Below are 132626 nucleotides of genomic sequence, written 5' to 3' on the forward strand. Positions count from 1 at the left end.
TGTACTTTAAGGTATAACTTTTTATTACGTCATGTCATGAAAGTTATTTTTAGAAGACTTTTCATATACAGTATAATATATTCATAACTGTCATTCGCTTAATAAGAAGATATTACGAACTTCCAAACTGAGATTTTTTCATTAACGCTGTCTTACGAACCCACCGGCATAGCTCAAGCATATGAGACTTTGTTTGCTGCTCCATAGTTGCGCTCGGGCGTGGATTCGATTCTCGCTTGGGCTGACTACCTGGTTGGTTTTTCCAAGGTTTTCCCTGCTGTAAAGCGAATGTCAGGTGATTAACTATGGCGAATCCTCGGCCTAATCTCGCCAATTACCATATCGCTATCATCAATTCCATTGACGCCAAATAACACAATATTTCATACAGCGTCTTGAAATAACCGACTGAAACACTGCCTTATGACAACATAACTCACCATCTGGGGTAACGTAATGCTGTAATGATTATTACATTAAATACGAAGAAACAACACAACTTGAAATAAGCGAAAATGTGTCGGTGCTAAATGATTCGTCGGCAACTGAAGACACGAAGAGAAACGTCCGTCTGAAGCGACGTCAATACAAAAATACTGCACGTAAGCATTCTTAGCCGTAGCTAGGAAACGCGAGTTCATTAGCAATATTTCACTCGCATGTCAGAATTGACGAATGTGAAACGAGCGGATTCGCAATTCATTTGAAAACCAACTTCACACTGCAATTCCTGTTTGCAGTTTGTCAGTCAGCTTTCAAGATCTTCTTCGGTGAGTAACATTAAAATAATTCTAACAGAGTTTATTCTGGATCAGAAATAGGATCAAACGCTAAAACCAACATATAGACAATCATGGTGCAATATGTTTTAGGCCTATTCTAAATCATTAGTAAACAAATAGTAAATATTATTTTCCCCAATATAACTATGTAGATGTACCTATTTCCTGAAGTACATTCTCCGTCATTTTCAAAATTGAAACAAGTTTTATTTTCAAAATTCTAACTTTTACAAGACGTATTCATTCTGGGGCCTGTTCCATAAAAATGTAGTTATTCCCTTTTTCAATTCAATTGTCTTCTGCACGCCCCACTGTAAAGGCTAGTGGCTGGGCGTCTTAGCTCTTTTCTGAAAACATTTATTTCTGTTCGGAATTGGACGTCTACGTAATATTATACAACTGTTTAAAATTACTTAAATAAAAGGGCCTGGTTAAGTAATTAACTGTCACGTGATTTCCGCCATTTCTACGACCCTGCGACAAAACCACTTGGACGGACAGGAGGTAGCATGTCTGAGTAATTTTATCTTTTCGGATCGGACAGAAGTGAAGATTGAATTTACAGTACGTAAGGTACTCTTTTATAGAGTAGGTACAGAATTATTTCAACATGAGTTACTAAGTATGAAGGGCGAAACTGGTAATTGGAATTAGATGCAATAGTCTATAGTGCGATAATAGGCACAAAAGAACTGAAGCCTGTATCGAAATGAACGGCCACCATTTTCAAAAAGTGTTTAAATGGCCATATTATGATTATTTTTCAATTTAACTTCATTCTTTATATTGTACGCTAATGTGCTGTAGACAGTATAATATATACTGCATAATAAATATATTTGCATGGATAACTCACTTCGTGAGTAAAAACACTTATTGTTAATACAGTAGCCTCTGTATTTTCATTAAAACAAAAATCTAATGAAAATTATCAAACTCAAAATTGCGATATTTCCTAATTTACGTAATTGGATGAACTACTTTTCTTCCCTCCTATACCTAGTAAAGTGATTTGTTTGTATATTACGCCAGTATCATCGTACTACAGTCTTGGAAGGGGGTAGAAAACGGGTTTCCGGTTCTCAACCCCAAAGGTATAGCCAGGTTAATATTAAAAATGTTAGTAAAAATAAAATGATGTCCCTGTATAAGCATACAGTATTTTCCTAGTTCAGTAGAGTCCAACCGTATATATTGTGTGAGAATCATAGCTTTATACTGTACAGTATATCATCCATGTAAACATTCGGTCGAGACGCTCTTCTGTATTTTCTTATGCTTGGAGGTACGGAATGTTCTGTCATGATATTATTTGCTCAATTAATTCATATTGCCAGTTGTCTCACGTTTTTTCAATTGAATCCCAGTATGTGAAGGATAATTAATTTGTAATGTAATATTCTGCTGTCCAAACTAATAAATGATTTTAATTGAATCGTGAACTACAGAAACTCCACAATTCACAATTTTTCTCAAATCCAGTTTTTCATATGATATTAATATCCATATACAGGCCTTTCAAGTGGTGCAGAAATCAGACTCGTCCAATGCTCAGCGTACATTTCATAGCGCCAATTGGTTACAGCGAATTGCAGGAAATTGCAGGAACAGCACAAATCCAGGGCATGTGGAATTTTTTAGAAACAAAAAAAAGTCCAGTTTACTTTTCTTTGTTTTTATAGGATGAAAGAAATCTGAAAAACTAAAATACTATAACCTACATATAATTCTGCAGTTTTGTATATTTGTGTACCTTTTTTCAATTTCTTGATAATGCATTTTAGGTAACGTAGCCTATATTTATTCTGTATGGTTGTGAAACTTGGACTCTCACTCTGAGAGAGGAACATAGGTTAAGGGTGTTTGAGAATAAGGTGCTTAGGAAAATATTTGGGGCTAAGCGGGATGAAGTTACAGGAGAATGGAGAAAGTTACACAACACAGAACTGCACGCATTGTATTCTTCACCTGACATAATTAGGAACCTAAAATCCAGACGTTTAAGATGGGCAGGGCATGTAGCACGTATGGGCGAATCCAGAAATGCATATAGAGTGTTAGTTGTGAGACCGGAGGGAAAAAGACCTTTAGGGAGGCCGAGACGTAGATGGGGGATAATATTAAAATGGATTTGAGGGAGGTGGGGTGTGATGATTGAGACTGGATTAATCTTGCACAGGATAGGGACCGATGGCGGGCTTATGTGAGGGCGGCAATGAACCTTCGGGTTCCTTAAAAGCCATTTGTAAGTAAGTAAGCCTATATTTATTGCATTACAGAAATACGCTTTGATTCTTACTTACTTACTTAATTACTTACTTACCTTATCCTACCTTACCTTACCTTAACTTAACTTAACTTTACTTACTTACTGGCTTTTAAGGAACCCGCAGGTTCATTGCCGCCCTCACATACGCCCGCCATTGGTCCCTATCCTGAGCAAGATTAATCCAGTCTCTACCAACATATCCCACCGCTTTGATTCTGAATGCTTATAATAAAAATACCTTAATAAACCTCTTGATTGTCCCTCAGAACTGTTGTATTCCCAATTTAAAGTATCTGATATGCACTACGTTTATAACAATGTCATATTGAATTTCGCACAAAAAACCGAAATATATTAATTTGTTTTCACATAAATGAAAAACTATAATATCAGACAACATAAGGCGATTCTAAAGTCTTTACCTGGTTTTGGAGGTCGATAGAACAACAAACATGACAGACATCGCGGAAATGTTTATATTAGTGGATAGAATATCTCTCCAAGTTTGCGTTCGTGGTGTACTTGTAGAGATAACTGTCGGAGGGCACTCATAACGAAAACATAGCCTTCACTCGTGAAAACAAAGCTTTCTGCGTCTTAGAATTTATTAAATGTTATCGGTTGTGAAGGTACAATCATATTTCGTACGAAATACCACCAAAAACCATCTAGACTCAAAACAATTCTTACGTAGTACATCAAGTTTAAAGAGACTGGCTGCTCATGTGAACCGTTACGATGAACGGGTTTGGGGGCACGGAAAATTCTGGTATTGTCATGATGCACCTAAAAGTGAATGTGTTTTGTGCTGTTTCTTCTTCAAACGTTTAGGCCTATGACCAAATTTATTGTAATAAGTGTTTTCTTTTTTTTCCATTCTGCTGATTAATAAAATATTTATTTTAAAAGTCTATGAAATTTCCCCTCTGAGCACGAGTATGTACAGTAGTGGCAAAAAAACCGGACCGACCCTTGTAGCTGATTTCAGAGTCTTGTTCACTCCAGAGCACGATAGACTGGTAACTAAGACTTTCGTGGTTCGAATCCTGCGTGGGAAGGAAACTTTTTTTGTTCCTTATTCAAATTTATTCCCAATACTTTTCGATTGCAGCCATATTTTACTACTTAATTAACTTATTATTCCCAGAACATGAATTTTACCAGCAATCGAAAAGTATTGGGAATAAATTTGAATAAAGAACAAAAAAACGTTTCCTTCCCATACAGGATTAGAACCACGAAAGTCTTAGTTACCAGTCTATCGTAATCTGGAGTGAACAAGGCTCTGAAATCAGGTACAAGAGTCGGTCCGGTTTTTATTTTGTCACTACTGTACGCTTTCTGGTGGTGCTAGAGAGATTTTTTTATCTCATATGTTTCTTTGTCATTATTATTATTATTATTATTATTATTATTATTATTATTATTATTATTATTATTATTATTTGAGCAGCCGAAAATTATATAATTTGCTTAAACTTTTTTCTTCATAATAATTTAAATCCTTCTTTCTAAAGTTCAATCACAACCGCTTGACAGTGGAGAAGTTGCTGATACAATTATACAGAAATCCAATTACTTCTCACATCGAATAGAGACAAATGAAGAGCGAAAAATTCCCAATGGATGCCGAATTACATCTACGCTTTAGCGTTGTTCGAGACTGAAAGCGGTCGTATAGTAGAGATCTTTCTCGCAGTTTTCTTCTCTCTCTCTCTCTCACCCTTGTTTTCTTGGCTGTTTTCAGCTCTGTGTTTGTTTTATACTCATGTGGAAAAACGTAACAATCCGCATTCGTTATCTTATAAGAATGAATTGTCAATATACTCTATTGAAATAAAGTATATTTAGAGGCAGATACAAAGTTTTTGCATTCTTCCTACCGGTATACAATATGCAATCCTTCAAAATTATTGTTTGTGCAGCAAATATCAGAAGATCGAACATTTACTGTGGACTGGTTCCATAGAAAAGCATAACTTCTTTCGCTTATAAATAATCTAGCAGACATAGGTAATTGAAAAGTTAAGGTTTCAGTACTCTTAACATTACCATCCTTTGCATTAATTTCATCATCTTCTTCTTCTTCACTTCGTGGTTCACACTTTGATGCCTATTCCGTCTTCACATTTATTCACTTCTGCATCGTTCTAGAACGCCTGACATTACTTTTTCCTTTAGGTTGGTACGACTTAACCAGTGCTGACATTCGTTCGTTGTTCTTCCGAGATAGGTATATTTAATTTTTATTTTATTGGGTTATTTTACAACGCTCTATCAACATCTCAGGTTATTTAGCGTCTGAATTAAATGAAGGTGATAATGCCGGTGAAATGAGTCCGGGGTCCAGCACCGAAAGTCACCCAGCATTTGCTCGTATTGGGTTGAGGGAAAACCCCGGAAAAACCCCAACCAGGTAACTTGCCCCGACCGGGATTCGAACCTGGACAACCTGGTTTCGCGGCCAGACGCGTTGACCGTTACTCCACAGGTGTGGACTGGTAGGCCTACATTTAATTCTTTGAGGGTATCGTCACTTATTAAATCTCTCCTTGTTCATCCCTTCCTTCTACGAAGAAATCTCCTCTCTGCCATATACAGGCTAGAAGTGAAATAACTTTGGAGATTGGAAGGGACGATACGGTACCTACACTGAAAAATAGAAATCCGTGATTAAAGGCACAGTTAATTAGAAAATTAAGTTTGAAGTTTCAGCAATCCGGCAACATCGCCGCTAACACACTCTTCTCGTGATACAGATTTAAGAGGTCAACGAACTTGTAGACGAGCTGTTTTCTGGCGCTATGTTGGAACGAACTCGCAACGTACAGTGCCTTGAATTTAAATATTTTTATGCTCGACCATGCCGAAATGTACTAATTATACACCTGGTAGCTGTCCTTTAATGCATGTCATTAAAGTACACCTACTCATTAAAGTACAGGTCTTCAGCCAATGATAACTCAGCTTACATGTGTTCAGCCAATGACAAGTCAGCTTTGTACCGTTATAAAACCGCAAGTATCGATTATTCTCGGATATGCAATCGAAAGAGAATTAGCGAAAAGTCACGGAAGCTGGAAATCCAATACTGTCGCAGAAGGTTATGTTCTGTTACTATAATAATTAGCGTTAATTGTAAATAATATTCAAATAAATTCAATTTGTCATCTCGTTTTTCAATGTCGAATTCAATAATCAAGGTTATAATATTAAAATATTATCAAGTTTAACGGGACTACGTCAAGATTAATGACATTATTGTTCGTCGGAAAAAAATCAATACTTTCGCGTCTGCGCACATCTCACAATTCACGACATAGAACAAGGTCACTTCCGATTTTGTCAGATACAAATAAAATGTATACATCTGAATACCGGTAATTTCAAGTTAGAAATATGGTCGAGCATAAAAAGTTGTATGAAACCCGCCTATAATGGTAATTAAGAAGCTCGTATGAAAATTATGAAACTCGCTTGCGCTCGTTTCATAAATATCCATACTCGATTCTTAATTACTATCATTATAGGCTCGTTGCATAATGTACTATTATGCTCGACCATGCCGAAATGTAGTAATTATACACTTGGTAGTAGCCCTTTAATGGACCTCATTAAAGTACACCTATTCATTAAAGTTCAGGTGTTCCACCAATCAGAAAACACCATTGTAGCAATATGAAAGCGCAAGTATCGATTATTCTCGGATATGCAATCGAAAGACAACTAGCGAAACATCACGGAGGCTGGAAATCCAATACTGTCGCAGAAGGTTATGTTCTGTTACTATAATAATTAGCGTTAATTGTAAATAATATTCAAATAAATTCAATTTGTCATCTCGTTTTTCAATGTCTAAATCAATTTCAAGGTTATATCAAGATTAATGTTTATTTTACTCTCTAGATTATATCAAGGTCAATGACATTTGTTTCTCGGAAAAAATCAATACTTTCGCGTCTGCGCACATCTCACAATTTACGAGATACTGCACAAGGTCAGTTCCGCTCCCCAGTCAGATAAGAATAACATGAATACTTATGATTAATTTCAAGTTAGAAATATGGTCGAGCATAAAAAGTCGTATGAAACTTGCCTATAATGGTAATTAAGACCCTCGTATGAAAATTATGAAACTCGCTTGCGCTCGTTTCATAAACATACTCGCGTCTTAATTACTAGCATTATAGGCTTGTTGCATAATGTACTATTAAAATTAAATTTACACGAATACCGTCCACACTATTGAAATACGGCAGAGGGATAAATTATTATTTATTAGTTTTCCTATCGATATGGACAAAAATCACGATCCTACTCGCAATAGTTACCGAATAAGAGGTTCTTAAACATACGAGAAAAAGACCTTTTTTTTCTAGAAAAAAACTTAACTTTCCACCAATATGATATTATAGCTTTTTGTTACATACAACATGAGCGTCCACACCTCACACCTGTAGAGTAACGGTTAGCGCGTGGGTTTGTGTGGACTCGATGTGCGTTTCTGGCGTATTGTCAGCCCACTCGAGGTATGTGGACATAAAGAAAAAAATTGAGATGATATCGAGTGAAGTTCCTGGGTAGCTCAGTCGGTAGAGCGTTGGTGCGCTCAACCAAAGGTCCCGGGTTCGATATCCGCCCTCGGAACTATTTTTCCATTGAAATTATTCAAGTCTGCTTCATAGGGAACTTTACCGGAAAGCTAGATTTGCATAATCGCTGCTCTATTAAGTATTACAAGATCCCAATGGTCACCGTTAGGAACACTGATTTACAGTACTGTTGCCATTACTTATTGAATTTCCTAGTAATTAAGACAAGCAACGTTTCAAGTTTACGCTACTACAGCTCTGTGTTATATTGTATACATTGATTTCCAACATCAAGATATACTTAGACCATGCTATGAACACATATTAAATGACATTTTAATCTTTGACAAGTAAATACTGTACACAGTATATTGCATGGCGTTATAGACTTACACAGCAGCAGATAAGGTTACTTTGTTGTGGTTTTCACCTAGATTGTTATTTGAGAAGTCACTCAATTTCTCTCCACATTATGTGAACAAAAGAGGGAGCTGTGTGATGCTAATGAAAAGCTTACTTTCCTCTGTGAGAAATATCGCACCTCCTGGAGTTCCAGCTGATGCATTTTCTCGGGAAATTTCACTAGCTTCACTCCCTTTTCAATATGAATTTTCCTGAGCTTCAAATAATAAGCCGAAATCATTCTTAGAGTGTGGTAATGTAAATAAAGAGAGAACAAAGAGGAAAATTATTCCAGCAAGAGAAATTATTTTCTGCATCTAATTTCGCAGAAAAATAAATTACATTTTTTAAAACATTCTCCATCGTTTCGGCTTTATTTTCATTAAATATACTCGAAAATCAGGAACAAAATCGTCATCTTTAAAATGATCAGAGCATACTCTGCTTGTATCAGAATTGAATTTATCCTGTCTTTTGCACGCAATTACCTATTTTTTTTTCTAATTTCTAAATCTTTAGGAATGGTAAAGAAAGACAAGTCTTTATTTTTATCGTTAGAATTGTTGCGTACCGCAACAGCACATCTTTGACCTGGCATAATGCATTCAAAACAACATAAACAAGAAAAAACACGAGATATTGCTTTGAAGCATTTGAGCTTTGGCGTGCTCTGCTATCTTAGTGACGTCAGAATCGCTCTCCTTTCCCCGTCGATCCCTCGCCAACAAGCTCGATACTAATGCAACCTATGAGAAGTTTAGAAGCTTTGGGCGAAGGTCTCTTGTTTCGGAATTGCATATTTGTAAAAATATAGCAATTTTAAACATCTGGATTGCATGTTGTTCTTGTTCATAACTAGACAGTGGATGCGAGATGACTTAAGGAAAAGTGAAGTTGTTTCGTATTGGAGTATATGGCACGTGCCGCGCCGTCCGTCTTTTGTGTACATGGCAAGTACAGCAGCTTACAAAACGAAGGAACCCCCGTCCACATTGCAACGCAATGTGTGCAGTTGTGTTATCCTGCTCAAGTATTTAGTACGAGTTGAATAGTGTAGTGCTGATCCATTCATAATGTCGAAGTCAAAACGTTAAATTGGCTTAGAGATACGAAATGCAATTAAGAAGTATGGGAGTGACATTTTATATATTAACGAAGACAATATCGTGTGTAATGTATGTAAAATTGAAATAAAAACCAGAACAACTCAGGCTGTAGAGAAGCATTGCAACAGTACATCGCACAGGAAATGCGTTGAAATGAAATCTGAGGAATTATCATCATCATCATCATCATCATCATCATCATCAACATATCATCATTTATTTGTGCGGGTCTAACGACAGTGCAACATGATGCCCAGTGCAAATATTCCTCTAAAGAAATTGAGTGATCCCCATTTTAGAGGTTTTCTTCAGAAATTCTCTCGATACAAAAACTGTTTAAGCGATAGGCGAAGACGATTCAGCTTCGACAACTTACGAGAATATATCGTCGTTTACTGCAACGCCGGTAATTGCATCAATGATGACGAGGACTGAACTTGCAAAGTATACGCTACACTACTACAGTACGTTACTTTTCTTTTGTGCGAGATCGTGCGTATTTGTATGCTTTCCGCACAAAACCAATATGCGGTAAGTGTGAAATACCACATTCAGTATTCCCAACGTAACACACATAACAATTTCCCTCTTCTTACCGCTTAAGCGCCATATTCATTTTACTGCTTTAGGCTTTTAACATATTATTTTTAGAGACGTTTAACATAGTAATAATTATAAATTGGAAACTTACCACTGCAATTTCACCTAAATTGCACTGTTAATTATTGTTTTTAAATATTTGCAAAAATTAAGTAAACTCTACAACACCACAAAAGTTATTGCATTTGTAATGCAAGTAACATTAAGGAAGCCGTGAAAAAATCAACAAGATTCCAGATGCCGATGTTATTACTGCAATATGTTATATAAATAATATTGTTAAAATATTAAAATGAAAAATAAATCATTACATAACCTTACCGTTTGTTTTAAGTTCGCATTTATAGACTGGGGGAAAAAAGACAGACGTATATCACGGCCTGCTGGAATATAGTAAACACAGAAAACATTTTATAGCAACAATGTTGAAGATAGATATTTTAGTTTTTAAAAGTTGCCGTCATTGAACAGAAACCAAGATGGAGATTTCATTGCAAATAATTAGAGATTCCTCTTTCAGGTATGTAATAAATGATCTTCGCACAAAATAATGTACGATACACGAGCGGTATGTTTGTTTTCATGTTCTTATAACGCATATTACTATTCCTTCTGACTGTACGGAGATACAGCAGCATGTTGACGTCGTCTGTTTACGTTTCAAACCTGTTGAGCCAATGGTCTGAATGAAAAAAAATGTAACATATAGTAAATGTGCATTTACATTCAACGATATGTCATCCCGCATCCACTGTCCACTCATAACCTACTTGTAGAGAGCATTAGAGGCGAGGAAACTACTTTCTTCCATCCCTGTTAGAAATCTAGAAGTGAAATATGTTCACATCTGCATTTAAGACGAAAGGGATCATATTTAGTGTAAACACACCTGTTATGTTCAAACATGATAATGCGGTTCAATACAGTCATCTTATAATGGCTACTTCTTCACACCTAGCGACACAACAGACACTATTCCCCACACTCAACAGTGTTTGAAATACAGTTTTGAAGGAGTTCTTGCTAATTGAAGCCTATCTCTCAACTATGTAGCGGACTCAATTCCGTAAAGCGGTGCTTCGCTGAAATATAAATTACTTATCGGTTTTCCGGGCGTAAAAATTGTACAGTACCTTAAATGACAGTTACTCTACTGGGTGTTCAGTTCAAAGTGTGTCATGGCTCGCTGTATGCCGTCATGTGGCTAGCCGATGAGTCTAGAGAATTCAATCTTCCTACACTTCCGCAGAGGCGTATTACCTAAGAGGCTGAGAAGTTGCCTAGCAAGTACGGCGTTCATTCTGAAGAGTACGTACCGATACGTACGGTAACGCCGGTTGTGGCAGGAATGTGAACTGTTTGGAAATACGTACTGTCGGGATATGGGGAGAGGGTTAAGACGATTACTTACGTATTTGTTGACATTAACTTCGACGGTCAACATGGACACGGAGCATTTGATTTGTGTTGTGGAATGTTACCGTACGCAACCGATGATAACAAATACCCTGCGTAAGACTTGCCGGCGCAAAACACAGTTCGAAAGAGGTTATGGTAGCACACAGACCGTACAGACCGCCATCTGTTGCTACGACGTTCAAGTTATACCGTACACTTTCTCAAGTTCAGATTGAAGAAAGCCTTGAATAATAGGCAACTTCTCTGACATATAAGCTGAAACTCGCTTCAAATCGGTGACTCAACAACAGTGACGTCATGACACACTTTGAAATGAACACCCAGCATAAGATACTTACTTACTTACTTACTTACTTACTTACTTACTTACTTACTTACTTACTTACTTACTTACTTACTTACTTACTTACTTACTTACTTACTTAATGGCTTTTAAGGAACCCGAAGGTTCATTCCCGCCCTCACATAAGCCCGCCATTGGTCCCTATACTGAGCAAGATTAATCCAGTCTCTATCATCATATCCCACCTCCCTCAAATCCATTTTAATATTTTCTTCCCATCTACGTCTCGGCCTCCCAAAAGGTTTTTTTTCCCTCCGGCCTCCCAACTAACATACTACATGCATTTCTGGATTCGCCCATACGTGCTACATGCCCTGCCCATCTCAAACGTCTGGATTTAATGTTCCTAATTATGTCAGGTGAAGAATACAACGCGTGCAATTCTGTGCTGTGTAACTTTCTCCATTCTCCTGTAACTTTATCTCTCTTAGCCCCAAATATTTTCCTAAGCACCTTATTCTCAAACATCCTTAACCTATGTTCCTCTCTCAAAGTGAGAGTCCAAGTTTTTCAATCATAATGAACAACCGGTAATATAACTGTTTTATAAATTCTAACTTCCAGATTTTTTGACAAGAGATTGGATGATAAAAGCTTCTCAACCGAATAATAACAGGCATTTCCCATATTTATTCTGTGTTTAATTTCCTTCCGAGTATCATTTATATTGTTACTGTTGCTCCCAAGTATTTGAATTTTTCCACCTCTTCAAAAGATAAATCTCCAATTTTTATATTTCCATTTCGTACAATATTCTCGTCACGAGACATAATCATATACTTTGTCTTTTCGGGATTTACTTCCAAACCTATTTCTTTACTTGCTTCAAGTAAAATTCCCGTGTTTTCCCTAATCGTTTGTGGATTTTCTTAGATACAGCCTAGCATATTGCAAAAAAATATTCTAATTAGCAGGACCAAGCTCTTGCCTCTTGATATTGAAGATTTCAACGCTAATATTATATTGTAACTCGTTCTGCGAAAAAGTATTGTTCGCATACATTCATTTTCCAAATTCTTATGTAATAAAATTGAAGTAGTCTAGTAAAGATTGAAATTGTGCAATTGTGTAATGTATTTTTAATTAAGTATGTCTTCATCAATATATTTCGATCAAGTAAATTTCATGCTCATCGTACAGGTAATAAGTAGAGTTCTATTTAAACCTACGGTACATATTCTTCTAGTACAAACTATAGGAGATAATTCTCCTTTGTTTTACAGTTCCTAAGACTGCAGCTTAGGCCTGTATCTTCAGAAGAGTAGAATTTCCTTTTCCTATGTTTTCTCTATCTAGATTTATGAAGCGTCCTTCCTAATGGGCACTAAGTTATCTGGCTTTAGAACCCATTTGTCTTCTTTCAAGTAATATCTATTTTAGATATCTGATACCGTAAGGAATATGGATAAAATATTTCGCTTAGATGGGGATATATTTATGGGAAATCCAATACATAGCACCATTATGGACCATAAATCATGATTTGTAAACGATGCTTTACACATGAAGAAGGTGAAAGCTTTTAGATTAAATATCCCTTTCTTCTAATTTGAATTTACTCATGTGAACATCAGTATGTTAAAACTTTAGTACAAACGATTGAAACTATTAAGTAAACTTCTAATATAATAGATATTTCCTTTTCTTTTCCAAAATAATTATTCTTGTCCTATGTTAAGGGGAGAGGATAGTATTTTTTGGTGAAAAATGAGTAAATTTTCAAAAAAAAAAATTCTTTAAAATTCCCTATGATATGTGCCGAATGTATAGCATAATATTTTGTGGGTATTTGTGCCCTTATCAGATTTTGAGACGCCATTTTTTAACTTCCTGCGTTATGGATTTTTAAATCACATGACCCCTCTTATTGTTGTTTTCGGTAAATTGAATTTAAAAAAAAAAAATGTTCTCTTTAAAACACTCTTTGATATATGTGGAATGCATTGCATAACATTTCTTGGGTATTTGTGCCCTTAACGGGTGTTGAGACGCCATTTTTAAACTTCCTGCGCTATGGATTTTTAAATCACTCGCCCCCTTTATCGGTTTACGGTAACTTCATTTTTTTGCTACGTTGCCAGACAAATATGGATATAATTTCTGAACTATTAAAGATACATGCATGAAATTTAGAACACACATTCTTAGGCTATTAGGAAACTTGTTTCTGTAACAGAATTTTGTTAATTGAATTCATTTTAAAACTACGTCCGTTTGTCTGTAAGAAAGTAATTCAAAAAAGTGTTTTTAAATTTTAATTGTTTATTTTACAAACGTAGGGACTAATATCAAAATTCTGTTACAGACAGTTTGTAGAGCATGCTTTTGCAAATACATTGCAAAAAACGGGATGAATCTCCTTTAAAAATGTTTAGATATCTCGTTTTCAGTAAAATCCTGCATTGGGTATATTTTTTTTCAAGTCTGGGACCCCAAACATATTTTTTTTTTCAAAATATTTATTTTTGGTTGAGTTTATATAGGTATGAGCTCTCTACATACAAAACATTAATATTTTACACCAAATAGGAAAAAAGTTTTAAAAAATACCGTCCTCTCCCTTTAAGACAAGTGTTTGTTGATTATAACTTCTTTTACATAGAAAGCTCACTCAAATTTACGTCAAGCACCTCTTTAATTTCATTAAGACCAAAGGGTTTTTATACTATAGAAAACTTATCAGAACACAAAATAACCACTGCACCACACTACATTTCTCTATACGTATTCTGAAGAAATCTAACCGAAGGTCAAAAGAATTAGCGTACAAAACCCTTGTTCTCCCAATTATGGAATATGGAGCAGTAGGTTGGGATCTGTACAGACAAAACCAAATCGATTCAATAGAAAAGGTCCAACGCTAGGCAGCAAAACATGTCAAAATGGGAAGGGGACATGGTGAAGAGATAGTAAAAGACTTAGGGTGGGAATTTCTCAAATCAAGGCGACGAAAAACCAGACTCACCGCATTGTTTAAGGCACAAATGGGACACAAAGCATGGACCGATATCAATGCTAGATTAGTAACACCATCATACTTAGGCAGGTCTGATCATATTAGGAATTTTAAATGCAGAAAACAAAGAACGGACGTGGCAAAATTTTCCTTTGTCAATCGCACAATAGTAGACTGGAATAGCTTACCAGCGGCAATCTTTCAGGGTGGTCCTCTCAAAATCAATACACTTAAGGAACGGTTGAGAAGATTAGACTGAAAATATAATTGTAGGTGCAGTGTAATTATTTGAGTTGTGTCCTGTAATTAATTAAGTCGATATGTAATTAATTAAGATGATATGTAATTAAGTTGATATGTAAATAAATTAAGGTGATATGTAATTAATTAAGATGATATGTAATTAAAGTGGAATGTAATTAATTAAGGTAATATGTAATTAATTAAGATGATATGTAATTAAGTTGATATGTAATTAATTAAGGTGATATGTAATTACTTAACTTGGTAATAGTTGGGTGAAATAGAAGTACTTATATGCTAGGTTTACTTTTGCTTATTGCGAGCGTTATTAGTTTTTATTTATAGATTTGGCATCTATTTATTTATAGTTAGAAGTAAATTTACGTTTATTTTATTTTTATTGCAGTAATTATTGTATTATTGTATATTATATATCACTGCCATTGGGTGTATGTAGTGTTAATAACAGATCATGAGGAGAGGCTTGAAAAATCTGAATAAGTTTTTTCCTAACATTTTATTACTATTTTTCTTAAGAAATATATTAATAAAATAAACTAGTAGCATTAAGAAAAATATTAATAAAATAAACTAGCAGTATTTCTCACAAAATAAATGCATAGACACATGCAGCTACCTCATAAATACTTGCAGTAAAAATTTCATCCAGATTGATTAATATTTGACATAAGAAAGTTGGTGTTGAATCAACAAAAATTAACACAGAAAAATAGATTTGAAAATAAAATGAATATTTATGTAAATTAATATTCTCCTCCGCTACATTCATCTAGTAACTTCAGAGAGCCAACAAAAAGTTACTAGATTTGTAATCAGAAATTTTAAAAAATAATTCTTCGATGAAAAACAATTTTGACAGCTCTTTAAATTCCACGCTCCCTTCCAGTCTTAATTTAAAAAGTGTAAACATACGAGTATTTGTAATCAGAATTGAGCTGAATCCATTTGGGGTATGAAAATATAAATTCTGAATAAGTGAAATAGCTAAAAAAAAAATTGGAAAAATGTTCATTATTTTCAGTGGAGTCTTCCCTTAAGGACGAGTGGGGTTACCTGCTCGAAACCTGGGTACTCAGAGAACCTTAGTATAGTTAGCCGATGTGGTTTGGGAATGCACCTAGCTTGAGGGTTAGCGCAGTAGATCTTGAAAGGTCACAATTTCACCCACTTTAATTTAATTTAATACAATTCAATTCAAAGTAGCCTACAAGAGAATTACAAAAAACGGTACTGATGGCAATGAATGTAACATATTTATGATAGTAGCAGTGAGCAGAGATTGACTGTAAGCCAGCATTTTCAAGGCCTGACTCTACAAGAAGCTGAATGTCTCTATTCACATTTGTATGGGATTCACTTTCCGCCTGCGAAAAGAAGACATATTGTGAACTGTATATTAATTTTAAGGTTATTTATGCTGCCCTCTTTGTTTCACCGCACGCCTCGACACTAGCGCTCTTGTGCTCTTTCACGTCGGAGTGGCGAGGCATTAGGTTCCCTCCATTCCTTTGTTATGAAAACAATCTTTCCAACTTCTTAAATGAATTGCATTTACTCTACGTCTGTTCTATTACACCTCTCTGAGTATCTGGGGAAATTATATAACATTCGCTTTTCTCCGAGAGCAACATATTTTAACACAAAACAAACTTGTTATCTTGCGAATTTCTTGGCAAGATAGAGGAAACGATACATACAATATACAGGGTGATTCACGGGGATTTACTGTCACTTAAGGAGCTTATTTCCGAAGACATTCTGAGCAAAAAAGTCATATAAACATTTGTCCTAATCGCAATATTTTCAACGTTACATTAATTTTAATTCCATTATTCATTTTCTGAATTTTAACAATATAATTATATTAATACTGTAACGGTCTACATGATGATACCGGAGGAATGGTTAAATGTGAATTGTAAATATATATTATAGACTAATATCATTACTTTCATGTATTTCAAAATCACTAGAAAAATGTATTAAAGTTCGATTAATGAATTATCTTGATAAACATAATATATTAAATATATTATTTTAATGTACCGAAGTATATATGATATTTCCATGCAGATATTCTGCGTGATCATACGATGAAAGAGTAATGGAACGGAGAAAAACTCTCTCCGGCGCCGGGATTTGAACCCGGGTTTTCAGCTCTCTTTCATCGTATAATATATTAAGTGATAATCAATTTGAAACATGACATCTTAATTGAGTAATTAGACTTATTAGCAATCAAAGGTAATGCTTTAAACTTAATAAAATCATATCTTAACGACAGAATTCAAATAACGAAAACTGACAATTATTCAAGTGAACCTTCAATTATCAATATAGGTGTTCCCCAAGGCACAGTTCTAGGCCCTATTTTATTTTTAATATATATTAATAACTTATTAATAATTGACTTACAACAATACAATGGTGTTCATTATTCTTATGCAGATGACACAGTTTTACTTTTTGGTGGAAAAACCTGGTATCATGCATATAATAATTCAAATAATGGACTTAAATTAATAAAAAAAATGGTTTGACATAAATTATCTCTCTATCAACGAAAATAATAATTATTCCATTCTCATTATCTGAAAAATGTAACAAACTTTCTACATCTATATTAAATATTAAATTACATAATTCTGATTGTTGTCTTACACAGTGTAAATGTCCGATTATTAAGGAATCCTCTGAAGTTAAGTATTTAGGCATAATTTTCGACAATCATTTAAAATGGAACCAACACATTAATTACTTTTGTAATAAATTACGTAAAATAATGTGTTATTTTGTTTTATTGAGTAATTACTTGTGAATAAGTTTATTACGTACAATATACTTAACTTTATTTCAATCGGCAATTATGTATGGAATTATAGGCTGGGGTAGCTTATTTAAATCCAATTTTAATCCACTTTATTTATTACAGAAGAAAATAATAAAAATGTCTTCATAAACCTACTGATTTTCCATCTCAGAAATTGTTTTTAGAATTTAATGTTCTTAAAAAAAAGACAAATTTATTATATTGTATTAATAAAACTTATACATAAAAATCGAAATAATTTTGAATTGCATTCTCATAGTTATGAAACAAAAGGTATGAATTATTTGAGATTGTTTGAACCAAAATGCAATACTGCTACAGTATTTAATCACAGTAGTAATTTAGGCCCAAGAATATATAACAAATTTATATTTAAATATCCTAATCTTGTCAATTCTAATAGTTCTAGTATTAAATTTAAAAAGTGGTGTATGGATTTTATAAAAATTGAAAAATTGTAAATTTAAATTTATATATTCTTATTGCTTAGTAGACATAAGACAAATTAAATATACTTCTTAATTTCAATTCAGGAATCCGCCCCTGAGCACGAGTTCTACTCCTTCAGGGGCGAGCTAAAGTTTTTTTGTATATATTATGTTTTATGTTACAAATATTAGCAAAATAAATAAATACGAAGCTACAGTATGAGCCGTAAGTCAAAGGTACAATTATGAATTTCATAGATATCAATAATACAATTATTACATACTCGTAGACTACGTCAAATATCATTTGTTAACATTTAGTATGTTATGGCAAAATAAGAACAAAACAAACATAAGTATAAGACTATTGTAAGTGAATGTGGCATTGTCTATCCAGTGTGCGGCCTCTTGTGACCCGGAAACTCGCAACTAAGCTCTCTTCAATCGAACAGTTACTCGTACCTGCTGAAGCCCAAACTCTCGCTCATTTAAAAACTCATTTTTATATTGACATGTTTAATTCGCCAATTACTACTACCAACCGTTTCTTTTCTTCAACCTCAAGCCATAGAGAGAGTGAGAATTCGGAAGACATCTCCTAGAAAATTAACACAGCTTGGGAAAAACTAGCGTTTGGATCTGGGAGCATCAAAGACAGTCCAAGGAAGTGATCGAAAAAATGTTATGTTTTATTTAACGACGCTCGCAACTGCAGAGGTTATACCAGCGTCGCCGGATGTGCCGGAATTTTGTCCCGTAGGAGTTCTTTTACATGCCAGTAAATCTACTGACATGAGCCTGTCGCATTTAAGCACACTTAAATGCCATCGACCTGGCCCGGGATCGAACCCGCAACCTTGGGCACAGAAGGGAAGTGATCGAAGGTCAAGAAATTCAATTCTTGTGCTGTAGTTGTCGAACCCACCAATCACCTAGTAAATCTACATGGAAGCTAGCTTCAGAACTTGTACCGGAGTACAATGCGTCGTCACATGAAGAATACGCTAACTTATTGGTAAAGCCATTTCGACCTGTTTTCGTCGATAAACTTATTGATGCCGATATGCACAAACATAGCAAAGTACGTGATTTATTGCTTCAGCAGTTTCCTACAGTTTTATCTTAAGGCTATGTCTCTTTTACAGATGAGTGTACTATTTACAGCAACATGGACAAACGCAATGTTGTTTTCCGGACAAAGGAAAATCTGTATCGTATATACATTAGAGTTCGATGGAACACAATCTACCAAATGTTGTGTTGGGGAGCAGGTATTGCTGCAAATTATGTGAATAGGCCATATTCCTTAAAGGTACGTTAACGGAATGGTATCTGGATATTCTTATAGCTTGGTTAATATTTATTTATCTATTTATTTATCTATTTATGTATCTATTTATGTATCATTTATCTATGTATTTATTTATCTATTTATCTATCTATTTATCTATCTATTTATCTAATTATTTATCTATTTATCTACCTATTTATCTATTTATTTATCTATTTATTATTTATTTAAGCTGGTCATCAGGCCTTCTCTTCCCATCTACTAAGGGATTACAACTACAATATTAAGAATGCAATTACAATTATAATTACAATTAATATTAAATTTACAAATACAATAAAAATCAAAGTACTAAAAGATTAACTGATTAATAATAGCTAGACAGTTTATTGTAAAAGTTAACAAGAGAGAACATATGTTCATATAAACTTTTTTGTTCAGAATCACCAATATTATCACCCCTCAAACCATGTACCTTTCCTCCTTATATATCCTGTATCTACCATAGTGAATCTCTGTGTACTTTTCATTGAAAAAAGATGTATTACATATTTTCACGGGCAAGAACTGGCATCAATAAATATTCGCAGAATCTTAAAGCTATTCCAGAACATTCTTGTCCAGAAGAAATTCCACATTATCTGCCAGAAATTGAACCACATGCCTCTGGCGGAAAAGCTTGTATAAACTAAGGGACGCAAACACCGAATGCGGGACGATCGATGCAGTATACTACTTACACAGCCACTACGGGGTTAATGTTATTTCAGTTTTCGACGTTATTGCTGTGACATGTGGGTTCTGGCAATTTGCCCTCTGTCATCGTCCAGTTCTAGTTGTGTAAATATCGCGTTGTCACAGCCCGTCATAACTCTCTTAACGAAAAGACCCTCACTATTGATTCTTGGCTTCTCGCGTTTTTTCACACTAAAAGAGAGTGCAAGAAGGATATTACCTTAATGAAATAACTGCACTTCGAGATTTATATCCAGTAAGAAGCTTCATTTTCCTTTTCTTTATTTTTCGCTCACTTCACTTGCCTATTGGCTGATCTGACCATACGTGAGTAGGAACAATTATACTATAAAAATTCAGGGTAAGCCATGAGGAAATGGACATAGTGTGAGGGGTGATAATATTGGCGAATCTGAACAAAAAAGTTTCTATGAACATACGCTGTGTTCTTAACAGCATATGACATACAGCTGTTTGAAAATCACGGGCGTCAACCTCATGCGCATTCAACCATTGATGACCAACTCATTGAAAATCACGGGCGTCAATCTCATGCGGATGCAACCATAGGTGGCCAACTCATTGAAAATCACGGGCGTCAATCTCATGCGGATGCAACCATTGATGACCAACTCATTGACAATCACGGGCGTCAATATCATGCGGATGCAACCATTGATCACCAACTCATTGAAAATCATGGGCGTCAATCTCATCCGGATGCAACCATTGATGACAAACTCATTGAAAATCACGAGCGTCAATCTCATACGAATGCAACCATTGATGACCGACGCATTGAAATTCACGGACGCCAATCTCATGCGTATGCAACCATTGATGACCAATTCATTGAAAATCACGGGCGTCAATCTCATGCGGATGCAAACATTGCTGACCAACTCATTGAAAGTCACGGGCGTCAATCTCATGCGGATGCAACCATAGGTGGCCAACTCTTTGAAAATCACGGGCGTCAATCTCATGCGGATGCAATCATTGACGACCAACTCATTGAAAATCATGGGCTTCAATCTCATGCGGATACAACCATTGATGACCAACTCATTGAAAATCACGGGCGTCAATCTCATGTGTATGCAACCATTGATGACTAACCAATTGAAAATCACGGGCGTCAATCTCATGCGGATGCAACCATTGATGACCAACTCACTGAAAATCACGGGCGTCAATCTCATGCGGATGCAACCATTGATGACCAACTCACTTAAAAGCACGGGCGTCAATCTCATACGGATACAACCATTGATGACCAACTCATTGAAAATCACGGGCGTCAATCTCATGCGGATGCAACCATTGATGACCAACTCACTGAAAATCACGGGCGTCAATCTCATGCGGATGTAACCATTGATGACCAAATCATTGAAAATCACGGGACTCAATCTCATGCGGATGCAACCATTGATGACCAACTCACTGAAAATCAAGGGCGTCAATATCATGCGAATGAAACCATTGATGACCAACTCATTCAAAATCACGGGCGTCAATCTCATGCGGATGCAACCATTCATGACCAACTCATTGAAAATCACGGGTGTCAATCTCATGGGGATGCAACAATTTATGACCATCTCATTGAAAATCACGGGCGTCAATCTCATTAGGATGCAATCACTGATGACCAACTCATTGAAAATCACGGGCGTCAATCTCATGTGTATGCAACCATTGATGACTAACCAATTGCAAAATAACGGGTGTCAATCTCATGCGGATGCAACCATTGATGACCAACTCACTGAAAATCACGGGCGTCAATCTCATGCGGATGCAACCATTGATGACCAACTCACTTAAAAGCACGGGCGTCAATCTCATACGGATACAACCATTGATGACCAACTCATTGAAAATCACGGGCGTCAATCTCATGCGGATGCAACCATTGATGACCAACCCACTGAAAATCACGGGCGTCAATCTCATGCGGATGTAACCATTGATGACCAACTCATTGAAAATCACGGGACTCAATCTCATGCGGATGCAACCATTCATGACCAACTCACTGAAAATCAAGGGCGTTAATATCATGAGAATGAAACCATTGATGACCAACTCATTCAAAATCACTGGCGTCAATCTCATGCGTATGCAACCATTGATGACCAACTCATTGAAAATCTCGGGTGTCAATCTCATGCGTATGTAACCATTGATGACCAACTCACTGAAAATCACGGGTGTCAATCTCATGCGGATGCAACCATTGATGACCAACTCATTGAAAAGCACGGGCGTCAATCTCATGCCGATGCAACCGTTGATGACCAACTCATTGAAAATCACGGGCGTCAATATCATGCGTATGCAAACATTGATGACCAACTCACTTAAAATCACGGACGTCAGTCTCATGCGGATGCAACCATTGATGACCAACTCATTGAAAATCACAGGCGTCAATCTCATGCGTATGTAACCATTGATGACCAACTCACTGAAAATCACTGGTGTCATCTCATGCGGATGCAACCGTTTATGACCAACTCACTGAAAATCCCGGACGTCAATCTCATGCGTATGCAACCATTGATGACCAACTCATTGAAATTCACGGGCGTCAATCTCATGCGTATGTAACCATTGATGACCAACTCACTGAAAATCACGGGCGTCAATCTCATGCGGATGCATCCATTGATGTCCAACTCTCTGAAAATCACGGACGTCAATCTCATGCGGATGCAACCATTGATGACCAACTCATTGAAAATCACTGGCGTCAATCTCATGCGTATGTAACCATTGATGACCAACTCATTGAAAATCACGGGCGTTAATCTCATGCGTATGCAACCATTGATGATCAACTCATTGAAAATCTCGGGTGTCAATCTCATGCGTATGTAACCATTGATGACCAACTCACTGAAAATCACGGGCGTCAATCTCATGCGGATGCATCCATTGATGACCAACTCTCTGAAAATCACGGACGTCAATCTCATGCGGATGCAACCATTGATGACCAACTCATTGAAAATCACGGGCGACAATGTCATGCTGATTCAACCACTGCTGACCAACTCATTGAAAATCACGGGCGTCAACCTCATGCGGATGCAACCATTGATGACCAACTCATTTAAAATCACGGGCGTTAATCTCATGCGTATGCAACCATTGATGACCAACTCATTGAAAATCACGGGCGTTAATCTCATGCGTATGCAACCATTGATGACCAACTCATTGAAAATCTCGGGTGTCAATCTCATGCGTATGTAACCATTGATGACCAACTCACTGAAAATCACGGGCGTCAATCTCATGCGTATGCATCCATTGATGACAAACTCTCTGGAAATCACGGACGTCAATCTCATGCGGATGCAACCATTGATGACCAACTCACTGAAAATCACGGGCGTCAATCTCATGCGGATGCATCCATTGATGACCAACTCTCTGAAAATCACGGACGTCAATCTCATGCGGATGCAACCATTGATGACCAACTCATTGAAAATCACGGGCGACAATGTCATGCTGATTCAACCACTGCTGACCAACTCATTGAAAATCACGGGCGTCAACCTCATGCGGATGCAACCATTGATGACCAACTCATTTAAAATCACGGGCGTTAATCTCATGCGTATGCAACCATTGATGACCAACTCATTGAAAATCACGGGCGTCAATCTCATGCGGATGCAACCATTGATGACCAACACATTGAAAATCACGGGCGTCAATCTCATGCGGATGCAACCATTGATGACCAACTCATTAAAAATCTCGGGTATCAATCTCATGCGTATGCAACCATTGATGACCAACTCACTGAAAATCACTGGCGTCAATCTCATGCGGATGCAATCATTGATTACCATCTCATTAAAAATCAAGAGCGTCAATCTCATGCGGATGCAACCATTGATGACCAACTCATTAAAAATCACGGGCGTCAATCTCATGCCGATGCAACCGTTGATGACCAACTCATTGAAAATCACGGGCGACAATGTCATGCTGATTCAACCACTGCTGACCAACTCATTGAAAATCACGGGCGTCAACCTCATGCGGATGCAACCATTGATGACCAACTCATTTAAAATCACGGGCGTTAATCTCATGCGTATGCAACCATTGATGACCAACTCATTGAAAATCACGGGCGTCAATCTCATGCGGATGCAACCATTGATGACCAACCCACTGAAAATCACGGGCGTCAATCTCATGCGGATGTAACCATTGATGACCAACTCATTGAAAATCACGGGACTCAATCTCATGCGGATGCAACCATTCATGACCAACTCACTGAAAATCAAGGGCGTCAATATCATGAGAATGAAACCATTGATGACCAACTCATTCAAAATCACGGGCGTCAATCTCATGCGTATGCAACCATTGATGACCAACTCATTGAAAATCTCGGGTGTCAATCTCATGCGTATGTAACCATTGATGACCAACTCACTGAAAATCACGGGTGTCAATCTCATGCGGATGCAACCATTGATGACCAACTCATTGAAAAGCACGGGCGTCAATCTCATGCCGATGCAACCGTTGATGACCAACTCATTGAAAATCACGGGCGTCAATATCATGCGTATGCAAACATTGATGACCAACTCACTTAAAATCACGGACGTCAGTCTCATGCGGATGCAACCATTGATGACCAACTCATTGAAAATCACAGGTGTCAATCTCATGCGTATGTAACCATTGATGACCAACTCACTGAAAATCACTGGTGTCATCTCATGCGGATGCAACCGTTTATGACCAACTCACTGAAAATCCCGGACGTCAATCTCATGCGTATGCAACCATTGATGACCAACTCATTGAAATTCACGGGCGTCAATCTCATGCGTATGTAACCATTGATGACCAACTCACTGAAAATCACGGGCGTCAATCTCATGCGGATGCATCCATTGATGTCCAACTCTCTGAAAATCACGGACGTCAATCTCATGCGGATGCAACCATTGATGACCAACTCATTGAAAATCACTGGCGTCAATCTCATGCGTATGTAACCATTGATGACCAACTCATTGAAAATCACGGGCGTTAATCTCATGCGTATGCAACCATTGATGATCAACTCATTGAAAATCTCGGGTGTCAATCTCATGCGTATGTAACCATTGATGACCAACTCACTGAAAATCACGGGCGTCAATCTCATGCGGATGCATCCATTGATGACCAACTCTCTGAAAATCACGGACGTCAATCTCATGCGGATGCAACCATTGATGACCAACTCATTGAAAATCACGGGCGACAATGTCATGCTGATTCAACCACTGCTGACCAACTCATTGAAAATCACGGGCGTCAACCTCATGCGGATGCAACCATTGATGACCAACTCATTTAAAATCACGGGCGTTAATCTCATGCGTATGCAACCATTGATGACCAACTCATTGAAAATCACGGGCGTTAATCTCATGCGTATGCAACCATTGATGACCAACTCATTGAAAATCTCGGGTGTCAATCTCATGCGTATGTAACCATTGATGACCAACTCACTGAAAATCACGGGCGTCAATCTCATGCGTATGCATCCATTGATGACAAACTCTCTGGAAATCACGGACGTCAATCTCATGCGGATGCAACCATTGATAACCAACTCACTGAAAATCACGGGCGTCAATCTCATGCGGATGCATCCATTGATGACCAACTCTCTGAAAATCACGGACGTCAATCTCATGCGGATGCAACCATTGATGACCAACTCATTGAAAATCACGGGCGACAATGTCATGCTGATTCAACCACTGCTGACCAACTCATTGAAAATCACGGGCGTCAACCTCATGCGGATGCAACCATTGATGACCAACTCATTTAAAATCACGGGCGTTAATCTCATGCGTATGCAACCATTGATGACCAACTCATTGAAAATCACGGGCGTCAATCTCATGCGGATGCAATCATTGATGACCAACACATTGAAAATCACGGGCGTCAATCTCATGCGGATGCAACCATTGATGACCAACTCATTAAAAATCTCGGGTATCAATCTCATGCGTATGTAACCATTGATGACCAACTCACTGAAAATCACGGGCGTCAATCTCATGCGGATGCATCCATTGATGACCAACTCTCTGAAAATCACGGACGTCAATCTCATGCGGATGCAACCATTGATGACCAACTCATTGAAAATCACGGGCGACAATGTCATGCTGATGCAACCACTGCTGACCAACTCATTGAAAATCACGGGAGTTAATCTCATGCGGATGCAACCATTGATGACCAACTCATTGAAAATCACGGGCGTTAATCTCATGCGTATGCAACCATTGATGACCAACTCATTGAAAATCACGGGCGTTAATCTCATACGGATGCAACCATTGATGACCAACTCATTGAAAATCACGGGCGACAATCTCATGCGGATGCAACCATTGATGACCAACTCACTGAAAATTAGGAACGTCAATCTCATGTGGATGCAAACATTGATGACCAACTCATTGAAAATCACGGACGTCAATCTCATGCGGATGCAATCATTGATGACCAACTCACTGAAAATCACGGCCGTCAATCTCATGCGGATGCAACCATTGATGACCAACTCATTGAAAATCACGGGCGTCAATCTCATGCGGATGCAACCATTGATGACCAACTCATTGAAAATCACGGGCGTCAATCTCATGCGGATGCAACCATTGATGACCAACTCATTGAAAATCACGGGCGTCAATCTCATGCGTATGCAACCATTGATGACCAACTCATTGAAAATCACGGTCGTCAATCTCATGCGGATGCAACCATTGATGACCAACTCATTGAAAATCACGGGCGTCAATCTCATGCGGATGCAACCATTGATGACCAACTCATTGAAAATCACGGGCGTCAATCTCATGCGTATGTAACCATTGATGACCAACTCACTGAAAATCACGGGCGTCAATCTCATGCGGATGCAACCATTGATAACCAACTCATTGAAAAGCACGGGCGTCAATCTCATGCCGATGCAACCGTTGATGGCCAACTCATTGAAAATCACGGGCGTCAATATCATGCGTATGCAAACATTGATGACCAACTCACTTAAAATCACGGACGTCAGTCTCATGCGGATGCAACCATTGATGACCAACTCATTGAAAATCACAGGCGTCAATCTCATGCGTATGTAACCACTGATGACCAACTCACTGAAAATCACGGGCGTCATCTCATGCGGATGCAACCGTTTACGACCAACTCACTGAAAATCCCGGACGTCAATCTCATGCGTATGCAACCATTGTTGACCACCTCATTGAAAATCACGGGCGTCAATCTCATGCTTATGTAACCATTGATGACCAACTCACTGAAAATCACGGGCGTCAATCTCATGCGGATGCATCCATTGATGACCAACTCTCTGAAAATCACGGACGTCAATCTCATGCGGATGCAACCATTGATGACCAACTCATTGAAAATCACGGGCGTCAATCTCATGCGTATGTAACCATTGATGACCAACTCATTGAAAATCACGGGCGTTAATCTCATGCGTATGCAACCATTGATGACCAACTCATTCAAAAATCTCGGGTGTCAATCTCATGCGTATGTAACCATTGATGACCAACTCACTGAAAATCACGGGTGTCAATCTCATGCGGATGCAACCATTGATGTCCAACTCATTGAAAAGCACGGGCGTCAATCTCATGCCGATGCAACCGTTGAAGACCAACTCATTGAAAATCACGGGCGTCAATATCATGCGTATGCAAACATTGATGACCAACTCACTTAAAATCACGGACGTCAGTCTCATGCGGATGCAACCATTGATGACCAACTCATTGAAAAACACAGGCGTCAATCTCATGCGTATGTAACCATTGATGACCAACTCACTGAAAATCACTGGTGTCATCTCATGCGGATGCAACCGTTTATGACCAACTCACTGAAAATCCCGGACGTCAATCTCATGCGTATGCAACCATTGATGACCAACTCATTGAAATTCACGGGCGTCAATCTCATGCGTATGTAACCATTGATGACCAACTCACTGAAAATCACGGGAGTCAATCTCATGCGGATGCATCCATTGATGTCCAACTCTCTGAAAATCACGGACGTCAATCTCATGCGGATGCAACCATTCATGACCAACTCATTGAAAATCACTGGCGTCAATCTCATGCGTATGTAACCATTGATGACCAACTCATTGAAAATCACGGGCGTTAATCTCATGCGTATGCAACCATTGATGACCAACTCATTGAAAATCTCGGGTGTCAATCTCATGCGTATGTAACCATTGATGACCAACTCACTGAAAATCACGGGCGTCAATCTCATGCGGATGCATCCATTGATGACCAACTCTCTGAAAATCACGGACGTCAATCTCATGCGGATGCAACCATTGATGACCAACTCATTGAAAATCACGGGCGACAATGTCATGCTGATTCAACCACTGCTGACCAACTCATTGAAAATCACGGGCGTCAACCTCATGCGGATGCAACCATTGATGACCAACTCATTTAAAATCACGGGCGTTAATCTCATGCGTATGCAACCATTGATGACCAACTCATTGAAAATCACGGGCGTTAATCTCATGCGTATGCAACCATTGATGACCAACTCATTGAAAATCTCGGGTGTCAATCTCATGCGTATGTAACCATTGATGACCAACTCACTGAAAATCACGGGCGTCAATCTCATGCGTATGCATCCATTGATGACAAACTCTCTGGAAATCACGGACGTCAATCTCATGCGGATGCAACCATTGATGACCAACTCACTGAAAATCACGGGCGTCAATCTCATGCGGATGCATCCATTGATGACCAACTCTCTGAAAATCACGGACGTCAATCTCATGCGGATGCAACCATTGATGACCAACTCATTGAAAATCACGGGCGACAATCTGATGCGTATGCAACCATTGATGACCAACTCATTGAAAATCACGGGCGTTAATCTTATACGGATGCAACCATTGATGACCAACTCATTGAAAATCACGGGCGACAATCTCATGCGGATGCAACCATTGATGACCAACTCACTGAAAATTAGGAACGTCAATCTCATGTGGATGCAACCATTGATGACCAACTCATTGAAAATCACGGACGTCAATCTCATGCGGATGCAACCATTGATGACCAACTCACTGAAAATCACGGGCGTCAATCTCATGCGGATGCAACCATTGATGACCAACTCATTGAAAATCACGGGCGTCAATCTCATGCGGATGCAACCATTGATGACCAAGTCATTTAAAATCACGGGCGTCAATCTCATGCGGATGAAACCATTGATTAGCAACTCATTGAAAATCACTATTATTATTATTATTATTATTATTATTATTATTATTATTATTATTACTTTATCCTCAACCTAAACCTGTAATTTTTATTGAAGGAAAAATGTTTGTGTTTAACAGGCTGAATGAATATAACTTGAGAGTCCCTGGTTCAAATCCTGGTACGGATGAGTTACCTGGTTGAGATTTTTTCCGGGGGTTTCTCTTAACCCATTAAGAGCAAATGCTGTGTAACTTTCTGCGCTGACTTTGGACTCATTTGGCTGACACTATCACCTTTATTTCACTCAAACGCTAGATAGCATTTGAATTAATAAAGTGTCGTAAAATAAACCAATTAAAATTACTTAAGATATTTTTATACGTCCTAGTATTTTCCACAGATCTCTCGTCCAGTCTGAGTCCTTCAGTGTAACATATTTAGTTTATGAATGGATATATGAATAAAATATTTCCATCACGATGTGAAAGATAGAAAAATATAAAGGTATTATAACTATAGGTAAAACATTAAAATTATCCATTATTAACAAAAACTTTGTACAATGGGACACAGTTCATCTGCATTTATTGCAGTCCCAGGAGGGGACTCCGCCCCGTATCGGCGTACTGTCTTGTAAACTCCCTCTTCTTACAATTCGAATTCATCTATCGTCATATCAAGTGACAAGCCTCTTGCTTCATTGCGAATAAATGACGTGATTCATTAGTGAAGATAACAGAAAAGAATAACAATTGACAAGATGTATTCGTGCAACATTTCGATAATTTGACAGGCAATCTCAAGATAACATACCATTATTATCTAAGATGAGATAGAATATTGGATATCCTATGCAAATGACGCAGGAACGGTGAGAACTGAATCAATTCCTACAATAATGGCATGTCAACTATTTTTGTATTGCTCGCTACATTTGCATTTAGCACAAAATAATTCTATATATAACATTCATACAGCTTTCGATATCTCTCAGAATCTGGGAGACTTTCTGTGAGAAATGAGATGCCGTTTTCTTCGAGACTGTTACATTCCATCAGAACGTCGTCACCGACGGTATGAATCCTGTCATTTTAAAATGTGATATAATTAATCATACCATAATAGAAATGTGTTCTTATTACAAAGATGATGAGCCACATATTTATACCCGGGCTATATCCGATAACGTGTGTTGTGATAAAACTTGGATAATGTTCATAAATTATCTGACGTTAAAATACTTAACATTATTTCCATACTGTGCTATCTTTAGAGAGAAACAAACGAGTTATAATTCACTTATTTCATATTTTCTTTCCAATTAGTTGATATTTATGTAAGCAGTTCATTTTAGAGGTTTTCATTTATCTAGAGAAAATCAAAACTAGAGTGGCTTTAAATGACTATTACACGATTAGAAGAAAGCATCTGTCTATCCGTCCGTCCGCCCGCCCGCCCGCCCGCCCGCCCGTCCATCCATCCATCCATCCATCCATCCATCCATCCATCCATCTATCTATCTATCTATCTATCTATCTATCTAACTATCTATCTATCTATCTATCTATCTATCTATCTATCTATCTATCTATCTATCTATCTATCTATCTATCTATCTATCTATCTATCTATCTATCTATCTATCTATCTATCTATCTATCTATCTATCTATCTATCTATTTATCTATTTATCTACTTATTTGTTTATTTATTTATTTATTCATTCATTTATTTACTTCTTATTTATTTATTTATTTATTTATTTATTTATTTATTTATTTATTTATTTATTTGTTTATTTATTTATTTATTTATTTATCTATTTATTTATTTATCATCCTACCAGATATCACATATAAATACAAATAATAATATTCATTGTTCAGAAGATTACAGCTTTCTTTTTCTGCATTTTATTTTACACTGTGCATCAGGTACATCACGAGCTAAAGTCCAACAGTAGTCTGCTAGCATATTGGTACTCCACTGTCCTTGGTATTTTTTTCCATAGTTGAAATTTCTTGATGAAAGCGCTCCTCATGCTCATCACTGATATCGCCACAATTCTCGGGGAAAAAGTTAAGACATTTAAAACCCATAGTTTCATATGCCAACATTAAAGTCACTTATAGCAGGAAATTTTTCCTGGATATATTTAAATGCATCAGTTTTATGATTCATCCCTTTAACAAAATTCTTCAATAACGCTAAACTTAATGTGTAAAGGGGGTAAAATTACTTTACTTTGAGACACAAGGGATTAATGTAGCTTATATTTTTCTTCCCTGGCTGTAGTGGTTGTCGTTTTATTTTATAATGCCTTTTTCTCGAGAGCGACTGTCCCATTCGCACAGAAAGCAGCAACATTCTGGGTAGCCTAATTGCATTCAAAGAAGCAATGCTACAACCTTCAAATCCGCACATATGAATATTATCATTAAAGCACGCTTTAAGGGAAGATTCCACTGAAAATCATGAAAATTTTTCCAAATTTTTTTAGCTATTTCACTTATTCAGAATTTATATTTTCATACCCCAAATGGATTCAGCTCAATTCTGATTACAAATACTCGTATGTTTACACTTTTTAAATTAAGGCTGGAAGGGGGCGTGGAATTTAAAGAGCTGTCAAAATTATTGTTCATCGAAGAATTCTTTTTTAAAATTTCTGATTACAAATCTAGTAACTTTTTGTTGGCTCCCTGAAGTTACTAGATGAATGTAGCGGAGGAGAATATTAATTTACATAAATATTCATTTTATTTTCAAATCTATTTTTCTGTGTTCATTTTTATTGATTCAACACCAACTTTCTTATGCCAAATATTAATCAATCTGGATGAAATTTTTACTGCAAGTATTTATGAGGTAGCTGCATGTTTCTATGCACTTATTTTGTGAGAAATACTGCTAGTTTATTTTGTTAATATTTTTCTTAATGCTGCTAGTTTATTTTATTACATTTCTCACAAAATAAATGCATAGAAACATACCTCATAAATACTTGCAGTAAAAATTTCATCCAGATTCATTACTATTTGGCATAAGAAAGTTGGTGTTGAATCAACAAAAATGAACACAGAAAAATAGATTTGAAAATAAAATGAATATTTACGTAAATTAATATTCTCCTCCGCTACATTCATCTAGTAACTTCAGGGAGCCAACAAAAAGGTACTAGATTTGTAATCAGAAATTTTAAAAAAGAATTCTTCGATGAAAAACAATTTTGACAGCTCTTTAAATTCCACGCCCCCTTCCAGCCTTAATTTAAAAAGTGTAAACATACGAGTATTTGTAATCAGAATTGAGCTGAATCCATTTGGGGTATGAAAATATAAATTTTGAATAAGTGAAATAGCTAAAAAAAATTTGGAAAAATGTTCATGATTTTCAGTGGAGTCTTCCCTTAAAGAAATACACGTCTTACACAGAATACTAACACCACGAAAATCTCCTGGTATACTGAAGCAATTTCATACCCGTTTCTCCCTCTTCAAATGGAACCGAAAAAGGCAATAAAACAATTTCCGCTTCTAGAAGTGGTTTGACGGGGTGGTCTATTGCAAAATATAAACTACAGTAATGTAATTAAAGCTCACAGTGAAAGAAATACACATCTCAAGTAAAATCAGCTAAACTCAAGCTAATTCATACCGCGAACCTGTTTCCCCCCTCCAAATAGACTCGCAAAAGGGCAATAAAATAATTTCCTTTTCTACAAGTGCTTCTAACATGGTGGTCTACTTATACTAATATTGATTTCACATAATGGGTCGTCACATTTGTAAAACAAAATAGTTACACACGAAATACGGTGATTTTTTTAATTAAATGCATAGAAAATTAATTATATTGTGCATCTCGAAAACCCTAACTGGTGGAACATTTTGCTTCTTATTTTTTAATTCAGGAAGTCAAAATTAGTAAGAATTTGTTAGTTTTATGTCTGGCGCAAAATGACTGTTGACCAGTGTTATCTTTTAAATGTCGATTTTCGTAGATGAAAGAACTACAATAGAAATATTAACAGTATACGAATACGTAGGTCTATTTCATACATATTTCCTAAGAATTGATAATAATTGCATAAATATCGGGTAGGGCCAATGACTTAGTTTTCGAGTTCTCTACATTAGAAACCAATTAAGATTATATTTTTTTACGTTGACCAACGTCAAACCAATGTTTGTATCTTTCTAAAGGTCAGTTGTTTGCAATGGGAAATATGTCTCCAAGATGTTCCCGAGTGTATTTAAGATATTAGTTTGCCATCCCCAATGTAACATCTGGAAACATAATTTCTAGGAAAGCACTTATTGAACAAATATCGCTTCAGACAAGCTGAAGGAAATAAAACCTCTCACAGATAAACATCGTGGACTTGAGACTTAAAGTGGTAACGTCAGAGATGTGAAACATGGAATTATACTCTTAAGCGGTGCTTATGGAAACCACTTTAATATTCCCACAATTTGGATTACTGTTGCTCTAACGGCTAAAGAACCACCATTCTTTTCTTAGAACCGGATTCAACTTCCGATGAACCAATTTATTGAGAGCAAGGAATGTGTATTATATATTTAGTAAAACAACCATGCCCTCTCAGTCCTGCTTTTCTTAATATGCAAATATTGACGGTGACAATTTAATATGTTAGAAACTTTTTTTTTAACATGACACTTAGAAGGATATACATACAGGGTTTTTCAAAAATACGGGGCATAATTTCAGGTATGTATTTCCCACATGTAGACAATCAAAATAGTTCATTACAACATGTGTACGGAAATGCTTTATTTCCGAGTTATGGCCTTCACAACATTGAAATTCACCGGAACGTTTTTCTTTCCGCAGGTCGTTGCCGTCAAAGGAGACATTAAGAGGGCACTCTGACAGTTCATTCCGAGGCGAAGGTTACATTCAGTGTTGTGTAGGCGTTAGACTGTGCGACATGTATTCAAATCAAGAGCTGGCAGAGATACACTTCATGTACGGTAAGGCGGACGGCAATGCTGCGCTGGCTCGTCGTTTGTACCAGGAGAGATACCCACAGCGACAATGACCAGATCGGAAGACATTTGTACGTCTCCATTACCGTCTCAGTCGACCTGGTTGGCATGTTGGTATAGAGCTGGCCTTCTATGCCCAAGGTTGCGGGTTCGATCCCGGGCCAGGTCGATGGCATTTAAGTGTGCTTAAATGCAACAGGCTCATGTCAGTAGATTTACTGGCATGTAAAAGAACTCCTGCGGGACAAAATTCCGGCACATCCGGCGACGCTGATATAACCTCTGCAGTTGCGAGCGTCGTTAAATAAAACATAACATATCCTAACAACATTACCGTCTGTGCGAGTATGGAAAATTTAACTCTCCTGGTTTGGGAAGGGGACGAGCAAGATCTACAACTACAGAAGTACAGGAGGAGATTCTGGAGGCTGTGAGCATGACTCCTTCCATCAGCACACGAAGGGTAGCGTTGCAAGTCAATGTTCCTCATACGACTGTCTGGAGACTGTTGAAAGAGTATCAATTGTATCCTTATCATTTGCAACGTGTACAGGCCCTGATTACCCTGCACGAGTTAGGTTCTGTCAGTGGTTCTTGCAGCAGTGTGGTGTAAATCTGAGCTTTCCTGCCTTAGTATTATTTACAGATGAAGCACAGTTCACAAGAGATGGCATAACAAATTTCCACAATCAGCATGTATGGGCGTATGAAAACCCACGTGCAACTGTTCCATCTCATCACCAGGTGCGGTTCTCCCTCAACATGTGGGCCGATATCATTGGTGATCGATTAGTTGGACCCCATGTACATGTAAACAGACTTACGGGGCAGGCGTACACAAACTTCCTGGAAAACACCATACCTCATGTTTTAGAAGACACTCCACTGATCAATCGTCAACACATTCACTTCTTGCATGATGGCGCTCCTGCACACTTCAGTCGTACGGCTCGCCGGTACTTGGATCGAAGGTTTCCTGATCGATGGATAGGTAGAGGTGGCCCAATTGCTTGGCCTCCACGCTCACCTGATCTGAACCCTCTCGATTTCCACTTGTGGGACCATTTAAAATCATTGGTTTATTCGTCTCCGGTGCCTGATTTGGAATCCCTTCGGAATCGAATTGTGGCATGTTCTGAGGACATAAGCAATACTCCTGGAGTTTGGGATCGTGTTCGCAGGTCAATAAGACATCGATGTGAGGTCTGTATTCAAGCAGGAGGTGGACATTTTGAACATCTTCTGTAATGACAACGACCTGAGGAAAGAAAAACGTTCCCGCGAATTTCAATGATGTGAAGGCCATAACTCGGAAATGAAGCATTTCCGGACACATGTTGTAATGAACTATTTTGATTGTCTACATGTGGGAAATGCATACTTGAAATTATGCCCCGTATTTTTAAACACCCTGCATATATATATATATATATATATATATATATATATATATATATATATATATATATATATATATATATATATATGTCGGCCTGGTTGGCGCAGTTGGTATAGCGCTGGCCTTCTATGCCCGAGGTTGCATGTTCGATCCCGGTCGATGGCATTTAAGTGTGCCGGCACACCGGCGACGTTGATATAACTTCGGCAGTTGCGAGCGTCGTTAAATAAGCCATAACACTGTTTTATACTTTTATGTACCAATAAGAAATACGAAGTCTATAACAACCGTGGCGAAAATGCAGTCGTGCGCCGAGCCACTGTGTAACCTGCAAAGTGCATCGCACCTATGGAGGGAGGCGGACACCTGAAGGGAAGTGAAGCAACTGTCTGACTTATTAACGGATTTTCATTTTCCTTACGTCAAGCACTTAAATATAATTTTATAGAGTATAAGGTTACAAACTTATGTTTAGTACGTGTAACGAAGAAAGAAATGAACAATAAATGAACAATATCACAACCTAAAATTAACTGACTTCAGAATGTCTCTGCGACAAAGTTTCAAAATCAGGAATTATGTCACTTACTGCCAGTCGTAGTTGATCACGAAGGTGTTTGTCTGTCAGTCGTCATCTAAATTTGATTTTTACTATTTTCATTGTTGAAACGTAAGTTGTAGCGAACATGGCTTCAACAGAGCAAGCGAAAGAACGAAGCTTCGGATATTTATTTTTTGGCAAAGATTTGAAAAGTTCAACATTTGTCAAGTCCTTACATCTAGCTTTCATTTAACATCACATTGTAAATCTGTAATTTTAAATTGAAGACCTAACCGCATTACTTGTACATCTTCTGAAAAAGGATCGAAATAATAATAATAATAATAATAATAATAATAATAATAATAATAATAATACTTGAACCTTTCGTTTTTGTAGAGGTACACGGTTTCGAGAGAGACATTGCGACGATACGCCACTCGCAGGTCAGAGACAAATGGAACGGAGTTTGATTCCAGTGAGTGAGAGAGAGGGGGTTGGGGGAGGAAGAGACATGCACAGCTATCATTGCGAGCCACAATGTGCTCGTGAGTTACATTTTCGCCACGTCTATAAGATAAGAATTAAATTATTTTCATAAAGAGAAAAAATAGACAATTATAAAAGACATGGGTATGAACACATGCTAAGAATGCCATAGTCTAGACTTTTTTATTTTATTTTATTATTTTACGACCCTGTATTAACATCCAGGTTATTTAGCGTCTTAATGATATGAAGGTGATAATGCCGGTGAAATGAGTCCGGAATCCAGCACCGAAAGTTACCCAGTATTTGCTCTTATTGGGTTGAGGGAAAATCCCGGATAAAACCTCAACCAGGTAACTTGGGATTCGAACCCGGGCCACCTGGTTTCGTGGCCAGACGCGCTGACCGTTACTCCACAGGTATGGACAGTCTAGACTTCCTAAAGTTCTTCTAAAATCACAAAACAATTGCAACTAATTTCCTGCAAGACCTATTACAAGATGGGGAGATGAATTTTAACTCTTGAACGGCCTAAACTTTGAAAGAAGAAGATATAGGCTTTAAATATGAGTAAACATGTCTATTCTGTGGAGGGTATGTTGTTTTACGACGCTTTATCAACTGCTGTGCTCATCTAACGTCTGAATGATATGAAGGTGATAATGCCAGCGAAGTGATCTGTGGAAGGTGTATAATGAAAGAGTGAAAAAAAGAAGCTTGCATAATAGTACATTATGCAACGAGCCTATAATGATAGTAATTAAGACGCGAGTATGTTTCATACGAGCGTCTTAATTACCATTATAGGCAAGTTTCATACGACTTTTTATGCTCGACCATATTTCTAACTTGAAATTATTCATAAGTATTCATGTTATTCTTATCTGACTGAGGAGCGGAACTGACCTTGTGCAATACCTCGTAAATTGTGAGATGTGCGCTGACGCGAAAGTATTGATTTTTTCCGAGAAACAAATGTCGACATTGACCTTGATATAATCTATAGAGTAAAATGAACATTAATCTTGATATAACCTTGAAATTGAATTAGACATTGAAAAACGAGATGACAAATTGAATTTATTTGAATATTATTTACAATTAACGCTAATTATTATACTAACAGAACTAGTTGTCTTTCGATTGCATATCCGAGAATAATCGATACTTGCGCTTTCATATTGCTACTATGGTATTTTCTGATTGGTGGAACACCTGAACTTTAATGAATAGGCGTACTTTAATGAGGTTCATTAAAGGGCTGCTACCAGGTGTATAATTACAACATTTCGGCATGGTCGAGCATAAAGAATTAAAAATTTTTGGAGAAGAAACGTATCTTCCGATTTATTCTGTTAACATACGGTACTGAGATTGATAAATAATAAATTTTACTCACGCATATTGCCAATACACATCATATCTTAAATTTATATGCAGCTAGTGACTGGAAAGTCGCAGAGATGCTAGGACTGTCACCGGCATCACAAGTAACAAGTAAGGAAAGCATTTCTCCGCAGATGTTTTATAACTATGTTTAAGTAAGTAATAAAAGCCATCTTATTCGAGCTTGTTTTTAATGACACTTTTGACCTACATGCAGACATATTCGTTTATCTGGCATTTTCTAAAGACCCATTAAAATTTATGCTACTCTTAAGCATCTGAGCTCTGTAATTCCCTGTGATGTGTATTAGAATATCAACACGTGACCCGCACAAAGAGAGACGTAAGGAAAGACGCTGTGGCGTGTAATTTCCTTCAGTTTAAAGAGCACTTGCTTTCTACTTTACCTCAAAGACTTCGCAAATAAACAAGGTCGCGCTCTTTTCAGCGTAATGTAAACATAACCTCTTGTTCAAAGAAATAATTAACAAGCGCTTTGAGTTCGGTTCGCACCATCCCTTATCCGAAATAAAGAAGGAGAATACGTTTACCTACTTGAATTACTTTCAATAGGCCTAGAAACTTCCTGGAATAATGAAATTGTCGATACGAAAAGGGTAAACGTCTGCTTGCGACAGCACCACAATGATCATGATTATGGTTTAATAACTCGCTTTTAGACTTTAAAAGCTTTTCAAAGTAAGATAACAATCATGACTACGATAATGATGTAATCGTAGGGAACTGACCCCACGTATAACCATGAAAATCGTGGTGAGAGGTTGTAATGGTTTTATTTATTTATTTATTTATTTATTTATTTATTTATTTATTTATTTATTTATTTATTTATTTATTTATTTATTTATTTATTTATTTATTTATTTATTTATTTATTTATTTATTTATTTATTTGTTTGTTTATTTAGTTATTCATTTATTTACTTATTTATTTATTTATTTATTTATTTTTATTTATTTATTTATCTATTTATCTATTTATTTATCCATTTATCCATCCATCCATCCATCCACCCACCCATCCACCCATCCATCCATCCATCCATGCATTTATTTATTTATGTATTTATTTATTTATTTATTTATTTATTTATTTATTTATTTATTTATTTATTTATTTATTTATTTATTCTTGCTCAGGATAGGGACCGATGGAGGGATTATGTGAGGGCGGCAATGAACCTCCGGGTTTCTTAAGAGTTATAACTAAGTAAGTATTGCTTTATTTTATCTCACCCATAATAATTTAAATATTACTTCGATAAATCTACAGAATACTTTGTAGTTACGATTTCTCATAATAAAGTCCTTCATTTCAAGCACCTATTTACAAAAATATATTTTTTACAAGCTTCGTTGAATGAGAAAATCATATTTTTAAGAATAAGTCATACTTAACATCAGTCGTGTCTTAATATTTACTGTTTTCAACGTTTCGGATTTATTTGCATGTTTCTTCATAAAGATCGTAATAGGTCGTACATTCTGTTGAGTTCAGAACTTCAGATATAGAGCGATAGTCGTACAATTCGAATAATGGAATCAATAAATACTTCCAAAATGTCAAAGACAGTACATATTAAGACACGGTGGACACTCCATTATTATCACAATCTGATCATCTCATTCTAAAAATCTCTTAATAAAAATATTTTTTAATAAGAGATATTTCCTTAAGTATGTGGTTTCCAGCAAAGCATCCTATTTAAATTACATTGAGGAAGTAAAAAAATCGACAGTGGAACCTTAGTTTCAAAAATCTTCACGTAGATATAGTATGACATCTATTAAAATCACTTTTTAGGCAATGGAATATTATGAACTGTTTATGAAATGCAGTTTGGGTATATGCTAGCAAAATAGATTGAATAGGCCTACCACTGCTTTAGCATATAGCATATTGCACCAAGATTGCCTTCCTGTTGATATTAACTATGAACCCTATTTCTAATCCAGAATTAATTCAGAATTATTTTAATGTTACTTACAGAGGAAGACCTTGAAAGTTGACTTAAAAACTGCAAACAGGAATTGCGGTATCAATCTGCACTTGAAGAGAATCGCGAATCCTCTCACTTCACATTCGTCAATTTCTGTCACGCGAGTGAAATATTGCTAATGAAAGTGCGTTTCCTAGCAACGGCTAATAATGCTTACGTACTTGCATTGTTCTCGCTTCAGAAGGACGATTCTCTTCGTGTCTCAAGTTGTGCTTAGTCACTGAACTCATCTTCTGTTGAATTATCGCACCGACGTATTTTCCCTCATTCCAAGTTTTGTTTTCTCTCCGTATTTAACATAATAACACTAGTCAACAGCTATTTTGTAACCTAAACGAAAAAATGTGATCTTACAATATTTTTATACGCTGAATTCGAATATACCACCAAAAAGTCTCTATCGGGGTCTGTTTTTAGTTAAAATCTGTGTATGACTGAAAATAAACATAAAATAAGACATTTTCGTGCATGTTACTTAGTCTCAAAAACCGCCACTGATAACTGAAAAAATTATTTTGTCTTTCTGTAAGGCAGCCATCGGCAAAATTGTACTCACGATGACATCACTGGACGCAAGCAAGCCGCAATACATACGAGGTAATATCAGTCGAGGAGTATAGAGCATTCCGTTCGGATCCCAGTGGCGGACTCTCAACACAAGCATCTGACGTAGACTACACGTTAATGATTATGGACAAATTATATTTTATTTCAGCTTAATTTTAATGTGACACAACAACTACGAAAATATGTCACAACTTGCAACTCTTAATACAACTCGTAAATTTTCGTCTGTTAGTCACGATCTTTGTTTAGATTTTACAACTTTTCATTCAGAAAACAAGTGTTCCGAAATATACTGAATGTAGAGTCAAACATAGAAGCTAAGTAGGGTAGCGGCAGATGACCTAAGATAGGACTATAAATGAGCCGTTCAGAGCAAAAGTGGTGTAAGTCAAATGAGGTTTCTTCTTCTTCTCCTTCTCAGTTTAACCTCTCCCTTTTCAGGTGCATTTCTACACGACCCACGCCACCCGGGCCTTACAGGACCGCGACCTGTCGGGAGAGGAATTAATCTATGAATCACATACATACTTTTTTGACCACACAAGGACATGGAGGGCCTCCCCGGATGAGGGATCAGCTCAAAGCCTGGGCCACCTCCGGTACAACACAAGCATTTAAGACATTACACAGCATTCACTCACTCATATGAAAGGATTAAGGGAAGGATCGCCGTCCATGGCCGGACTTTCAAGAGGTACAATCCCGGCATTTGCCTGGAAATAACTGAGGAAACCATGAAAAACCTCAGTTAGGATTGCTGGCCCCTGGGATCGAACCCCGGACCTCCCGAGGCCAGCCCTCTACCACGCCGCCAGCCCGCTCGGTGGATAATGAGGTTTAAAGTAAAAATTCTGTAAAATACATCGCAAAGTAGCAATTAATATGTCCTTGTTGCTATCCACTGCCTACTAATAGTTTAAATAAATTGAATACTAATTGCTACTTTGCGCTGTATTTTACAGAATGTTTACTTTAACCCTCATTACCTATTTTTGACTTACACCACTTCTGCTCTCTCGTTGCCAAACTTTCAGAACGGCCCCGAGGTTCACTCAGCCTCCTATAAAATTGAGTACCGGGTCTTCCCGGGGATAAAAGGCGGTCGGAGCGTGGTACTGACCACACCACCTCATTCTAGTGCCGGGGTCATGGAAAGCATGGGGCTCTACCTCAATGCCCCCCAAGTGTCTTCATGGCATGTGACGGGGATACCAGCGAATAGGGATTATAAAGAATGGACACTTCGCGTCGGTACCTTTGATGTAGCCGGACTTATTTCAATGACCTTCAAGCCAGCTAGAGCGTGAGATTCTGCTTTCTCCCTAGAGTTGGCGCTGACATCACACCAGCTAGCAGTCGACACAGCGGAAATATAACACATGCAATTAATACATCTAGGTACATTATGTACTCCAATAAAATAAATTGGCTCCATAAAATAATAAATCCGTCATTACCTGTAATGTCTAGACTCTAGAGTTCCTTTATAATGAGAGTTGAGACGTTGACCCCAACAACAATTAAAATATGTAATGATTTGATAGCGCTGAAAATAGAAAAACAAAACTCTTATGAGAAGTAAAACATATACCTATATTATATTATAGCAAATATTAAACGAATTTGATACATAATTTTATAATATATTATTTTATAACATAATTTATTGTATCTGAAATATAAAAAATTATTATTACTACTAGTTTGTCATTGAGAAATAAGGAAAAGCTGTTAACTTGAATTTATTTGAAGCAAAGCGTTACTGGATTATGCACTAAGGTAGGCGATGTTTGGATCCTGTGTCTCAACTCTATACTCAGTTATTATCTTAGCGTATGCTCGATTACACTAACCTCTAGCGCTTGAAAGTAGAACTAAACGCTGGCGCACAGAGAAACAAAACACAGGAAAATTCGCTCAGTGTCCATTCTTTGTAATCCCTATTCGCTGGGGATACCTTTACCTTTACCTTTTTACCTTTACCACTTCTGCTCTAAACGGCTCAAATATTTCTCTATGGAAAACATTTTAAATAAGTTTAAGCTAGTCTGGTGTGTTATATAATGGAAACGTTTTATGTCCTCACTTATTTCCAACTCTTTTAAATAACAAGTTTCAAAGTCATATTTCGAGTCCGGTCTGTTACTATAGATACAAGTTGCTTTATGTTCAGATTCATTTCTTCTGTATATTTTCTTCATGCTTGGAATAATTCCTCTCCTGTTGTATTTCCTTCAAGTGCAATGACTTCGAGCAAATATTCTTTTATACAGAGAGAGATCCTTCGTAACTCCGCGGGTGAACATTACCAGTTATACTGTATCAATATGTATCTATGTTTCCACCTGTTGCGAGAGAATAGACCACAGATTGATGCATCTTTGATTTAATATCTCGTTCAGCCAGTGTTTCAATATCCCTTATCCTCCTTTGTATTGTCCGTGTGAATAATTTCACATTGCTAAAAACATCAGATTATTCGGGACAAATAATGTCAGCAACTTTATTTAGACATGTTTTAATGAACTCTCCTTCATTATTAACATCATTGTATAGAGCACATCTAGGTCAGAAAGCATGGATAGACATGACGGCTCGGTTAGAGAAGCCAACGTACTATGGAAGGAACGATCATGATTTTAAAATCAAATGTAGGAAACAGAAAACGGATGTAGGTAAATTCTCATTTTTAAAAAGAACTATAAATGATTGGAATGACCTATCTGCAGCGGTTTTTGAGGGCTGTCCTTCCTTAAGGAGATTCAATAATAACTTAAAAAGTTGTGTATAAAGTGTAAATTAAAATTAAGGTGATATTTAACATTTAATTTTTTAAGGAGACATGTATTTATTTAGCCTGACGAGTTACTCCCTTGATTTGAATTGTAAATTATTTACAAATAACGTGTAAGAGGGTCTTAGACTAGAAATGTTTAGCTTAAATGTAGTTCTGTTTATAAGTATGCATAAGGGTGTAATTGTTTGTCTTATTTGAACTGTTGTATTAGTGAAGCGAGGTGAGTCAGTGAAGTTATGGTTTTACAGTGCAGTGAACAGTTTCGATCAGTGATAATTTATAGTGTAAATGAAATGTGTCCTAAAGTGTCAGTGAAATGTGTTCTAAAGTTTCAGTGAAATGCGTCATAGTGCCACTACAGTGAGTGAGATGAGAGTACAGTGAAAGATTATTATCAGTACCAATGTGAAACTTATGTAGGGCCTATACATATGTAGGTTGTATTGTAAAATTAGGTTCACTTATTAATTAGGTTATTTTATGCACGACCATGCCGAAATGTAGTAATTATACACCTGGTAGCAGACCTTTAATGCATGGCATTTAAGTACACCTACTCATTAAAGGTCAGGTCTTTCAGCCAATGACGACTCAGGTTACAACTGTTCAGCCAATGACAGGTCAGCTTTCTACCGTTATAAAACCGCAAGTATCGATTATTCTCGGATATGCAATCGAAAGAGAATTAGCGAAAAGTCACGGAGGCTGGAAATCCAATACTGTCGCAGAAGGTTATGTTCTGTTACTATAATAATTAGCGTTAATTGTAAGTAATATTCAAATAAATTCAATTTGTCATCTCGTTTTTCAATGTCTAATTTAATTTCAATGCTATCTCTATAGGTTCTTATGGCCTAGCAAGGTCAATGTGGACATCTGTTCCTCGGAAAAAATCAATACTTTCGCGTCTGCGCACATCTCACAACATACGGAACATTGCTCCAGGTCAGATACAATAAAATTAATAATATCAAGTTAGAAATATGGTCGAGCATAAAAAGCTGTATGAAACTCGCCTATAATGGTAATTAAGAAGCTCGTATGAAAATTATGAAACTCGCTTGCGCTTGTTTCATAAATATCCATACTCACTTCTTAATTACCTTCATTATAGACTCGTTGCATAATGTACTATTATGTATAATTATTAATTGTAATTATTGTGTTAAATTGTATTGTGTATTCTAATTGTATTGTGTATATAATTGTATTGTGTATTGTATAATAGTATTGTGTATTGTAATTTTATTGTGTATTGTTTATATTGTGTATACCACTGCCACCGGGTGCTTGCCCACTTGCAGTGTAAATAAATACATACATACATACATACATACATACATACATACATACATACATACATACATACATACATACATACATACATACATACATACATACATACATACATACATACATACATACATATACATTATAGCACTTCAATAATTTTGCAATTTCCAAAGGACTGAGCATGCGAAGCAAGTTATGATTGAAACTTGGAAAATTCAGGTGGCACAAATTTTGTTCCTGGGTCTGTACGTCAGCCACCAAATAGAACTAGGATCAAAAGTGGCATTGTTTAACTTTCTAGAGGCACGCAATTTTTTATTAATGTCGTGTGTTTGACATTACGGTACTTCATTGTTTGTTTCGTGTACATTATTGTGTATGCTTAATACGATGAAGCAGACGCAACATTTTGGAGTAATTTATTATCGTGTTTCATTTCCGAAGAACAAAGCATTACTTTCGAAGCGGCGGCTACAGACACAAGAGAGTACAAACCACAGTTCATTTCATAGACCATCACGGCTTGGTTTCTGTGAAGTCTTTGGCTGGGCTGGTGAGCTAGTGGCTTTTATAGAGTTAAGCAGCGTTCTCTCTCTTACCTAAAATATAATACACGTAGCTATCTGCACAAACTAGGAAGTGAAAGATGTTAAATATAAATGGGAAATAAACTCGTTGGTATATTTGCTTAGTTCCTAACTAACCATAGCATGGAAGGACAGACACTAGGATGGGGTTCAAATTGAGACAGACGCTACTGTCTGTAGCTAACAACTAATCGCTATATTCAAGCTTCCTGAATCCTGACCGCGTCCTTTTAGTGTGTTAAAGTTTTCTTTGAAAGAAAATTGTCAGAGGAACAATGCTGTTAGTAACTAGGGACCAGATTTTTATGTAATATCGAGGTGTGAAATATGTAGATATTTATGAAAGAAAAATAAGCTGAATATTTACCAAAATACAGGACTACTACAAAGGCTTTACCCGATTCCATAGCCTTGTATTATGAAAAGTACAGGGATATCATTTTATTTTTACTTGCATTTTTATTGTACCTGCGTTTCTGAATGTACTTGACTCTCACCCCTTTCACTAATGTTCTTGCTAACGTCAGTCAAACAAACTTACGGCCGCTGGTGCTAGCAGAGTACAGTGTGATTCAGAAATATGTTGTATTTTCTATAGAAGAAAGAGCTTATATTATTGAAGTTTATTTTCACACAAGTACAGTGTGTAGCATAACTTCATTTATCTTTGTGGACTGAGCACAAGTGAAGACTAGAGTTACCGAAAGTACGGTACCCTAGCGGTACTTAACAGCATTATTTAAACAAGAGTTTCGTTTTACTGTTTCTAGGTATGAAGGACGATGATGGAAATTGGAATTACAATATAACCGAATGTGAACTACAGTTTTTTTCCTGATTATATCATTACGGAATATGTTCGTAGAAATATCATTCATCTGGTAGATAAATTTAGAGCAACAGTGTGTACAGAAAGGAAGAAAAGTGTAAGATGGCCAACAAAGATGACAGAAGATGCTGTAGAAGATGCTAGAGAAAGGATGCAGCAAAGTCCTAATAAGTTGGTCAAGAAGTTAGCTGTAGAAATTGTAATTTCTTACGGAAGTGCTCACGAAATTCTCAGGAATAAATTAGGTTAGTAATATGTTGAAAAAAGTAGACATTACATAATGAATATAACCGCCTGAAGAGTCAGTTTGTGAAAAAAAAATTGTTACTGCTCTACTGTTTCTTTGGTAAAATACCTTAAAAGTAATGATCAAACTGAAAGTCGTAATAGGCTACTGTATTTCCCTGTAACATAAATGGATACACTACTTTTCTCTCCTCCTATAGTTAGTAAAATTATTTGTTTACATATTGCACAAGTAAAACCAAACTCCTGTAATGAAAGGGGGTAACAGTGTTTCCGCGTATAGCCAGGTTAATATTAAAAATGTTGGTAAAAATAAAGTGATGTCCCTGTATTAGACATACATTATTGAAAGTTATACCAATAAAAAGAGAAACTCATCAAGTTTTTGGTCCATCAACTGCTACAAGTGCTCGATGTGACCTCCTCGACAAACATCCACTCGGTAGTCTAACTCCTGCCACACCCGCTGGAGCATATCACGATCAACTCTAGCCACTGCCGCACGGATCCGGTTATTAAGTTCTTTAAGATTAACTGGCAAAGGAGGTACATACACTTGATCTTTGACAAACCCCCATAGAAAAAATCACAGGGAGTCAGATCTGGCGACCGAGGAGGCCAACGGAGAACACACAGTCCACACCAACGTTGTGTAGATGCTCATTAAGATACTCACGCACTTCCAGATGGAAATGTGGTGGAGCCCCATCTTGTTTAAATAAAAACCCTGGTTTATCTTCATGTAACTGAGGCATCAACCACATCAACGGGCTTCTAACAACGATCGGTGTGTTCTCCGTTGGCCTCCTCCGTCGCCAGATCTGACTCCCTGTGATTTTTTTCTATGGGGGTTTGTCAAAGATCAAATGTATGTACCTCCTTTGCCATTTAATCTTGAAGAACTTAATAACCGGATCCGAGCGGCAGTGGCTAGAGTTGATCGTGATATGCTCCAGCGGGTGTGGCAGGAGTTAGACTACCGAGTGGATGTTTGTCGCGTGACGCGAGGAGGTCACATGGAGCACTTGCAGCAGTTGATGGACCAAAAACTTGATGAGTTTCTCTTTTTATTGGTATAACTTTCAATAATGTATGTCTCATACTTTTCATAATACAAGGCTATGGAATCGGGTAAAGCCTTTGTTGTAGCCCTTTATATAAAATCATGAAAATATTTAATATCAATATCTGACATGTATAGGATAGGTAAGACTCTCCAGTTGTGATTTCACAGAGCACCCGACTTTTTTACAGCACACTTGACAAATCACTATTTTTCCATCTGTAGTGAAAGCTTCGTCCGTCGCAGTCCATGATTTTATTTTTGTCGTTAGGTTTGAATATACAGGGGCCGTTTTAGTTAGTTAAAAGCAGTAGATAAACTCACTTGCACTTTATACTGTAAGTACTAAAACTAGAGAACTGAGTGAAATGAATGACACAACAGTAATGCAAGCACTGTTTCGCTTTACTGGATTAGGAGAAAATAAGAGGAGATGTGGGACACATGCATTTTAACTGCTCCCTGGAAGAAATAAAGTACCTACTAAAACCTCAAACTATAGGCATTTCCAAACTGTTGTTTGAAAAGTGACATTCCTGTCTCATTCAGAATGGTAGGGTTATTCCAGCCGAGAACCATACTTTCTAATTCCTCGGAAAATCCCATTTCTATATAGGTCTACTAAATTTAAAGTAAAGAGGTCAAGCAATAACCTGAAAAGCTATTTATTTTAATCTTTCAACATCTTTCCAGTTTGTTCCTTTACTCCAGCTTCTTTTCAAAAGTCGGCTACTTTATTGCGGCTCATGTCAGACTTGAGACGGGTTTTCCCTGGAAGGATTAGGAAGAGGGTGAGTAAGGTTACAAATTGCATGGGAACGGCTTGTTAAGACGTGTGCAGAACAATTATAGTTCGAGACAAATCATGTCGTTCTCGTCCCACTCCACCGCAAGAAGGCAACGCTACTTTCTGAGTGATTTTTACAACACAAGGTAGTTGTATGAGAAAGGTTGCCTTTTGTTCACTCATATTTACAGTGGGCGGTATGGGGTGAGTGCCTCTATTACTTCCTGGAACTAAGGACGTTATGTTTCGTCCCGAAATATATCTTTTCTTGCGCAGGTAAAAAGGCTTTTTAAATCTGTGTATTTAAAATTGTAAACTTCCCCAGCAGAATTCGTTTTACCTTTTAGAAAAGTGAAAATGATTAAAACCCCTGAATATGTAAATTTATGTAATATCAAGTCATAATATGTAATGTGAGGTAAATATGTAAAACTATGTAGTGTCAAATTTTAATATATTCATGGTAATTACAAGATTCATAAAGATTTGTTATTTATATACGGTTAGGTTGAAAGGAATATAATATGTAATTACATAAAAATCCGGTCTCTATTAATAACAGAAAAACGACTTTATAAGTTTATAATTACCGTATACGTTATCTGTGAGAAAAGGTTTTCTTCTTCTTCTTCATATTTTTATTTTTGTTCTTTTCTTTTTTGAGAGTTATCCAAATTACCTTTCGTCTCGTTTCTCTTATCTATACTCTAACCACGACGTAAATACCAGATCACTTATCTGTGGCACGCTAAGTATACCTTTTCATAGAACACCTTGTTATTCATCATCTTTTACAGTATCCACCTCGCGTCAATGGAATTCCTTGTCACAAAGTATTAGGGCTGCAAGGCAATAAACACCTTTAAAAACAGCTTAAAAGATAACCTTATTAGCATTTCACTCCAATTATACTGATTTAAACTATCACTGACTACATTGTTACTTCTTTCTTTAGACATCATCCTGATAGTGCTGTATTTTCAAAATTGTCTCATAATAATATATTTCTATTATCTAATATTATTTGAAATATATTAACATTCTATGTATTTTAGCTTAATTCTGCTACACAGTTTATTTCAGTGTTTAATTAATAGTTCATAGTATTTTGTTGTTTAATTCGTAAATAACTCTTGTGTACATGTAACTCTCATCTAAATCAAATTGTTGAATTCTTTGTAAGTTCGTGCATACGTATATATACTTTTTGCTGGTTGAGTGGAAGAGAAGGCCTTACGGCCTTAACTCTGCCAGCTAAAATAAATGATAATAATAATAATAATAATAATTATTATTATTATTATTATTATTATTATTATTATTATTATTATTATTATTATTATTATTATTATTATTATAAACCGTATATTTGGAGCTTTCTGACACGATATTACGCAACGAAGTGGAAACTCCGCAACGTGGTGTACTTGACTCTGCTACTTCAGTCTCGGATAACACAGAAAATTAAATTGACGACGGAAAAACATCCATATTGTAGGTGAGAATTAAATTCACAACCATGGCTTCTATACCGCAGTGTTGAAGATTGTTTTTCAACCAAATGTTCGAAGACAAGTTTGAACCTCATAACTGACATCAATAATGTATCACTCATGAGGCAACTAAGCCAGGAGGTAAAGGGGTAAGGTGGCCAGTTCCTTTCCCTCTCCATTGCATACATCGCTGTCTAGTAGCATATTAGTACACTAATCAGACTTCAGATGTATACAGACAATTGCTCTTTCTATAACACATACACTTACTTACTTACAAATGACTTTTAAGGAATCGGCAGGTTCATTGCCGCCCTCACATAAGCCCGCCGTCGGTCCCTATCCTGTGCAAGATTAATCCACTCTCTATCATCATATCCCACCTCCCTCAAATCCATTTTTATATTATCCTCCCATCTACGTCTCGGCCTTCCCAAAGGTCTTTTTCCCTCCGGTCTCCCGACTAACACTCTATATGTATGTATGGATTCGCCCATACGTGCTACATGCCCTGCCCATCTCAAAAGTCTGGATTTCTTTCTTTCTTTCTTTCTTTCTTTATTTCTTTCTTTCTCTGTTTCTTTCTTTCTTTCCCTGAGTTTAACCTCTCCCTTGTAGGTGCATTTACACGACCCACGCCACCCGGGCCTTACAGGGCAGCGACCTGTAGGGAGAGGAATTAATCTATGGATTACATACATACTTTTTTGACCACACAAGGACATGGAGGGCCTCCCCGGATGAGGGATCAGCTCAATGCCAGGGCCGCCTCCGATACAACACAAACATTTAAGACATTACACATCATTCACTCACACATATGAAAGGATTAAGGGAAGGATCGCCGTCCATGGCCGGACTTCCAAGAAGTACAATCCCGGCATTTGCCTGGAAATAACTGAGGAAACCATGGAAAACCTCAGTTAGGATTGCCGGCCCCTGGGATCGAACCCCGGACCTCCCGAATGCGAGGTTAGCCGTCTACCACTCCGCTAGCCCGCTCGGTAAGTCTGGATTTAATGTTCCTAATTATGTCAGGTGAAGAATACAATGCGTGCAGTTATGCTTTGTGTTACTTTCTCCATTCTCTTGTAACTTCGCCCCTCTTAGCCCCAAATATTTTCCTAAGCACCTTATTCTCAAACTCCCTTAATCTCTGTTCCTCTCTCAAAGTGAGAGTCCAAATTTCACAACCATACAGAACAACTGGTAATATAATTGTTTTATAAATTTTAACTTTCAGATTTTTTTCCTATAACACACATACACTAATAATAATAATAATAATAATAATAATAATAATAATAATAATAATAATAATAATAATAATTGTTGATTTTAACTGGCAGAGTTAACACCATTCGACCTTCTCTTCCACTCAACCAGTAAGATACAAAATTACTGCATTACTAAGGTAGGTGTTCCTGTTATGGTCATGTTCCTGATATGGCCACCCCCCTATTGTGAGTTAGTTAACCAAAAAATCCGCTAAATTGCAGCAGCATCCAGTGAAAGGACATCCTGGTATGTCACTTGATCATTTTCCATCCATTCACGTTGAGCAATATGGCGTCAGTTGCCTGTTTTGCGGTTTTCATGTGATCTCTTCTTATTTTTCTCTGGTAAGTCTCCTTTGTTTTGTGCATGTTTTTCAAAGACTTGTTTCATGAAAACCATCGTACTCCATTCAGTTTTTAATGTCCTGTTGATTGGTGTTGTAGTTGATGGCGTATCTTTTACGAGTTGTTCATAATCAAACGATTTTCGTGAAAGCTTACCTGCTCCTGATATGTCCATATCAAATGCACCATGGCCATATCAAGTTCATTTCACTTTTATTTTTTCACCTGGCAAATTTACATGCCTTATAGCTGGGATTACGCAAAAGTTTTGTATTTTAAGAAAACAACTTAATTTTTATGGCAATACCTGTTTTGACTACACCTTTGAATCATAAAAAAGATTATTAAGTGTCATATTTATTCATTTTACACCAAAACTATTTAATTTTAGCACAACTGCGCTATCAAACTGAAAACAATCACGATATCATGTGCACATGTTCCTGATATGGCCACTAGGTAGACTTTTGGAATTTGGGACTTTTTCGACAATTAAAGCTATTTTTGTGGGGAAAGGAAATTGTTTTAAGATAGTCCATTAGACTGAGAACGAGTAAGAAAAAAGTGGTTTACATTTTTTTTCAAAATGGCGGCTAGAAAAATTCTCAAACCTTAGCATGGCCATATCAGGGACACCTACCTTATAAACAAAACGTAATTAATTTAATACAATACAATAGATAATACATAATTAATATAATATGATAACAATTCAAACACGATCATCTAGTGCCCGACCAGAAAGAAGGGAGGAAGTGCGCGAAGTGCGGATTGACGATCACGATCACTGCGCATGCCACGCCCGCACTCACAAGATAGCGAGCAATCTATTGAAATTGTTGTAGTTTCGACTGATGACTTAGCCCATTTCGAAAGCCATTAGAAAAAAAGCTGGTAAAATTCATGTTCTGAAAATAAGTTAATTAAGTAGTAAAATATCGCTGCAATCGAACAGTATTGGGAATAAATTTGAATAAGGAACAAAAAAAGTTTCCTTCCCAGGCAGGATTCGAACCACGAAAGTCATAGTTACCAGTCTATCGCGAACAAGGCTCTGAAATCAGCTACAAGGGTCGGTCCGGTTTTTTTTTTGCCACTACTGTACAATATGTGAAAGAGTATTCCTACCTCTCTGTAGGCTATATTTTTATGAGAAAATATGTAGGCTATAATTAATTTGTATTCTTTAATACATTTCAAGGTCTCGGTTGAATTAATTAGGTCAGAAAGAAAGGGAATCGCGATTTCTAATCCATCATTAAATTTCGCTTTGATATTATCCAAATTCCTGTCTTTTGCGGACTGATTACAAGCAGAAAACATATGAAATGTTTATTGTTCTCCGTCGCTATCTCATGAAACATAAACCCCGTATCTCCCAATATCGCAATTAATCTATATCTCTTTCACCTTCAGACACACCTTTCCGCACTTCACACAATCTGAAGTTCACATAATCCATGAAGTCATCTTGTATTGATAATGCGCGATAACAGTAATACGTCTTAAGCTCATTGTATAATTTTATATATATTGCTTCCGTTTATGAATTCCTTAACACACTTTTGAAGAACGTGATGCAGCTTATTTATTTGTAACTCCTAATTTAGAATGGAATTACTGTTCACAAGTAATTAAATGCACTAAGGACCAGTCAATTCTTCCCCTCCCAATATTGCCGGACATTGTCTAGTTTCAAAAATAAACTAAAATTGCACTTTTTCAATTCAGATTCCTTTCAATTATGAGCCTTTTTCTCTACGATAGTTTTGTAAAAAAATATAATATATATATTTTTTCCTTCCTTTTCTCTTTATCGTTCTGTTGATTACCAGATGAATTTATTATCATGCCCTTTTTATTGTGGATTTTATTTAATTTTCGTATTTCTTTTCTTCTGTCTCATTATTATTTTATTACATTCCATTTTGTTATATTCTTCCTTACGTTTTCCATATTAACTATTTCTACTAAATGAGTTATTTTCATTGTATTCCAGTCTTTAGATCTGTATTTTACTTTCTTTTTCCTATTATCATTTTCATGTTGTTTAATGTCGATTTTGTTGTGCTATTATTATTATTTTTTTGTAATATGTTAGTATTCTGTTCTTCAACTTTTTGTTAAATTTTCACTGCTTGTATACTTTGTGACCTGGTAGAGTGTAAGAGAAGGCCCTATGGCCATAACTCTGGTAGTATAAATAAATAAATTTATTATTATTATTATTATTATTATTATTATTATTATTATTATTATTATTATTATTATTATTATTATAGAGAATTTGATGGGGATCAAACACCAGGTCCTTGCCACGCAATGGGCGTTAATATCTAACCATTAAAAAATGTGACGCAGGATTCGAAACCTCCGTAACAATATATTTCACTTTCTTTTTTTTTTTTCTTAAGAGAGTTTATATCATTTAAAAAATCTATTTGTATTATCCAAAAGAGTCCAGCTGCCTCATTTTGATAATAATAATAATAATAATAATAATAATAATAATAATAATAATAATAATAATAATAATAATAATAAACTTCTTTCATATATTAGGACATAACGTCCGTTGCTGTTTCACTCTAACATTTTTAAGAGCTTTCTAAATTTACCTAGCTTTGGATTAATACTTTTAAATTTGTTTTGGGTTTTTTGTTTCATTCTTTCAATGTGTTCGTCCCAATTCGTGGAACACTATGTATAAATTTTAAAACATGTAAACTTTCAGTTGGCGTGAAATTTTTCGATTTCATTCTGGTGGATAATACATTATATATTTTTTTATTTAAACTTCTAACTGCAAAAATTGTTCATAGTGTAAACAAAATAATATTATTCTAGGTCACTGTGATTTACAAAAGTTCACAGATGACACTTATGCAATTTTAATTTTACGTAATAGACTTCTCTAACATATAGGGGAGAGTCGGGTAGTATCGGACATCGGGTAATATCGGACAGTGAGTTTCTTTCATCTACCACACGATGATAGTACCTGATTGACATGGTTACGTTTCTGTGATGTCGCATAGAGAAACGTAACCATGTCATTCAGGTACTACCATATGGTGGTAGATGAAAGAAACGCACTGTCCGATACTACCCGATGTCCGATACTACCCGACTCTCCCCTATCCAAGATAATTGGCTGTTCTAGTCCAGATACGGAATTAAAAAATGGGCCGATCTTAGTAACAGTCCTCCTCTTTGTAGGCAACAAGCTTCGCAAGACTGTCAACAAGTAGCATACATTTGGGCGCTCTTATTTCCTGCACATGCGCAATGCTTTGTATCTGGAACTTGGTAAAATTAGGTGATCCAAATTTTGTTTCTGGGTCTGTACTTATTTTAAAAACTGACATAAAATATTTTGTATAATATAGTCAGAGATCGAAACAATCTTACAGTAAGACAGGAAGCAAAGCTTTCTTTTAATTTTGTAAGTGTATGAAGGTGGTTCTTCTATATGGCTAAAAATAACTTCTCACAATCATTAAGAAAGCATAAATCGTGTTCACGAACGTTTTTTTTAACATATACAGATAATTTGGAAAAAATGAAGACATTAAACGAAAGTCACATAATTTTACTTAAATGGAAAATTAATCAATATTAGATGTGATTGGAGAATTCTAGTATATCAAGCGTTGATATCTAGCTAGGATGGTCAAAAGCAAGATGAATTGAAATGAGACATCTTCGCTAGAGAGATCGGAACATTCAGAAGTTGCTAAGTAATTAATTATTTTAAATGATCAAGATTATGATTATGGTTATGGTCCACGTTAATTATGGACAATGGATGATGATGATAATGATAGTGGTAGTGATGGTGGTGGTTAATTTAAAAATTAAAATATGTTATTTATAAATCATGCATGTTCTCGGCAAAATAAATACTTAAGGCGTTAAGGGGTTAGGTACAGCTTACTGCAGTAAAATTTTTGGAAATATTCAACTTTTTTTCTCCATTACTGTATCTTGTAAAATAATAAAAATTGGTACGTTTTAAACACTGTCATCCTGGTATATGAAAAAAATATTTTTACGATTTAAAAAAAATTATTTGTATATTTTTTTTTTTTTCAAAATTCAAAATGGTGGCAGTTTAATGTGCAGTGATGAAACGTTTCTCTCATAACTCATAAACTTGTTAACTTTTTCATGTTCTCTCTCTTTTATTTTATTGCTGAAACTCATGTTTACAACAGCAACTATATTCCTTAATAAATAATAGCTTTTTTTATTTTGTGTTAAAAGAAAATACTGATATTTGACCATTTTGTAAAATGACTTCATTTTTTTCAATCTATCAAAGATAGAAAAGTGAGCTTGCATTATATTGTAGATATGACATGTATTAATACATAGAAGAAATTTCATCACAGAATGTTGGATAGTTTTTGAGTTCTGTGAGAAACGCTTCATCACTGCAGAGTGAGTTGAATTTTGAAAAAAAATGTAAATAATTTTTTTAAATCGTAAAAATATTCTTTTCATATAGCAGAAGGACCGTGTTTCACACATACTAATTTTCATTATTGTACAATATACAGTAATGGAGGAAAAAAATGTTGAATATTTCCAAAATTTTACTGCTGTAAGCTGTACCTACCCCTTAATTGCGCTTGTGGAATACCCTACCCAGTGACATCAGAGACTGTCGGAATTTAACAGTGTTCAAAAACAAACTCATTAAGCATTCTCTTACTGCGTAGAGTGCTATGCAGTAAACTGAGTATTCAAACTCATTGCAAATGTTTCGAAATTGTTACTGTTTTGTTACGCTTTACATTTGTACAGTCAGCTACTTACTTCTAGATATTTAATCATTTTTCTTAATCACTAATAATATTAGGTAGACAATGTAATGTATTAGTACCTTTTGTACCCATTGTGATCTTATCTTCCTACTAGTATATATATATATATATATATATATATATATATATATATATATATATATACAGAGTGTTTCCGAGGTGGTGTTACAAATTTTCAGGGATGATGGCGAAGGGCACATGTATCAATTTGAGATAAGGAACCATGGTCCGCAAATGACCGAGTCGAAAGTTATTATAAGCAAAATAGTTGTGTGGAAATGGAATTGTAATTTGGCACCACGTGCTCTTCTTCCCTTAACTTATGGAACAGTCGTGGAAAAATGATACGGGTCGGATATCTCCTACATGGGTACTTGCCCCGATACAATCTGTGAGCTTGTCTACTGTTCCCATTGGCTCATCCGTATTCGAAAATCAGGTCTGTTATTCCGCTCTCGTGTACTCCTCCATTTCACTAGGACTGATCGACTGGACACTGCAACTTGTACACATACACTGTTGTCTACAGACGTGCATATCAGGACCGACCATGTCCGTTACACATTACACTATCTGCATTGCTTTAGTGTAGTTTCCTGTCCCCATTCCTCAGACAGCGCACTGAATGGAATACTGTAAGTAGACAACGTAAACAACGTCAGCTGAATACAGTATGTGTAAGATGTGCAGATAAATACACATAAATAAGGTGTACAGAGGAATAAAATTATTTCATTTCAACAGAACTTTTTTTTTTTTGCTTGTAGGCTAACTTTCGGTCGACCTGGTTGGCAAGTTGGTACAGCGCTGGCCTTCTATGCCCTAGGTTGCGGGTTCGATCCGGGGCCAGGTCGATGGCATTTAAGTGTGCTTAAATGCGACAGGCTCATGTCAGTAGATTTACTGCCATGTAAAAGAACTCCTGCGGGACAAAATTCCGGCACATCCGGCGACGCTAATATAACCTCTGCAGTTGCGAGCGTCGTTAAATAAAAACATAACATTTAGCTAACTTTCGACTCGATCATTTCCGGACCAGGGTTCTTCATCTCAAATTGATACATGTGCCCTTCGCCATCATCCCTGAAAGTTTGTAACACTACCTCGGAATCACCCTGTATATATATATATATATATATATATATATGTATATATGTATGTACAGGGGCATCATTTTATTTTTACTTCAATTTTTATTGTACCTGAGTTTTTGAATGTACTTCACTCCCACCCCTTCTACTAATGAAGAACTACACAGATCCAAGACCGCAAATAAAGTCATAGTAGCCTTACCGTCACAGTACGTTCCAAAAATATGTTCGCGTTTTCCAATGACGAAAGAGCTTTCAATATTGCATCATTTTCGCACAGGTACTGTCGTCCATTTTCCTATGTCGCATTCCGGTTTTCTCCACCAGCTTCATTCGCCTCTCTGTAAAGGTTAGTGGCTGGGCTGTCTTAGCTCTTTTCTGAGAACATTAATTTCTGTTAGGAATTGGACATCTACGTAATATTAAACACATACAACTGTTTAAAATAACTTAAATAAAAGGGCCTCGTTAAGTAATTAATTGTCACGTGATTTCCCTCCTTTCCACGATCCTTCGATATAACCACTTGGATGGACAGTAGATAGCATGTCTGAGTAATTTTATCTTTTCGGATCGAGCAGAAGTGAAGATTGAATTTACAGTTCGTAAGGTACTCTTTCACAGAGTAGGTACAGAATTATTTCAACATGAGTTACTAGTACGAAGGACGAAACTGGTAATTGGAATTACACACATTAGAACTGAAGGCTGTATCGAAATGAACCGCCACCATTTTGAAGAATGTGTTTAAATATCCATATTATGATTATTTTTCAATTTAACTTCATTCTCTATAGTGTACGCTAATGTGCATAGACAGTATAATATACATTGCATAATGAATACGTCCGTATGGACAGCTCAGTTCGTAAGTAAAAACACTCATTGTTAATACTGTACTGTATTTTGATTAAACAACAACCTAATGAAAATTATCAAACTCAAAAGCGTGAAATTTCTTAGTTTACGTAAATGGATGAACTACTTTTCTTCCCTCCTATACCTAGTAAATTAATTTGTTTGTATATTACGCCATCGAACTCCAGTCGTGGAAGGGGGCAGCAACCGTTGATCCAAAGGTATAGCCAGGTTAATATCAGAAATGTTAGTAAAAATAAAATGATGTCGCTGTATATATATATATATATATATATATATATATATATATATATATATATATTATTTCTCTCATTCTTTTTGCATTTGTATTTTTTTGTATTAAGTAGTATCTGTAGTTTTACTTCTATTTATTTCTTTCTTCTCTCTGCATTTGTTTCTTGTATAGGCCTATGTGTATTTGTATTCTGGTGGTGTGGTAGAGAAGGCCTAATGGCCTTAACTCCGTCTGATTAAATAAATAATAATAAATAAACAGTAACCTAACTTTTGAGAACATCATCGCATTAAAGTGCAATTTACTTTTTTTTTTCGGTTTGTTGAAATTTGAGTCGGGTATTGCAAGTTCATTAAAGTTCCCGGAAATGTAAACTGATTTATAACCTCTAATTGAGGCGGTACGCAGCTGAATTAACAGGTCCCAACAGTAAAAGGCAGAGCGCTCGCTGATTACATGGGAAGAGATGGAACCGCGTTCAGTTTTATAATTAACGCAACACAGCGTCCATGATTAACTGAAGGACACAATTTATTATATCCCTCTCGTCTATAAATTGCTACATACGCATTGCGGATTATTTTAGATCAATGAAAGATAAAAAGATATATTAATGGCGTTTCTTAATACATATGTACAGTTTGCAACAGTGTACCATAGCAAAATTAAGCAATAGAGCTAACTTCACTGTTTTTATTTTTCTTCTTTCTATCATTGTCTTAGGGTTCTTGGATTTTTTTAGTATTAGCAGGTTATTTTATGACGTTTTTCAACATCTCAGGTTATTTAGCGTCTGAATGAGATGAAGGTGAAAATGCCGGTGAAATGAGTCCGGGGTCCAGCACCGAAAGTTACCCAGCATTTGCTCTTATTGGGTTGAGGAAAAACCCCGGACAAAACCTCAACCAGGTAACTTGCCCCGACCGGGAATCGAACCTGGGCCACCTGGTTTCGCGGCCAGACGCGCTGACCGTTACTCCACAAATGTGGACTAGTTCTTGGATTGTATGGTCTAAGATCAAATCTAGGATATTCCTCTACCCGACATTAGACTGCGTCTGTGGCGTGGTAGAATCAATTACGAATCATAATGATCTGAATAAAGAGGGGGAGAGCAACGGTGAATTGTTCAATGGTTGAGCTGTTTGGACTTTTTCCATTGTTAATTTTCAAAATTATAGCACAACGTTTCGAAAAGTGGATCTCTCTTCGTCGTCAGGTTAAAACCTACTGTGAGAATCGTTACAAACAGCTAACCTATCTGACTGACGACGAAGAGAGATCCACTCTTCGAAACGTTGTGCTATAATTTTGAAAATTAGCAATAAAAAAGTGCAAATAGCTCAATCATTGAGGAATCATATTTACAACGAATGTCATACGTAGTCGAAATTTAAATTCACGACTGTGGCTTCCATTCATCGTTAAACTTCTTAAATGTATGTGTAACGAAAAGTCATATGAAAAATGTTTAATATTTCAAAACTAGAGAATGATTTTGAAAAGATAGCGGTACCAACAGAACACTACGACTTAAAGCGTTAATATTTTGTAGTCAGTGTTAAAATCCAACAGTCAATTCTTTATTTAATATTCCTTTTCAATTACATACAGTAGTGGCAAAAAAAAACCGGACCGACCTTTGTAGCTGATTTCAGAGCCTTGTTCACTCCAGAGCACGATAGACTGGTAACTAAGACTTTCGTGGTTCGAATCTTGCCTGCGATGGAAACTTTTTTTTTTGTTCCTTATTCAAATTTATTCCCAATACTTTTTTATTGTTGGTAAAATTCATGTTCTGGGAATAATACGTTAATTAAGTAGTAAAATATCACTGCAATCGAAAAGTATTGGGAATAAATTTGAATAAGGAACAAAAAAAACTTTCCTTCTTAGGCAGGATTCGAACCACGAAACTCTTAGTTACCAGTCTATCGTGCTCTGAGTGAACAAGGCTCTGAAATCAGCTACAAAGGTCGTTCCGTTTTTTTTTTTTTTTTTTTTTTTTTGCCACTACTATACATAAGCTATTCAGTAACAGCGGAGCAATAGTGAAAAGAATATGCCACAGAAATTTAATGTGAAATTTTCAGAGAAATCCTACTCCTCAATTGCCTTTTCCACAACAAATTCCTTTGAACTGAAACACAATCTTCTTTGATGGAAACTATAAGCTTACTGGTTGATCGGTTGAAAACAGTTAACATAATGGAACTCAAGTCATACAAACAACTTCTCAAATTGTAATGAAAATACTGTATATCAATATTAACAAAATAAATAGTAAGATATCATCTTATTCATTGAATTTATATTGTATTTCATTCTTAAGAAACCAACTTTATTGCGCTCCTACGATGGAACATTCCTATACATACAAGTTTTCTACCCCGTTATTTTACAAAAACTACAGTTCTCTCTGACTTCTGTAACTTTATTATTCCTGATTCGTAAACTTTCAACATAATAGTAATTTTATGCTGTCTCAAAGTAGAGTGACACTATCTGAAACGTTTCCAAAAATCCGTATCTCAAATCATCTCATATCTCGAGTCTTGGAAAAATATTGTTATAAAAATCCTACAATTTATTTTCAGAGAATCGTAATATTTTCTTTCTATAAACTTTTTTTTATTTTTTCCATATAAATTATAATAATTTAAAATATTGTCTGCTAATAGATAATGTGTTACGTATTCGATAAAAACTATAATTAAACTTGCAGCCTAGATTACAGAAATACATCGCAATATCCCCAGACTTTGGAACTTAACTTTTGTTAAAAGATATGAGAAAATGGTTCTGTGCTAATAGGCTACATCTCAATGTTAACAAAACAGGCTTCATAAATTTTCACACAGTACAAAATAGAAAATATATGAATTTAAATATAAATATCAACAACGCACAGATTATGAGATGGTCAGATGTCAGATTCTTAGGTGTATTGTTTGATGTATGTATGAACTGGAATCAACATTGTATTTGTATAATTTCTAAATTAAATGTGGTTGGTTATTATCAATTAAGAATACTGAATAGTATGTTGAGCTATGAAACACTATTATCCTTTTATTATACTTATTTTGAATCCAGATTGAGTTATGGATCTGTTTCTGGGGAGTTTGTCCCCTGATACAAAATATATTTGTGATTCAAAAGCGCATTCTACGTTGTATTTTTAAAATAGCGCCTAGGAATTCGTGTAAAGACTCTTTTTAAATATTACAAAATTTTGACAGTATATGGTGTGTATTTTTTAAGTTTGATCGAATCTGTATAATTATAGCAACATCACTGATTATTATTCCAGAATGTCATGATTATAAAACAGGAAACTGTAACATGTATGTAATACCAAAACATAATTTGTCTATGTACGAGGCGCATCCAGAAAGTAAGTTTCCCTATAAAAAAAAAGAACACACACTTTCAGGAAAACATTTATTGGCAACAGGTACAGCAATGTTTCAGCTATTTTTAAACATAGCCACCATCAGAATTGAGACACTTGTATCGTGGGATCAACTTTTGTATCCCTCTGTCGTAGAACTCTGCCGCCTGTGAATGGAACCAGCGTGTGACAGACGTCTTCAGCTCTTCGTCGTTGCCAAAACGCTCACCGGAGAACAGGAAAAAAGAGAGAGAGCGGGGGGGGGGGTTGATGAATTTCAATTGGCGCAATGCTTTGTGCAATAAAGAACTTTATCATCGACCGAACCTCGCAGGCGGCGGGTGAAGGAATAAGAGCTTCCATTTCGGAGCATTACTGCCACGCTACTGGCACCAGGCGGGACCTGTCCGGCTGGCATATGAGTGATATGTTATAGATCTGTTACGCATGCTCAATTGACACGGCTAATTACGTTTAGTTTCAAGGGGAAAAAATCGGGAAACTTACTTTCTGGATGCGCCTCGTACAATAAATCAGCCATGGTCCTAAGTTTAAAATTGTTTAACAATCGACCTGAAAAATATTAAACAAATCAGAGATAAAAGATTATTTAGGAAATTGGTGAAAGAATATTTAGTAACACTATGTCCTTATGATAATAATGGTGTTAGAAATGTTTTAGCATAATGTACATAGTTTTTACTTGATTTTTAGTTACATTTTATATTGTTGTATTTTAAAACTGTGACTTGTATTACAACCTTTGCTCTTTTAAGGACATCCATGCATCCATCCATCCATTTAGGCCTATATAACTATGAGAAATCAGAGACGGAATGTAAGTTACGTACAAGCAGTTCTGAATTGAAGACTTTAAAGGCAAGAAGTCAAGGTTGTTATGATTTTACTTGACAACGATCAATCTCATTATTATCATGAATTCTTTTCCTTATTGTGAAATAATTCAATCGTTTTAATCTGCTCGGCATTTCCAAACAATAAAGATAACGATGGTGCATTAAGAAATCCACTTATTTTTATCACAGTTGTTTCAACTGATTGATGAGATAATAGAACAGCGAAGTTTCCTGGTGGACATTGAACAATGAACCTGGTGGTTTCTTTGAGTAATAAAGAAACAGGAGGAGGTGGACTAAAGTTAAACACATACAGGGTTATTGCTAAACAACGTGGTAATTTAAATGAGAATGTAGAGTGAATTGGGGGAAGATGCCTGAATTTTTCTTTGATTGGAAATTTAAGATACTGTTCATTTAGTTTTGATTTCCATATTGAAATATCGAAGTCTGTAAGGTATTTTGAAACTATATTTTTGGTACAAAACAGAAAACGTTAATTACCTTGTTTATAGATACAGGTTTTCTCCTTGCCTTCACTGTAGGCATCTTTCCCCGATAGTCGGGTAAGATGGCGAATGTAATTAACACATTTACTGATAAGGTAGGTGTCCGTGATATGGCCATGCTAAGATTTGAGAATTTTTCTAGCCGCCATTTTGAAAAAAAAATGTAAACCACTTTTTTCTTACTCGTTCTCAGTCTAATGGACTTTCTTAAAACAATTTCCTTTCCCCATAATAATAGCTTTAATTGTCCAAAAAGTCCCAAATTCCAAAAGTCTATCTAGTGGCCATATCAGGAACATGTGCACATGATATGGCCACCCTTGTTCCATGTTCTACAAATCGTGATTGTTTTCAGTTTGATAGCGCAGTTGTGCTAAAATTAAATAATTTTGGTGTAAAATGAATCAAAATGACACTTAATAATCTTTTTTTATAATTCAAAAGTGTAGTCAAAATAGGTGTTTCCATAAAAAAATTAAGTTGTTTTTCTTAAAATACAAAATTTTTGCGTAATCCCAGCTATAAGGCATGTAAATTTGTCAGGTGAAAAAATAAAAGTGAAATGAACTTGATATGGCCATGGTGCATTTGATATGGACATATCAGGAGCAGGTAAGCTTTCACGAAAATCGTTTTATTATGAACAACTCGTAAAATATACGCCATCAACTACAACACAAATCAACAGAACATTAAAAACTGAATGGAGTACTATGGTTTTCATGAAACAAGTCTTTGAAAAACATGCATAAAACAAAGGAGACTTACCAGAGAAAAATAAGAAGAGGTCACATGAAAACCGCAAAACAGGCAACTGACGCCATATTGCTCAACCTGACTGGATGGAAAACGATCAAGTGACATACCAGGATGCCCTTTCACTGGATGCTGCTGCAATTTAGCGGATTTTTGGTTAATTAACTCATAATAGGGGGGTGGCCATATCAAGAACATGGCCATAACAGGAGCACCCACCTTATATGTAGTTTACCTGAACTTGGTTTGATACATGTATATAACAAAATTGACTTAATCTAAAGCTCAGGGACACTTTCTCACTCGTTTACCACTACTTAGCAACACAGTCATTGCACATATTTTATTGCCGTGTGCAAGACTCGTGAAATAACTTCTTGCACACAATGAATTCAATCCAGTACATTTTTTTTTTCGTCAGTCATTTTTAGGCGGCGTTTAAGAGTACGGTAAGGAATCCCGTATACTTGCGATGCTCTAAAACAGTTCATACTCTCTGTTATAACATGTTCCATCGCAAGTTGAAGACTGTCCTCAATCCACTGACTTCTATCAGAGGATCTTACGTAAAGTTTACACATTCCCTGCATTAAAACAAAAAATAAAACTCTTGCAACAAGATGTCATCTTACCCCGAAAAAAGTGATAATCTTCCCTAAGTATCGGGGTAAGATGCCTAGTGAATTATAATTTGTTTCGCAGAACGTAAACCAATTTTGGACCAAAAGAGTGCAAGAATTCCTCGAGCTTGCAAAAATACGTGAGTCTTAAATGTTTAAATATCTGCAACCTCGTATTTAATGTAAAATAAGTTTCTTGTCTATAATCACCATCAAAACAAAAGCGAGAAATTTCCTTGAACTTTTAAAATGATATCACTGTGTGTATGGAATGCTGAGTCCAGATTTGAGAAGCTACGTTCTGAAAAACAGGTTCATTAATCACACAAATTATTCTTTACATTAAAACTACTGAAACATTTTTTATACTTATTTCAATGTGTTTGTGTTTCTAAATACAAAATAAATGTTCATAGGAAACTTTTTGACTTATTTTGTAAATCATCTCGTGAGCCCTCTCAACCCTTTACACGACCCCATGGGGATCGCGACCCACACTTTGGGAACCGCTGCTATAGAGGATTCCACGTTAAGAAAAAAGCATCGAGTATATGGGGCTATTCCATCAAATGACAGTGTCCAGAGAAACGCCTACCTACCACATAGCTAGTACAATGTACGGGCTATTCCATATGAAATCGATCAGTAAAAAACCTCGCATTTTTTATACTCTAATTTTTTCCCTATTTATATAAGGTGCTGAGGAGAGTGCATTTGCAAAAATATACTATCGAAAGTCAAACAGTTTTCGTATTGTTGAGCGACAAATTTAGCGTATTTTAGAAAAACAAGCCTATTTCAGCGCTCAGAACTCTGGAACCATTTACTGCAGAACATTGAACGAGAGCTCATTTTGAAGCTGACATTTGGTAGGTTGTGATAAAAAGTAATCCTTATTTTTATTGTATACAGAGAGACAGATAATCTGATTTTACTTACTTTTAGGCTTTTTGCCAATTTCTAAAAATGTAAAAAAAATATTGAGAAAAAACCTTGCATTATTAAGAGGGATTCGGCATTGTTTGCTTAGTGGCTCGGCAATAAGTTTCGAGGATATTAAATAAATTATTTTCACACGCCTACACTTGAACGGCGCACTACCGCATGCACTGGCCGAGAGCTGAAGATAAGCGAGCTTTGGGCGTCATTTTACTCCTGTGTTTATGAAAACCTGTGATAAAGCTAGCCCAGCTATGTGCTACTAGACGAGACATCACGTATTTATGTCTCCTGGCCCTGCTTGCCTAGGCTAGCTCCCGCCTCACAGTCATCTGGTTAGCTCACGCGTGTACTATTTATTTTCTTTATTTGATTTTTCAATACTTTCTTATTAACGTTGCACCAGTAAAAAAATACGTGTTTATTTGTACTTTCAATGCGAAATCTAACCATATATTTTAAAAATATTTTTTCGTGAGCAAAGGAGTCTTAATTAAGAAAAATCTAAATTTCTCCATTTCCATAAAAAGTAAGAAAAACTGTTTACATGTCAATATAAACTTTAACTTTTCAGCATCAAAATAAACCATGATTTTGATAATTGGGTGAAAGGGTTTCGGAGCCACAACAGCTTAAAATTGCTAATTTTATGAAAATACGATAAATTTATATATTTTTAATTTAAACACTATGAAGTTCTGATGCCTCAAACTTTGCACAAAGCATTGTATCATAGTTGTCTACGGACAGAAAAAGTTTCATTGTATTTAAAAATTGCAAGGTCAATTTTCCCTATATTTCGGTCGATTTGAGATGGAATAGCCCTACGTACTGGACTCATAGAGCTAATGCTTTTTTCTGAATGTGGAATGCACCAAAACAAAACACGCTAAACAAGACATACAAACACAAAGCGAATTTCTAACTTAAAACTTTTATAAAAAAGTTTTAATTTATTCAATTACGGACTAGCCCGCCACAAAATATTGTATGAATCTTTGGCGAAATTTCATGTTTAAACCTCGGGCCACTTGCACCCTCGGGGCAGAGGCCCACGGGAGCAACCCCGTAGTCTTCGCTATAAACATCTTCATTTCGCCCTTGATACATAAATTACTATTAATACTTTTCCGGGTGTAAAATCTATAATAACTTTGATAACTATGTGACAGTGGCCATGCTTCTTCACTTACTTACTTATTTTTGTAGATTGGACATACAATTGTCGATGTCCATTCACTAGGATAACTTTCTCCCATAAAGATTTTGTTAAACATGTCCGTGATTTCACTTGTCGTTTCCTGTATATTAATACACTCTTTGAGAAATTCAGAAGGAATCCCGTCTATACCCGGTGCTTTGTTATTTGTCAACGAAGAAGGGGAGCGTCTTTGTCCGCTTTGCAAAGAAAAGGATTCCTATAAACATATTTTATTACTGTGTGTCGAATTGGAACATATACGGAGAAAATATTTACCACCACCGATGCTAAGTCAGAGTAGGAGTTCGCTTGTACGTCTTGACCTCATGGGGAATAGAGAATGGGAACAAAAGATTGGATTGTTCCTCTTGAAGGCGAGACAGATTAGAACTTCAGCTGTTGAAGTTTGCCACGTAAACGGAGGAAGGGATAATAGTATCCACCCAACTGTACACTTTTAGGTCTTTTAGATTAGGATATGTTATATAATATGTTTTATTGTGTCATTTCCATTTTAATTATTTAGTAGTATTTAGTATTTATTTATTTAACCTGGTAGAGATAAGGCCGTCAGGCCTTCTCTGCCCCTCTACCAGGGGATTACAACTATAACATGAACAATAAGATTACAATTAATATTAAATTTACAATTACCATTACATTAAAAATTAAAGTACGACAAGAATACCTGATTAATGTGTGTGTTCTTGTAGAGAGTAGTTGGATGTAATCATAGGTGGGGGGGGGGAGGGGAGCCTACAAAGGAGGACTTGTTTCGGGTACAAAGCACGTACGGTCAGAAGACCCGTGCATTGGATTTTAGACAAAATTATGATAATATAAAATTTGTACGTATAATATTACTCAATAAATCCATCTATCTATCTATCTACTTACTTATTTACTTACTTACTTATGGTTTTTAAGGAACCCGGAGGTTCGCTGCCGCTCTCACATATAAGTTATGCCCTCTCCTGAGCAAGATTAATCCAGTCTCTACCATCATATCCCATTTTAATATTATCATCCCATCTACGTCTCGGCCTCCCCAAAGGTCTTTTTCCCTCCGGCCTCCCAACTAACACTCTATATGCATTTCTGGATTCACTCATACGTGCTACATGCCCTGCCCACCTCAGACGTCTGGATTTAATGTTCCTAATTATGTCAGATGAAGAATACAATGCGTGCAGTTCTGCGTTGTGTAACTTTCTCCATTCTCCTCTAACTTCATCCCTTTTAGCCCCAAATATTTTTCTAAGCACCTTATTCTCAAACACCCTTAACCTCTGTTCCTCTCTCAAAGTGAGAGTCGAAGTTTCACAACCACACCAAAACATGCTTCTTCACTATGATATTAAAATAGGAATATGCAATATTTCAGCCTCCTATCTCCAGTAGTTTCTAAGGAAATATGTTTCTAAAGTATCGATGTTTTTAACATAAATTTAATTAATACTTTTCTTGTTTAAATTTTTTATAAAGTCAAGTATATGAGCTATAAAGAGAAAGTCTGAAAACCAAAATATATCTGCAAAGAATGTGTGTATGCTGTGAAAATTGTAAATTGATAGATTCAAAAGTTGAAGAGTACAGACGTGGACAAATTATTAGACTAAAACGTTTTCTTAGAAACATAATATAATTCATCATATAAACTATCACTATAATTCACAGAGTCTCTATTGTTGTAAATATGATTGTTTACATTTTCTGGTATATTTTTTCAATGGTTAAGTATTTTTTTCTTCCTATGTTGGTACTACTCGTGTTTTAATTATATACTCCAGAAGATATTTTCCAATGGCCTACAAGAAGACCGGACATGAACGAAATTGAAAATCTGTGATCTATATTGAAGAAGAAATTGAACAAAATGTGGTTTATAACAAAATATGGACTCATTGAACCACCTAGCTAAATGATGCTGATATTCAAAGAACGTGTCAAACTTTGGTTTCCAGCATCACTGACAAAATCAACGTGTTAATAAAGAATAAGGAAATGTTCACAAAATATTAGTAGCCTCCAGACTCAATTTTTTTGTTCATTATGTCTGTACAAAATACATTTTTGTTCATTATTTCTACCGATAAATACAGCTTTGTTGCACATATAATTAATTTAGTCTAATAATTTGTCCACGTCTGTAATAGAAAATTTCTTCACTTATACAGAAAAACCATACGGTCATACTACCCAGTCCTTTAACCCGAATTTATTACACCAAACAATTTAATATTTTCTAGTGAGTTACATTCATTCACCACCTTATCAATCTTATTAAGGATTACAATTCACACGCCAGGAATTTCAACCGCGTAGTTGTGTCGTTAAATTTACTTACAAAAATTAACTTACAGAGAAACATTAAAATTGCACGATAATAAGCTAATCAATCAGTATCGTGTGACAGCATGTCGGGGAACTTGGGCTGGGCCGTTCATTTTTATCTCGAGGCTCAGAGATCACAACACGAGTCAGTCTTTGCATCTCCGAACAATAGTCATGTGCAAAGCCCTGTTGCGTTTCTAAAGACGCTAATTTAAACGGCCTAACTCCGAGGACAACGATTCAGTAACTCGTGGCAGTGATTCAAGTGACACGGCGGAAGAAGAAAGACAATTACATAAACAGCAACACGCCAGCCACGAAAATCTCCCACGTTTGGGGTAACTAACACGGAACACAATTCCAGTCGTTTGTGCCGATACTTAAAGAAGGTCGTTAAAGATAAGTAGCAGTACACAAGCTTGTTGTGGAAGGACAAGTCATTCATGTGCATTACGGAAAATACAGTCTCAACCGCAGTGCGTTCTTACACCTTATCTCTTACAGCCGGTGTCGTTACGTAGCTTCATAACCTAGGTTCTTAGTTTGTGAATGTCAGTGAAGTATTACTAAAGCTGTGTGTTAATTGTACACGAAATGGGTGTTAGTACACTTTCAAACTGTTAGAATTTGTTGTGATATTATGTTGTGAGCAAGCAACGCGAACCAGAAACGAAACAATACAATAGTGATTTAGAGGTCAGCGAAAGGAGCTTTATGGACTGTCGTCTGGTTGACTGATGATAATTATTCTTTGTATCACAAGGGTGGACAGATAACAGTCTAACAATTCTTATTGCAACATTGTTTTGGAGAGTGATTAAATTTCTTATCATCGATAAAAGATCGATTTCCTTGTCAGATAATCGTAAATACACGATCAACTTATTATTAAGCATGCAGACTTCGTAAACCTCAATTTAATCGGTGTTAAGGTTTTGACACGAATTTTAGTTGTTTTGTAACAGTTGCTAAACGGAGTAATTCCACCAACATGACGGAACCGAATGAAAGTAATACAGCTTTGGAGATGGCTGCTAAAATAAGTAAAGGCGATATTCACGAAAGCACAACTAAACAAGAAAACGCTCCGAATCCAGAAAATGTAAAAGAAGTAGAAGCAGGAAAATCTGGAAAAATACATTTTAAACCATCAGAAAAGTGGAGGATTATGAAGAATATAGTGGTTATTAGCTTAGCTTTTATGGTGCATTTTACGGCCTTCCAAGGTGCTGGAAATCTTCAGAGTTCTGTCAACGCCGCAGAGGGCCTCGGCACAGCGTCTCTGGCTACAATATACTTCGCCCTTATTCTCTCCAACGTGTTTCTGCCAGTGGTAGTGATAAGGTAAGTTCAACACATTTTAATCATGCGATAGCATATAGCTAAAAACTTACCGACACTGACCCCTTTCCTTACTACACTGTTAGAATACTAGTTGGCTTGCATACTCTCTTTTCAGTTCACCTCTTTTATACACATAATTTCAAATAAAATAAAAAAATTGCAGAGTATGTATCGTACAGTTCGCGTCACCGTTTTTGGCGTGTGAAATAAGTAATGTGCTAGTGCTAGTGTCTTACCTTTACCGTAGTCAGTCTGAAAACTGTGTTTGGCAAATGGCTGATGTGACGTGTATATTTATTTAATCTGGCAGAGCTAAGGCCAGTAGGCCTTCTCTTCCGCCCAGCCAGACTCTAATTCTAATTGAATACAATTGCTCAGATAGTTATTACATTAATATCTAGACCATAAACAAAAGGTATGAATTCAAAGTTATGAAACAAAAGGTATGAATTCTTTAAGATTGTTTGAACCAAAATGCAACACTGTTGCAGTATTTAATCATACTAGTAATTTAGGCCCAAGAATATATAACAAATTTATATTTAAATATCCTAATCTTGTCAATTCGAATAGTTCTAGTATTAAATTTAAAAAGTTATGTATGGATTTTATAAAGATTGAAAAATTGTAAATTTAAAATTTATATACTATAATTGCAAATTGTATTGTATAATTATTAATTATAATTGTATTGTATAATTATTAATTTCAATTCAGGAATCCGCCCCTGAGCACGAGTTCTACTCTTTCAGGGGCGAGCTAAAGTTTCTCTGTATATTTTATATTTTATGTTACAATTATTAGCAAAATAATAAACAAATAATAAATAAATAAATATACATGAAAGTAAATATTGAAAGTTGGATAAGTAATGTTAGTGTGACAATAATAAACATTGGTAAGAAATAGTTATAATAATAATAATAATAATAATAATGAGATAATTTAGATATTTATCTGTAATATATATATATATATATATATATATATATATATATATACATATATAACCATTAAACATTGAGAAACCTGAAAAAGCTATTATTGTTAACAAGAATTGTTAGAAAAATATTTCGTTAGCCTATTCTTAAATTGGTTTGATGGTATTGATGGTATTGGTTGGTATAGGAAGTGGTACCGTTCTCAGCTGCACTAACAATATGCTCACATACTGGATATTATACTCTAGGAAACACGCCAAAAACCCTGGCGCAAGCTGTACGTCATAACTCAAGAGAATTATATTAAACGTATTTCTATACGAAGAATAACACATATAAGTTCCGCTTCATTGCATTTCTGAACATTGTATAAAATGAAATCCTAAGAATATGAAATTTTATTAAGAACTAATTTAACGAAATTTTAGTCGCTGTTTTAATCGATGGTCTTGACCACACGAATTATACTGATACTAATGGCTCGCCGTAGCATTAGCTGCGTATCTTAATGATTATAATATCATTGTGTTGGAACTGATAATCGTTTAATTGATTATAACAAAGTAAATGAAACTATAATTATGCCTTCAATGAAGTACTTTTTCATCTCAATAGTTCATCATGAACGACGTTCTTGGTGAAATATCTTTCAACACCTGCAAAATGACCTTGATGTGAAGTAGATATAATCTTAATTTTCACATCACTTGCAGCTTCGACTCTACTGACTGCCACATATAACTGTCCATGGCTGAAAGCGTACCGAGATAAATAAATTCCAATTTTGTCTTAAGTTTGGCCTTGTGCTTTGTTGACGGTCATTGCGAAAACAAGACGTAATGGAAACTGACGCCTTTTAAATTTAAAAGGCAAATAATTGTTGTCGGTGAACAGCAAATCAATGCGTGGTAAATAGGTTATTTGTTCTTTCAGTGCACCAGTAATCACTTCTAGCTTTAAAAGATTATTACACATCTCTCTATTTACCAAGCCAAAGCGCATATTCATATTTCGGATAAGCATTACAACTTTCAGCTTTAATTTGTGCGGAGGCATCCCACATGATATGATGGAGTGCAAATACTCTATTGGTGTGGTATTTATTAAATTGTCATCATGGTCATAGGGCAGTACCATATCAATACTGTTACATTCCCTTGTATATCCGTCAATTAGTTAAATTAAACTGACGACAGATGGATTTTGGAAAATAGGAAAATTATGTAGGAAAATTGACATGTCACTGAAAACTACTATTTTTCCGCAAATCCTTGGATGTCAAGCTTCAAATTGACGGGTAATTCATTAAAATCCGTTCTGTTGTTTTCCCGTAATTTTCATTACCAGTTCAAATTATAATATATAGATGCATTTCAAAAAATGTTTCTGCTACAAGAGAAAAAATTACTTACTCTAGTTAACTGAAGTGCTCTGGATCCGAATCTGTATTCATATTTTCTGTATCACGTCAGGTTTTTCTTTAATTCTGAAAATAAAAATGAAAAACGTCAAAATTGGCATACTTCATGATTTAAAAAAAACTAATACTGTATAATTTAGATTATATGACTGCTTTTAGGTAATGAAGGTTTTTGAATCTGAACCTGTATTGAGATTTTCTCTATCGTGCCATATTTTCTGTAATTTTTGGAAATAAGAACGAAAAACTTCAAAATTTAAACAAGAATTTCAAAAATCTTAAAAATGAGGTGCCGATATATAATTTTTAAAAGCATATTTTAGCGCCATAATATAACGTTCGAGAGTATAAAATTAATTATTAAAAATCTTAAATTATTAATACAAATATTTTTAATAATTATTAATAACAATTATTTTAATGTAATACCATATTATTATATTATATAATTAATTTATATATACTTACTTACTTACTTACTTACTTACTTACTTACTTACTTTTAAGAAACCCGGAGGTTCATTGCCGCCCTCACATAAGCCCGCTATTGGTCCCTATCCTGAGCAAGATTAATCCAGTCTCTACCATCATATCTCACCTCCCTCAAATCCATTTTAATATTATCTTCCCATCTACGTCTCGGACTCCCCAAAGATCTTTTTCCCTCCGGCCTTCCAACTAACACTCTATATGCATTTCGGGATTAATTTATATACTGTATAAGTAATTTTTTTGCACCACATAAGAAACTTTCGTTTCACAAAATAAACACATATATAAGGCTTATACCTACCAGTTTCAAGGAACGGCATATGAATAAATGTAGAAATGAAGTGAATTTTAAAGTTTCCTAGCAATAATAAGGAAGAAAACTGAAACTTAGAGATACTTTGTTCATAATTTATGTTGTTTTATAATATTTTATTGATTCCATTATGTCTAAATTACCAATATAACGTAATAATAATAATAATAATAATAATAATAATAATAATAATAATAATAATAATAATATGATTTATCTAAGAATATGTACTAATTTAAATATTTAGACACTTTCATGAATTTTGAAGAAAAAAACATTTTTTAGAAAATTGGACGTGATAAAATGAAACTACATAATAAGGGCTTTGTATCTATCCATAGTGGAGAACTGAAAAATATAAACAGTTTCTCTGTAGCAAAACGGTTCCGTACCAGTGATAAATCATTAATTTTTTTTCTACATTCCCTTGTGTGGGGGAAAAAAGGTTGTAATTATAGAGTATATTCGTAATTCCCATAGTTCATCGCAAAGAGACATTAATTCCCCGTACACATGCCAATTTGTTTCAATTGTGTAGGATTATTAAATACTGCCATGCTTTTACTGGTAATGCAACCGATACGCAACTACGAAAACTTGCACGTTCTTGCGTCTACAACAGAGTGCAAAATGTCAAGATATCACGCAACTTCCAGTTATGTCTGCGAAAGTTTTTTTTGTGATGTATGAATCTTGCGGAATCAGGAACTTGAATGACAATTAGCTACATTTCTTCTAAAGGGATATGTAACATTTTCTGGACTGTTTAGGTCTTATCAGTATTTCCTAAGCGCAAATAATTTGTAAAGACAAAGCATTCAGCCGCTCGAAGTTCGCGTGAATGACAACTTCAATGCGAAAACCGACATTTTCAAAAAAAAAAAAAAGAGTCACGTGGTTTGCTACGTGTTCTACAGCTTGTGGCTACTATAATTAGAAATAATGCAAAGAGAATATTCAAACGCAGTATTGCTGTGTGAATTAACATGTAGATTTATTTGCAATTTAATAAGAGCAGAGCATTTCTAACGCTGTAAACTAGAGGTCGCGATACACTCGATTAACATTATTTCGCCGAATTTGTGCGTATTCAATATTTTCCTAAGTGTAATAATTCGTGAAACATCATTCTAAGGAGGAATTTTAAAGAAACAGCTAAACTTAGTGGACACAACAATTCCAAGCTGAAATATATTCCATTCTGTAACTGGGACTTCATTTAACACTATTAGGTATATGTGTAAAAGTTTGAGTGTTAAAATCTAATTATCAAACGGAGTAATTAATATACGAACGATCGTGTGAACGAATGAATAAATGATTTAATTAATTAATTAATTAGCGGATTAACAAATAAATGTAAAAAATGAATGAATGATTGGATAAAAAATTGTGTAAAGAAATAAACTAATGAATAAATAAGCGAATAATTCTATTAATGAACGGGTTAATTAGTGAATGAGTGAATTAATAAGTGAATGGATAAATTGATGGAGTGAAATAATGAATTTAGAAATGAGTGAATTGATGAATTTATAAAGGAGTGAATGAATGAATGAATGAATGAATGAATGAACTGATAAATTAATGAACTGAAGACAAGGTGAAAGAATCAATTGATAAGTGAGTGAATTAAAAATTAGAAGAATTGATAAATGAGTGAATTAGTGAATGAGTGGCTCAATGGATTAGTGAATTTTTTAATTAATAGATAAATGAATGTATGTATTACTCGATGAGAGAATTAATGGATTAATGAAAGCATTAATTTTATTCGTTATGAAGAGAAAGAATTAATTCATAAACGAGTGATTGATTAATTAATGAACTATTGAATGAATTGTTTCATTAATGAGATCATGGATGATTCAATTAATGGGTCATCTAATGGATGAATTAATTATTTATTTAAGGAATAGGTGAACTTATTAATTAATGACAGAGTGAAATTATTATACATAAATGTATTGATTGATTGATTGATTAATTAATCAGCAAATTGATTAATTAATTATTAATTCATATATTCACTGAAAGTCATTAACTTAATCACATCTAGTCATTCATTCACCTATTCATTCATACACTCATTCATACATAGGCATTCATTCACTCATACAGGCATTCATTAATTCACTCACACATTCATTCCTTTATTCATATTATTCATTTATTCACTCAGTTATATATTCATTCATGCAAACATTCATTGACTCAATAACTAATTTCTTCATTCATTCAATCATTCATTAACTTATTCATTCACCCATTCATTCACCCATTCACAAATTCACTAATTCATTCAATCATGCATTATTTATCCACTCATTATTTATTCACTCATTCACTAATTGTTAGATTCACTCTTTCATTAATAAATTTATTAACTCCCTCGTCGCATAATTAATTCACTCATTCATTAATTAACCGGTTCGTTAATAAATAAATTCATTAATTAATCAACTCACTGATTAATCGACGAGTGAATTAAGATATGATTGAATTAATGAAATGTTTAAATGTTATGTTTTATTTAACGACGCTCGCAACTGCAGAGGTTATATCAGCGTCGCCGGATGTGCCGGAATTTTGTCCCGCAGGAGTTCTTTTACATGCCAGTAAATCTACTGACATGAGCCTGTCGCATTTAAGCACACTTAAATGCCATCGACCTGGCTCGGGATCGAACCCGCAACCTTGGGCATAGAAGACCAGCGCTATACCAACTCGCCAACCAGGTCGACGAATTAATGAATCAATGAATGGATTAATTCATTATAAAGTATTATTTATTTATTATTATTTATTATTTATTTAAATTTAAATATAAAGAATATAATTACAATTATAGAAATATAAATAAAATAATACAATCAATATAGAAAAGGAGATACAGTAATATTAACAAAATTTGAGGACCGAATGAGGAGCGCTCGTGTTCGGTCGCAGTTCAGATATATTATTAATAAGCATATAAGAGCATATACAAAGTAAAATAAAATAGGAACTGAAATCAAAAGTACAGCTACAGTGAAATTATATAATATAATAGGCCTATATTAACATAAGAGGAATATATAAAATGAAATAAAATAAAATAGGAAATAAACATTAAAATAAGAGCTGCAATTAATTTATATAATATGAGTTAATTCATAAACGAGCGATTAATTAATTAATATGTGACTAAATTAATTCATTAATGACTGCATGAGTGATTCGCTTGAAGAGTGTTTGAATGTGTTAATGCAGGAATGAGTGAGGTAATTAATTTATGATAGAATGAAATTATATTATTAATTAATGTATTGTTTCATAATTAATTAATTAAAAGAATAAACCAATGAACGTACGAACAAAAGGATGACGATGAATAAATAAAAAATAAAATAAAGAATGACGGAATGAACAAAAAAATAAATAAATGGGTGAAATAATAATAGTACATTATGCAACGAGCCTATAATGAAGGTAATTAAGAAGCGAGTATGGATATTTATGAAACGAGCGCAAGCGAGTTTCATAATTTTCATACGAGCTTCTTAATTACCATTATAGGCGAGTTTCATACGACTTTTTATGCTCGACCATATTTCTAACTTGATATTATTAATTTTCTTTGTAGCTGACCTTGAGCAATGTCCCGTATGTTGTGAGATGTGCGGAGACGCGAAAGTATTGATTTTTTCCGAGGAACAGATGTTCACATTGACCTTGCTATGCCATAAGAACCTACAGAGATAACATTGAAATTAAATTAGACATTGAAAAACGAGATGACAAATTGAATTTATTTGAATATTATTTACAATTAACGCTAATTATTATAGTAACAGAACATAACCTTCTGCGACAGTATTGGATTTCCAGCCTCCGTGACTTTTCGCTAATTCTCTTTCGATTGCATATCCGAGAATAATCGATACTTGCGGTTTTATAACGGTAGAAAGCTGACCTGTCATTGGCTGAACAGTTGTAACCTGAGTGGTCATTGGCTGAAAGACCTGACCTTTAATGAGTAGGTGTACTTTAATGACATGCATTAAAGGTCTGCTACCAGGTGTATAATTACTACATTTCGGCATGGTCGAGCATAAAAATAAATACGAAATTGTTAACGAAGGCACTGAAAGAAGGCTGGACGCATGAATGATTAAATAATAAATATATATGAATTAATTATTAACTAAATTATTGAAATAATGAACTTGCATAAAGGCCTGGGCCATGCGAATTATGTGGTGTAGAGAACGTAATTGAATGTTTTGTAATGCCACCCAAGACTGGACTGCTTTTAGTAACTCTAAGTGATGTTGCAGGAAGTTCGGCTGCAAATGGGCCGTCGCTATCTCGTTTATAGCCTACATGCCGTACATCGGCGCGCAGTTCTACCCCGCCTTCTACACTATGATCCCGGCTGGACTCCTCGTCGGCTTCGGCGGGGGTCCCCTGTGGTGCGGCAAGTGCACGTATCTGAGCGTCGTGTCCGAGATCTACTCGGAGCTCACCAACGTGCCCGCTGAGACGTTGGTCGTCAGATTCTTCGGGATATTCTTCATGATCTTCCAGTTCGCTCAAGTCTGGGGCAACCTCATTTCATCAACCGGTATGTTACATAATCTATAACTAGGTTTCGTATTCCAGCTACCTATAAACTGGAATAATAATAATAATAATAATAATAATAATAATAATAATAATAATAATCATAATAATAATAATAATGATTTATTTAACCTGGCAGAGTTAAGACCATACGGCCTTCTCTAACACTCAACCAGGAGTAAAACTGCGTTACAAAAAACACTACAAATTTACAAAGTACACTACAATTTTACACACAAAACTGAATAAGATAATAATTATAAAATGTAAACAACAAGTAAGTAGAAATCAGACATAATATATAACATACAGAGAGAAAGGAAAAAGCATAATAAAATGTGAACATCAGGTCAAAATAAATGAGACATACAAAGTATAAAAAAATAAGATAATTATTGATGATGATAATAATAATAATAATAATAATAATAATGATAAAAATAAGAATAGTAATAATAATAATAATAATAATAATAATAATAGTAATAAAATAGTGCAGTACAAAGCATATAATGAATACAATATTTTTAAGTACACACAGTAAGGAAAATTATGATTATATATAGTTCAACTTATCACATTATAGATATACCATTATCGGAAAATATGAAAACAAAAATATAAAATAAGTTAAATATCACTAGAACATAAAAAAGAATGTGAATACGTGGAAACATGCAATACAACACTTGTCATAATAGTAAGTTAGTTTGGCAACTCGTCATAAGATAATTTTCTAACTTGGATTTGAAAGATTTCAATGTTCGGCAGCCCTTGACTTCAGGCGGCAGAGAGTTCCAGTGACGAGAGGTAGCAACAGTGAAAGATGAGGAATACAGAGATGATGTGTGAAGTGGAATTTCTAGCGTGTTATCGCGTTGTGGTCGGGTATTAATATTATGATAGCGAGACAGAGTATGAAAACGAGCGAATAAAGCTGCCTCATTCGAAGTATATGTGACGTCACAGCGCAGGTATAAGTATGTTCGTATAGAAAATAGTTACGCATCCTCTGCGCTATTTCTCTAGAAATTCAACACCGGGACGCAATTATAGTGAGTAGTCTTATCGATCACTGCTCTTACTAGTCGTATTATTTAAATAACTACATCTGGCTGATTGAAGGTTCATTGCAGAGGTAAAATGCCTTAGGTAAGACGCTCAAGCGTGTAATATTGCAGGGCATAGTTGGGGATATTTGTACTAATATTTTCACTGTCAATATATACAACATTACATATAAATTGTGTAAAATAAATGTAGAAGTGACAAAAACAGTGCACTGAAAGACACTGCAATACCAAAAGGCACAGAAAGTGTGTTGAACGTAATCGAAAAGAACCAGTACCATCAAAATCTGAAAATTATGAAGATATTAACTCGACGTTTAGCATGGATTTGTGTAGCCTACCATGTTGTTCATTGCCAACATTCCAATTAATGAATTAAATAATCTACGTTTTAAGAATTTTCTAGAAAAGTACATATAAAATTAGTGGGTTTTCAGTGATGAACGACATGCAATATCCTAATGAGACATGAAAAAATATCAGACAATAGGAATATCTTGTACTACATTATAAACCAATAACGTCATGTGCTATTGAAAGAATTTCTTGCAATATAAAGTCATTTCAAGTGACATCCGCATATGTTCAAGTTCCGTAACTTACGAATGCACGTTATTATTCACTGCAAAGATCACGATGAAAATGAACATCACGGCTCAAGCATGTGTTTACTAGTATAGCTTCAGATTGACGGGAGTTGACTGTACTCCACGAACACGCAGCGACGACCTGTTTGTTTATATCCTTATTCGTTGCATTACCTGTGTTCGGCGTACTATAAACCCAATGCGTCTTTAACTTCAGTCTTTAGGCAGCTGAAATACTAAGCCTATCTACAGGGACATCATTTTATTTTTACTAACATTTTTAATATTAACTTGCCTATACCTCTGGATCAACGCCGTTTGCTACCTCCATCCACGACTGGAGTTCGATGATACTGGCGTAATATACAAACAAATCACTTTACTAGGTATAGGAGGGAAGAAAAGTAGTTCATCCATTTACGTAAACTAGAAAATATCGCAATTTTGAGTTTGATAATTTTCATTAGGTTTTTGTTTAATCAAAATACAGTACAGTATTAAGAATGAGTGTTTTTACTCACGAACTGAGCTGTCCATGTATATATTATACTGTCTACAGCACATTAGCGTACAATATAGTGAATGAAGGTAAATTGAAAAATAATCATAATATGGATATTTAAACACATTTTTTAAAATGGTGGCCGTTCATTTCGATACAGGCTTCAGTTCTAATGTGCATATTATCGCACTATAGACTATTGTACCTAATCCCAATTATCAGTTTCGTCCTTCGTACTAGTAACTCATGTTGAAATAATTCTGTACCTACTCTATAAAAGAGTACCTTACGTACTGTAAATTCAATCTTCACTTCTGCCCGAACCGCACAGATAAAATTACTCAGACATGCTATCTACTGTCCATCCAAGTGGTTATGTCGTAGGGTCGTAGAAAGGGGGGAAATCACGTGACAGTTAATTACTTAACGAGGCCCTTTTATTTAAGTTATTTTAAACGGTTGTATAATATTACGTAGACGTCCAATTCCTAACAGAAATTAATGTTTTCAGAAAAGAGATAAGACTGCCCAGCCACTAGCTGGCGAATAAAAGCTGGTGGGGGAAACCGGGATACGACGTAGGCAAATGGACGACAGTACCTGTGCGAAAATTATTCAATATTGAAAGCTCTTTCGTCACTGGCAAACGCGAACATATTTTTGGAACATACTGTTTACTATGACCGTAAGGCTACTTTGACTGTATATGCGGTCTTGGATCTGTGTGGAGGACGGTTGAACTTCATTAGTAGAAGGGGTGGGAGTGAAGTACATTCAAAAACTCAGGTACAATAAAAATTGAAGTAAAAATAAAATGATATCCCTGTATAACACTTGTTAATGGTTTTCGGCATTCGATAAGTAATGGCAACAATGCTGTAAATCATTGCACTGACCACTGCAATCTTGTAGTACGTAATACAGCAGCAATTATTTCATAAATATGCAATATTGAAAGTCTCGAAGTAGGCCTAACCATATTCTGTAAGTACAGTGGCTGTTTCTGAATTGTAGCACATAATACAGCCCTAACAAATGTTAAGTAGGTGCTCCATAAAAATCCAAGTTGTAAGAGGAATAAAATGCAACTCTGTGCTTAGGGTATTAAAAAAGCTTAAGAGAGAGACAACTGCAACACCGCCACATATCCCATCACGTACGTCGAATGTTCACGAAATGATTTTGAACAAATTTCAAAGAGCGATTAACAGTAGGGATCTATAGAGGGATAACACAATTAATTTCATTTGTATTTTTCATGCACAGTATAAAAATGATCAAAAAGTCACATAGGTCCTCATAGCTCACAAGCAAACATTCTGATGGGGGCAGATAAAAAAGTTATTTTTTTCTTCCACCATGTTAATAATGTCAAAAGAAGTGCTTATACAAATTTTGGACACTCGACCGCAATTACGAGGCCGTCCAGAAAGTGATTTTCCCTGGGGCCGTTTACAGAAAAAAAGCACAATTGCATGGAAAGATTTATTGAAACACATACAGCAATTGTTGCGCTATTTGTTAACATATCCCCCACTTGAAATGAGACATTTTTCATAATACAGCAGCGTTGTCAGACACAGCCTAAACGGAGCGGAGCGCTCCACTATACCTGTTCCGAGCTCCGGTGCTTCCACAACATAAGCAAGTTCAAGCTCCGACTCTAGCTCCACAACTGCTTTTGGAGCTTACAACTCTGACACTACTGTATTATAGGATCAATTTTTGTATTCTTAAATCGTAGAAGTCCGCCGCCTGGGATCAGAACCGTCTAAATGTCGATCCTATGATATGACAAATGTCTCAATTCCGGTGGGTAATATGTTGAAAATTAGCTCAACAATTGCTGTGTCTGTTCCAATAATTTTTTCCGATGTAATTGTGTTTTCTTTCTGTTAATGACCCCTGGCGAACTTATTTCTTTAAGGCCCTCGTAATTCCGGTCGAGTGGCCAAAATTTGTATAAGCACTTTTTTGACATTATTAACACGGTGAAAGAAAAAAAATTAAATTTCCTATCTGCCCCCATCAGAATGTTTGCTTGTCAGCAATTGTCAGGCCACACTAGACAACGCAATGCAATAAAAAAAATCGTGGATTCCATTAGACCTACGTTCAGGGCATGAATTCGATATCTTTTTTGTCCTAAGTAGTTCCCAGGTGTCTTGTCGTCTCCTTGGCATAAGAAACCCTCTGTGTGTGCTAGAAATGCACAACCGCCGATAGGACATGTATAAAAATGCTCCACTGGCAGAAGAAATTTCAGCTTGAAATTAGTTCTCCCAATTATAAAATAGAGTAGGTACATTAAGTACAGAAGTTGCATTATACAGTATTTCTGCCGGTGACTGACCTTTGAGTTTTAAGTGGCTTATCTTGGTCGTGGACGCCAGAATACTAAAAATCAAAACAAAAGATAACTGGTTGCCTTCATCCAATGCTCTGGCCACTGCTTGCCTGAGTATAAGGTGAGAGTTTCGATATATATATATTTTTTTCTTACAGGTAGTACAATCTTTTGCTATCTCTCTTCACCCTCGCCGCAAACTGTGACGTTGGACAGAGGCAGAACTAAAATAAAAGATCAGTATCGTATTGAACTCTTACTACTGTTACTGCTAATATACACACGTGGGCCTACGCACAGATCTATATATAGATCTAGTTTATTTAACGTCCTAACATACTGATTTATGTATCAAGCTATTACACATTGATCTCCACAAACCACGTGACCTCATCGAACTAAATATTGAATTCAGTTGGCTTTTAATGATGACCTTTGCCAGGTTGGCTGGGTTTCCCAGGCGTAACCGTCTCCTTTCAAAGGTGACGAGTGATAAACGTGGTGTGCCTGCCGTTTTATGTCCCTGACAATGAAACCACTAACATAAATTACATAATATCCAAAATTTACATTTCAATACAGGCTAAAACACTGAAAATCCAAGCCACAATCCATCTACAATAAAATATTCATTGCAAAACTTATGCTTACATTTACTGAAAACAGCTTGCAGCAGCGTTTCTCAAACTGGGAACTGTGGAGTCATATCAAGGGGCTCGCGAATTAAAAATACAGCTTATCGTGTTAAAAAGGAATAAAATACATTTCTGAGGGAAACTAACACATATTAAAACACATTTATTAGGCATACAATTGAAGAGTTTTATTCCAAAATGCGTTAAGTCCATTTTTGTGAAAGGACTAAGCTAGTTTTTTTTTTCCTCGCTGTTTCTTAAAAACGCATCCTTGAAATTTTTCGAAAGAAAGTTACTTACTTTGAAAAATCAACAACCTTCTATTTTTGTGAAGCAAGCCGGAGTGATAAAGCAACACTTGAAGCATTCTATAGCATAGCATTAATGGCAGTTAAGATGTGTAAACTCCATACGATTCTGAAAAACTCATTATTGCCAATTACTACTGATATGGTGAATGTCCTAATACGCTTCGAAGAAACAAATCCGTTGAACCATATTAAACGTATTTTCTATTTACTTTTTTTTTTTTACTTTCAGCGAATAGGACTTGAAGGCAAATTCTATCTATCTATCTATCTATCTATCTATCTATCTATCTATCTATCTATCTATCTATCTATCTATCTATCTATCTATCTATCTATCTATCTATCTATCTATCTATCTATCTATCTATCTATCTATCTATCTATCTATCTATCTATCTATCTATCTATCTATCTATCTATCTATCTATCTATCTATCTATCTATCTATCTATCTATCTATCTATCTATCTATCTATCTATCTATCTATCTATCTATCTATCTATCTATCTATCTATCTATCTATATATCTATCTATCTATCTATCTATCTATCTATCTATCTATCTATCTATCTATATATCTATCTATCTATCTATCTATCTATCTATCTATCTATCTATTTATTTATTTATTTAATCTGATGGAGTTAAGGTCATCAGGCCTTCTCTAACACACCACCAGAATACAAATAGGCATATACAAAAAAAACAAATGCAGAGAGAATAAGTAAATGAGAAATAGAAATAAAATTACAAATAGAAATAGTACAAAAACACACAAATGCAAAAATGCAGAAAGAAAAGATCACAATGAGCATGAAAAGTGCTAATGCAATATATTGCCTGCATATTAGTGATTAAATAAAATAACTAAATATCTAAAAATAAATAACTGATTGTACAAATATCAAGATAAATAAAACAGTAACAACTTCGAAACATTTTCAATAAGATAGAATACTCAGTTTACTGCATTGCACTCTACGCAGTAAGAAGATGTGTAATAAGTTTGTTTTTTAACACTGTTTAAATTCCGACAATGTCACTGGACAAGATATCCCAAAAGCGCGATAACGATATAGTGAGTGATGATTACGATGATGTCTTATGTGTTGGTATGGCTAGTATGCGACTATTTTGCGTGCGTAGTTAGAGATTGTGATACGATGATAGGTAACTGAAGCGCAAAGCAAGGTAGGTAGGTGTAGTAGTATCAAGGACTTGGAAAAAGATAAAAAGGGAATGAAAATTTCTACGTTCCTTAAGCCGTAGCCAGTTTAGGCATACATACAATTAAATAAATTCATATTTTAAATAACTGTCGTTGTCCAATCCGTTCTCTTTACCTATTCACAAAATGTAAACGACTCACTTCGTTTTGTCAAAAATTTGTCAATTTTGCATTACCAGTTAAAGAAAAATAATTTTACAAATTATTCTGAAATTACATTTCTGAAAAATTACATGAAAGCATCAACTGCGATCTCGAAAATTATTCTCCGCTCTCCGTTTCAGTTCTTTCATAACAGGCACTGGTAAACAAGACGTGTTCACATTCGAACATATCAAGACTTTCGCTGAAAACTTTGAGGAGCATTGGTTTACAGAGAACACAATAATGTTATAAACTTATAAGTAGACAGTGGATGCGGGATGACTTATCGTTGAATGTAGGTGCACATTTAACTATATGTTACATTTTTTTTTCATTCACACCATTGGCTCAACAGGTTTTAAACGTAAACAGACGACGTCAACATGCTACTGTATCTCCGTACAGTCAGAAGGAAAATAAAAATAACGTACTGTAGTACATACCTTGCAAGTTTAGTTCTCGTTATCATTGATGCAATTACCACCGTTGCAGTAAACGACGATATATTCTCGTAAGTTGTCGAAGCTGAATCGTCTTCGCCTATCGCTTAAACAGTTTTTGTATCGAGAGAATTTCTGAAGAAAAACTCTGAAATGGGGATCACTCAATTTCTTTAAGGAATATTTGCACTGAGCATCATGTTGCACGTGTCGTTTAGACTCGCACAACTAAATGATGATGATGATGATGATGATGGTTCCTCAGATTTCATTTAACGCATTTTCTGTGCGATGTACTGTTGCAATGTTTCTCTATAGCCTGAGTTGTTCTGGTTTTTATTTCAATTTTACATGCATTACACACGATATTGTCTTCGTTAATACATAAAATGTCACTCTCATACTTCTTAATTGCATTTCGTATCTCTGAGCGAATTTAACGTTTTGACTTCGACATTATGAATGGATCAGCACTACACTATTCAACTCGTACTAAATACTTGAGCAGGATAACACAACTGCACACATTGCGTTGCAATGTGGACCGAGGTTCCTTCGTTATGTACGCTGCTGTACTCGCCAGGTACACAGCGCGGCACGTGCCATATACTCCGATACGAAACAACTTCACTTTTCCTTAAGTCATCCCGCATACACTTTCTGCTTATAAGCAATAGTAAGAGTTTCGAACTAAGTATATTTAAAGTATCTATATTTCAGATATCACTCCAAATGAAACAGTAATTTCATAGCCTGATTTTTATAAAATTTGATCCATTCCAGAATCACAGTCTGAATTAGTCCATTCTCTTCTTTCTGTGCAGTATTCTCAAGCGGAGAGTCGCCAGTACTTTCCACCAACGTGTCTGAAATATGTGGCACGAACTTTTGTCCTGGAAACGAAGCTCAGGAAAACTCTAACATGGAACGTCCACCAGATTATCAGATCTACCTGGTAGCTGGCATCTACCTCGCCTGTATGGTCAGCGCCTGTATCATCGTAGCGCTCGGGGTCGACAGTCTCAAAAGGTGAGTGAGTGAGTGAGTGAGTGAGTGAGTGAGTGAGTGAGTGAGTGAGTGAGTGAGTGAGTGAGTGAGTGAGTGAGTGAGTGAGTGAGTGAGTGAGTGAGTGAGTGAGTGAGTGAGTGAGTGAGTGAGTGAGTGAGTGAGTGAGTGAGTGAGTTTTCACTTCTTATTCTGTGTGTCCACTTCACACGCTTCATTCTTGTCCATATCCATATTTCAAATATTTTTCTGTCGTTTTTCTTCGCTTCGTCGTAATGTCCATGTCTCTGCCCTATACAATGCCACACTCTATACAAAACACTTCACTAGTCTCTACCTATTCCGCAGGAGAAGCTCTTTTTCTATTAAAAGCTTCTTTTGCTATTGTTATATTCCTTCTGACTTTCTAGCAGCAGCTCATGTTACTACTTACTGTAGGGTAAAGGTGCCTAATTCCGTGATACCCCTAATCCCATGATAAAATTTCAATTGACTGCCGTGGAGTTGTGGTCTCTGACTTTCAAGTGTCTGAAATACCTAACAGATGCCAGGAGATGTCTTCTTTTCAATTTTGTTGACTGCCCGCCTTTTGAATAGAAGCAGTCGACTGCAGAAGCTTTTGTTCAGTGAAAGGTGGTTGACCAGTAAGTTTTTCTTTCTCTTGTGACCGCTCCTGAAGAAACACTTTATATTTGAGGTAAGAATTAATATAGCATTATAAAAATGATATATTACTGTAGATTGAAGTCAGCTGAATCAATGTGTATGATTATTTAAACATTATGAAACAATAACAATGCTACAGGAGCTTTCCCATTTTCGGATTTATTTTCATATTTCTCCTTCCTGGCTCACTCGACCAGTGATGCCAACGCTAAATTGTGAAAATTAATGTCTATGAAAGAAAATAGTTCGTGGAAATAATAATACAAATAAGTTATAGAAAACATCAATTATAATTATAATAAAATAATAGGGCATATATTTAACTTAATTACTGCTGTTATTAGGAATATAAATAATGAGAAATAATTGTGTTATAATTAAATTTATTCAAATTTAATTTTGTATTGAATTTAACTTTCAGTTTATTTTGTTTATAATATATTAATATGCAATATGTATTCTTGTAGTTACACAAGTATTTCTATAATTTTTTTCCCTTAGGCCCTTTTTCTACGTTGTAATTTCTTGCTTAATCCATATTAAAACAATACACCATGACTTTTAAGTGTTTTTCCAAATACACGTTTGTTTTCTGAGCAGTTAATGAGGATTATTTTAGTATCACGGAATTAGGAAACCAATATCACGGAATTTGGATCCCTGTCACGGATTTAGGAGCCACTGTATAACAATGAAAAATCATATATAATATACCAAACTTGTGAAACTGTTGACACTGGATGCTGTAAAAACTGTAGCTAAAGGTCCAAATAACGTCATTTAGGTGTTATTTGAAAAATTGTATTACAATTTTGGCATAAATATAGACTTTATTAAATATGTTACGGAATTAGGAAACCTTACCCTACATTCCAAGCATTTGAAGCTGTCCACTTGTTCTACCATCTCATTTAGAATTCGAACGTTTGCCTTCTTTATTTTTCTAACATTAAATCCAGACGTTTGAGATGGGCAGGGCATGTAGCACGTATGGGCGAAACCAGAAATGCATATAGAGTGTTAGTTGGGAGACCGGAGGGAAAAAGACCTTTAGGGAGGCCGAGACGTAGATGGGAATATAATATTAAAATGGATTTGAGGGAGGTGGGGTATGATGATAGAGACTGGATTAATCTTGCACAGGATAGGTACCGCTGGAGGGCTTATGTGAGGGCGGCAATGAACCTTCTGGTTCCTTAAAAGCCATTTGTAAGTAAGTAAGTAAGTAAGTAATCATATTATTTACATGTATACTTTAATGTAATGAGTACGTATGCAATTACCCATCTTCTTTACAATCAATGCTGCATTCAATTACGAACCAATTAACCATGAGCCGATGATAAACTAGTAAATAGTAAATATTTAGAAAAATAACATCGAAGTTTATTTCAATACAATATGAAAGCACTGATGTGAACACACTATCCTTTCGCCAATATACAGTAGATAATTAAACTGGTTAGATACATTTTAACTTCCCAGAATTGAGTCTAAATATATGTTCCTAATGAAGAGTTCAACACTCAGTGAAATCCCTTCCATTTTTTCATAATTACGAAAGTCTCTTGAGACACAATTAACCCTTTTTACCAACGGCGTATTCTGGCTTAAATAGATCATAATCATCATTAGTTGACAACGGAAAATGATTTTATTCCCACAGAAAGAAGTTGAAAGCTATAATGCATATTTTTAATTAGTTATTTTACGGCGCTTTATCAACTGCTAAGGTTTTGTAGCGCCTGAATGAGATGAAGGTGATAATGCCAGCGAAATTAGTCCAGGTCCAGCGCCGAAAGTTATCCTGCATTTGATCTTAATGGGTTGAGAAACAATCCCGGAAAAAACCTCAATCAAATAATTTGTCCCAACCAGGATTTGATTCCAGGCTCGCTCGTTTCACGGTCAGGCAGGCTAACCGTAACTCCACAGCGGTGGACTACAATGTATCGTTACCAGTATATCGATAGGAAACTAATAAAGAATAATTTATCCTCTGGCGTATTTCAATATTGTGGACTATTTTCGTGTAAATTTAATTTTAAAACCCTTTAAATCCATGCCGCTGCGCGCTTTGAGTTGGTTGCAACACAGAGCCAGAGAACAGCTTATCTAGCGGGACACACCGAGTTAGGCCCGTAACACACTTGAAGAGTTTTCGCCAGCGAGAAATGTGTTGCGGAGAAAGAGGCGAAGAGCCTTCCTCCACACACTTGGCGAGTTCTCGCTATCACAGATCACACCTCGCTATGATCATCTATGCACTGCCTTAATGCAGAAAGCATTTTTCTGATTATAGCAATGACTCGTTGAGGGAAATATTATAGGTTATGTATTTACGTATATTGTCGTACTTAAATATATAACCTGTAAGTATATTGTCGTACTTTACAAATTCCCGTACGTACGAACGCTATGTTGAATCTGAGTATTCAGATGTTGAGGAAATGGAGTTACATGAACATATTTTTTTAATGAAAAGAAAAAGTAGGTCTAAAATTAAAGCCAGAAATATCTGAAAATCACACTGTATCTTACTAAAATAGGGGCGAGTTTTGGACACTGGTTTCGATTTGAATGATGATAGGTTTAGGCGTTATTTCAGGTTGAATGGACCTCAGGTTTTTGCCATTCATGATATGATAGAGGATTCTTTGCTATGTTCTGATTAAAATTATGTAAACTGTTAAGACATATAGATACATTATTTCAGATGTTTAATTAATACTATTAAACCTCATCAAAATAAAATATAGCTCTATTTATTTTCAGATAATCTGATATTTGTCTCCTGATTTCTTCTTTAAGTTTCGTGTTTTTATAGTTTCATCCCGTGTATCATATAAATAGGTCTACGGGTGACATCGTAGAAGTACGATAAGTTTCTGGCCATCTTTCCTCATTTTCAAATAAAAACAATACAATTCATCGCCATCTGTGATATCTTTTTCTACATTCAATCGTCATAAAGAGTATAAATGTCAAACATCTTTGATAAATGTGTCAAGAAAATTCGCTGAGCTACCGATTCCAGCGAGAAACTCGCGCGAGGTTTTTGCCTCGAACGAGAATCTCTTCCAGTGTGTGGACGTCCATTTGGATCCATGTTATCAATTTTTTAATTTTCTCGCAACACATTTCTCGCTGGCGAAAACTCTTCAAGTGTGTTACGGGCCTTACCTAATGAGTTCATTGACCTCTTACATCTGTATCACAAGAAGTGTGTGTTAGCGGCGGAGATATTGTCGAACTTGAAACTTCAAACTTCATTTTCTAATTAACCACCTATTTAATCACAAAGCGCAATACAGGTTTTCGAGTTCAGAGTACCCTATCGTCCCTTTCAATCTGCAAGGTTATTTCACTTCCACCCTGTATATACGATATAGCGTTACTCAAAAGTAAGTTTCCATTTTGTAACAGCTGTATCTTCTGTACATATAAGCAGTTTGGTTTCATATAGGTTTTATATAGATGAAATTGCATCTTTTTTCTAGTAAGCCAGAAACATAGCCGCTTTAGTATTTATGTGTTATGTGATAAACTGAGTGTTTTAACACATATTTGTTAGGGCATTTTTTTTTTCATTTTTTGCCTGTTTCAACTCATAAGAGCATCTTTTGTCTTATTCGGTCATTTTTTAGGCATTTTCATTTAATTTTGGTCATAAATCCCCATTATAAATGTAAAATAATGTTTATTTCCTTTGATATTTTCTTTACATATTTTGTCCATTAATAAATTAATTTTGTATGATATTTTAATCGTTTTTCTACACAAATATTGCCATTTTAACGTAGTACACCCCATGTAATGGGTAAGTCCAACCACCCCTTCAATATAGACTCCTCTATACTGCTAATTCCGAATAAGAGTGGCCTTGTGGTAGACTACATGGATACTAAAAGTAAAGTAAATCCATGGCGCTACAGCCCATGAAGGGCCAAGACACACCAGGTAACTGCTGACCTCACGTCCACATGCCAACGCAGAGGTGAACTATCATACATGGAAACTACATCAGGTGAAATAATTAATTAAAGTGTACTACTTAGAAAAAATTATATACAATTTAATTTAAATTTATATATATAATTTGAACTGGTAATGGAAATTACGGGAAGACGGCTGAACGGATTTTAATGAGTGACCCCTCATTTTCATGCCTGGCATCCAAAGTTTTTCGGAAAAGTAGTAGTTTTCAGTGAAATGTCAATTTTCCTGCATAATTTTCCTATTTTCCAAAATCAATCTATTGTCAGTTTTGAGAACTAATTTTATTCAATCACGGCCGACTTGATTGAATTTCAGAACAAAACACACACTACAATAAACAATAGGCTATTACACGAAGGCCATGACCTGCAGGATTGCCGACATGTTTAGAGCTCAATTCAATTTGTTATTAAAAACTGATTCTACAGTGTATAATTTTCTGAGTACAGCTGTGTATTGGATATTCAAATCTACGAAACTTGAGGTGGTTTGATGACATTATTACAATTATAAATTAAATATTATTATAGTTAATATTATGATGCATCTATTTTTTCATTAATTGTACATAATATTGATGCTATACTGATGACATGAAAGTGAAACGTTTTGTGGTTATGTAAGTAAATGTAGAGAATATCTTAATTTATATCTTCATTTCTATAATTTACTGAGTGGCTGCTATATATAACTACAAAGCTTAAGTAAGATAATAATATTGTTATTAAAAATCAAATATTTTTTATACTTATTAACCCAGTGGAGTTGGGTCTTTTTCATATACTTAATGGCAGTGTAGTGTAGATATTGATATGTGTCATTGTCTTCAGTATTGGCTCGAGAGAGCGCAAAAATACAGTTCCTAAGGAAAATCAAAAGGTATTACTTACTGATAAAATAAAAGGCCTAGAAAATTTTGTAGTCTCCAAATCATTTCAGCAAGATCACTTAGTAGGATAAAATGATTTTACGCTCTACATTTCAAGTTCTACATGCAACAGCTATACGAAAATGCTATTGTTCGAAAGCTTAGCAAACCTGACATTTTTTTAACTTTCGCCTACAATCCACAATGACCTGAAATAGCTACTGCTATCGTCCTGACATTGATACTTGCGTTTTCGCGTTGAAACTCAAAAACTGAAGTTGGATAGGTTCAAGAAAAAGTATTTGGCCTAAAAAAAATCCATTCAGAGGGAATATGTTTCACTATTATGGAAGCAAATAACTATCAAAATGTCTGATATTCTTCATTGAAAATAATCTGGAGAATTTTTATTTGAACTTTTTATGGACTTAGTTTGCAGCAATTGCTGCACAAGCCACTAGTACTAATATAAATATTAAGTAGTGCAAAACCTCTTTTCCTACTAAGCCAATTATGTAAGATCAATTTTAGGGCATTTTAATGGCTTTTTTTTTTATGATTTTTAGGTCATAAATGCATTGTTTTTAGGACATGTTTTCATGATTTATAGGTCATCAAAACCCTAGCCCTACATATAAGTATCATTACTGTTAAGAAGGTGTGGGATTTTTTTTCTATCGATGCGTGTTTTGTTGCTATGGTAACGTTTGTATAAACAATGATTGTTGTTCAGAATACAGACGGCAGTTGTAGGAGAGTAATTTTAATAATTTTTACAATGGTTTTACCTTTACGCGTTCGAATTGGCCTCTTTCAGTGCTATTACGAATGCATTAGACAATATGCATATGCATTGAGAAGATATCGAAAGTTACATGGATTGAGAAATGGACAGATGAGGCACATTTCGAATTGAACGGAAGTGTTAACCCTCATAATTGCAGGATATGGGCAGAAGATAATCCGAACACAATTATACAGCAGGGATTAGATTATATCACGGTTATTGTTTGGCGTCGTTTCACGTCACATTTCATAATAGGACCGTATTTCTATGAAGAACTTGAAAATGGACAAACAAAAACAGTGACGGTAACCGGGCAGCGATATTTTCAAATGTTGCAAGACTTTGCATTACCAGCGTTGCAGAATCATGAAATCGAAAACATTGTTTTCATACAAGACGGCGCTCCACCTCACATACACAATAATGTAAAAACACTATTTCGCAACACATTTGGTGATCGTGTAATTAGTAGACATTTTCCGAACAGTTGGCCTTCTAGGTCACCACACATAAATCCAGCTGACTACTGGTTATGGGGTTATGTAAAAGGAAAGATATTTCTTAGTAAATGTACTACACGTGAGAAACTGAAACAGTCAATATCGGATGTCATTGAAAACATCCCTAGGAATGTGCTTACTAACACCGTTTATAGCAAAAAAGAAAGACTATTTCTTATTGAACAACACGGTAGTGGTTACATTTAATTTTTTCGTATTTTAATAAAATCCCATTTCTTTACGAACAAATTGGTGTTTTTATTTTTGTGGAATCTAAAAATTTGACAAACTTATTACCATTTCAAAATGGGAACTTACTTTTGAATAACCGTATATTATAAAGTACATTGGGTAAATGTTTGTAGACAATTTGCAGTTGAAGCGGTCATTTGTAAAACCACATGAGTCCACATTTTTACGAAAATGAGTTACTGATACTATAGGAAGCACTTAGGGTAGACGCGTCATTTCCAGTCAAAACAACATGAGTCCGATCATTACTAAGCATTCTATAAAATCTTAAAACATTTAGTTCTTTCAAAACCACATCAGTTGCGGACTCATGTGACTTTAACACTTTGTGCAGCCATGACGCATTTGCTATCATGCACTTCTTTGTCAAGGTGTGACAGTGAGTGTAGTTCCAAGAGTTCTGTAGAAGAAAAAATAATCAACAGTGTTATATTAAAGTACCTGTTCCAGATAGAATAGACATTTTTAATAAAACTACGTCATTTGAAAGCAAAAATGAACAAGATGTGTACCTGTGTACCTTCAAGGACTTGTAGAAGTGCATGATATAAAGAGAAAAAGTCCTCGAAGAGAGATCCCAAAGAAGCACCGTCTTTTTTGGAGGGATAATATGCAATTTATGTTATTTTCTTATTGTGAACTAAAGATATGTCTGTACTCATACATTGTCATTAAACATGTGACACACTGGTATGAAAATTAATTACTCGCAAATAACTTTTTTTTAGTCGGCTATAATATTTTGAATTTAATTTGTGAATGATATGAATTATTTTGAATATGAAATAAAAATAACAATATAAATTGATTGAACACTGTATAATAATGTATTTCACACTACAACAAACAATACACTCCATATTTTGTCAGGATACTGGAGATATTATTGGTAGTTGTTAAAACAACATGAGTCCAAGAAATTAAATATATATATATATATATATATATATATATATATATTTTAAGGCGATATGAAATGAGATAATTAAGATACAATGCTTTTGTAATCAGATATACTAATGTGCAGTCCTCCTGTAAAAATTTCACAGACCTAACAGAAAATGCATCAACTAGGTCTATAGGTAGTTTTTCTATGTTTCTCGAAACTTATTTTCTGCGACTCATGTGGTTTTACAAATGACCGATTCAACTTATAACGAAAAATTAAGAGAGTACGAACTGTTTAAATCGAGAAGTGTTTGTAATTATCATAATCATATCTTAAAGTACTGAGCTGTTTAGTTACTTCGAAAAGCATATTCGGCTCTCTTCTCAAGTATTCACCATAACGTTTTTTCTCTAAGTTACCAATCCTAAATAATAGAATATTCCCATGATAAGGCAACTAAATTTCAACACACAAATTACCGAGTTGCATAATTTGTTACAAGTTGTCCTCGGCTTGTGAAGTGACTATCATGCTAGCCATTAAATCCAAGGTTCCCGGGCGATAAATTTATCTCTGTCTCCTAATCCCTCCTTTGTCTTTCTCCAGGGTTGTCATACCAGTCTTACGTCCGGAATTACAATAAACCCACAACTCTATATTTTTCTGATGTAGAGTCTATAAAAAAAACACTGGCATAGCTCAGGGGATAATGCATTTTCCTGGTGATTCGCAGCTACGATCGTGTGTGGATTCGATTCCCGTTCGGGCTGATTATTTGGTTAATTTTTCATTAGTTTATTTTATTTATTTTTTACTAGGTTATTTAACGACGCTGTACCAATTACTACGTTATTTAGCGTCGATGTGATTGGTGATAGCGAGATTGTATTTGGCGAGATGAGGCCGAAAATTCGTCATAGATTACCTGGCATTCGCCTTACGGTTGGAGAAAATTCAGAACAAACCCAACCAGATAATCAGCCCAAGCGGGGATCGAACTCGTGCCCGAGCGCAACTCCAGATAGGCAGGCAAGCGCCTTAACCTTCTGCGCTACGTCGATGGCTTTGTTTGCTTTTTATTAACTGCAATGGTTATCTAGCTTCAGGGTGAAATGAAGGTGATAATGCCAGCGAAATTTTTTTTTTATTTATTTATTTATTTATTATTTTGCTAATAATTGTAACATAAAATATAACATATATACAGAAAAACGTTAGCTCGCCCCTGAAAGAGTAGAACTCGTGCTCAGGGGCGGATTCCTGAATTGAAATAATAATTATACAATACAATTTGTCTTATGTCTACTATGCAATTATAGTATATAAATTTAAATTTACAATTTTTCAATTTTTTATAAAATCCATACATAACTTTTTCAATTTAATACTAGAACTATTAGAATTGACAAGATTAGGATACTTAAATATAAATTTATTATATATTCTTGGGCCTAAATTACTACTATGATTAAATACTGTAACATTGTTGCATTTTGGTTCAAACAGTCTTAAAGAATTCATACCTTTTGTTTCATAACTATGAGAATACAATTCAAAATTATTTCGATTTTTATGTATGAATTTTATTAATACAATATAATAAATTTGTCTTACGTTAAGTACATTAAAGTCTGGGAACAAATTTTGAGATGGAAAATCAATAGGTTTATGAAGACATATTTTAATTATTTTCTTCTGTAATAAATAAAGTGGATTAAAATTGGATATAAATGAGCTACCCCATCCTATAATTCCATACATAATTACCGATTGAAATAAAGTTAAATATATTGTACGTAATAAACTTATTGACAAGTAATTCCTCAATAAAACAAAATAATATACTATTTTACGTAATTTATTACAAAGGTAATTAATGTGTTGGTTCCATTTTAAATGATTATCGAAAATTACGCCTAAATACTTAACTTCAGAGGACTCTTTAATAATCGGACATTTACACTGTATAAGACAACAATCAGAATTATGTAATTTATTACTTAATATATATGCAAGAGGTTTGTTACATTTTTCAGATAATGAGAATGGAATAATTATGGTTTTATTTTCGTTGATAGAAAGATAATTTATGTCAAACCATTTTTTATTAATTTAAGTCCATTATTTGAATTATTATATGCATCATACTAGGTTTTTCCACCAAAAAGTAAAACTCGTCATCTGCATAAGAATAGTGAACACCATTGTATTGCTGTAAGTCAATTTTTAATAAGTCATTAATATAGGCTATATTAAAAATAGAATAGGGCCTAGAACTGTGCCTTGGGGAACACCTATATTAATAATTAAAGGTTCACTTGAATAATTGTCAATTTTCGTTATTTCAATTCTGTCGTCAAGATACGATTTTATTAAGTTTAAAGCATTACCTTTGATTCCTAATAAGTCTAATTTCTCAATTAAGATGTCATGTTTCACTGTATCAAATGCTTTTCTTATGTCCAGGAAAATACCAATACATTTGTTACCTTGATCAAATTCTCTAACAATTTTTTTAGTAACTTGATATATTGCATTATCTGTACTGTATTTTTTTCGAAAACCAAATTGATTATCACTTAATATATTATATTTATCAAGATAATTCATTAATCGAACTTTAATACATTTTTCTAGTAATTTTGAAATACATGAAAGTAATGGTATTGGTCTATAATTGTTCATATTTCTTTTGTCTCCTGTTTTAAAAATAGGTTTCACAATTGCATTTTTTAATTTATTTTGGAATTTGCCATTTAGAAAACATAAATTAAAAATATGAGTTAGAGGTTTGGCAATATAATTTATAAAATGAGTTCAAGGCCAGCGCCGAAAGTTATCAAGCATTTGCTCTTAATGAGTTGAGGGAAAACCCCGGAAGAAACCTCAACGAGGTAACGTGTTCCAACCAGGATTTGAACTCGGTCCCGCTCGTTTCACGGTCAGACATGTTAACCGTTACTCTACAGCTGTGGACGATTACCTGATTGGGTCCTTTTATTCCGTGGCTTGACAAGGCAGCCCAAACACACACTTTTTGGTCGTAATTGTCCTTTTCATGAACGTTGCGTGGACTTTCTCTAGCCCAAAACCACATATTCACATGGAAATACGCCTCGTCAGAGAACCAGATGTTGTGCAGGAACCCTGATCTCTGCTGAGCCCTAGCGGACTCTCCAGAGTCCTCTGCATTTACGAACGCAGTTAGAAATATGTCACTTTAATATTATAGCCACAAAATCAAAATGAAATGGTTCAACATTTCGTGCGCCACCCTGTATGATCAGTACAGATCTCCGAGCTAAAATAGGATACGATACGATGCGATATTTGTCAGCCAACTTTACCATTCACAGTTATGGTGGACCTTCACATTTCTGCTTTTCGATCCACCATCCCTTTAATACATACCACCTTTTCTATTAATATATTCATTTGCCAAGTATTTCTTGATTACTTTCTAATGTTCTGTTTTAACTGAATTGCTCTATGTCCTTCCCTCTCTATCCTCTTCTATTCTCTCTCATACCTAGACTATCTCACTTCCATTTCTCGCTTACCTATTAAATAGGCCTATTGCATATTCCTTCCTTAATAATTTGCATTATTTATTTATTTTCTTCCCTACTCTCAAATCTATCTACTCTTAATCATTATTTTCCAGCTATTTTCCCTTACATTAATTGTTGACTTTTCCCTTTTCTCTGTTTTACAACACTTACATCACTCATTTTTTTCTACCCTCCGTTTATTTACGTATTCATCTCTTTCTCTTAGCTTCACTGCTAAATTTCCTACTTTATTACCTCATTTCATATATTTATTTCTATAATACTCCTACAGTTATAGTACCCCTGATACTACTCCCAATCCACAACATTAAAAAACATGAAATATCTAATTCACTTAATTACACTTCCAATGTCCCTCTCTTCACTTCACATTTGTTCAGATGTTTTTTTTTTCACTTTAATTCTCTTTTATTCATTGTTTGTTAGTCTATCTTATTACAGTCTTACACTATCTTCTTACACTTAACACTTTCTTCTCTGTTTCTATTCTACCACTTTTGCCACCCCTAACTTTCTTACACTCACTTTTTAGCACTCTTCTTCTTCTTCGCTAATAACCTCTCCAAAGCCCTATCTATTCTATCCTCACAATCACTAATATCTGATAATCGCTTCGTTCCTTCATTCGTTCTTATCATGTCTTCTTTTGCATTTCCTCCATTAGTCTTGTCTATGCTCCTGACCTCAGACACGTCCAGCTGTTTCCCTAATCCTCAGTCCGCAGTATTTTGAGCTAAAATATACATCTCCATGTACAAAACTTTGGTACGTATACCCTGTATGGCTCTGTATGGCCGAAATTTTCTCTTCCCAATACGATTCACTAAAAAATCTAGGTTCCCATATTCCGTATGGTCTCTATGACAGCACTGGATATATGCACAGAGACAAATATTTCTATTTTCATGTTTTGATTCGTCAAACTACATCTGATGTGGACGAGTGTGTGTAACATTTTTTATTCTCGACCATGCCGAAATGTAGTAATTGCACACCTGGTAGCAGCCCTTTAATGGATCTCATTAAAGGACACCTATTCATTAAAGTTCAGGTGTTCCACCAATCAGAAAATACCATTGTAGCAATATGAAAGCGCAAGTGTCGATTATTCTCGGATATGCAATCGAAAGACAATTAGCGCGAGATTAGACAAAGTAAAAATGGCGGACACCGCTCCTCAGTCAGATAAGAATAACATGAATACTTATGAATAATTTCAAGTTAGAAATATGGTCGAGCATAAAAAGTCGTATGAAACTTGACTATAATGGTAATTAAGACGCTCGTATGAAAATTATGAAACTCGCTTGCCCTCGTTTCATAAACATACTCGTATCTTAATTACTACAATTATAGGCTCTTTGCATAATGTACTATTAACATCTGTGTAACGTTTTGCCTCTTAGATACAATGAAGGCGTTCGTGAGGGCAGCGGAACAGGAATGTCGGGTTTCCGACTCTTAGCTATAACACTTCAACTACTAAAGGAACGCAACCAACTGCTTATCCTGCCCATCACCATATTCCTGGGGGTGGAACAAGCCTTCGTCGGCGCCGACTACACCGCGGTAAGTTGATCAGGAGTCCAGACGTCACACCCCTGCTTACAGTACCCCAAATTGTTTTTCCCCCATCTCTAGGGTTTCCTATCCGTTTAAGAATTTTCACCTTTAATCTCATTTTGGTGCTCTTTCAGGCCAATATTAGACTAGAACAGAGCGGGACTGGTCGATACATTGCACAGCTACAAGACATTAAAATGAATGAGGATGAATTCTTATCTAAAAAGTGGAATTTTAAATTAATTATAACATCATCTACAAAGCTACTCCTAAACCACTAAATATATCACTGATGCTTAATTTAATTTCTTCTTATACGAAGTACAAAGACAAGGTATTGCAACCTTGCAAATACTCATTTCGCAATTTACATGGAAATATAAGTTCACAGCATTTCTAGTACCCTGAAAACGGTTTAGGGTTGGGAAGCGCCATCTATCTGCCTGTCTGTCTGTCTCTATGTCTATCTGTGTGTATTTCTGTGTGAAACGATTTCCCCTAAACTAGTTGCTGGATTTTCTTCATAATCAAAACCTACGAATTAATATATCCGAGAATGGTAGAAAAAAATGTCATAAATATCGCTGCAAAATTAATCGGAATTCAGTTGGAAGCAACAACACACTATGAAGATTTACTTCAAGTTGAAATTAAGTGGGTATGTGCTTTTCTTTTTTTATACGTATAATACATTGTAATACAATGGGAAATAAAATGGTTTGTTGATCGTACAAAAGGGATAATTATTTTTAAGATAAATTGGTACAGACATAAAAAAATATTTATACTTTCGTTGCCATTTAAGTTAAACCTCTACATTTTGTGGTACAAAGAGTAGGTCTATGCAGTTACGCAAGTGCTGTTTCTCTTTCTAAAAAGATTAGCGACCACTAGTTGTGAACACTTCTTGAATTGTATGGGTCATTTCGGCAGAAGCAATTAGTTTCACTAGGGTCCGCATGACAGTCGGTGCTGTATGGATATGTTTAGAACTACATCATAAACTACTAACTTGTAAGTCAAGAAATATTTGAAAGTTCTCTTAACTTTGTTAAGTTTATGAAAAATAATAATACAGGTTTGTTCATAAAAGAATGCCGTTTATTCGGTATAAACTAATTTCAAATATTAGATTTGGTCGTCATTTTTTTTTCCTCTAGGGAATGAAGAAGTATATCTTCAAATTCTTTATAAGCTTCCAAAATGAGATGAGTTGCAGGGTCCGTACTTCAATCCATTTAGAGTTATGAAGCTTCTCAGTGCATTGGGACAATCTCTATTACATTCATGGAAGCACTGTGTAAGATCAATACCCATATTATTTTCTGATATTAAACTTGTAATAAAAAACACATTAACTCGTTCAAGAATATATTGCAACACAAACACAAGAAGACACACAAACACAAAAATACACACAAACACAAAAACACACACAAACACAAAATACACGCACAAAAAAACAAACACATGCACAAATATACACGCACAAACACACATTACACTACGCTCACGCACAAGCACACACACACACACACACACACACACATAAGAAATTTACCGGAACTTTCAAGTTTAAAAGACTTGAAAAATATATCTTTCTTCGGTTTTACAGATCGATGGACATGGTGACTATTGCACATTGATCCAAGTACAATAATGAATGGGTACGTTACAGCGTATCGTGAATGGGTAGGAGACTTTCCCTGTTACATTATTGATGAAAGTATCATATTACGTATTGCCATCCATGTCATAGTGGTTTCGGATTCCCTACAAAGCGGTAAGATTCATATAACAGTGTACATTTTATTACGTAAATGACCTTACTGCGTTAATTTTATAAAGCTTATACTAATATTAATTACAAGTTATATTGTGTGCGTTTACTTTCTATATAAACCACTCTCGTATTAAGATTTCCTAGCGATTCTATCATTTTCACTGTTTAAACTGAATTGTACTTTTTTAGTTATGCGTAATAAATTGAGATAATAATATGAAGAATATTTGTAAGCGATAATAATATGAAATAGATTTATTTATTTAGCTAGATGATTACAAGTCATCTAAGATTTTTAATGAACAATACACAATTTAGGAATTACAAATGGTAGACAATTCATAATCTCTAATACATTTAAAGCAAAGTGTTTTAGTTATTAAAAACTGGGAGAAAATATATTTATGTGGTACACCGAACACATTTTTTCTTCATAAAGTTGAACCTCAATCATGGTCCTTCTTTTATCTATTGACAAAATATGTCCTTTATACCATTCGTGTATGTTTCATTTTTTCAAGGTCTCAAGTGTAATGAAAGTGAAGAGACACCAGATGTGGAAAACCTGGATAAAGAGTTATATTAGTAATACGCATTGTGCAAGACAAGTACTCTATATGTTATTTTACAAACATGTCCAGTGCTCTCCGTGATATTACATCACAGACATTGAAGCCTGTTTGTTTTCTTTATATAATGTAATATTATAGTAATTTATTTGTTTGTTTCCAATATCAAAACCCAAAACAATGACTGAAAAAGATCACATTTACTATAAAATCTACGGCTATATCACTTTAATAAAATAATAATTGGTATTCAATCCACTTGTGCTGTCATAAAAACAACCTAGTAGCCTATCATAACAGCATTATACAAGCAATCAAGTCGATTGTTGTTTTATCGCTGTGCAAATAACTCGATACCAGCCACGATTTGGATATAGATATACCTATATGAGTATTATATTATTTTAACAATCATTGACCTCATTGCACATATGAGCAAACTTCACATAAGAAAAGCACCGGCTTAAAAAATACTTCTCCTACAAAAATTAGTTCCTTTCTACGACAGTGCCCTAAGTAGCATTTTATCCACTGTTATGAGTGCCTAAACTGAGTCTTTAAAATATTTGTGTCTACAAAAGTAAGTTATCACTTTAGGCACTGCTATTCATTTTACCCACTGCCAAAGAAAATGTGCCAATTTACAAACTTCACTCAGTAAGAAATTAATGCATTACCTTGATCTTTCATTACTTAAATATTACACGTAATACAAATAAGTAATAAATTTAATATTCATATTTACAGTTTATATTTTTTTATTTTAGATATTTTTAATTTGAAGATTTTGATCGAAAAACATAGGGAATTTAATAAAGAAACTCACTTGGGTTTTATTGATTACGAAAAAGCTTTCGACCGTGTTGACAGAAATAAGCTCTTTCAAATTTTGGCAGATGATTTAGTTCCAAACGCAATTATAAGAACAATTTACGAATTATATAACCACAATATTATCAAAATTACTATCGGGTCACAACATACCGAATAGAGACCGATAAACTTTTATTCAATATATACATCAACTCCATCATCAGACATTGGCGACTAACAATTCATGGAAACATCCCGCTCTTCCGAAATTGTACTCTAGATACATTATTATATGCAGACGATCAGGTTCTCTTTACTACAAATGAAGACGAGCTGCAATACTCAATATATCATCTGAATATAATAGCACAAAATTTCAATATGAAAATTTCCGCAAACAAAACAAAAATTATGGCGTTCCAAGGTAAACAGCCAGTTAGGAGTAAAATTTGCATTAGAACCCATACGTTAGAATAGGTAAACTCATTTAAATATTTAGGTTATAATTTGACATATTTACCTGTTACTGATATATCTGAAAATATTTAACAATTTAATGGAGTCTTAAGAACCATCAACCAGGTTTTCACAACCACGAAAACCCAAAAACATACCAGGTTAAAAGCATATAAAGTTCTAGCAAGACCTGTCCTCATGTATGGTAGTGAGGCCTGGACTGTCAGAAACTTAGATGTTCAACGCCTAACAACTGCGGAAATGAGATTTCTGAGGAGGACTGCCGGCTACAGCTTGCTTGACCACGAAAGGAATGAACTAATTACAAGAATTGAAAATTACACCTATTTATGAACATCTCAACCACTATAGACAAAAATGGCTTAACCATGTCAATAGGATGGACCGTTCCAGACTCCCAAGACAAATTCTCCGCTACATACCACATGGAAGACGATCTTTGGGACGCCCCCTGAAAAGATGGACGGAGACCGTAACAGGCAACTAGGCCTAATACCTGCAAGGACGATGATGATGATGATGATGATATCTACATTTTAACCCTTATTATTCTGAAGTTGAATGCAGTACTAATTGTAACAAAATTTATAATTCAACTGTTTCCAACCGATTTGTTGATTATATGGCCGGTTTAATCGGCCATGAAATCTTGAACATGAATAAAACAGGCTGCCATTTCATGGATACTTAATGGTTCTGAATTTAGATGGCCATGAAATTGTGATGTTATACCTCTCCAACTTGAAATATTTATTTAGTGTAAATTTGTGCTATCGTAGAAAAAAATATTGTATTACACACATTCGTAAAGTCATCTTTTTGGCCCTCGTGTGTTTGAAGCCTCGTTTCACAAAATTTTATACTCATGCCAAAAAGAGAACTTTTACGAACTTGTCTCATAAATAATTATTGTCGCATGGGGCCCTATCCACTGTGCCCCTCATTTTCTGAGTATGATTAACAATCCGAATGATGACTGTAAAAACCAAAAAGTTCTTCCCTATGTTGACAAAAACGAAATCATTCCTTCGAAAATCCACAAACGATTAGGGAAAATACGGGAATTTTACTTGAAGCAAGTAAAGAAATAAGTTTGGAAGTAAATCCCGAAAAGACGAAGTATATGATTGAATAATTTCAAGGGAAAAATTGTTCCGGGGCCGGGTATCGATCCCGGGACCTCTGGTTGAACATACCAGCGCTCTCCCAACTGAGCTACCCGGGAACTCCACCCGACACCGTCTCAACTTTTCCCTTTATATCCACACAACTCGCGTGGGCTGACGAAACGCCAGAGACCCACATCGAGTGCACACAAACTTTGTGTGACTTGGAATTGTGGTTTTCTGTTAACGAACACAGTGACGTATAATATATGCAAATCTAGTCTTTCAGGTAAAGCTTCCTGTAAAGCAGATTTGAATGATTTGAGTTGTGTGGATATAAAGGGAAAAGTTGAGACGTTGTCGGGTGGAGTTCCCGGGTAGCTCACTTGGTAAGAGGGCTGGTACGTTCAACCAGAGGTCCCGGGATCGATACCCGGCCCCGAAACAATTTTTCCCTTGAACTTATTCAAATCTGCTTTACAGGGAGCTTCACCTGAAAGACTACATTTGCATAATATATACGTTACTGTGTTCGTTAACAGAAAACCACAATTCCAAGTCACACAGAGATTGTGTGCACTCGATGTGGGTCTCTGGCGTTTCGTCAGCCCACGTGAGTTGTGTGGATATAAAGGGAAAAGTTGAGACGGTGTCGGGTGGAGTTCCCGGGTAGCTCAGTTGGGAGAGCGTTGGTACGTTCAACCAGAGGTCCCGGGATCGATACCCGTCCCCGGAACAATTTTTCCCTTGAAATTATTCAAATCTGCTTTACAGGGAGCTTCACCTGAAAGACTATATTTGCATAAAGTATATGATTATTTTTATTTTAGTATGTTATTTTACGACGCTTTATCAACAGCTTCGGTTATTTAGCGTCTGAACGAGATGAAGGTGATAATGCTCGTGAAATGAGTCCGGGGTCCAACACCGTAAATTACCCAGCATTTGCTCATATTGGGTTGAGGGAAAACCCCGGAAAAAACCTCAACCAGGTAACTTGTCCCAACCGGAAATCGAACCCGGGCCATCTGGTTTCGCGGCTAGACGTGCTAACCGTTACTCCACAGGCGTGGACAGTATATGATTATGTCTCGTGACGAGAATATTATACGAAATGGAAATATAAAAATTGGAAATGTATCCTTTGAAGAGGTGGAAAAATTCAAATACCTAGGTTCAACGGTAACAAAATCTATAAATGATACTCGGCAAGAAATTAAATACAGAATAAATATATGGGAAATACCTGTTATTATTCGGTTGAGAAGCTTTTATCATCCAGTCTGCTGTCAAAAAATCTGAAAGTTAGAATTTATAAAACAGTTATATTATCGGTTGTTCTTTATGGTTGTGAAACTTGGATTCTCAGTTTTAGAGAGGAAAATAGGTTAAGGGTGTTTGAGAATAAGGTGCTTAGGAAAATATTTGGGGCTAAAAGGGATGAAGTTACAGGAGAATGGAGAAAGTTACACAATACAAAACTGCACGTATTGTATCCTTCACCTGACATAATTAAATCCAGACGTTTTAGATGGGCAGGACATGTAGCACGTATGGGCGAATCCAGAAATGCATATAGAGTGTTAGTTGGGAGACCGGAGGGAAAAAGACCTTTGGGGAGGCCGAGACGTAGATGGGAAGATAATATTAAAATGGATTTGAGGGAGGTGGGATATGATGTTAGAGACTGGATTAATCTTGCTCAGGATAGGGACCAATGGCGAGCTTATGTGAGAGCGGCAATGAACATTCGGGTTCCTTAAATGCCAGTAAGTAAGTAAGTAATCCCTTCGAAAATGTGTGGTGGTGAATGATAGACTAGTGCATTTGCGATGTAAATTTGTGAAAATTGTAGCTGCACGACATTTCAACAACAAAGTAATAGAAGCATTCGCTAAAAAAAATTGAAAGTTGGAATACATAGTTATGCCAGAAGTGAACTGTTATTTAAGACTTTTGTGCGAGATCGTGCGTATTTGCTTAGTTTCTGCACAAAACCAATCCGCGGAAAGTCTTATATTCCACATTCAGTATTCCCAACCTAACCGATACAACAATTTCCCTCTTCTTACCGCTTAAGTGACATATTGATTTTACTGCTTTAGGCTTTTAACATATTATTTTTAGAGACGTTCAATATAGTAATAATTATAAATTGGAAACTTACCACTGCAATTTCACCTAAATTGCACTGTTAATTATTGTTTTTAAATATTTGCAAAAATTAAGTAAACTCTAAATCGTTACATAACCTTACCGTTTATTTTAAGTTCGCATTCGACTGGGGGAAAAAAATACAGACGTATATCACGGCCTGCTGGAGTATAGTAAACACAGAAAATATTTTAAAGCAACAATGTTGAAGACAGATATTTTTGTTCCGCAAATTTGCCGTCATTCAACAGAAACCAAGATGGAGATTTCATTGCAACTAATTAGAAATTCCTCTTTCAGGTATGTAATAAACGATCTTCGCACAAAATAATGTACGATACACGAGCGGTATGTTTTCTTTCAATTCTCGGAAATTAAAAAAGCTCAACTACGTTTCACTTTTTCAAACTTTTCCTCGAACATGAAAACGCATCTTACTATTGGGGAGGCAGAGACGTAGATGGGAAGATAATATTAAAATGGATTTGAGGGAGTGGGATATGATGGTAGAGACTGGGTTAATCTTGCTCAGGATAGGGACCAATGGCGGGCTTTTGTGAGGGCGGCAATGAACCTCCGAGTTCCTTAAATGCCAGTAAGTAAGTAATCCCTTCGAAAATGTGTAGTGGTGAATGATAGATTGAGTGCATTTGCGATGTAAATTTGTGAAAATTGTAGCTGCACGACATTTTAACAACAAAGTAAAAGAAGCATTCGCTAAAAAAATTGAAAGAATATATAATTATGCTAGAAGTGAAGTGTTAGTTAATACAGGGACATCATTTTATTTTTACTAACATTTCTAATATTAACCTCGCTATACCTTTGGATCGGCATGAGAACCAGAAACACCGTTTGCTACCCCCTTCCACGACTGGAGTTTGAAGATACTGGCGTAAAATACAAACAAATCACTTTACTAGATATAGGAGGGAAGAAAAGTAGTTCATCCATTTACGTGAACTAGGAAATATCGCGATTTTGAGTTTGATAATTTTCTTTAATTTTTTGTTTAATCAAAATACAGTACATTATTAACAATGAGTGTTTTTGCTCACGAACTGATCTATCCATGAGGACGTATTCATTATGCAGTGTATATTATACTGTCTACAGCACATTAGCGTACGCTATAGAAATGAAGTTGAAATGAAAAATAATCACAGTATGGATATTTAAACACAATTTTGGAAATGGTGGCCGTCCATTTCGATACGGGCTTCAGTTATAATGTGCATATTATTGCACTATAGACATCTGTACCTAATTCCAATTACCAGTTTCGTCCTTCGTACTAGTAACTCATATTGAAATAATTCTGTACCTACTCTGTAAAAGAGTACCTTACGTACTGTAAATTCAATCTTCACTTCTGCCGATCCGAAAAGATAAAATTACTCAGACATGCTATCTACTGTCCGTCCAAGTGGTTTTGTCGCAGGGTCGTACAAAGGGGGTAAATCACGTGACAGTTAATTATTTAACGAGGCCCTTTTAAGTTATTTTAAACAGTTGTATAATATTATGTAGACGTCCAATTCCTAAGAAATTAATGTTCCCAGAAAAGAGCTAAGACAGCCCAGCCACTAGCCTTTACAGAGAGACGAATAGAAGCAGGTGGGGAAAACCGGGATGTGATGTAGGCAAATGGATTGCAGTGCGAAAATGATTCAATAATGAAAGCTCTTTCGTCACTGGAAAACGTGAACATATTTTTGGAACAAACTGTTTACTATGACCGTAAGGCTACTATGACTGTATATGAGGTCTTGGTTCTGTGTGGAGAACGGTTGAACTTCATTAGTAGAAGTGGTGGGAGTGAAGTACATTCAAAAACTCAGGTACAATAAAAATTGAAGTAAAAATAAAATGATGTCCCTGTATTTTTATAGCATGATTCAACCTAGACGCACTACTGTACGTATTTTCATTTTTTTTTTTTTTTCGTTGTGTGGAGTTAGTACTGTTATTAATGTTGCAGGCGTACGTGGCTTGTGCGTGGGGCATCTCCAACATTGGCTACGTCATGATATGTTACGGCATAACCAACTCGATATCCGCCATCGCCACTGGCTCAATTGTCAAGCTGACCGGTCGTGTACCAGTGGTCTGCTGTGCGTTCCTACTTCACCTGGGAATCCTCATAGGCTTGCTGACATGGGCTCCCACTCCCGACGACAAAATCCTCTTCTTCGTGGTTACCGGACTCTGGGGAATATGTGACGGCGTCTGGCTTGTACAAATCAATGGTAAGTGAATATCTGATATTGAAGAATCAGTAAAGCCTCGGTTTTTCTGAACCGAAGTATGCGAGGTGAAGCCCGCCTCGCACAAATCCGGACTACATGAGAGATAGTGATCTACCTCGCAGCTATAGAAACCACTCACTATCTCTCGTGTAGTCCGGATTTGTCGCCTCGCACCTCGCATGCGTCGGTTCAGAAAAACCAAGGCTTAATACAGAGCAGAACTCGCATGAAGAACATCTCTCTTGGACGGGTAATTGTTTCGTGTACAGCAGTGATGTCAACTGATGCCCATAGGAGCAAGCGCGCGCTTTAGAGCCTAGGAGAGCCTGAGCGCTTTACAGCGGAAAGGAAAGAGACAGACGAAAGAGGTAGTATATGCCGCTTAGTCGAGCTATATATAGGGACGGCCAGCATTGATTCAATGAATAAAGGGAAGAGAACTTATTAAAACTGCATCCATGTTAATTTTTAGATTTGCCTGAGAAGTATAAGTGCATTATAAGAATGTAAGTTTTAATTTTAATGTTAATTTTTTACAAGTTTGCATTTTTATTCAAAAGGAATATTTTCTCAACTATTTTACAGAAAAGTAAAATTTTCTATGTTTCTTTAGTAGCCTTACAGGTACTCAAACAATGTTTTAGTAAATTTGTATTACTGAAGATAGTGTATTAAAATGTTTGAAAATATTCGCATGGAAAATGTCTGTAAGGAAATGAATTAACAAAGCAAATACTGTTACATCACAAACAAAATATATGTGCCTATGTGTTGGTAAAACGTCAGCTCTATAGCTTCAGCAGATTTCGAGAAAATAATTTAATATTCTGATAACAGAAAGTTGCGCACCAATGCCACCTAAAAGCATAATGCGATAAGAGTTTTATTATGTAATATTAGTTACAGTTAAGACATATACCTAGACAACTTTGCTTTGTACTATAATATTGTTTTGATTACTTTTATAAGGCTAAAGATACCATTAATATCAATTTCAACTTATCATGTCATATTCAGTGTCTTTCTTTGGGATATCACTTTCTTTATGAATGATTTGTTTAATTCACTTAATACAGTATAGTTGTAGTTATTATGGAATTTGTGTGAATATTCCTTCTTTACTCTTTATTATGTTATTAACGTTTAAAACACAACTGCAATATTAGGCTAAGAAATAGGTGTTAGTACTTTTGTTTTACAGACAATATAGAAAATAACAAACAGAAAGAAGCCATATAAAAATAACGACATAAAATTTCACGTTCCGTTTGAAGTTTGTGCACCACTGTTTTCTTAATCCAACAGGCTGCTTATTCCTCCTAGCATACCCAGCGCTTAATGCCCGCGCACGACGTCAAGGTCAGAAAAATGCGCTTGCTTTGACATCACTGGTGTACAGTAAATCTTGAGGCCCGTCGACACATCACAGCGGCAGTACAACTTCATTATCCATTTAGTTTCAAGTACGAGTTTCGTATGTTAGCGAGTGAAAGAATGGTGGAATTGTGATACTAGAAATGAGAATGCTGCAATAAAACCTGCTACAATTGTTTTGCCATCTTCCACTTCGACTCGCCTGATTTTGAATAGTCTAGGGCAGCGTTTAATTAATAAGTAATATTAATTGCTTATTAATATGCACAACAGTAACCTATATTAATATACAGGGTGTAAGGGGTATAACTGCTGTTCTTTTCACAGTCGTCGAAGACGGTCTACAGCAGTGATGACAAAGCAAGCGCATTTTTCTGACCTTGACGTCGTGCGCGGGAAGCAAGCGCTAAGTATGGAAAGAGGAAGGGTTGTGTATATGAATAAGCAACCTGTTGGATTAATAAACAGTGGTGCACAAACTTCAAACGGAACGTGACATTTTATGTCGTTATTTTTATATGGCTTCTTTCTGTTTAATATTATCTATATCGTCTGTAAAACAAAAGTACTAACACTGATTTCTTAATATTGCACTTGTGTTTTAAATCTTAATAACATAATAAAAAGTTAAGAAGGAATATTCACTTAAATTCCATAGTAGTATAATATTATACTGTATTAAGTGGATGAAACACATCATTCATAAAGAACGTGATATTCCAAAGAAAGAGCTTGAGTATGACATGATAAGTTGTAATTTATATTGATGGTATCTTTAGCCTTACAAAAGTAATCAATAAACTAATCAAAACAATATTACAGTACAAAGCAAAGTTACCTAGGTACTGTATATGTTTTAAGTGTAACTAATATTACATAACAAAACTCTTATGGCATTATGCTTTTAAGGTGATATTTGTGAGCAACTTCCTATCATCAGAATATTAAATTATTTTCTCGAAATCTACTGAAGCTATAGAGCTGACATTTTTACAACACATGGGCACGTATCTTTTGCTTATGATGTAACAGTAGTTGCTTTGTTAATTCATTTCCTTACAAACAATTTCCATGCGAATATTTTCAAAATTTTCAATACACTATCTTCAGTAATGCGTATGTACGGTATATTAGATTTACGAAAACATTCTGTAAGGCTACTAAATAAATAGGCCTATACCTGAAAATTTCACTTTTCTATACGAAAAGTTGAGAAAATATTTCTTTTGAATAAAAAAAAATCAAACTTGTGAAAAATGAGCATTAAAATTAAAACTTACATTCTCATAATGCACTTATACTTCTCAGGCAAATCTAAAAATTAACATGGATACAGTTTTAATAAGTTCTCTTCCCTTTATCTATTCAATCAGTGCTGGCCATCCCTGAATACAGCTCGACCAAGCGGCATATACTACCTCTTTCGTCTGTCTTTTTCCTTTCCGCTGTAAAGCGCTCAGGCTCTCCTGGGCTCTAAAGCGCGCGCTTGCTCCTGTGGGCATCAATTGACATGCCTGGTCTACAGGATCAAAAAATGTCCATACAACATAGGATCAAAACTTTATAGTCTTCCCAGAAAGAAATATTTCTTTCCTTATTTTATTTGCATTATTCTGCTTATATCGTTAGTAAAATTACGAAAGCAATTACATCAGTAAGTATATCTAGCAAAGAGTTAATATTAGTTTAAATAAATATTTGTATCTTCTATTACGTTTTCGTGAAATTAAATAATAAAGCATGCTTAAATTTGTTAATATTCTGGCGTGAGAGGCGTGGCAACATGTTTAGCAGGATTCACGCTGTCTGCACAGACGTACAGATCAGCTGAGTTCAAGTTCCCTGTCCATAGGTCTCCTGCCGAGCGGATGGCAGTTCAGTACAGGTATTCGATAAACAACTTACAATGTCATTCACAGTTCAGGAATAACATGATATGTTATTAATTTATGGAGAAAGTCGTCGTAATTCAAGTGCGGCAAGAAGGATGTACCGTCAACGTTTTCCGCAAAAAAGGTTACCTAATCGGCGAACTTTTCTAGCAGTTTCTCAATGATTATTAGAAACTGGGAGTCTCTTACTCCTTTTCGGAAATCACACAAAGAGAAATTTCTTTTAAAATTATACTGCTTTACGGAAGCGGGAGAGATTAAAATTTTGCTTTAGAGAAAAAGTTCGTGTGATTTTGTGCGGTAAACCATTGTTTATTTTTTAGACGTATTATAAAAAATGGAGCAATATTGTTAAATAAAATGTAAATTTAACATAATGTTCTATTAATGAGATTGAAAGTTCGTATTTTCTGCTCGTTTTATGTAAACAACAGTATTGTCCTGGTCCGCTCCTGCATTAGAACAGAGCATCTGTTTTGTACCGGTATGTCTGTACCCGCTTGAGCTGTACTGTGTACTTGTAAACCCCCTCCTCCCCATCCAGCAACGTTGCAAAATGTCTCATATTGTAAACTTTAATAATATTGCAATTAGAAAAAAGTTTTGGTGACATTTTTTCTTCCTTATGACGTGAATAATCATCAGTTAAAATAATGTCACTTATACCCCTTACACTCTGCATAATTTAACGAAATAATAATAATAATAATTATTATTATTATTATTACTATTATTATTATTATTATTATTACTTGTAAAATCTTGTAGTACGATTTATTAGGAATACTGTTATTTTGCAAATAAGGGGATCTCAAAGAATATCGTAGTCCAGCGATTCTCAGCCAAGGGGCTAAGGCCCTCTGGACATCCGAAGAGCTGTTAATGAAGGGACCGTGAAAAAAAAAAAATAATCTTCTCTTCTACTTCATATCACGTATTGAGCCTGTTGGCCTGTTGCTGTCTGATTCCATCGTTTCAGCAGACGACCAAAGATCTTTTTACTAAAGGGCGGTAATTTAGTGCTTGACGTGATAATAATAGTAATAATAATAATAATAATAAATTTATATTACTGGCTGTTTTGTATGGATGTGAAACTTGGTCTCTCACTTTAAGAGAGAAACAGAGGTTAAAAGTGTTTTAGAATAAGATGCTTAAGAAAATAATTGAGCTAAGAGGGATGAAGTTACAGAAGAATGGAGAAAGTTACAGAACGCAGAACTGCACGCATTGTATTCTTCACCTGACAAAATTTGGAACAATAAATTCACACGTTTGAGATGGACAGGGCATGTAGCACGTATGGGCGAATGCAGAAATGCAAATAGAGTGTTAGTTGGGAGGCCGGTGGGAAAATACCTTTGGGGAGACCGAGACGTAGATGGGAAGATAATATTAAAATGGATTTGAGGGAGGTGGGATATGATTATAGAGACTTGATTAATCTTCCACAGGATAGGGACCGATGGCGGTTTTATGTGAGAGCAGCAATGAATCTCCGGGTTCTCTAAAAGCCATAAGTGTAATAATAATAATAATAATAATAATAATAATAATAATAATAATAATAACAACAATAATAATAATAATAGTAGTAATGATGATGATGATAATAATAATAATAATAATAATAATAATCCATTTTTAAAAGTAGTTCTAGAAAAATTTCAACATCCAACTATTTGCGTTAAATAAAAACACAATTAAAATGTTTTCTTTTTAATTCGATACCAAATTTCACATTTCTATATTATACAGGGACATCATTTTATTTTTACTAACATTTTCAATATTAACCAGGCTATATCTTTGGATTAAAGGTCTAGAACCGGAAACACCGCTTGCTCCCCCTTCCACGACTGGAGTTCGATGATACTGGCGTAAAATACAAATCACTTTACTAGGTATAGGAGGGAAGAAAGTAGTTCATCCATTTACGTAAACTAGGAAATATCACAATTTTGAGTTCGATAATTTTCATTAGATTTTTGTTTAATCAAAATACAGTACTGTATTAACACTTAGTGTTGTTACTCACGAACTCAGCTATCCATTCGGACGCATCAATTATGTAGTGTATATTGTACTGTTACAGCACATTAGAGTACAATATAGAGAACGAAGTTAAATTGAAAAATAATCATAATATGGATATTTAAACACATTTTTTAAAATGGTGGCCGTTCATTTCGATACAGGCTTCAGTTCTTTTGTGCATATTATCGCACTATAGACTATTGTACCTAATTCCAATTACCAGTTTCGTCCTTCGTACTAGTAACTCATGTTGAAATAATTCTGTACCTACTCTATAAAAGAGTACCTTACGTACTGTAAATTTAATTTTCACCTGCCCGATCCGAAAATATAAAATTACTCAGAAATGCTATCTTCTGTCCGTTCAAGTGGTTTTGTCGCAGGGTCGTAGAAAGGGGGGGGGGAATCACGTGACAGTTAATTATTTAACGAGGCCCTTTCATTTAAGTTATTTTAAACAGTTGTATAATATTACGTAGACGTCCAATTCCTAACTGAAATTAATGTTTTCAGAAAAGAGCTAAGACATCCCAGCTACTAGACTTTACAGAGGGACGAACAGTAAGCAGGTGGGGGAAGTCGGGATGCGACGTAGGCAAACGGACGACAGTACCTGTGCGAAAATATGATTCAATATTGAAAGCTCTTTCGTCACTGGAAAACGCGAACAGAACATATTTCTGGAACGTACTATACTCACTAACTCAGTACTGCATACGCGGCCTTGGTTCTGTGTGGTAGACGGTTGTAAGTTTACTAGTAGAGGGGGTGGAAGTGAAGTACCGTACAGTGGGGATATTTCGGACGCAGGGGTAACATCAGACGGTAATTCAATTTATCATATTTTATGTTGGTAACACCAGTTCTATCACTTTTGTTGACGTCGTACAAAATTTTGTCGAATATCCTTTTGAGAAAATTAACTTCATATGTAGATGAAATTATTGGGGACCATCAGTGTGGTTTTAGACGTAATAGATCGACTATTGATCAGATTTTTTGTATTCGACAGATATTGGAGAAAAATGGGAGTATAAGGGTACAGTGCATCAGTTATTCATAGATTTCAAAAAAGCGTATGACTCGGTTAAGAGAGAAGTTTTATATAATATTCTTATTGAATTTGGTATTCCCAAGAAACTAATTCGATTAATTGAAATGTGTCTTAGTGAAACTTACAGCAGAGTCTGTATAGGCCAGTTTCTATCTGATGCTTTTCCAATTCACTGCGGGCTAAAGCAGGGAGATGCACTATCACCTTTACTTTTTAACTTCGCTCTAGAATATGCCATTAGGAAAGTTCAGGATAATAGACAGGGTTTGGAGTTGAATGGGTTACATCAGCTTCTTGTCTATGCGGATGACGTGAATATGCTAGGGGAAAATCCACAAACGATTAGGGAAAACGCGGAAATTCTAGTTGAAGCAAGTAAAGCGATAGGGTTGGAAGTAAATCCCGAAAAGACTAAGTATATGATTATGTCTCGTGACCAGAATATTGTACGAAATGGAACTATAAAAATTGGAGATTTATCCTTCGAAGAGGTGGAAAAATTCAAATATCTTGGAGCAACAGTAACAAATCTAAATGACACTCGGGAGGAAATTAAACACAGAATAAATATGGGAAATGCCTGTTATTATTCGGTTGAGAAGCTTTTGTCATCTAGTCTTCTGTCAAAAAGTCTGAAAGTTAGAATTTATAAAACAGTTATATTACCAGTTGTTCTGTATGGTTGTGAAACTTGGACTCTCACTTTGAGAGAGGAACAGAGATTAAGGGTGTTTGAGAATAAGGTTCTTAGGAAAATATTTGGGGCTAAGAGGGATGAAGTTACAGGAGAATGGAGAAAGTTACACAACGCAGAGATGCACGCATTGTATACTTCACCTGACATAATTAGGAACATAAAATCCAGACGTTTGAGATGGGCAGGACATGTAGCACGTATGGGCGAATCCAGAAATGCATATAGAGTGTTAGTTGGGAGGCCGGAGGGCAAAAGACCTTTGGGGAGGCCGAGACGTAGATGGGAAGATATTATTAAAATGGATTTGAGGGAGATAGGATATGATGGTAGAGACTGGATTAATCTTGCTCAGGATAGGGACCAATGGCGGGCTTATGTGAGGGCGGCAATGAACCTACGGGTTCCTTAAAAGCCAGTAAGTAAGTAAGTAAACACCAGTTCACCAATGGGTCTTTAAAAATGTGCAGAAACATACAAGCGATACGAACATAGTAAAAAGCGCGGAAAAGATGCTAAGAACTGGTGTTACCAACATAAAATATGATAAATTTAATTACCCAGCAGCAGATGTTTTACACTCGTGAACAATTCCAAGCCTTGGTGTAAAAGCCGATGCAACACCAGGTCGCCTAAACCAAGTTAGATTCTTAATTAATCGACCTGGTGTAGTATATGGTCAATGTTCCGAAATCTGTGGGGCAAACCACAGATTTATACCCATCGTAATTGAAAGTATCTCAACAAACGGTTTTATTAATTGAATCCTAAAAATAAATGAGTCACCAGATGACTGAAAGCAAGTAATGGTCTCTTAAACCAAATTATAGTAATTTAGCAATTACTTCTGATGAGAAAATTTAGTTAAATAATAACATTATCTTGTCAAGATAAAATTATTCATATGAATAATTTTCTATTCCACAAATAATACCTCTAAGCTGATTAATATTATTTTTATTTTTCTCTATTATATTTATATTATTTAATTCCATAAATTACTTCTCATATATTCCAATTAAATCATTAACAGAAAAAAATAATTAATATAAAAATTATAAATTGAAAATGATAAGTAATTTATTCTCAGTATTTGACCCATCAACAAGTATAATAAATTTATCATTAAATTGAATCAGCACTATATTAGAACTATTTATTATTCCAATAAGTTACTAATTCCATCACGACATTATGTTTTATGAAATGAATTATTAATAAATGTACATAAAGAATTCAAAACATTACTTGGAACAAGAAATAATTATAAAGGAGCTTCATTTATCTTTATTTCTTTATTTTCAATAATTATATTTAATAATTTCTTAGGTCTATTTCCATATATTTTCACTAGAACAAGTCATATAGTGCTAACATTATCTTTAGCACTACCACTTTGAGTTAGTTTCATATTATTTGGTTGAATTAATAATACTCAACATATACCCCTGATGTTACCCCTGCGTCCGAAATATCCCCACTTTACGGTACATTAAAAAACTCAGGTACAATAAAAATTGAAGTAAAAATAAAATGATGTCCCTGTACAATCTACTCTACACCTCGGGCTAGGGCCCACACTAAAACAATGTGAGAAAATGACGCTCTCATCATCAAAAGGTTGAGAAGCACGTATACTTGTGTAGTCGATAATTTGAAAAACCTCTAATTGAAAACAAAGATATTAATTGCTTACTAATATGCACAACGGGAACCTATATTAAAATTGTTAATTTTCAAATTTGTATGTTCCTGTGTTCTTCCAGCTTACTGCGGGATACTTTTCCCGTCGAGAGAAGAAGCAGCATATAGCAATTTCAGACTGTGGGAGTCTTTGGGCTTCATCATAGCCTACGCTTACAGCATGTACCTGTGTGCGCAACCCAAGATCTACATCCTCATCGCACTGCTCATCATCGGCATGGCTGGCTACCTCGTCGTAGAATGGCAAGAACGAAAGAAGCTACGCAAAAAAGCTGACCAATGAGAGTGAAACCTCCAGAGTTCGTGTACGGAGTTTGTACCCCAAATATGGCACATGGGTATTTCCGTGGTTTACTTATTTATTCCTAGACTGCAAACTCTCATCACAATTTCCGGAAAGTCCCTGGAGTATACCACGTCTGCCGTTAAACGAGCATCGAGGCTACTTTCCTCGGGAATATGGAGGTCAGAGCTGTGGAGTAAATGGTGCCCAAGGGAAGAATAATCGATGTAGACCCCTAACTAATTCTCTCTCCATGACATACTTTTCTACAATGCACGCATGCACCATTATGTGCAGAAAAACTAGACAACACAAAAAAAGTATTTAAACACGGAAGACGTTGTTCGAGTGTTATCTGCAATCAGTATTTTTCCTTCTCTTACTCACTGTACGATGTTAGGTTCAAATATTTTCTTCGGCTTTCATATGTATCTGGTAACGACGACTTCCAACTATATTATTAGTGTTTGCTTGGAATAATTCTAACTCCAATTAAATACTAATCCGTTTTAGGAAAAGCCAAATGCTTCATTTAAGGAGCCTAAATGCATTTCACATATCCAGAAATAAATTGTGTATAGACCTACGCGTGTGTGTATATGTGTGGATGTGTGTGGTGTGCGTGCGTGAGTGTGTATACGGTATGTGCATGTGTTTGTGCGATGTGTGCATGTGTGTGTTCTGTGTACGATGTGTGCATATATATGTGTATACAGGATGTTTCCGGGTTGGTGTTACAAACTTTCAGGGATGATGGGGAAGGGCATATGTATTAATTTGAGATAAGGAACCATGGTCCGGAAATGACTGAGTCGAAAGTTATAAGCAAAAGTAATTATGTGGAAATGTAATTTTAATTTGGCACCATGTGCCCTCCTTCCCTTAACCTTTGGAACAGTCGTGGAAAGATGATATGGGCCGGATGTCTCCTACATGGGTACTTGTCCCGATATAATCTGTGAATCCATGAACCGGTTCCGGACAATTGGCCACAGAAAATTGGTAATAGGGACAATTCGCCACAGATAGACAATTTGCCACAAATAGACAATTTCCCACAGCTAGACAATTTGCCACAAATAAACAATTTGCCACAGATAGACAATTTACCATAAATAAACAATTTGCCACACCGTCCATTATCCAAAAATGGGACCGTAACAATTTATTTAAATGTGAATTAGTGGCAAATATGATAAGTTTCATGTTGTCCTCTGGTTAAAAATACAGGGACATCATTTTATTTTTACTTCAATTTTTATTGTACCTGAGTTTTTTAATGTAATTAACTCCCACCCCTTCTACTAAAGAAGTTCCAACTCCACACAGAACCAAGACCGCAGATAGTAAGCAGTACTGAGTTACTGAGTATAGTACGTTCCAGAAATACGTTCGCGTTTTCCAGTGACGAAAGAGCTTTCAATAATTAATCATATTTTCGCACAGGTACTGTCCGTTTGCCTACGTCGCATCCCGATTTCCCCCACCTGCTTCTGCTCGCCCCTCTGTAATAGCTGGGCTGTCTTAGCTCTTTTCTGAAAACATTAATTTCTCTTAGGAATTGGAAGTTTACGTAATATTATGCAGCTGTTTAATTTAACTTAAATAAAAGGACCTCGTTAAGTAATTAATTGTCACGTGATTTCCTCCCTTTCTACAATCCTGCGGCATAACCACTTGGACGGATAGTAGATAGCATGTCTGAGTAATTTTATATTTTCGGGTCGGGCAGAAGTGAAGATTGAATTTACAGTACGTAGAGTAGGTACAGAATTATTTCAACATGAGTTACTAGTACGAAGGACGAAACTGGCAATTGAAATTAAATGCAATAGTCTATAGTGCGATAATATGCACAAAAGATTTGAAGCCTGTATCGAAATGAACGGCCACCATTTTCAAAATTGTGTTTAAATATTCATATTATGATTATTTTTCAATCTAACTTCTTTCTCTATATTGAACGCTAATGTGCTGTAGACAGTATAATATACACTGCATAATGAATACGTTCGCATGGATAACTCACTTCGTGAGTAAAAACACTTATTCTTAATACAGTACTGTACTTTGATTAAAGAAAAACCTAATGAAAATTATCAAACTCAAAATCGCGATATTTCCTAGTTTACGTAAATGGATGAACTACTTTTCTTCCTTCCTATACCTAGTAGAGTGATTTGTGTTTTACGCCAGTATCATCGAACTCCAGTCTTGGAAGGGGGAGCAAGCGGTGTTTCCGGTTCTCTAAAGGTATAGACAGGTTAATATTAAAAATGTTAGTAAAAATAAAATGATGTCCCTGTACAACAACCACGGTCTTAGTGTATGTGTCGGCTATAACGTTCAGTTCGTCAATATTCCTTGGTTCAGATGGTAGGTGCAGCTTCCTGGCACGGAGCACAGTTTTTTAATAGATGGTTTCTTCGGTAGATTCACATTGGCTTCGCTTGCAATACGCTGTAACTCATTTTGAATAATGACAGACGTTGGTTCTCGGGAAGTCACATTCCTTTGCCTTAATCCTTCCCCAGTCTGCAGAATGATTCTTGTGTTCAGACGGTTCTTTGACGACACTGCTTCCACCTTCTGATAACGTGACTGTTGCATTACACCCGCCACGCATGTCACAGCGCCAAACAACTCCATTCTTATTTTCTCTAAGTCTCGTGTACATGTAGCCAAGATATATTAATTTGTCAGAGCCTCTTTCTGATTTTGTGAAGCGAATTTCTTCCGCCATAGTTCCGAATTAGTTTAAAGCTTCTGGATTTGTCTTATGTTATCATAGAAATATATTATAAATTGTTGCGAATTTGAGTATTGCCTTGACTTTTAATGTATGGCTAATTGTCTTTGATACAAATTTAAATTATATGGCGAATTGCCTCTGTGGCCAGTTGTCCCCAACCCTCTGTGAACTTCTCTACTGTTCCCATTGGCTCATCCGTATTCGAAACTCAGGTCTGCTTATTCCGCTCTCGTGTACTCCTCCATTTCACTAGGACTGATCGACTGGACACTGCAACTTGTACACATACACTGCTGTCTACAGACGTGCATATCAGGACAGACCATGTCCGTTACACATTACGCTATCTGCATTGCTTTAGTGTAGTTTCCTGTCCCCATCCCTCAGACAGCGCATTAAATGGAATACTGTAAGTAGACAACTTAAACAACGTCAGATGAATACAGTATGTGTAAAATGTACAGATAAATACACATAATTAAGGTGTACAGAGAAATAAAATTATTTCATTTCCACACAACTATTTTTGTTTGTAACTTTCGACTCAGTCATTTCCGGACCAGGGTGCCCTTCCCCATCATCCCTGAAAGTTTGTAACACTAGCCTAGAAACACCCTGTATATACACATACAGGATGGAAATGAAATAACCTTGCAGATTGAAAGTGACGTTAGGGTACACGTAAATGAATAGAAAACCTATATTACGTTTTGTGATTAAATGAACGGTTAATTAGAAAATTAAGTTTGGAGTTTCAGCAGTCCGGTAACATCGTCGCTAACACACTCTACTCGTGATACAGATGTAAGAGGTCAACGAACTCGGTGTGTCTAGGTAGGTGAACTACTCTCTGCCAAGACGTTGCCACTTGCTCGCATCGTGCAATAGCTTGAAATTAGAGGTTTTTAAAATTAAATTTACACGAAAACCGTCCACGCTATTGAAATAAGCCAGAGGGATAAATTATTCTTTATTAGATTTTCTATCGATATGGATAAAAATCACGATTCTATTTACAATAGTTACCGAGTAAGAGATTGTTAAACATTTTTTTCTGAAAAACTATGAACTTTCCACCAATATGATATTATAGTTTTTTGTTACATACAACATGATCTACTCGCTCTGGAAATCTGTAAGGATATTTCACTTCTACTCTGTATATATATATATATATATATATATATATATATATATATATATATATATATATATATATATATATACAGGGTGTTAGAGATTTTAGTACACAGATTTTAACAGGAGGTTCTTTGTATAAAATAGAACCAATACCTCTAATGGAATATTTTTCTACAACTCATAGTTCAACCAACAAAAAATAAATTGTATGGAAAGTTTCGTTGCCAATGTTTCATCTCTCTTTAAAATTTGTAAGGTTTACTATCAATGTCGCGATAGATATTAAAAAGATGAACAATTTGTCTCTGTCTTTTTTGCAAAAAAGTGAACCGTTTATTCACAAATTAATGCCACGTAAAATACTAATGATTTAGTTACACGGAACGTACAGATAATAAAATTTGAGCATTAATTTGCACCAAACTTTGTTCGGTAATGCCGTTGCACATTAATAACCGACTGTTTCACATGAAAATCAAGCTTTTCTGTCTTCTATAGCAGTAATTTTGCCTCAACAATGAACAAATTTGTTTATATGCGCTATTATGAGGCAGTGTTACCAACTAGGAAAACAATGTTGCCACAACTAAACTTTTTGAGCTTCTCTTTCCATTTGTGCTATTTTCATGCACCTCAGATTCATAGAACGTAAATTACATGTGTTCGAAACCGGAAAGGTCTTTTATAGGAGGCCTGTGTATCTCATCATAGTTATTTCATTTATTGTTTTGATCTTATAGCATTTTATAAATTCAGTTATTTTTTTTTCTATGTAAAGTGAAGGTAGGACCGATTTTTTTCGCACAGGTTTTCATTTCTACTTCATAGAATTTAACCCTTTCTTACCTATATGGCACTAATTAACTTTATAGCATTTATATACTTTTGTGTTACATATGAAGGTAAATTTTGCTATTTCAATACATTTTCATCAATATAGTTTTGTTTCAAATGTTGCCACTCCCGTAACTTGGTCACTGAATTGGTCCTAATACAGCTATTTGTTTCAACATGGATTGCTTGTAAATTTAATTTGGGTTAGAAAGGGTTAATAAGGATACTGAATATTATTTTTATTTCCTCTTAAAATTGTTACGTTTCCAACATCGCGAGAACTATTCTTTGCTCTATTATCACAGATACTGAAATTGTTTTACAGTTTGTATAACATTTCCATTAGTTTTAGATTATTTCACTATCTCTATAACAGAGTTTATTTTGTAATAAAATATCTATACAACAAAAATATTCCGGCTTTTATTAGTCTTTTCATTTCCTTACTATTTATCCTATTCTCGTTTTGAACTGTTGTCAAACGTGTGTTTCACATTGCCAAATCATTTTTTTGCAACTTACACGGAGTTAAAGTGACATAACTGTGCAGGTGAAAGGGGCAATATAGAATCCGTTAAAATAAATATGAAACTTATTATGCGTTTTCTAATTAAGTGCATGATTAATCACAAAATTTAGCTTAAAGTCTTCTGGCAACAGATAAGTATTGTTAGTGAGACAATAATAAATATTGATAAGAAATAGTAATAATAATAATAATAATAATAATAATAATAATAATAATAATCTTCTTCTTCCTAAACACGGTTTAGGCCTTTGCGACCTGTTCCGAGGCTAATTAAGTGTCCTCAGTCAAATTGGTTACTCCATCTTCTCACCGGTCTCCCAAAGTCTCGGCCTCCAAATGGTTTCTAAGAAAAAGCTTGCCGTGGAAGTCTTGAAGGACTCATTCTTAATATATGTTCTTTCCATTGCTTCTGATATATTTGTATCTCTTCCACCATATTCTCCTGTTGTAGTTGGTTTCTAATATCTTTATTACGTAGTCTATCTCTTCGGGTAACTCCCAGTGTTGATCTCAGGAACCTCATATGTGCTGCTTCTATTCTTGATTTATCTTTAGATCTTAAGACCCAATTTTCACTTGCGAATTTTAGGGCTTGTTTTGAAGTAATATTATGTATTCTTAGTTTAATTTCTTTTCTCATACCTTTCCCAAAATGTCTTTTTATACAACCATTTAATTTATTGTATTTTTGTAAATTCTCTTCTATATCTGTTTGTGCGCTCATAGTTGAGATTTTAGTACCTAAGTATGTAAAATTTGAGACCTGTTCTATAACTTCCTGATTTATGACTATTTTTTTTCGTTTTTTTATTTTTCCTTTGAGGGCCATTGATTTAGTTTTTGTATTAGACATAGTCATGCTGAAATCTTTGGCTATTTTATTCAAATTATTAACCGCTCTTTGGAGTTCTTCGTTTTCTTCTAATATCACCTGATAATCTGCGAAGCATAATAATAATAATAATAATAATAATAATAATAATAATAATAATAATAATAATAATAATAATGGTCTAATTTAAATATTTATCTTATATATATAACCATTAAACAATGAGAAACTTGAAACAACTATTGTTAGCGAGAGTTGTTTGAAAAATATTTTCTTAGTACATTTAAATTGATTTGATGTCTGACAAATAATATAAGGCTGAAGAAAATCATAAAACTTGGGCAAAACCTTGCGTTTGGAAGTTTATAATTTGCTTCTACCACCTTCCAAAGAACAGATAATTCGGTTTTATTATAAAAAGGTTATCTTAAGATATCACAGATTAGAAAATCAGCCTATTATAAAGTAATATTAAATCTTCTCCTCTATTTAAAAACCTTCTGATTGTATTGATATGCTAATATTCCCTATGCTCTCCATTCTTTTTTATTGAGCACATTTTAAATTTCGTTCTGAAACCCTAATTTGTACAATCTTCTCTTCTTCCAGAAAATTAATTTTTTAACTTCGTATTCTAGACACTCCTTCTTTGTGGATGCCCATGTTTTACTCCCACACAGAAATGCAGGCAGGCTATACCTATTGTTTTGTAAAATTGTATTCCTTTTATCTTTCTGTATTTTTAATCTTCTCTTCTGTCTTCCTCTGTACTTATTTAATGCTTCTTGAAAGAGGCTTAACTCAGCTCTCAGCTATACAACAAAAAATTGTGTTTCGTGAAAGCACTGCGAATGTCCATAAGGTATCAATCACATTCTGAGTCACTCGTCCACAACAGTATTAAAGATATACAGAGTGATTTATATAGAACTGACACATTTCTTTCATTAATTGTTTCAAAACGAGTTGTGCTAGCGACAACTTATTATACCTAAAATGTAGAGGAATTTTGGGAGATTATTTACCTCTATAGCAAATGTTGAAAATGTTCTCCATCCTGCATAAGGCACAACTCAACACGTCGTTCCATGTTACTGGCCACTCGTTGGAGGACTCTGTTGTTAGCTTGAATCTCCTGTGTGATGTTATGCTTCAGATCGTCCAATGTCTGGGGACGTGTGGCGTAAACCCTGTCTTTTAAGTAACCCCATAGAAAGAAGTCCGGCGTTGTCAAATCCGGAGATCTCGGTGACCACAGGTTCCTGGAAATTATTCGGTCGTCACATAACCGGATAAATGGAACCATGCTTCATCTGTGAACCATGTGATGGACAATATGGCAGGATTTTGCACAATGAACGACTGAAACCAACGACAATAATTCAATCTTTTATCCTTATCTGGTTCCTGTAGCTGATGAACAACCGTAACACTATATGGCATTAGGCTCTCTGACACATTGAGTAGGTGTACCCTGTCTCCTGCGACAAACGTCTTAATGATTTTTTGGGTGACTGCTCCAGTCGTGCTCTTACGTCAACAACAACCGTGGGAAGCCTAGATGAACGATGCTTGCCCTTTTCACTCACCAGAGATCCAGTTGTTTCCAATTTGTTTACCAGTCCCAGTATTGTGTTTCTTTTGGGAGGATTGCGAACACCAAATTCTCTCTGGTATGCCCTTTGAGTAGCTGTAATTGAATTCGTAATCCAGTATTGCTTCACAAGGAAGAGTCGTTGATTTAATTTTTCACGTTGACACAAAATGTCGAAACCAGCTGCCAACAATAGGAATAAAACATAAACATCTGCGCATCTAGTGACAAGGAATCGAAACTCCAGAACACTCTACTTAATTTGGTGCTAAAATTGGGTCATTGAATGAATTTCCAACTGAATAATTAAAGAAAGAAATGTGTCAGTTCTATATAAATCACTCTGTATAATTGATTAAATGGCGATCTTGCTCGTGTTAATTGTGTAAGCATGTGCGGCTTACAGCTGTTTCGGTGTTTCTTCACACCATCCTCAGAGCCTACTAGATCTCGGCGTCATCTAGAACTTCGCTGCCTGTTGTGTGGATGCGTTCGATTGTTGAAATGTGGTGTCAAATAGTGTGTGTGTTCTGAAATTGATCTGTGTGTTGAGAATTTGATCAAGGTGTGTTTTGGTGTCTGTATATTTCATATTGTTCTAGTGTCTTGATTTTATGGTTTTTGGGTTGTATGTGTAGGATTTCCATGTCTGTATTTATGTTGTTGTATGTGTCGTTAGCATTAGTTATGTATTCGGCATATGTAGATGTATTTTGTCCTCTGGTTATTGCTTTAATGTGTTCTTTGTATCGAGTTTGGAATGATTTGCCTGTCTGTCCAATGTAGAAACTATCGCAACTATTGCATGTGAGTTTGTATACGCCTGTGTGGTTGTATTTATTTGTTTGTGTTGTTTGTGCGTTGAGATGTCTTTGTAGTGTGTTTTCTGTTCTGTATGGTATGTTGTATTTCTGTTTTCTGAATTAGGATGCGATCTTGTGTGTGTTTTTGTTTTCGTATGTTAGTGTGATGTATTTCTTATGTTCTTGTGTTTGTGTTATGTTTTGTATGTTTTTGTGTTTGTTGAGTTTTTGTTTTGTCTTCCTTATGATGTTGTCTATTATGTTTGGGTTGTAACCATTTTCTTGTGCTATGTATTTGATTGTGTTCACTTCTTCATTGTAGTGTTGTTGGCTCATAGGTATGTTGAGTAATCTGTGTACCATTGACCTGAATGCAGCATGTTTGTCTTGTGTGGGGTGATTAGATGTGTTGTGTATGTGTGTGGTGGTGGTGGTTGGTTTTCTGTATATTTTGAAGGTGTGTTTGTTGTCATCTTTTGTTATAGTGATGTCTAGGAAATTTATGGAGTTATTGTTTTCAAGTTCCAGTGTGTATTGGAGTTTTGGGTGTATTTTCTTTATGTATTGGTGTAGTTTGTGTATTTGTCGTTTGTTTCCTTTGTATAGTATGAGTACGTCGTCTACGTATCTGTGCCAGTATATTATGTTGTCTGCATATTTGTTGTGTTCATTGTTGAGTATGTATGTTTGTTCTATGTTGTATAAAAATATCTCTGCTAATATGCTAGATATGGGTGATTCCATTGGCAATCCAATGATCGCCATTTAATCAATTATATATATTCAAGTGTTAAAAGTAGTGTGCGAAAGATTCAACATGGAGTATTAACAGTGGCGGTTCCTCGGGGGAGGGAAGGGAGGAACGTCCTCCTCACATTTTCTTCTTTTGAAAGTAAATACCAAATAAAATATGTGCCTTGAAATTCGAGGAAGATTCGATAATTTTTAAGTTCACAGCTATAAGAAAAACTCAGTTGATCGAGTTTTAAACGACGCGCGCTCATGTGCTGTATAAAACTGTGAGAAAGATGCGAGATTGTCTGTGTAGAGGAAAGGCACTCCATTCCTCCTCTACTGCAGTTAACATACATAGACAACAGCGCACTAGCGGCCAGAGAAAGAAGCAGAGTTTTAAAGCAAGTAAATGAACGGAGAGGGAGGAGATCCTCCTCTGAATCAGTCATGGAGGGGAAATAGAAACCGATTGGTCGTGCAGCAAGCTCGCTACCGCTGCCACCTAACGATGCTGCAGTCAACCGGACTATAACACATCTAGGAAGAGGCACAACAAAAACAGTTTTAACGCAACGCTATGAAAGACACCATGTAAACTTTTTTTTTTAATTATAAATCAAAAATATTATTCATTGCACTTTATATAGGCTACTATTCATGGTTTGAAACTTTCGTGGATATTTAAAAGTTAAAGTCGGGTTTATGTAAAATAAAGAGGAAGTAGTTCTACATAGTTGGCCCCTGAAATTTACTTCTATTCATTGTTTTCTAGACAGGGCAACAGCCAAGTTGTCAGTTTTGTACAAATATATTTGAAACTGAAAGTAGGTACTCCAAACTACATCATTTTAACATAAAAAATTAATCGGCCACCGGCAGCTTTGAACAATAATGATAGTATGACTTTACAAGAACTGACATTCTTCAAAAGCATGTGATACTGAACTTGTAAAATGTACATGTGGCAACACAGACCACGTGGGTGGGTGCAGTGTTCTCGCTTTCCTCAGATTATTTCCCATTCCCATTTCCGTAAAACGGTTCCGGTTACGAGTTAGTACTAGTCTCTTCCAACACGTGTGATGCTGTAGTGTGCTCGAAAAATGCTACGAGGTTGTGAATTTCCTTGTAATTGTTAATTTGCGCAATTATTCAACAATGAATGGAAGTGAAAACATAATATATTTTGGACAATTTAGGAAACTCAGTTTACAAGAACAGATTATTGCTATACAGAAGGGAAGGCCAACCTCAACACTGCCTGGTCTTACATGTATGCATGTAGGCTAATTTGTAGCATGTTTCAATCAAGAAGGTGTCATTTAGTGCTGTTAATTTCTTTCGTCCTCTTAAGAAATATGCAGGAGCCGCCACTGAGTATTAAAGATCTCAATGACTGCAAAGACTCGAAACAAAATGTAATCCTAACATAAGTCTAACTAATAAGTCGAAAGATTAGATTAGTTTTCTCTTATAAAAGATCTCTGCTGCCACATCACTGCAAAGAAATCGCCGATTAGTTCCCACTCTCTGTCCCTCCAGTTATGGACTCTTGTACCGCCTTCCATGGAATTCCACTCACCGGACTTCTCAGGTGTCAGCGTGCTGTAAAGATCTCTTTGCTCTAATCCTAATCCAAGTAATCGTACACCACTTCACGGGCCAGTCGCCGATAACATTCTCGTCAATTGAATTCGTCTCTTTCCACTCCGCTTCTAGGAAATCAGAACTTGAAGCTGAATGCTTCTTGACCTGCTGCGATTCTTTCTCCAGAACTGTTTTCAACTTTGTGTTCGTTTTACTATACGTATTACACCCCAAATTTCAACAGAAGTTTATTTTACTGGCAGAAAACATCGGAAAATCGCCTTAAGTCCTAGTCACAAAGATTTTTGCGAAAATTGATATGTAGAAGCTACATAAAGTTCAATATTTGCAAGACAATTTCGTTGAATTAAGGAAATTATTTCGCATTTTAGTAATAAAATACTTACTTACTGGCTTTTAAGGAACCCCGAGGTTCATTGCCGCCCTCACATAAGCCCGCCATTGGTCCCTATCCTGAGCAAAATTAATCCATTCTCTATCATCATATCCCACCTCCCTCAAATCCATTTTAATATTATCTTCCCATCTACGTCTCGGCCTCCCTAAAGGTATTTTCCCTCCGGCTCCCAACTAACACTCTATATGCATTTCTGGATTCGCCCATTCGTGCTACATGCCCTGCCCATCTCAAACGTCTGGATTTTATGTTCCTAATTATGTCAGGTGAAGAATACAATGCGTGCAGTTCTGTGTTGTGTAACTTTCTCCATTCTCCTGTAACTTCATCCCTCTTAGCTCCAAATATTTTCCTAAGCACCTTATTCTCAAACACCCTTAATCTCTGTTCCTCTCTCAAAGTGAGAGTCCAAGTTTCACAACCATACAGAACAACCGGTAATATAACTGTTTTATAAATTCTAACTTTCAGATTTTTCGACAGCAGACTGGACGATAAAAGTTTCTCAACCGAATAATAACAGGCATTTCCCATATTTATTCTGTGTTTAATTTCCTCCCGAGTATCATTTATATTTGTTACTGTTGCTCCCAGATATTTGAACTTCTCCGCCTCTTCAAAAGATAAATTTCCAATTTTTATATTTCCATTTCGTACAATATTCTCGTCACGAGACATAATCATATACTTTGTCTTTTCGGGATTTACTTCCAAACCTATCTCTTTACTTGCTTCCAGTAAAATTCCCGTGTTTTCCCTAATCGTTTGTGGATTTTCCGCATAGACAACAGCTGATGTAACCCGTTCAATTCCAAACCCTCTCTGTTATCCTGGACTTTCCTAATGGCATACTCTAGAGCAAAGTTAAAAGGTAAAGGTGATAGTGCATCTCCTTGCTTTAGCCCACAGTGAATTGGAAACGTATCTGACAGAAACTGACCTATACGAACTCTGCTGTACATTTCACTGAGACTCATTTTAATTAATCGAACTAGTTTCTTGGGAATACCAAATCCAATCCGAATATCATATAAAACTTCTCTCTTAACCGAGTCATATGCCTTTTTGAAATCTATGAATAACTGATGCACTCTACCCTTATACTCCCATTTTTCTCCATTATCTTTCGAATACAAAATATCTGGTCAATAGTTGATCTATTACGTCTAAACCACATTGATGATCCCTTAATAATTTCATCTACATATGGAGTTAGTCTTCTCAAAAGAATATTGGACAAAATTTTGTACGACGTCAACAGAAGTGATATTCCTCAAAAGTTACTACAGTTAGTCTTGTCCTCCTTCTTAAAGATAGGTACGATAATGGACTCCTTCCATTGTTCTGGTACAATTTCCTTTTCCCAAATAGCAAGTACAAGCTTATAAATTTCGTTAGATAATGCGCTTCCACCCTCTTGTATTAATTCTGCTGGAATTTGATCGATACCTGGAGACTTATAATTATTCAGATTTTCTATCGCAATTTCGACTTCAGAAAGTGTCGGTTCGGGTACAAGTGGCTCAGCAGTTTGTATTTCAATTTCGTCCCGATCATTTCTATTTGGCCTATGTATATTTTTAGTAATAAAATATTTTGTATAAAATTAATAATTTCAAAAAAGAAACGTTTAAGAGCAGAAATAAAAGTAAGAATATAATATATAAAATATTTATTATATACAGAATGTCCCATTTATCTTGACCACCCTAAATAACTTTATATCAAGAATCAAATGAAAAATTGTTTTATGCAAAAGGTGTACAACTGACAGGAGGAAATAATGATAGAATGACAAACTTGTAGCTTTATTTTATAAACGAGAAACGAGTACTAACATTCTTTCTTTAAATGGTGTGTAAAAGACATAGTGTACGTGCCATCACTACCAGCAACTTTGGTTGAGCTCAGAGCAGTGTTATGAATTATGTAGAAGGTCGGAAGGCTCAACTTGGCAACAATGTATCCTCTGCTCTTGTCAGTCACAACGAGCACCTGTGCTCGTTGGTCGGTCAAACTGCTGTCATACCTCACCAACCAGTGTTGCCAATTCAGCGGTTTTCCCGCTAGATCTGGCATTTTTCTGTGTTCGTTTAGCGGGTAAAATTTATGAGATTTGTATTGCTGATATAGGAATTTAGTGAGTATTTTTGGCACTCATAGCGGCAAAATAATTTCATTTTACATTGACAGGATAGCAATTTAGCGGTTTCTGCACTATTTCATAGCGGTTTTTTAAGAATTAAGTTGGCAACACTATCACCAACAGAACCAAAGAGTTTTAATGTTAATATCAGAATAAAACCGTTAAAAAGATAATCATACGTCGTACAAGGAGTTAGTATAATGCATTACGTATTATAGATAGATATATACATTTGCAACAAAGTAAAGTAATTCTCTTATATTTTTTTAAATCTTGAATAATGTCATCTCGGAAAAATTGCTGTAATTTAATACAAGGATTCGTAAAGGCTATGTCGTGTCTTCACTATTTTTCTCATTATTTCCCACATGCTATAGTTGTATATTATTAAATAAAAATATTTAATTACATTATATACAAAACTCAAACACGAACAATTCATAGATATGAATATTAAATATATTTTGTCGTAACTCTGAAAGAATTCGTTGTCTTCTTTATCATGCAGGTAATAATATATTAATTTATTTTTTTTCCTATTATACCACTAGATATACAACACTCGTTACAACAACGTAGTCCTTACTACTACCCCACTATACCATATTATAAGGAAAAATATCATCTAACATCGATCGAAGTTATTGGATTACTGATTGGGGCTAGTGGGACCATCACAAAAAGATTCGCGCATTTTTGCAAGCAGTTTGGTCTAGACAAACTCTTGTCACTGAAGTATCTCTGTCTGCAGTGAAGGGATCTATAAAAACCCTAAGAAACCATATCTACACGTAAATAGATTGATCTCTTTGCTATGGCGATCTGCTCACTTAAGTTGGGTCTTGCAACTAGTGCTAAATAGACGACTGTGATCACCTGATAGCAAATGGATACCGTACTAAGAAATTTTTCGTTTCTTCTGGAATTAATGATCTTTTGTTTAGTCGTCTTTAATTATTTATAATTGTGTTATTTCTTTTTCTTTTCTTTCTCCATTGTTTTTTTTTTTCATTATAATTGTGTACCTAAAATTTACTCAAAAAAACAACAATTTTTTGGTAAGCTTTGTCTTCTAGGCAGTCTTCACTTGGAGGAAGCTGAATAAAATTCAGAATAACAACAGTCAACTTGTGGATGTTGGATTTTCTCGATTTACCACATCACGGCATTGCGCTATGTACTTCCTGGCAAATCAACAATGTGTTTACGAAAAACGTTTGACTATCGACAGCGTCTTCAAAGTCAATAGCATAAAAAATCACTAGCGATTTAGTGAAAAGTTGTAATGTTATTCACCACATAAATATTTCTGAGAATAAATTCTCAAATATTTCAGTGGAACAGAAGTTTGGAGTATGTTTTTAATCAACATTTTCGAAAAAGGAACATTGTAGAAATTTGCAGTGTTATCAATTGTGTGAATTAGTATC

At 35.4% G+C, this 132626-nt stretch overlaps 1 protein-coding gene across 1 annotated transcript; it reads left to right on the forward strand.

The window, feature by feature from the left end:
* The first annotated feature begins 70002 nt into the window (after positions 1 to 70002).
* LOC138706306 (UNC93-like protein) lies at positions 70003 to 118580 on the forward strand. The gene is made up of 6 exons (XM_069835426.1): positions 70003 to 70499; positions 77985 to 78271; positions 86361 to 86565; positions 99481 to 99643; positions 108521 to 108788; positions 117606 to 118580. The coding sequence occupies exons 1-6, from the start codon at positions 70147 to 70149 to the stop codon at positions 117824 to 117826; spliced, it is 1497 nt and encodes a 498-aa protein (XP_069691527.1). The 5' UTR covers positions 70003 to 70146; the 3' UTR covers positions 117827 to 118580.
* Positions 118581 to 132626: the final 14046 nt, after the last annotated feature.

Source organism: Periplaneta americana, chromosome 1 (genome assembly GCF_040183065.1).
Source record: "Periplaneta americana isolate PAMFEO1 chromosome 1, P.americana_PAMFEO1_priV1, whole genome shotgun sequence".
NCBI lineage: Eukaryota > Metazoa > Arthropoda > Insecta > Blattodea > Blattidae > Periplaneta > Periplaneta americana.

Coding starts and splice junctions, on each gene's coding strand:
- LOC138706306 (XM_069835426.1), top strand. CDS start 70,147: ATGACGGAACCGAATGAAAGTAATACAGCTTTGGAGATGGCTGCTAAA. Junction 86,566..99,480: donor GGGGTCGACAGTCTCAAAAG/GTGAGTGAGTGA, acceptor TTTGCCTCTTAG/ATACAATGAAGGCGTTCGTG. Junction 108,789..117,605: donor CTGGCTTGTACAAATCAATG/GTAAGTGAATAT, acceptor GTGTTCTTCCAG/CTTACTGCGGGATACTTTTC.